Source organism: Zootoca vivipara, chromosome 2 (genome assembly GCF_965207765.1).
Source record: "Zootoca vivipara chromosome 2, rZooViv2.hap1.1, whole genome shotgun sequence".
In the NCBI taxonomy this organism is placed as follows: domain Eukaryota; kingdom Metazoa; phylum Chordata; class Lepidosauria; order Squamata; family Lacertidae; genus Zootoca; species Zootoca vivipara.
In genome coordinates, this window is record NC_142584.1 from 109,028,068 (window position 1) to 109,155,883 (window position 127,816).

Sequence of the window (127,816 nt, forward strand, 5' to 3'; positions counted from 1 at the left end):
GAGACATCTTCTCAAATCTTCTCCCATCTCCCATTTCTCCAAACTTTCCTTCACTCCCTGGAGACTTGCCACATTCAGTGGCTGGGGCCTGCAACATAATCTTGACAAAAAAACATCCCCCGAGAGCTCAGAGGCATTGTAACTGAGATCTCCGCCAGCGTCGTCAATGCAGATGAGACATTTCTGATTCCCACAGGAGAATTTCAACTCGACCCCATCACTCTTGATCAACACAGTGGCATTCTCCTTCACACATCTAGGCTCCTGCTTGAAATTCCTCAGCGCCACGTCCAAGCATGCGACCAGATTCTTTGTGTCTGGCTCATAACCCTGCAACTGTTTCTGCACAGATCTCAGAGACTCCATGCTCAGTGGGTGAGTTACTCCGTGGATCTGATAGCAGAGATATTTAAACGAGAGTTTTTGTCCCAGAAATTTCACCACCGTAGGCCAATCCATCTCTTCCAAGAAAAGGAGCCTACTTTCCTTTTAAGAATGCCCTCAAATTATTACCAGTCAGTCGCCTGTTGAGGGTATCTTTGATGAATCTCTGGCCTGATTCAAGAGGACTGCTGATCGCCAGCTCAGCTGAAGCAGGTATGAACTGCCAGAAGACGTGGCATAGGAACATGACTCTTGTTTTGCATGTTACTTTGGTGAGCTGTATTTAGCTTTCACACAGGTGTTAACAATAGAAAGCAAATGGAATGGAACTTAAATTTCAGTGCGCGGGAACTTCCCCCAAAACAAACAAGACCAGGATATGACGGAAGTCTGCCCTGTTTGAGTCTACATTCAGTTCCTTCACTGCTGTTTACAAAGTACACTGGTACTTCAGTTTACAAACTTCATCCATTCCAGAAGTCCACTCTTAAACCAAAACCATTCTTAAACCAAGGCACGCTTTCTCTAATGAGGCCTCCTGCCGCCGGTGCCCTTCTACCGTTTTGCTTCCTGTCTTAGACCGAGGTAAAGTTCGCAAACCGGGACATTACTTCCTGTTTTGCGGAGTTCGTAAACTGAATTCAGTGGTACCTCCGGTTATTAACTTAATTCGTTCCAGAGGTCCGTTCTTAAGCCAAAACTGCTCGTAACATGAGGCACGCTTTCGCCAATGGCACCTCCCGCTGCTGCCATGCTGCCGGTGCGAGACTTCTGCTCGCATCCCAGGGCAACTGGGAGCATCTACTTCCGGGTTAGCGGAGCTCGTAACCCGAAGTGTTTGCAAGGACGGGACATAACACAAGGTTGCACTGTAGTTTGTAAACAGGGCTGTTCTTAAACCGAGGTACCACTGTACGTAAACCATGAGAAGGGCCAGCCAGAATCCCACCTGCCTGCCCTCTTGTCAGACCAGGAAGAAGTGAATAAGCAGCTACATTTTGTATGACAAAAATACCAGTTGTTCCTCGGATGAAATTTGAACTGGTCCTTTGAAATTGGGTGAAACGAGAGACAAATGTCAGTAGTAAGAGCTCAAGCTGATGAGGCCCTGCTGGGGTCATTCCAGCACCAATGGGTGGTCCCTTCATTTGTGGGTGCAGCACCCACCCTCTGGAATACTCTCAGATAATTCATGAGACGGAGACAGTAGAAATTTCCAAACATATCTTTAAAACTTACATGTTTACCCAGGTTTTGCTAGATTCTGGCTCCTAATTTTTTTAAATTTTCTGTTCTGTACACTTCTCAGTTTTATTTGATGTATAGTTTACTTTTGTTTTTAGGAATTGTTATTGAAATATTGTTGTTTTGTTTATTTGGAAATGTTTGGAAACCAGTTCATTAATAAAAAAAAAAGCTGTGGTACAAAAATACTATAAATGAAAACACAGGTAAATTCTGCAAGAATTTAAAAGCAGGTGTACGCAATTGTGGGCTTACTGAAATAAATGTTTCCACGCAATAATAATAATAATAAAAGAGCTCAAGCTCCGACTAGGGTTGGGAAACCTCAGCTGCAGGAGCCAAATGATGCAGGCCCCTCTAAATGGACATCAGGATACAGGCCTCACTGATCCCTTGCATGTACTTCTGACTAAAATCTATTCTTGGACAACAATAATCTCTCTTGCTTGTGTGGATGGAGAGCATAGCAGGAACTCTGCTCACTTTTGCTACTGGTCCTATCTATCCGCAGCACAAGTTATTTCAAATGTTCCCCATAAGGCATGGGTAGAGAACGACTAAACAGCAGCAGTCATGAAATTAAAAGACCCCTGCTTCTTGGGAGAAAAGCAATGAGAAACCTAGACAGCATCTTAAAAAGAGGAGACATCACCTTGCCGACAAAGGTCTGTATAGTTAAAGGTATGGTTTTCCCAGTAGTGATGTATGGAAGTGAGAGCTGGACCATAAAGAAGGCTGATCACCGAAGAATTGATGCTTTTGAATTATGGTGCTGGAGGAGACTCTTGAGAGTCCCATGGACTGCTAGAAGATCAAACCTATCCATTCTGAAGGAAATCAGCCCTGAGTACTCACTGGAAGGACAGACCCTGAAGCTGAGGCTCCAAAACCTTGGCCACAGTTGTAAATTTCTGCTTGTTTTCCTATTCCATTTACTTTTATTGTTTCTTTAATTTTAAACCAGATTCAGCTTTGGTCTGCCATTAGGATTCCATATACTGTATACCTTTACTCATTAGATACTCCTTGAACATCCTCCATTCCTTATGTTTTTTGTTTCGATTGTCCTCTTATTCTTCCTGTGGTTTTCGCGAACTGTAGGTACTCTAACATTAAAGTTTGCCAATCTGTTATGGACAGATCATGAAGCTGAGGCTCCAATACTTTGGCCACCTCATGAGAAGAGAAGTCTCCCTGGAAAAGACCCTGATGTTGGGAAAGATGGAGGGCACAAGGAGAAGGGGACGACAGAGGACGAGATGGTTGGACAGTGTTCTCGAAGCTACGAACATGAGTTTGACCAAACTGCGGGAGGCAGTGGAAGACAGGAGTGGAAGGAGTGGAAGACAGGAGTGGAAGACAGGAGTTTGACCAAACTGCGGGAGGCAGTGGAAGACAGGAGTGCCTGGCATGCTATGGTCCATGGGGTCACGAAGAGTCAGACACGACTAAACGACTAAAAAACAACAGGGAACTCATCTGTCAATTATGTAATTTCACAGTGATATTATGTGATTGTCCCAGCCACCCGTCCAATTTCACCCATAGGGTGGGGCCAAATATTTTTCAAACTCCAGACACAAGGTAATGCAGAGTTTGGACTGCAAAAGGCTCCCCACCTGTGCCTCACATCAACATGGGTGATGTTGGGAGATGTTAAATCTGAAGCTGGTCATTCCAAACATAGAGGAATTGTTTTGATTCTTATTACACCTTAAAAACACACACTTTCACAAGAGTCCTGCTGGTTCAGACCACAGCTCCCCACTTCCTGGATCAACTGAGCCATTGTTTATTTTATATATTAAAGACTCAAAGAAAGCAACAGCAGTTTAAGAGTTATAATATAAGAGCAGATTTGAGCACCTTATCCTCCGCTGGTTCAAACAAGAGATACTGCAAATCTTCTGAGCAGCTTGGACATTAAGACATTAATGGCACACACAAATGCAGTAAGTGGAATTACTTTTATTTATTTACAAGGTTTCTTACACACCTTTCAACATCAGGTCCCACAGTGACACTTAAACAAATATAAAAAGAAATAGAACAACTACTTAAAGCACACAAAACCATCCAACTCTGGAGATAATAGGGGAGCATTTATAAAGTCTCTATTTCTGCATCATGTGTTTGCAGACTATTCCACTTTCATTGTGCTTCTATTTTTTGTGTTTCTTCCCCTAATAAACTACAGCTGTGGGGTTGTGATCTGGAACACTCTGCCTATCTGGATCAGGGCCTCATACCAGTTCCTCACTGAAAAGCCTCTCCTCTTCAGCTACTACTTCCTCCTGAAGCTGTGGCTGTATGGCAGTTTGCATGTGTTTGGCTTCCCACAACAGAACGCTCTTTGGAAGAGAAAGCCTGCAGGGCCCATTCAGACTAGACAGCAATGACAATGCGTGTCAGAGTCAGACTGTTACTAATTCCCTCTAAAGAAGTTGGCAGTGGGGGGGAGGGCGCTTAAAATGCCGAGTTCTTTCCTCACCACACATCCCCCCCCCCAAAGTTCTTTCCCCAGATGTTTGAGGGAGGAAAGTAGGGGGCAAGATTCAGTTCCTTCCCCCGACCCCCCATGCTGTTTTTTTAAAAACTTCTCCACCCATCCCTGGTTTTAAAGGACTTGGCACCTCCCGCTGGCCTGTCAAGTTTGGACCAAATGCCAACCTCATCTCATTTCCCCATACAGAGAAAGGAGCAGATTTTCTCCCCAGAGAACAAAGCATTGAAGGTAAAGAGAGCATTATCTGAGTCAGCATCGCGGAAGATTACTAATCCTGCTTCATAGACCACAAGCACACGGATCCTCTTTGGCTGAATCCCTCTTGGGTTGAACATAAGGGGTAGCGTGCTGGCCGAGGGTGATGATCCTAGAGATATTCCAGGAGGAGTGGAAGCATAATATGCACCAGTAGAAATCCTCGCAATAGCCCAGATCCCAATTCCATCATTCAAATTGACAATATTGTGCCCCCTTAAAGACTCCATGACAACCCCCACAGCCCAGAACTTCTCGTCCCCCACATTCACTATCCAGGAATGAGTCCCTGAGGTGATTCTCTCAACTCCCATAACATAGGCACAACAACTAATGTTATCTGATAATCCTAAGTGATACTGTGGTTGCTGCATATTTGCAAAACTGAAGCCCATCGAGTGAAATGTTGCTTGGGTTGTTGCTTGGCCATACACTGCTAGGACTAGGTTAGGAATTACCATTTCCTCACCTACAAGAGAAATGAAATGGTTAGGGATGCAGCGCCCAAAACCTGCATCCAAATTTTGTGCAGCTCTGATTGAAGAGGAGGTTTGTAAGGCCAGTGTACTAAAGGGGTGGGGGTGGGAAATTACTCCCCCATGCAGGTCAGTTCAGAAACTCAGGGAGCGCCCCTTGAGGGCAAGGATGCTAGCTCAGAGGTAGGCTTGCTTTCAAATGGTCCCTGGTTCAATCCCTGTACAGTGAGTAAAGGTTCCCTGTGTAAAACCCTGGAGAGCTGTTGTCAGTCATTGTTGGCAATAGGAAGCTAGATGGGTTGGCTCTATATAAAAGCTACTTCCTATGCTCCTGTGCTGAGCCCTTCTCCCAATCTCATCTGTAAAAACCAAAACAAAGAACCCTACCCAACCTGGAAATGTACTTTCTTTTCTGGAGGTGCAGACAGCTGAAGTAACGCTGCCCAATCTGGAACCATATGTTTTACTTGAGGTCGCCCCACACCCCTTGCACCCCCGGGTAAAGAGCCCTCAAATGTCAAGCTTCAGCTCCTCTTGCTTGCTTCCCAGTCCTCCAGCTCTGAGAGAGTTAGAAGACAAAACCAGAGTTTTGAAACAGAGTAGAGTTTAGGGATGTGACAGGCTGTAAAAGGCAGCAAGCCGGAAAGAGGATGGGAGAAACAAGACTCTCTTGGGGTGTCTGTGAACCCCTCCACCATAGGCTCAGATTCTATATATGTCTGAATAAACCATATATCCCAAAGACATCACAGTCCCAAAAGGAAACACGAACCCTGGCGATGCAGCTTGGGACCCCAGCAATCTTGTGCTGCTGGGAGACTGAAGTGGGGTACAGGGCAAAACCCTCCCATATGTCATCTGCAAAAATTGTTTAAAGATCTGCCAAACCTGGAAATGTACCTTTCTTTCCTTGAGGTCCAGAGAGCACAACATCTAAGGGGAAAAAGTGAAATGAGGAAAAAGTCAATACTCATACTTGGCTCCAAGGGCAAGGCTTTAGATTTCAAATGCTAGCAAGTGTGTTCACACCTAAATCTAAAATTTAGCCACAGTACTCGGTCTTTCTCCCTCTTCCAACATTAGCATTAAGTGTTATGAAAACATGTTCGGAGGGGGGGGCACTCAGAGAAGAGTTGCAACTAAGCCAAAGACTGAAAGTTCACTCAGAATTTTTAAACTGGCCCTCAAACAGAACCCTCAAATGTCAAGATAGCAGATAATGTGAAATTCTGCATGTGAAAATTAAAATTTCCATACACTGCTCTTTCCTTCCAGCATTCTATTCCCCCTCCCCAATCACATTACAATCTTATGTAGGATCCTCATGTGATTTGGAGCTCCCTTCTGCAGACAGCAGCAATAATGGGGTACACTAGAGGGGGCAGATCTAGTGCACATATCTCTGCTTTCCCTCGTGTGGTTCTAAGCAATGCTTAAGACGTGGAATGTTTGCGGTCTCTGCTGTGCCTCATTTGCCAACAGGAAACTCAAACCCTGGGGAAGCAGCCTGGGACCCCTGGAATATTCATCATTTGGAAATTGGCATGGCATGCAACTATATCTATCTATCTATCTATCTATCTATCTATCTATCTATCCCGCATCTAAAACATCATACAATGATCTTTGTTACCTTTGAATTTCTTGGTCTCCTTCTCCAAGAAAGGATGCATTTTAGAGAATTTATCTATTTGCTCTTTTAATCCAGGAGGAAAAGCTATTGCATATATGGTTTTATTTTCATTTTCATTACACCTAGGAAGAAGAAAGTCAGGTTTATTGTGATCCATCAGGTCATTCTCAAGTTAATCTTAATTCAGCCATCAGAATGAAGGAGAAAAGTGTGGATGGCAGGAAGATACTGAAAGGCTCGTCCATGATAGGTTTTTCTTTCATTCCCCCTGGTTTCCCCAGGAAAGCCCCCGCTGTTTACCACTGAATCGGAACAAAGGTCAATCGGGTTTGCTGTGGGTTGACAGCGAAATAGAACCATTCATCGGGTTTTCTGCTGATTTATGTTTCTTCCAATTCAGTGATAAGCAGCAGGTTTTCCCAGGAGAAGCGGTGGGACAAAAGAAAAGCCTCTCGGACCTGGGCCTAGAAATCACAGGAAAAGCCCCGTGATAGCAACTAATGGTATTGTCTGCCCTTTGACCACTACAAAGACCTATTACATACTAGAAAATGATGTATAAGGGCGTGGGGAGTATAAAGCGTAAATACACATAAACACTTTTTCATTTAAAAATTACATATAAATGATCAATCCGTAATCTATTTTACCTCTTTTTTAAAATCAACTTTACCGTTAAGATGCAGAAATATTTTCAAACTGTCTGTCTGAAATTTTGACGCACACGTTGCATATCGTATCATGTTAAAAATTACAGCTGGGTCAGAAGCACCTGATTAACTAAGTTGTGATTTGTCGCTGCTTCTGCCTGATCAGAACAGGGTATAAATTGGCCCAATTTGGTTGAGGATCCAGCTGAATCTGGAGCACAACCTTACTGAATATTATCTCCAACAAATTATGTTTGCACATAATGCACACAAGTAACAAATAATAGCATCTCTTTACCCTGGCCTTTGTCATCTAGGAGATGTATTCTAGGACCCACCCTGTTTTCTTGGATTGTAATTTGTTTTAACTATTTTTAATATTGTATTTTAATCCATAAGCTGCCCCGGAACCTGATAGTGGAGGGCAAGTAAGAAATCTAATAATCTACCTACCACCACCTCTGATATGAAGTATACAGTAGATGAACAAATATCATCACTTCTTCCTAAAATATGCATTTTATATACATTCTCCCCCCCAAAATCCTATCCATTTTTGTATGCTGTTCTATGCATCCCCCGATACTCTTTTTGTACATTTCCCTGCACGAGATACGCAGTTTTGGATGGATTTTTTAAACCAAAAAAAGCACCACAAAATTTGTAAAAGTGTGCAATCAGATTGGCAACTGTTTTCTGATCTGCTTATTGGTCTGCAAATGGTGAATTAGATTGGTTCACATAAAAGTATAGACCAAATAAAATTATCCCTTACCTCCGAGGAAGGAAATTGATATTATTCATTTTCATATTCATAACAAAGTCACGTACCTTTCCAGGATGCTTCTCATATTCTAGATGGAAGAGACAGAATGAGAGAAATTCAGTCCCTTGCACCAGTTGCCTCCAGCAGTTCATTACTTTCCCCTTTGATTTATATATCAACCAAAACCGAAGTGCACATGTGGTGGGACAGCCCTTCCCCAGAGAACCTGGACTGTTTCATTGTGCCATTGCTCACCTGCAAGAATTCAGTCACTGGCTGCTTCTGTTTCTCCTCCAGCTCCTTAATGAGGTCATCAATAGAGGACATTTCCTTCAAGAGTTTTGCAATATGTTGGTCCCCACAGGATTTAATCTCATTGTCCAGTTCCTTCAATTGAGCCAGCAGGAGGCGCTCTTGTTCTTCCAGAAACTGGTGCAACTGCTTGAAATCAGCCACGATTTCCCGCCTCTCCATGTCTGTCCGCTTCTGCAAGGAGAGAGTCAAGGCCAGACAAATCTCCGTAAATATACAGTCCACACCTTTTTGCTATTAAGTTCCAATTATTCTCTCTGTAACCTATATACTCACATTATTTTGTCACACAGTTGTAAATTTCTGCTTGTTAGTTTTCCTATTCCATTTACTTTTATTGTTACTTTAATTTTAAACCAGATTCAGCTTTGGTTTGCCATTAGGATTCCATATACTGTATACCTTTACTCATTAGATACTCCTTGAACATCCTCCATTCCTTATATGTTTTTTGTTTTGATTGTCCTCTTATTCTTCCTGTGGTTTTCGCGAACTGTAGGTACTCTAACATTAAAGTTTGCCAATCTGTTATGGACAGATCCTGAAGCTGAGGCTACAATACTTTGGCCACCTCATGAGAAGAGAAGACTCCCTGGAAAAGAGCTTGATGTTGGGAAAGATTGAGAGCACTAGGAGAAGGGGACGACAGAGGACGAGATGGTTGGAAAGTGTTCTCGAAGCTACCAACATGAGTTTGACCAAACTGCGGGAGGCAGTGGAAGACAGGAGTGCCTGGCGTGCTCTGGTCTATGGGGTCACGAAGAGTCGGACACGACTAAATGACTAAACAACAACAACCATCTGTTATGCTGGGTATATTATTACATTTCCAATTTCTAGCGACCAGAACTCTAGCTGCTGCTATCCCATACATCAATATTGTATTGGTGGATCTTTAGGCCGATCCCTCGCAGTGGACACCCTGCAAGACTGTGCAGCCCAGTGCACTGGATCAGGAACAGAAACTTGACAAACAGCAACTTAAGTTCCAGTTGCTTTATTATGTACAGCAGAGCAAAAGAGCAAAGCAACGTATTTACAGCTCTCTCACCAGTAACAACCTCCAGAATCTAACTAACTCCCCCAACAACTCCAACATCTCTAACAACAACCCTGCAGTATCATACTGCTTATCAGGGAAACCAGCAACCAATCCCAGCCTGTTGCTAGGTCTGAGAAGTTGCTGGGCAGACTTCTGACTTCAGTCACGTAGTAGTCCATCCAATTAGGCTGCCTGCCAGCTCTACAATTGCTTCTGCAAAGCTGCCTTATCTTTTAGCACATTAACATATTGTTCTTTTTGTTGTTTTGACTTCTTCTGGTATTATATTTAATAAAAACATTTCTGGTCTTTTCGTGAGCGCACATTTTAGCATTGTTTAAAGTTCTTCATAGATGTTATTCCAATATATGCATATTTCAGGGCAACTCCACCACACATGTATGAGGGACCCTTTTTCTTTATTACATCTCCAGCACACAGCAGACTTATTCTTATACATCTTGGCTAACTTCTCTGGGGTTTGGTACCACCTGTACATCATCTTTAGTATGTTTTCTCTGAAATTATAACAGGCAGTAAATTTCAGATCCACCTCCCACAGACTTTCTCATTGATCCATCAGGACATTATATCCAAAGTCCTGGGCCCACTTCACCATCACTGATTTTACCTGTTCTTCTTTGAGATCCCACTCCAACAACAAGTCATAAATACGTGAAATGTATTTCCTATTACTTTGTAACAATTCTTTTTCAAGCTTTGATTTTTCCTTTGCAACACCCAATTTTTTTATCTTGGTTAAATCTTTGATTAATTTGAAAGTATTGCAGCCAATCCGAAAGATGTTCTTTTATCTCCTCATATTTTTTCAAAAATAACTCATCTTGTTTCTTTTCCAATAACTCCAGATATGTGGCATTCTTCCCTTCCATGTTAAGTTTCTTGATTGTTATCACATTTATTGGTGATGCCCACAGGGGCTCACTTCATTCTTAAAGGATTAATGATGGCATGGCTGGACATTTTTGGACTCAAGGACTACATTCGCCCTTAGACAATCCTACCAAATTTAGCCCATCCTCCTGAATGTTGTCTAACCTAGCAGGCAGCTGCTCTTCAAGGTCTGAAGCAGAGAACTTTCCCAACTCTACCACCCAATATCCATTTAATTGATAATGCCAATGATCAAACCTGGGACACTGAGCAAGCGAAGCATAGGCTCCACCGCAGAACGAAGGCCTCACTCTGTCAATATAACCATCCTGGAGAGGCAAGAAGGTTTGCACCTACCAGCAGATTCTGGCTTTCGGTCTCCCCCTTCAGTTTAGAAGACAGAATTTCTTCTCTCTGTTTGTTCAGGAACTCCAAATGACGCAGGATTTTACTCTAGGGTAGGTGAAAAGACATTTGGGTTAATTTTGGCAGCAGAAATATACTCATAAACTGTAGCAGCCGAGTCTGTTGAAGAAACCAAGAACACGAAGGTTGAAAAGCAGCGGCGGAACTACATGCTCCGGCACCCTGGGTGGGGGCGTGACACATGTTCTGGGGGCGTGACACATGTTCTGGGGGCGTGGCACGCCTCCCAGAGGTGCGTAGCACGCGTTCCGGGGCGAGGGAGGACAGCCGCGATGTCGCTCCTGGGATCGTGTCACTAGGGGCGGCCCGCCCCCACCGCCACCCCCTTCCTACGCCCCTGTTGGAAAGGGTATATGTATGTACAGCTTCTAGGAAACTTCCGTTCTCAATGTGGAATTAGATCAGCATTCACCTATGCATATTTATATAGCTAGTAATTCATTTTCTGATGAAATATGGGGGGAAAACAAGGGGACTCAAAATTATGGGGACACAGCGTAAGAGATAAAAGGTTTGCTCATATACCAGGTTTGCACAAAACAGAGTATCTGTAAGGGATTCGGCTCCTGAGCCAAGTCAGTTACCCTCTCACATTTTCTGCACCAAACCATGCTCTTTTCCAAAGTTAAACTGGGGTATGAACCAAGGTTGTGGCTGCTGCACAGCCCTATATAGAGAGCTCGCTCTTTTTAAAAAAGAAAGAAAGAAAGAAAGAAAGAGAAAGACAGAAAGAAAGAAAGAAAGAAAGAAAGAAAGAAAGAAAGAAAGCTTGCTGTATTCACCATGAAGTTATTACAGGAAGTACCACACGTTTAACATTTGGGGTGGAAAGGTGCCAGTTCTGCTGACTACCTCCAAAAGAAACCACACTGGCCCTAATTACAGTGTTTACTCCTCATAACTTCACAGCCTTTGCTCCTCCCCCCCCCTTGCAGTATCTTGCAGTTAGAACAGGGGTCAGCAAACTTTTTCAGCAGGGGGCCGGTCCACTGTCCCTCAGACCTTGTGGGGGGCCGGACTATACTTTGAAAAATAATATGAACGAATTCCTATGCCCCACAAATAACGCAGAGATGCATTTTAAATAAAAGGACACATTCTACTCATGTAAAAACATGCTGATTCCCGGACCGTCCGCAGGCCAGATTTAGAAGGCGATTGGGCCGCATCCGGGCCCTGGGCCTTAGTTTGGGGACCCCTGAGTTAGAACTTCCTGGGCCTCTGCAAATAGGAAGCTTTGATGTGGTTCTGCAGCAGAATTGTGAGCCACATGGCTGCATTGCTAATACCCGATACCTATGCTCTGGGTTTTTTGCACATACAGTATCTAGGAAGAGGGGAAGCTGCCTTACATGGAGTCCAACTAGCTCAGTACTGGCTGTACTGACTGGATTTTAGATCCAGTATATTCCCAGACCTACCTAGAAATGCTAAGGATTTCTACATGCAAGATTGGGCTACTGTGACCCTTACTTACTTACAGTACTTACCGATACTTACTTACTTACTTACTTACTTTATTTAATTGCTGCCCTATACTTACACAGTTCACAGAACAAAATCCGAATAAAAAACCACAAAATATATAATCAAAATAAAAACAACCCCATACCCCACAAAAAAGAACCACATTTTAAAAGGGCAGAGGATATCAATCAAATCAACCAAAGGCCTGGTTAAAAAGAACGTTTTTGCCTGCCAGCTAAAGGTGTATAATGAAGGTACCAGGCGGACTTCCCTGGGGAGAGCATTAGACAAACGGGGAGTCTCGGGCCCCAATAACCAGCAGCGTTTGGGACACCAACACCCACCCACCCCACCCGAATGTTGCCTAGAGAAAAATGCAGCCCTTAGGCTGAAATACTCCCCCCCCCCCCATTCCTAGAATAGGTGAGCATCCCTTGGAAGCCTGGTCCCCATCCTACAGCTCCCTACCTGATACTCTTCAAAGGCTTCTTCCTTTGGGATCACTTTGTGTTCCCTGTGATCCTTGGATTTGTCACACACCACACAGATGGGGGCTTGGTCATCTTCGCAGAAGAGTTTCAGGGGCTCCTGGTGTCTCTCGCAAACCCTTCCCAGCGCTTCCGCCCCTCTGGCCACCTGAAGGCTGAATTTCTTGACTATTTCCACAATGCTCGCCAGTTGCCGATTGGGCCTGAAATTCCTTTGCTGACATGGTTCCCTGCACTGGGGGCAAGAAGCATCTCCGCCTGATTTCCCCCAAGTCTTGGTGATGCAGGTTTGGCAGAAATTGTGGCCGCAGTCTATGGTCACCGGATCTGTGAAATACTCTAGGCAGATGGAGCATGTCGTTTCCTCGCAGAGGTTCTGGACTGGACCCTCGTCGGCCATTTCGTCTGCAGGAAGCGGGAATAAAAGCTTTGGTTTCGTTTCTCCAGTTTCAAACCACAGGGTGGGCTTTTCCCTCCCTCTGGGCGGGCCTTACCCTGCCTCTGGATGACTCGTAGTTTTTGCAAAGCAGCAGCATAGGAAATGCTGGCATAAACCAGAATAAACTCTTACAGTGGGCAACTTTCACATGCATGGTGTCTGCCAAAGAATCCTGGCAATGGCCATTTACCCCCACGAGCTGCACTTCCCAGCACCCTTAACTAACTACAGTCCCCAGGAAAATATGAGGGAGATCCATGTACCTATTAGGAGGCTAATGAAAGTTCTAATACTACCGGATTGGAGCAGGAGGAGAAAGGAAGTAAAGCCTGAGAAAAACAATCGTTTACTTGAGAAGGAATCAGTAAGGGAAGAACTGATTTCCTGTCTCCCACCCCCAGCTCTCATACAGTATCTTCTTGCAAACACTGTTGTTCCAGTCTCCCAAATGTTAATAGGATCTTGGACAACTAACTTTGACTTTTGAATTTGCCACAACTGGGACGCCGTAGCTGATATGATTAGGCTTTTAGATCAAAATAAAAATAAAGTAAATAAGCCCAAAGAAAGAACAGCAGAAGCACACATATGCACTCGAGTGTTTGCTTAAGTTTATGATTTTATGTGTTTTTATTGTGTGTGTCTACCCTGAACTCCCCATCCTGGTCCAGCGCCATAACCACTATACCACACTGTATCTGAAGGAGCATTCAATCCAAGTTGGCTTTAAGGATAAAGAGCCCTGAGAAGGGAGAGCAGTTGGCATCCTGGCATTGCCCATGGGCATGGTTAGGATCCAGTCAGCATACTGAGCAGGAAGACACAGTCTTTCCCCCCTGCTATGGTAAGATTTCTGTATTTCTATTTCTATTTTACTGCTTATTTTAAAATTTACTGTCTCCATGTATAAATGAGCACAAAGAATTGGAGAATTGTAGAGATGGAAGGGACCCCAAGAGGCATCTAGTCCAACCCCCTGTAATGTAGGACTCTCAGCTAACACATCACTGACTTTCATGTACATTTTCATGTAAATTTCTGACGTATTGTTTTTGGTGATATGGAGATGGTGGATCTGCTGTGTCCAAATGCCCTCGCTTGTTTCCTTATTTACAATTCCTGCTTCTCTTTGTTCCTTAATTCCTCCACATACTTTGACTTCTCTACAAACACAACATTCCTCATTTCACCTTTCTCCCTTTTGTGCGATAGATTTATTAATTTTGTAGCTACATGGCAGACCTTTGACATATAAACACACACACACACAGTAAGAAGCTATGCACGTATGAACTGCCAGAAGACGTGGCATAGGAACATGACTCTTGTTTTGCATGTTACTGTGGTAACCTGTACATTGGTACCTCGGGTTACAAACGCTTCAGGTTACAGACTCCGCTAAACCAGAAATAGTACCTCAGGTTAAGAACTTTGCTACAGGGTGAGAACAGAAATTGTGCTCCGGCGGCGCAGCAGCAGCAGCAGGAGACTCCACTAGCTATTAGCTAAAGTGGTGCTTCCCGTTAAGAACAGTTTCAGGTTAAGAACGGACCTCCAGAACAAATTAACCAGAGGTACCACTGTATTTAGCTTCCGCGCAGGTGTTAACAATAGAAAGCAAATGGAATGGAACTTAAATTTCAGTGCGTGGGAACTTCCCCCAAAACAAACAAGACCAGAATGCGAGGGAAGTCTGCCCTGTTTGAGTCTACATACAGTTCCTTCACTTCAGTGTTCGCAAGGAGGGCATTTCGTAACACAAGGTTCCACTGTAGTTTGTAAACAGGGCTGTTCTTAAACCGAGGTACCACTGTGTACGTGAACCATTAGAAGGGCCAGCCAGAATCCCACCTGCCTGCCCTCTTGTCAGACCAGGAAGAAGTGAATAAGCAGCTAGATTTTGTATGACAAAAATACCAGTTGTTCCTCGGATGACATTTGAACTGGTCCCTTGAAATTGGCTGAAACGAGAGACAAATGTCAGTAGTAAGAGCTCAAGCTGATGAGGCCCTGCTGGGGTCATTCCACCCCCCAATGGGTGGTCCCTTCATTTGTGGGTGCAGCACCCACCCTCTGGAATGCTCTCAAATAATTCATGAGACGGAGACAGTAGAAATTTCCAAACATCTCTTAAAAACTTACATGTTTACCCAGGTTTTGCTAGATTCTGACTCCTATTTTTCCCCTGTTATTCTCAGTTTTATTTGATGTAGTTTACAGTACAGTGGTACCTCGGTTTATTAACACAACTGGTTACGGAATTCTGTTCATAAACTGAAGCTTTCATAAACTGAAGCGAACTTTCCCATTGAAAGTAATGGAAAGTGAAGTAACCCGTTCCAGATGGGTCCGCGGCGTTCTGTACTTTTGTTTTTAGGAAATGTTATTGAGATACTGTTGTATTGTTATTGCTTTTGTTTATTTGGAAAAAAACTGCTCCTTTTCCCTTATGGAGTACCCAAGAGCCCCTATAGAGTCCTTATGTTGGTTCTCTATCGGTAGGAGAAAATAACGGAGGCCAACCAGAGAAGAGAAGCAAAGTAGCTAGTAAGCCTGATCTTTATTAAACTGTTGCAACAGGGTGTTCACACCCCCACGCAGGAGGGAGGAGGAACCCCAAACATTGGTATGCAAGCTCTTATATAGACTTTTGAAATTCCCACCCTGTAGCTCAAGACCACCCCCAATACAGTGGTACCTTGGTTTACAAACACATAAGTCTGTACTTAACCTGAAGCGAACTTTCCCATTGAAAGTAATGGAAAGTGGATTAATCCGTTCCAGACAGGTCCGTGGAGCACTTAAACTGAAAATACTCAAACCGAAGCGTACTTAAACCGAGTTATGACTGTACATTATACATACATCACTGAAGGGGCAGTTTGCAGCAGAAATACATCACAGGAGGTGGTCTACAGCAGAAATCCTGTCTGCCAGATACCTGATAATGGTCACTCATTTCTTTCACCTGGGCATCCTGGCCATTCTTTTGTAATGGTAGATACTCAGTTCCTGAATCCAGGTCACAGGCTCACCCTATTCATACACAGATAAGCACTAAAGACGAGATTTGTGAGCAAAGAGATAATGTTGAGGTTTTCCCATTTCCTTCCTCCTTGCAGAGAAATATTTGAAGTCATTTTGGGAGAGTCAAAATGGCTTCAGGATTGTTCTCCTGTACCTATGCCCTGTTTCTCATATTTTAAGACATACCCATAAAATAAGCCATAGCAGGATTTTTAAGCATTCAAGGAATATAAGCCATACCCCGAAAATAAGACATAGTGATAGGCGCAGCAGCAATGCCGGCCACGGCAGGAGGAGGAGGAAAAAATAAGACACCCCCTGAAAATAAGCCATAGTGGGGTTTTTTTTTTGAGGAAAAATAAATATAAGACGGTGTCTTATTTTTGGAGAAACGGTATTTCAGACACGTGGTTTATATACTTCTGTATGTGTTTGCCTTGTACATTTATGAACATTTATTTAATATATATAAAACCTCAGAATTCTTATAACACTGTGGTACAAAAATAGTATAAATTATTTTCAATAAAAACACAGGTAAAATCTGCAAACATTTAAAAGCAAGTGTACACAATTAAAGAAGTGTCTGTGTGGGCTTACTGAAATAAATGTTTGTATGCAATAATAATAAAAGAGAGCTCAAGCTCCGACTAGGGTTGGAAAACTTCAGCTGCAGGAGCCAAATGATGCAGGCCCCTCTAAATGGCCATCAGGATACAGGCCTCACTGATCCCTTGCATGTACTTCTGACTAAAATCTATTCTTGGACAACAATAATCTCTCTTGCTTGTGTGGATGGAGAGCATAGCAGGAACTCTGCTCACTTTTGCTATTGGTCCTATCTATCCCCAGCACAGGTTATTTCAAATGTTCCCCATAAGGCATGGGTAGAGAACGACTAAACAGCAGCAGTCATGAAATTAAAAGACGTCTGCTTCTTGGGGAACTCATCTGTCAATCATGTAATTTCATAGTTATATTATGTGATTGTCCCAGACACCTGTCAAATTTCACATCTGGGGTGGGGCCAATTTTTTTTCCAAACTCCAGACACAAGGGAATGTAGAGTTTGGAGTGAGAAAGGCTCCCCACCTGTGCCTCGCATCAGTGTGCATCATGTTGGAAGATGTTAAATCTGAAGCCAGTCATTTCAAACAGAAGAAGAAGAAGAAGAAGAAGAAGAAGAAGAAGAAGAAGAAGAAGAAGAAGAAGAAGAAGAAGAAGAAGAAGAAGAAGAGGAGTTTGGATTTGATATCCCGCTTATCACTACCCTAAGGAGTCTCAAAGCGGATCACAATCTCCTTTCCCTTCCTCCCCCACAACAAACACTCTGTGAGGTGAGTGAGGCTGAGAGACTTCAAAGAAGTGGGGAGGAGCGGAGACATGAACCAGTCTACTGCTCTTAACCACTACACCACACTGGCTCTCAATAGAGCAATTGTTTTGATTTTTATTTCACCTTAAAAACACACACACTTTCAGAAGAGTTCCTCTGGTTCAGACCACAGCCCCCCACTTCCTGGATCAGTGGAGCCCTTGTTTATTTCATATACTGTATTAAAGACTCAAAGAAAGCAACAGCAGTTTAAGAGTTATAATATGAGAGCAGATTTCAGCACCTTGTCCTGGTTCAAACAAGAGATACTTAACAGTGGTTCCTGAAATCCCCTGAGCAGCTTGGATATTAAGCGATCAATGGCACACACAAATGCAGTAAGCCGAATTGCTTTTATTTACAAGGTTTCTTACACACCTTTGGACATCAGGTCCTAGAGTGGGTGACGACAATTAAACAATCATAAAAAGAAACAGAACAACTACTTGAAGAACATAAAACCATTGAACTCTGGAGATAACAGGGGAGCATTTAAAAGCCCCCATATCAAGTCTCTATTTGTGTATCATGTATTTACAGACAATTCCTCTTTAACTCTTTATTTTTTTTGTGTTTCTTTTCCGAATAAACTACAGCTATAGGGTTGTGATCTGGAACAGTGTTTCTCAACCTTTTTTGGGCCACGGCACACTTGTTCCGCGAAAAAAATCACGAGGAACACCACCATTAAAAAAGTTTAAAAAATTAACTCTGTGCCGCCCTATATTATAATTATGACTGTAAGAAACACTTGCCAAATATTGCTTTCCGGCGGGCAGTGATGTGTATTGGCGGCCGCCAGGCTCGTTTGCATTGAGCTTTGGGAAAGAGGAGGAGAAATATTTCTTTCTGGTGGGTCAGCGCCGTGTATTGGCGGCCGCCAGGCACGTGACAATGCAAATCGCCCTTCTCATCGCCGCACGTCGCCACACACCAGCCAGCGTCTCGCGGCACACTAGTGTGCCGCGGAACAGTGGTTGAGAAACGCTGATCTGGAACACTCTGCCAATCTGGATCAGGGCCTCATACCAGTTCCTCATTGAAAAGCCTCTCCTCCTCAGGTACTACTTCCTCCTGAAGCTGTGGCTGTATGGCAGTTTTCATGTGTTTGGCTTCCCACAACAGAACGCTCTTTGGAAGAGAAAGCCTGCAGGGCCCATTCAGACTAGACAGCAATGACAATGCGTGTCAGAGTCAGACTGTTACTAATTCCCTCTAAAGAAGTTGGCAGTGGGGGGGGAGGGCGCTTAATATGCAGAGTCCTTTCCTCACCACACATCCCCCCAAAAAAAGTTCTTTCCCCAGATGTTTGAGGGAGGAAAGTAGGGGGCAAGATTCAGTTCCTTCCCCCGACCCCCCATGCTGTTTTTTTTAAAACTTCTCCACCCATCCCTGGTTTTAAAGGACTTGGCACCTCCTGTTGGCCTGTCAAGTTTGGACCAAATGGCAACCTCATCTCATTTCCCCATACAGAGAAAGGAGCATATTTTCTCCCCAGAGAACAAAGCATTGAAGGTAAAGAGAGCATTATTTGAGTCAGCATCGCAGAACATTACTGATCCTGCTTCATAGTTCACAAGCACACGGATCCTCTTTGGCTGAATCCCTCTTGGGTTGAACGTAAGGGGTATCGTGCTGGCCGTGGGTGATGATCCCAGAGATATTCCAGGATGAGTGGAAGCATAATATGCACCAGTAGAAATCCTCGCAATAGCCCAGATCCCACTTCCATCACTCAAATTGACAATATTGTGCACCCTTAAAGACTCCTTGACAACCCCCACAGCCCAGAAGTTCTCGCCCCCCACATTCACTATCCAGGAATGAGTCCCTGAGGTGATTCTCTCAACTCCCATAACATAGGCACAACAACTAATGTTATTTGAGAATCTGGGGACAGCGCATGGTTGGTGGGTTTTGCTTGGCCACATGGGTATTGGTTGGGCTGTTGCTTGGTCATACACTTGAAGGACTAGTTTAGGAATTGCCATGTCTTCACCTACAAGAGAACAGAAACGATTAGGGAGGCAGCGCCCAAAACCTGCACCCAAGTTTTGTGCAGCTCTGAGCGAGGAGGAGGTTTGAAAAGCCAGTGCACTCATGGGGTGGGGGTGGGAAATTACCCCCCCCATGCAGGTCAGTTCAGAAACTCAGAGAGCGCCCATCGGTAAAAAACCAAAACAAAGAACCCTACCAAACAGCTGAAGTAACGCTGCCCAATCTGGAACCATATGTTTTACCTGAGGTCTAGGGAGCACAACGCTTAAGGAACAAAACTGATATGAGGAAGAAGTTAAGACTCACACTTGGCTCCAACGTAATGCTTTAGATTTAGAGTGCTTGGAAGTGTGTTCACGCCAAAATCTAAAATTTAGCCATCATATATGACCGTTTGACCTCTTCCATGTTGGCGTAATGCGCTTGGGCTCATGCCTTGAGGAGCACATTTCCATGACTGGATGCCCTGAGATAAGAGTGCTGGGTGCACTGGGTTGCCATAGCAACACCAGCAAGGTTGAGTCTGTGACTTGCGGAATCATTCACTCTCCCATTGGTTCAGAAAATGCCTACATGTAGAACAATCACATGTAGAACATGTAGGGACAGGAATAGTAGCCTCTAGGGCAGGGGTAGGCAACCTAAGGCCCGGGGGCCAAATGCGGCCCAATCGCCTTCTCAATCCGGACCGTGGACGGTCCGGGAATCAGCGTGTTTTTACATGAGGAGAATGTGTGGTTTTATTTAAAATGCATCTCTGAGTTACTTGTGGGGCATAGGAATTCTTTCATCCCCCCCCCCAAAAAAATAGTCTGGCCCACCGCATTGTCTGAGGGACGGTGGACTGGCCCATGGCTGAAAAAGGTTGCTGACCCCTGAACTAGGGCATTGCTTTCTTCCTGTCTGTCTTGTCTGTGCCCTGTCCTATTTGCTGTCAAGGGTCTGACTCTGTAAGACTCAGGGGAAGAGGCTGTGGGTTTTGCACAGAAGCATTTGCAATTCTGGGCTGCATCAATAGGAGTATAGCATCTAGATCAAGGGAAGTAATAGTACCACTGTATTCTGCTCTGGTCAGACCTCACCTGGAGTACTGTGTCCAGTTCTGGGCACCACAGTTCAAGAAGGATACTGACAAGCTGGAACGTGTCCAGAGAAGGGCAACCAAAATGGTCAAAGGCCTGGAAACAATGCCTTATGAGGAACGGCTTAGGGAGCTGGGTATGTTTAGCCTGGGGAAGAGAAGGTTAAGGGGTGATATGATAGCCATGTTCAAATATATAAAAGGATGTCATATAGAGGAGGGAGAAAGGTTGTTTTCTGCTGCTCCAGAGAAGCAGACACGGAGCAATGGATTCAAACTACAAGAAAGAAGATTCTACCTAAATATTAGGAAGAACTTCCTGACAGTAAGAGCTGTTTGGCAGTGGAATTTGCTACCAAGGAGTGTGGTGGAGTCTCCTTCTTTGGAGGTCTTTAAGCAGAGGCTTGACAGGCATATCTCTGATGACTCCACTTACTGTGCTAATAACACACACCAGCTGAGGTGTTGAACTCCCAACTAACTTCAACAAGCCACAGCATTCCAGCATTATCATTACATTTTATGAAAATATTGAGGGGGGAGGGTTCCCAGAGAAATCAATGCCAAATAATGAAGATTATTCAGAATTTGAAATAGAAAGGGAAATAGAAAAAAGAACCCTCAAATGTCAAGCTTCAGCTATTCTTGCTTGCTTCCCAGTGCTCCAGCTCTCAGAGAGTTATAATAATATTATTACTTATTCCCCGCCCATCTGGCTGAGTTTCCCCAGCCACTCTAGGTGGCTCCCAACCGAATATTAAAAACACAACACAGCATTAAACATTAAAAACTTCCCTGAACAGGGCTGCCTTCAGATGTCTTTTAAAAGTAAGATAGTTGTTTATTGCCTTGACATCTTATGGCGCCACTACCGAAAAGGCCCTCTGCCTGGTTCCCTGTAACCTCACTTCTCATAGTGAGGGAACCACCAGAAGGCCCTCGGCACTGGACCTCAGTGTCCGGGCTGAAGGATGGGGGTTGAGATGCTCTTTCAGGTATACAGGACTGAGGCCATTTAGGGCTTTAAAGGTCAGCACCAACACTTTGAATTGTGCTCGGAAACGTACTGGGAGCCAATGCAGGTCTTTCAAGACCGGTGTTATGTGGTCTCGGCGGCCGCTCCCAGTCACCAGTCTAGCTGCCGCAGTCTGGATTAGTTGTAGTTTCCAAATCATCTACAAAGGTAGCCCCATATAGAGCGCATTGCAGTAGTCCAAGTGGGAGATAACTAGAGCATGCACTACTCTGGTGTGACAGTCTGCAGGCAGGTAGGGTCTCAGCCTGCATACCAGATGGAGCTGGTAGACAGCTGCCCTGGACACAGAATTGATCTGGACAGCTGTGAGTGCAAAATGACTCCCAGGCTGTGCACCTGGTCCTTCAGGGGCACAGTTACCCCATTCAGGACCAGGGAGTCTTCCACACCTGCCCGCCTCCTGTCCCCCAAGGACAGTACTTCTGTCTTGTTAGGATTCAACCTCAATCTGTTAGCCGCCATCCATCCTCTAACCTCCTCCAGGCACTCACACAGTTCCTTCACTTCCCCTCACTGGTTCCGATTTGAAAGAGAGGTAGAGCTGGGTATCATCCGCATATTCATGAACACCCATCCCAAACCCCCTGATGATCTCCAGCAGCTTCATACAGATGTTAAAAAACATGGGGGAGAGGACAGAACCCTGAGGCACCCCACAAGTGAGAGCCCAGGGGTCTGAACACTCATCCCACCACCACCACCACTTTCTGAACACAGCCCAGGAGGAAGGAGCGGAACCACTGTATGACAGTACCCCCAGCTCCCAACCCCTCTAGCTGGTCCAGAAGGATGTTATGGTCGATGGTGTCAAAAGCCACTGAGAGATCCAACAGAACTAGGAAACAGCAGAATTAGAAGACAAAACCAGAGTTTTGAAGTTCAGTAGATTTTAGGGATGTGACAGGCTATAAAAGGCAGCAAGCCGGAAAGAGAATCAGAGCACAATGGTTGATTCCTGTTTTGAATGCAAGGCTGTGGCTATACGAGAAACAAGACTCTTTTGGGGTGTCTTGGGATATACGTGTAAATAAACCATATATCCCAAAGACATCACAGTCTCTGCTGTCTCTCATTTCCCAAAAGGAAATACGAACCCTGGAGATGCAGCTTGGGACCCCAGCAATCTTGAGCTGCTGGGAGATTAAAGTGCAGTGCAAAACCCTCCCATATCTCATCTGCAAAAAATGTTTAAAGATCTGCCAAACCTGGAAATGTACCTTTCTTTCCTTGAAGTCCAGAGAGCACAACGTCTAAGGGGAAAAAATGAAATGAGGAAAAAGTCAGTACTCATACTTGGCTCCAAGGGCAATGCTTTAGATTTCAAATGTTTGCAAGTGTGTTCACGCCTAAATCTAAAAATTATTAAGTGTTATTAAAATTCATTAAGTGTTATGAAAGCATGTTTGGGGTGGGGGGCATAGAGAAGAGTTGCCTCCCCCATCTCTGAGAGAGTTGGAAGACAAAACCAGTATTTTGGAGTAGCGTTTAGGGATGTGACAGGCTTTAAAAGGCGGAAAGAGAATCAGAGCACGAGGGTTGATTCCTGTTTCGAATGCAAGACTGTGGTTGTGAGTGAAACAAGACTCTATTGCGGTGTCTGTTCTGTGAACCCCTCCATCGTAGATTCAGATTGTGTATATGTGTAAATAAACCATATATCCTAAAGACACCACAGTCTCTGCTGTCTCTCATTTCCAAAAAGGAATTACAAACCCTGGGGAAGCAGCCTGGGACCCCTGGAATTTTCACTGTTTGGAAATGGGCATGGCATGCAGCTATATCTATCTATCTATCTATCTATCTATCTATCTATCTATCTATCTATCTATCTATCATCTATCTATCTATCTACTCTATCTATCTATCTATCTATCTATCTATCTATCTATCTATCTATATCTATCTATCTATCTATCTATCTATCTATCTATCTATCTATCTATCTATCTCTACAGTGGTACCTCTAATTGTGAACACTTCTGGACATGTATCCTTCAGGTTACGCACATGGCAAACCTGGAAATAACGGAAAGGTTTCTGCCATGCACGCATGCGCAGAAGCGGGCTACTGCCGCGCGCATATACACAAAAGCGGCGCCTCTGGATGCGAATGTTTCAGGGTAAGAACGGACCCCCGGAACAAATTAAATTCGTAATCAGGGGTACCACTGTATCTATCTACCCCACATCTAAAACATCATACAATGGTCTTTGTTACCTTTGAATTTCCTGGTCTCCGTCTCCAAAAAAGGATGCATTTTAGAGAATTTATCTATTTGCTCTTTTAATCCAGGAGGAAAAGCTATTGCATCCATGGCTTTATTTTCATTTTCATTACACCTAGGAAGAAGAATGTGAGGTTTATTGTGATCCATCAGGTCATTCTCAAGTTAATCTTAATTCAGCCGTCAGAATGAAGGAGAAAAGTGGGAACAGCAGGAAGATACCGAAAGGCTCGTCCATGATAGGTTTTTCTTTCATTCCCCCTGCTTTCCCCACGAAAGTCCCCGCTTTTTACCACTGAATCAGAACAAAGGTCAATCGGGTTTTCTGCTGATTTATGTTTCTTCCAATACAGTGATAAGCAGCAGGTTTTCCCAGGAAAAGCAGTGGGACAAAAGAAAAGCCTCTCAGACCTGGGCCTAGAAATAACAGGAAAACCCTGTGATAGCAACTAATGGTATTGTCTGCCCTTTGACCACTACAAAGACCTATTACCGGTATGTACTAGAAAATGATGTATAAGGGGGTGGGGAGTATAAGGTGTAAATTTACATCAACATTTTTTCATTTAAAAATTACATATAAATGATCAATCCATAATCTATTTTACCTCTTTTTTAAAATCAACTTTACCGTTAAGATGCAGAAATATTTTCAAACAATCTGTCTGACACTTTGACACACACGTTCCATACGGTACCATGTTAAAAATTACAGCTAAGTCAGAAGTGTCTGATTAACTAAGTTGTGATTTGTTGCTGCTTCTACCTGATCAGAACAGGGTATAAATCAGCCCAACTTGGTTGAGGCTCCAGGTGAATCTGGAGCACCTTACTGAACATTTTCTCAAACAGATTATGTTTGCACATAATGTACACAGTAACTAATTAAAAGCATCTCTTTACCTGGCCTTTGTCATCTAGGAGGTGTATTTCAATACCCACCCTGTTTACTTGGATTGCAATATGTTTTAACTATTTTTAAGACAGTGGAACCTTGGCTTCCGAATGCCTTGGAATCCAAACATTCCAGCTCCTCAACGACTGAAAACAAGAAGTGATTGTTCCAGTTTTGGAATGTTCTTTGGAAGCCAAACAACCAATGCAGCTTCCGATTGGCTGCAGGAAGCTCCTGCAGCCAATCATAAGCTGCAGCTTGGTTCCCAAACCGTTTTGGAAGTCAAACTGACTCCCAGAATGGGTTAAGTTCAGGAACCAAGGTTACACTGTATTGTATAAGCTGCCCTGGAACCTGACAGTGGAGGGCAAGTAATGTTGGTATGCCCTGTTCAGCCCACGTCTTAAGCACGTGTATGGGCGAGGCGACTGGAGCACCTTCACCGATCTTCCGATCACAGGAACATAGACACAGCATTCCTAGAGAACAGGTCCTGGCACAGTGGACTCACATCTGCTCACTGTGAGCACCTAAACTCAGCAGAGTAAACAGAAGCAAAGCTGTGGAGGTTTTGAAGCATATCTAATTTATTTCTAACAGTCACTGCAAATTACTACAGGCATGCATGAGAAGAGCAGCTCTCATCTACACAGATAAGAGCGAGAAACATCAGTACCAGAGACAGAAGAACCAAAGAGCAGCTTCCGCCCCCTCCTTCTCATAACATGAAAGCAAAACAAAAGATCAGGCGATTATTGCAATGGGAGGGGTGAGAATGCCAGTGAGAGCTGGACCATAAAGAAGGCTGATAGTTGAAGAATTGATGCTTTTGAATTATGGTGCTGGAGGAGACTCTTGAGAGTCCCATGGACTGCAAGAAGATCAAACCTCTCCATTCTGAAGGAAATCAGCCCTGAGTGCTCACTGGAAGGACAGATCCTGAATACTTTGGCCACCTTGTGAGAAGAGAAGACTCCCTGTAAAAGACCCTGATGTTGGGAAAGATGGAGGGTACAAAGAGAAGGGGACGACAGAGGACGAGATGGTTGGACAGTGTTTTTGAAGCTACCAACATGAGTTTGACCAAACTGCGGGAGGCAGGGGAAGACAGGAGTGCCTGGCGTGCTCTGGTCCATGGGGTCACGAAGAGTCAGACACGACTAAACGACTAAACAACAACAAGACAACTAATAATCCACCGCCAACAACAATTCTGATAGGAAGTATATAATAGATGAAGAAATATCACCACACCTTCCTGAAATATGCATTTTATATGCATTCACCCTCTAAAATCTTATCCATTTTTATATGCTATTCTATGCATCCCCAACACACTTTTTGTACATTTTCCTGCATGAGATACGCAGTTTTACATCATTTTTTTAAACTAAAAAGTGCATCACAAAATTTGTAAAAGTGTGCAATCAGATTGGCAACTGTTTTCTGATCTGCTTATTGGTCTGTAAACTGTGAATTAGATTGGTTCATATAAAAGTATAGACCAAATAAAATTATCCCTTACCTCTGAGGAAGAAAATTAATATTATTCATTTTCATATTCATAACAAAGCCACATACCTTTCGAGGATGCTTCTCATATTCTAGATGGAAGAGACAGAATGAGAGGAATTCAGTCCCTTGCACCAGTTGCCTTCAGCAGTTTATTATCTTCCCCTTTGCTTTATATACCAACCAAATACTGATGTGCACACGCTATTGTAAATACTTCTATAGACCAAAGAACAGCCCTTCCTCAGAGGACAACCTGGACTGTTTCATTGTGATTGCTCACCTGCAAGAATTCTGTCATTGGCTGCTTCTGTTTCTCGTCCAGCTGCTTGTTTAAAAAACTACAAAAGCCCAAACATGTGCTTCTAAATTTGAACACCCCCCCCCCGAATGGACATGTAGGCCCTGCTCTCTGCCCCAGAACCACCCCCACCCCACCCCCACCCCCGGTTATGCTTCATCCTGGAATGGGATCTTCTGCCAACTCCAAGTGATCCCAGGCTCTGCTCCGCTACCGGCTCCCACCACTGGTGCTGCCAGCCTGAGAGCAGTTGTCAACATTCTACTGCTGACAATGTATATTGCTCTACACACAACAGTGAGGACATGTTTGAATTGGGTAGAGGAAGAACTCAACTGGCTAGTGTTGCTGGTGCCAATGCAACTGCTAGCACAAAAAAAAACCCTGGATCCATTGTAATTTGGCAGGCTTCAGCCGTACTGGAGGAGCATCTTTGCCTGCAAATTCCATCCACTTCTATCAATAGGAAGGATGGGGAGTAATAGAGGTTTAAATTTTCCAGGTATTGAATCTGGGGAATGAAGCAGATCTGGACCCAGAAGCAGAACAGGGGAGCCTTCAGATTGGTCAACCTGATTCATGCCATTTGATGAAGCTCCAAATCACAGTTTGGAACATAGCTGCCAAGTTATCCCTTTTTTACAGGGATTTTCCCTTATGCTGAATAGGCTTCCTCGCGAGAAAAGGGAAAACTTGGCAGCTATGGTTTGGAACAAAATGTGTGACCAGTGCACATCCCTACTACGAATACTTCTATAAACCAACAGACAGGGCAGTTGGGGGTACAACCCTTCCCTGAAGGACAACCTGGACTATTTTGTTGTGGCAACTCTTACCTGCAAGAATTCAGTCGCTGGCTGTTTCTGTTTCTCCTCCAGCTCCTTAATAAGGTCATCAATAGAGCACATTTCCTCAGAAAGTTTTGCAATATGTTGGTCCCCACAGGATTTAATCTCATCGTCCAGTTCCTTCAATTGAGCCAGCAGGAGGTGTTCTTGTTCTTCCAGAAACTGATGCAATTGCTTGAAATCAGCCATGATTTTCTGCCTCTCCAATTCCATCTGCTTCTGCAAGGAGAGAGTCATGGCCAGACAAAGACATTTAGATGTCCCCTTAATTCCATGTGCATAAGCTGACTGGCAGGGCAGTTGAGGTCTACTTCAACACTCACAATGGTACAGAGTTCAGTCAGAGCTGAGGGAAGCAGGCAGGCTAACTTAGCAGGACACGGCCACTTTGCTTGGCTCTGTCCTCAGTGTTTTCCTGCTGCTCACCTACCGATCTATTAAGCTGCTGCTGCTATCTATTCGCTGGCATCTTCAGCCTGCCTTGGCCACCTCACTCTGCCTAATATTAGGGTCTGGAGGAAGTGACAAGAAGAAGGAAGACTGGCTTTGTGGGGTTCACTTCGTTCTTAAAGGATTAATGCTGGCATGGCTGGACATTTTTGGACTCAAGTACTACATTTGCCCTTAGACAACCTGTGAGGGACAAGGGATACAGGGAAGTCCCTCCCATCTTAAATTCCAGCCCATCCCCAAGCGCTGGAGAGAGTAAGGAGAGCTCTGCCTCCAGCGGAGAGTCAGGAAGTGGTGTCCGAGGCTCAGGCAAGGTTGTGGAGCCCATGCCTCAGGTGGGACAGGAAGTTGGACGCACGGGGGGGAGGCCAATCCCCCCAACTCCCGAATTGCGACGCAAACGTAGGGGGAAGAGGTTGGGTCTGCCAAAGCTTTGGTGCTGGAAGAAAACGCGCCAATCGCCATTCGGAGGTTCTGACACCTCACCTTAAGGATGCTTTTTTACCGCTCTGAACACTGTAAATAATCAGCACTTAATAAAAGCCTTAAAAGACCATGCTGGAGTCGTTACTCTAGAGTAGCCATATCAGGCCCTCTGACAGCAACCTCCGAATCTTTTTTTGGCTACTTTGGAGTGCAGCGATGAGCGCTCAAGAGGCTGAGCAGTGGAGGCTGGAGGCCGAAGCAGCGAAGCAGGAGCTACGGAACCTCACAGCGCAGGCACAGCAGCAATTGCATGCCGCTCAGGAGGAAGCGCGAGGGGCGCAGGAGGAGCTGAACAAGCTGGTGGACCAGGTGAGGACAAAAGAGGAGACTGAGAAACAGCTAAGGGTGATGGTATTGGACCTGCAGAAAAAGTTGGAAGAGGAGAAAGCCGCTAGAGGTGGGGGGGGGCGCCCCAGCCGCAGCTAGTCCAAGTGAGAAGGGGACAGAGCCTAGTCACCAAGTTTAGCGGCGACCCTAGGGAGTACCTAGGATTCGAGACAGAAATAAATTATGCGCTGGAATTGCATGCAGCAGAATTCCCAGATGACACGCACAGAGTCTCCTTTATCATAGAGCATTTGATGGGGGCCGCCCGAGAATGGGTAAGACCGCTCATCGCGCAAAAAAATCTTTGCATGAAGAACGCAAAATTATTTCTAGAAGCTTTAAAAATAATGTACGCTAGTGACAGTGAAATGGAGGCCACTAAAGAGGAGCTTCATAACTTAACACAAGGAAAATCGACAGTTCGGGACTACTGGGCGAGATTCACCATGCTGGTGCACAAACTGGGGTGGGATCTGCAAAGTGAGCCAGTGAAATCAGCCTTCTACCTGGGTTTGCACGCAGACGTTAAGGATGAGCTGGCAAGAGGTCCTAAACCGCGAACTATGGATGAGTTAAGCAAAGCGGCGCTAGCGGTGGGGGTGAGACAGGAATCCAGATGGAATGACAAACAAGCGACGCGCGCAGCAAAACCTTGGTTCCCACGCTCCCAGGACAGACCACATCACCAAACCCCACCCCAGGGCCCGCCCCCAGACCCGCCCAGACCAAGCCCAGAGCCGGAACCGATGGAGATCGGTGGAGCGCGCGCGCGGGCTTTTCAAACCCCGGCGGCGCCAAGACACAAGGAGGGAAGAGGAGGGAATTGCTTTCTCTGCAACTCCCCCCGGCATCGCGTCAGAGATTGCCCTCATCGCAGAGAGTGGCAAGGAAAGGCGGGAACGGTTGTACCTTCCCCCACTGAAGCAGCACCACAGCAGGGAAACGGGACAGCCTGGCTGCAGGGGACAAGGGGCAGCAGCCAGGCACAGTCAGCAGACAACAGCCCCAGCCCGCCCACCCGCACAGAGAGGAGCAGAGCCAGCCCACCCCTCCCAGAGCAGGAGTGGTTCTAGAAGTCACGCTAACGCTCCCAAATGGCTATCCCCTGACGGTCCTCGCCTTAATTGACAGTGGTGCCTCAGCCAACTTCTTCTCGAGAAACTTTGCAGAAGAGCACCAGATCCAGCTTCTGCAGCTGGATTTTCCCCTGCACGTAGCTACCATTGACGGCAGAGAGTTGCTGGGAGGGGCCATCACTCATCAACCCCCCCCCCATGAGAATGACGGTGGGAAGGCACTCAGAGACACTGGCTTTCAACGTCACGACCATCTCAGACCCCCCCATCGTTTTGGGAATGAGCTGGCTGGCGCGCCACGACCCCTCCATAAGTTGGCACCAGAGATGCATCACGTTTGGGTCGGACTTTTGTCTGGAACATTGCATGCAGCACCAACCAGGGGAGGGGCCTCCAATAGCCACGGTGGCCACCATGCATGTCAAAGGGGATGAGGCGATACCCAAGCAGTACTGGGACCTGCAGGAGGTCTTCAGCGAAGCGGAGTCCGACCACCTACCCCCACACAGGTCTTTCGACTGCCAGATCAACCTGGTGCCAGGGGCAACGATACCCCCAGCCAAGCTGTACGCCATGTCAGATCAGGAACTGGAGGATCTGCGTGCGTTTATAGACAAGAACCTCAAGAGGGGGTTCATCAGAGAAAGCAAGGCAGCAGGGGGCAGCCCGGTCTTCTGGGTGGACAAGAAAGACACGCAACAGCGCCGTCTTGTGGTGGATTTCAGACGGCTCAATTCAGTGACAGAGCCAGTGGCTTTCCCCATGCCCAGAGTGGACGATCTCCTGACAGCGGCACGCAGGGGCAAGATTTTCACCAAGCTAGACCTGAGGGGGGCGTACAACTTGATCAGGATCCGGGAAGGCGATGAGTGGAAAACCACGATGTTCACGCCTCTGGGCTCTTTTGAATATCTGGTGATGCCCTTCGGGTTGCAAGGGGGCTCAGCATGCTTCCAGGCCTTCATGCACCACGTCCTGGGGTCCCTTCTCTTCAAGAACTGCTTGGTCTTCCTGGATGACATCCTTATCTATTCCGCTGACCCAGTGCAACATGTGAAGGATGTCAGGGAGGTGTTGCAACGCCTGAAGGAGAACCACCTGTATGTGAAGCTGGAGAAGTGCAAGTTTCACACCAGGGAAGTGGACTTCCTGGGCTACAAACTGTCAGACAAGGGACTGGCGATGGACAAGGACAAGGTGCAGGCCATCCTGGAATGGCACAGCCCCAGGACGCGCAAAGATGCCCAATGCCTCCTAGGATTCGCCAACTTCTACAGGAAATTCATCAAGAACTTCTCGCGGGTTACGGCTCCCATCACGGACTGCCTGAGAGGCAAGCAGAAGTTCAGGTGGACGCCAGAGGCGCAAGCAGCGTTCGAAAGCCTCAAGAGGGTGTTCGCGTCCGACCAGAACCTGTTCCACGTGGTGCAGGATGCGCCCCTACGCGTGGAGACAGATGCTTCAGACCGGGCGTTGGGAGCGATCCTGTTGCAACTGGACGCCAACAGAGAGTGGAGACCTTGTGCCTTCTTCTCCAGGAAGCTGACACAGCCTGAACGCAACTACACGGTGTTTGATAGGGAACTTCTTGCGATCCACGCTGCTTTCCAGCACTGGCGACACTTCCTGGTGGGCGCCAAACACCCCATCCAGGTGTGCACAGACCACAAGAACCTGGAGTTCTGGAGAACGGCCAGGGTGCTCAACCAGCGACAGATACGGTGGGCAGAGTTCTTCTCGAACTTCAACTTCTCCATCCACTACATCCCGGGGGAGCAGAATGTCAGGGCGGATGCCCTCTCCCGCAAACCAGAGTACATGGAGCAGGAGTTGCCACCAGCGCCCAGGCACATTTTCCCCCCATCAGCATGGTCCTGCGGAGCAGCAGTGGTGAGCGAGGCAGAACTCACAGCACTGACGGCAGCAGATGAGTTTGCCTCCCGCATCTTCAGAGACTTGCGAGGGGGGAGGGAGCAGGCTAAAGACTTTGAGGAAAGGAGGGGTTTGCTTTTTTACAGGGGAGCCCTGTACCTGCCCACCAAACAGCTGAGAGGTAAGGTCCTCAAGCAGATGCACGACAACCCAACGGCGGGTCATTTCGGAAGGGACAAAACCACTCACCTAGTCATGAGACACTTCTGGTGGCCAGGGGTGCGGGAGGATGTTCGGGATTATGTAAGGGGATGTGACACCTGCCAGAGAGCAAAGGTGGTCAGAGCGCCACCAGCAGGTTTGCTGGAGCCATTAGCCACACCGCACAGGCCGTGGGAAGTAGTGTCCATGGACTTCATCACAGACCTGCCGTCGTCCAGGGGCAAGACCGCAGTGTTGGTGGTGGTGGACCTCATGTCCAAAATGTGCCACTTTATACCGTGTGCCAGGGCGGTCTCGGCAGAAGAGACGGCCAAACTGTTTGTGGACCACGTATTCAGACTGCATGGATTGCCTTTAAGAGTTATTTCGGATCGTGGCCGCCAATTTGTTTCCAGGTTCTGGCGGCGGCTAATGAACCTCCTGCAGGTAGAGGTCAGTTTGTCTACGGCTCGGCACCCGCAGACCAATGGACAGGCGGAGCGGGTCAACGCCATTCTGCAGCAGTACCTGAGATGTTACGTCAGCCAGAGGCAAACGGACTGGGTGGATCGCCTGCCACTGGCAGAATTTGCCTACAACAATGCGGTGCACGTCTCCACAGGGGTGTCGCCCTTTAAGGCCAACTACGGGCACGACCTCAGATCTTTCCCGGAGAGGGAGGGGGAGGAGGAGGAAGAGGGCCCACAGGCAGAGGATTGGGCAGAGGACCTGGAGACGGTGCACCAGCAGCTCAGAGAACACTTGGAGAGGGCCAAGGAAGCGTACAAGAAGGAGGCAGATCGCCACAGGCGACCGGGAGAGGTCATCAGGGTGGGGGACAAGGTTTGGTTATCCTCGGAAGGTCTTCCCACCAGGGGGCGATGCAAGAAGTTAGCACCCAGGAGGCTGGGCCCCTTCACGGTCACGCAACAGGTCAACCCGGTAGCCTTCAGGCTAGCACTGCCTGAGGACATGAGAGTGCACCCAGTGTTTCATAGATCGCTGCTGTCGCCGTACAGAGAAAGTACCAGGTTCAGGGACAGCGATCAGCCTCCAGAGGGAGGGGGGGAGACGGGAGACGCCCGACAGCTCAATGAGGCAACTGAGATTTTAGACTCCAGGAGAGGGGTGAGAGGGCTGGAGTACTTGATAGCATGGGAGGACACTCCGCCGTCCCACAATGAGTGGATACCCGCCACGGAAGTACCCGAGGAATTTTTAGTGGAAGAGTTCCATGCCCTGTTCCCCCACAGGCCCAAGCCCTGGCACATGGAAAGGGAGGGAGAGGGGGAGGGGCGGGAGGAAGGGATCGCAGGCAGCAGCTCTCCATGGAGATGGGAAGCGGAATTTGAGGATACGGAAGAAGAGGTGTGGGTTTCACCGAGGTCGACTACGTCAGAGACAGGAGAGGACTGGCAGAACATTTTTACTCCCACCAGCTCTGACGCCACTGACTTCTTGGGATTCCCGTCTTCTCAGGGGGAAAGGGAAAGATCGCAGGATTGGGGGGAAATTTTTACACCCACAGGCTCGGATGCCACAGACTTCTTGGGGTTTCACTCGTCCCCAGCAAGCAGAGAGCCCCTAGGGAGGGGGGGGAGAGGAGCCTGGGAGGGGGTGGATGTGAGGGACAAGGGATACAGGGAAGTCCCTCCCATCTTAAGTTCCAGCCCATCCCCAAGCGCTGGAGAGAGTAAGGAGAGCTCTGCCTCCAGCGGAGAGTCAGGAAGTGGTGTCCGAGGCTCAGGCAAGGTTGTGGAGCCCATGCCTCAGGTGGGACAGGAAGTTGGACGCACGGGGGGGAGGCCAATCCCCCCAACTCCCGAATTGCGACGCAAACGTAGGGGGAAGAGGTTGGGTCTGCCAAAGCTTTGGTGCTGGAAGAAAACGCGCCAATCGCCATTCGGAGGTTCTGACACCTCACCTTAAGGATGCTTTTTTACTGCTCTGAACACTGTAAATAATCAGCACTTAATAAAAGCCTTAAAAGACCATGCTGGAGTCGTTACTCTAGAGTAGCCATATCAGGCCCTCTGACACAACCCTACCAATTTTAGCCTATCCTGCTGGATGTTGTCTAACCTTGCAGGCAGCTGCTCTTCAAGGTCTGAAGCAGAGATATTTCCCAACTCTACCACCCCAATATCCATTTAATTGATAATGCCAATGATCAAACCTGGGACACTGTGCAAGTGAAGCATAGGCTGCACCACAGAATTAAGGCCTCACTCTGTCAATATAACCATCCTAGAGAGGCAGGAAGGTTTGCTTGCACCTACCAGCAGATTCTGGCTTTCGGTCTGCCCCTTCAGTTTCGAAGACAGAATTTCTTCTCTTTGTTTGTTCAGGAACTCCAAATGACGCGAGATTTTTCCCTGGGGTGACCAAAAAGGTATTTGGGTTAGTTTTGGCAGCAGAGATATACTTATAAAATTGTAAGAGCCATGTTCAAGAAACCAAGAACACCAAGGTTGAAAAGAGACTACGTACAGCTTCTAGGAAATTTCCATTCTCAATGTAGAATTAGATCAGCGTTCACATATCCATATTTATATAGCTAATAATTCATTTTCTGATTAAATATGGGGGGAACTAAGAGGACTCAAAATTATGGGGACACAGCATAAAAGATAAATATTTTCTCATATACCAGGTTTGCACAAAACAGAGTATCTGTACGGGATTCGGCTCCTGAGCCAAGTCAGTCACCCTCTCACATTTTCTGCACCAAACTACTATGGTCTTTTCTAAAATTAAATTGGGGTACGAACCAAAAGTTGAGGCTGGTGCACAGCCCTATTCAGAGCTCATTCTTTTCTTCTTATTTTCTTCTATTTTCTTTAGTACAAAAGCTTGCAGCATTCTGCATGAAGTTATTACAGGAAGTGCCACACACTTAACATTTGGGGTGGAAAGGTGCCGTTTCCGCTGAATACCCCCAGAAGAAACCGCACTGGCCCTAATAACATCTTTTACCCCTCATAACTTCACAGCATTTGCTCCTCCTTTCCCCCCTTGCAGTATTTTGCAGTTAGAACTTCCTGGGCCTCTGCAAATAGGAAGCTTTGATGTGGTGCTGCAACATAATTGTGAGTCACATAGCTACATTGCTAATACCCGATATAGTGAAAGAGCGTGCATGCGCCCTCCCGTCTCCCTATTCCCTCAGCTCCCCTACTCCAAGGTAGAACTGGGAAAAGCCGGGAAAGGGGGATGAGGGCTTGCTGCTCTTCAAGAAGCAAGCAAAACAAATGGTACAAAGCTGCCACCAGCTTTAGTTCCTGTCAATTGTGAGCCCTACAACTGTGGGATGTGAAACACGAGAGCAATCAATCACAACTGTGAGGGACAGGGGATATCGCGAAGTCCCTCCCCTCCTGAGTTCCAGCCCATCCCCGAGCGCAGGGGAAAGCAGGGAGAGTTCCGTCTCAAGTGGGGAAGCAGGAAGTGGGGTCCGAGGCTCAGACAGGGTAGCGGAGCCAGCATCCCAGGTGGGACAGGAAGGGGAAAGCAAGGGGGGAGACCTGTCCCCCCAACTCCGGAATTGCGCAGAAAACGTAGGGGGAAGAGGATGGGTCTCCCCAAGTTGTTGTGTTGGAGAAAAACGCGCCAAATGCCATTCGGAGGTTCTGATTCAAGCGGATAAGATGTGTCTCTGTAAATAGCACTGCCTTTAGCACTGTAAATACGCAGCACCAATAAAAAGATAAAATGCAGAGCTGTGTAGAGTCGTTACTCTGAAGTAGCCCACTCCGGCCCCTGTGACAGCAACCTCCGAATCATTTTTTGGGCTACTTTGGAGTTACCAGGATGAGCTCACCAGAAGCGGAGAAATGGCGGCAGATCGCGGAGAAAGCCCAGCAGGACCTGCAGCAACTGGCGTTGCAGGCACAGGGGGAATTAAAGGCGGCTAAGCAAGAAACGGAGAAAGTCAAAGAGGACAGGCACAACCTTGCTGAACAGGTGAGAGCGCTACAGGAGAAAGAGCAGCAGTTAAGGGCGGTAGCGGTGGACCTCCAGAACAAGTTGGATGCAGAGAAAAACAAGGGAGGAGGGGGACCCCAACTCCAAGTGCTGCCAGGAAGGAGAGCGGGGACCTTAGTAAGCAAGTTCAATGGAGATCTGAGGGAATATCATGGCTTTGAGACTGAGATCTTGTATGCCCTTGAGCTGCACCATGATGAGTTCCCTGATGATGTGCACAGAGTAGCGTTTATAGTGGAACACCTTACCGGGGCCGCGAGAGAGTGGCTTAGACCGTTAATCGCGACAAAAAATCCTTGCATGAAGGATGTCAAACTATTTTTAGGGGCTTTAAAAGTAATGTATGCGTCTGATAGCCATATGGACCAGACCAAAGAGGAACTGCATAATTTACGCCAAGGAAAAATGACAGTTCGCGAATATTGGGCGAGGTTCACCATGCTGGTGCACAGACTGGGGTGGGAACTGCACTCGCCTCCGATGGAAGCGGCGTTCTATCTGGGGTTGCATGAGGATGTGAAAGATGAGCTCTCGAGAGGTCCAAAGCCCAGTAATATGGATCAGCTGAGCAAAGCGGCTCTGGCGGTGGGGGTGAGACAGGAATCCTGATGGAACGACAAGCAGCCAATGCGCACAAAGCGAGCTTGGTTCCCACGGTCGCAGGAGAAGCCACTCCCCCAACAGCCATCCCAGGCCATGCCAGGGGCCAGCCAAGACCAGGAACCCATGCAAATTGATAGCGCGCGCGGGGGGGGGCTTTTCAAACCCCAGCGGCGCCAAGACGCAAGGAGGGAAGAGGCGGGAACTGCTTTCTCTGCAACTCCCCTCAGCATCTCGTCAGGGACTGCCCACATCGCAGGGAGTGGCAAGGAAAGGCGGGAACGGTTGTGCCCTCCCCCACTGACGCAGCACCACAGCAGGGAAACGAGACAGCCTGGCTGCAGGAGACAAGGGGCAGCAGCCAGGCGCAATCGGCAGACAACAGCCCCAGCCCACCCACCCGCACAGCGAGGAGCAGCGCCAGCCCACCCCCCCCAGAGCAGGGGTGGTTCTAGAGGTCACACTAACGCTCCCAAATGGGTACCCCCTGACGGTTTTAGCTTTAATCGATTCGGGGGCGTCGGCGAACTTCTTTTCGAGAACCTTTGCAGAAGAGCACCAGATCCCACTTCTGCAGCTGGATTTCCCCCTGCACGTCGCCACCATTGACGGCAGGGAGTTACTGGGAGGGGCCATCACCCATCAGGACCCCCCCCATGAGAATGACGGTGGGACGGCACTCAGAGACACTGGCATTCAACGTCACCACCATCTCAGACCCCCCCCCATCGTCTTGGGCATGAGCTGGCTGGCGCGCCATGACCCCTCCATCAGTTGGCACCAGAGATGCATCACGTTTGGCTCAGACTTTTGTCTGGAACATTGCATGCAGCACCAACCAGGGGAGGGGCCTCCAATAGCCACGGTGGCCACCATGCACGTCAAAGGGGGTGAGGCGATACCCAAGCCGTACTGGGACCTGCAGGAGGTCTTCAGCGAAGCGGAATCCGACCACCCACCTCCCCACAGGTCCTTTGACTGTCAGATCAACCTGGTGCCAGGGGCCACACTACCCTACTGCATGGACTGCATGGACTACACTACTGCATGGACTACCCTTAAGGGTTATTTCGGATCGAGGCCGCCAATTTGTTTCCAGGTTCTGGCGGTGGCTCATGAACCTCCTGCAGGTGGAGGTCAGCTTGTCGACGGCCCGGCACCCGCAGACCAATGGACAGGCGGAGAGGGTCAACGCCATTTTGCAGCAGTACCTGAGATGCTACGTCAGCCAGAGGCAAACGGACTGGGTGGATCGCCTGCCACTGGCAGAGTTTGCCTACAACAATGCGGTGCACGTCTCCACAGGGGTGTCGCCCTTTAAGGCCAACTACGGGCGCGACCTCAGATCTTTCCCAGAGCGGGAGGGGGAGGAGGAGGAGGAGGGCGCACAGGCAGAGGATTGGGCAGAGGAACTGGAGACGGTGCACCAGCAGCTCAGAGAACACTTGGAGAGGGCCAAAGAAGCATACAAAAAGGGGGCAGATCGCCACAGGCGACAGGGGGAGGTCATCAGGGTGGGGGACAAGGTTTGGTTGTCATCGGAGGGCCTTCCCACGAGGGGGCGGTGCAAGAAGTTGGCACCCAGAAGGTTGGGCCTCTTTACGGTCACGCAACAGGTCAACCCGGTTGCATTCAGGCTGGCACTGCCAGAGGACATGAGGGTGCACCCAGTATTTCATAGAACGCTGCTGTCGCCGTACAGGGAAAGCAGCAGGCTCCGAGGCAGCGAACAGCCCCCCAAGGGAGGGGGGGAGAGGGGAGGCAGGGAGCAACTCAATGAAGCCACGGCCATCCTTGATTCACGGAGAGGGGTGGGGGGCCTGGAGTACCTCATGGCATGGGAGGATGCCCCGCCTTCCCAGAATGAATGGGTCCCAGCCACTCAGATACAGGAGGAATTTTTGGTGGAAGAATTCCACGCCCTCTTCCCACACAGGCCCAAGCCCTGGCACATGGAAAGGGAGGGGGAGGGAGAAGGGGAGGAGGTCGCAGAGAGCAGTTCACCATGGAGATGGGAAGCGGAGTTTGAGGACTCGGAGGAAGAGGTATGGGCGTCTCCGAGGTCCACCCCGTCAGAGGAAGAGGCAGACTGGCAGCGTATTTTTACCCCCACCAGCTCTGACGCCACGGAACTTCTTGGGATTTCAGTCTTCCCAAGCGGAAGGAGGGAGCTCGAGGGATTGGGGAGAGGTGTTCACACCAATCGGCTCGGACAGCACAGAGTTTTTAGGCTTTCATTCGTCACCGACGCCCTTGGAGCCCCTCGGGAGGGGAGAAGAGGGGCCTGGGAGGGGGGTGGATGTGAGGGACAGGGGATATCGTGAAGTCCCTCCCCTCCTGAGTTCCAGCCCATCCCCGAGCGCAGGGGAAAGCAGGGAGAGTTCCGTCTCAAGTGGGGAAGCAGGAAGTGGGGTCCGAGGCTCAGACAGGGTAGCGGAGCCAGCATCCCAGGTGGGACAGGAAGGGGAAAGCAAGGGGGGAGACCTGTCCCCCCAACTCCGGAATTGCGCAGAAAACGTAGGGGGAAGAGGATGAGTCTCCCCAAGTTGTTGTGTTGGAGAAAAACGCGCCAAATGCCATTCGGAGGTTCTGATTCAAGCGGATAAGATGTGTCTCTGTAAATAGCACTGCCTTTAGCACTGTAAATACGCAGCACCAATAAAAAGATAAAATGCAGAGCTGTGTAGAGTCGTTACTCTGAAGTAGCCCACTCCGGCCCCTGTGACAACAACATTTCCTAGAATGACCACATGAGGGGACATCTGACCAGGTCAACAGAACACTTCCTGTTGCTGACCTGGGACGGACTTCCCCTGCATGTCAATGAGATGGGCGTAACCTGTGCAGGTAAAAGGCACTGGGACAGCGGCCATTCTCCCCTCTTCATCGCCGCACTTTCAAGGAGCAGCATCTTTGGGGAGGGATGTTCTCTCAAGGCTTCCAGCCTTGAGAGAACAAAGGAAGCCATGGCCCATATGGCATGGACTACACAATGTATATACATTTAATCTAAGCTAGTACTGCCTTTCTGAGATCACACTGTAACTCAGGGTGATACTGTGAGTAAACTCTTTTTTACTTTTAAAAGCACTGTGTTGTGTCTTTTCTTTTAAGAGGGACTAAGGGGATAATATACCAGGAATATATATTATTTTAGAGGCTTTAGCAAGCCTGTGTAACCGTTTCTGCTGTGTTTAAATGGGAATGAGAAACTCTGCTAAGTTTGAGACTTGTTAACACAAGTTAGGATAGGAAATATTAGACAATATCTCCTCATCCACATTCCTAATCATTCTCACAACAGCAGGGGGTAAAAGGGGAGCAAAACTCCCCCCTGGTTAGGACGCCGACAAGTCAGTGCGCTGAAGAGCAGCAGTCAGGGCCAGAGGCAGCCGAGGTACGCAATCCAGGTCAAAGCCAGCAGTCAGGGTCAGATAAAGCAGAAATACACAGTACGTTCAGTCAGGAAGCTGAGGTCAGGGGAGCCAGGAGTCAAAATGCCGAAATCAGGAAGCCGGGAACAGGGTTAGTCAGGAGTCAGAATACAGGAATATACACACTATGAGTGTTTCAACTTATGCTGTCAAACGCAGCAGTTGCAGACACTGATTGACTCTTATCTTGCTTTCTCTTAAGTATCTGACTCACTCCCACGCTTTCTACGAGCTGCAGCTGTTTCTAATTGCATCTTTCGTTTTTCCGCTCAGCGTTGTAGAGCTGTGAATGGGGGGGGTGAGGGGGCTGGCTGGTCCCCTCCCTGACTGGGGCCTGCTTCTGACTCAACTTCTCCCTCTTCCTCCTCCTCTTCTGAGGAGTGCCTCCACCAGTCTTCCCCCGGCATGAATCCCTCACATTCCTCTGTGGGTGCTACTTCGTCAGGGGGGCTGTGCCACCACTCTTCCCCCTCATCTGTCTCAACCCTGACAGAGGGTGACCCAGTGGTGGCAGTACTACCGAGTAAATCTTGGAAGCAAGAGAGTGCACCCAGTTTCTCCCTTGCGGAGTCCAGCGACGCCTTGGACAAGGGGCTGGAGTAGGGGGAAACAAGGGGGTGACTCTCGGCACCCGATACCTATGCTCTGGGTTTTTTGGACATATCTAGGAAGAGGGGAGTGGCCTTACACTGAGTTATATGTGCCTCTGGTCCAACTAGCTCAGTATTGGCTGTACTGACTGGATTTCAGGTCCAGTATATTCCCAGCCCTACCAAGAAATGCTAAGGATTTCTGCATGCAAGATTGGGCTACTGTGACACTTACTTATTTATTTACTTACTTACTTATTTAATTTATATACCTGAAGATCTCAGGTTGGTTCACAGAACAAAATAATAATATAAAACCACAAAATATATAATCAAAATAAAAACAATCCCATACCCCCCAAAAGAGCCACATTTTAAAATGGCATAGGATGTCAATCAAATCAACCAAAGACCTAGTTAAAAAAGAATGTTTTTGCCTGTGGCCTAAAAGTGCATAATGAAGGCACCAGACGACTTCCCTGGGGAGAGCATTCCACAAACGGGGAGCCACTGCAGAGAAGGCCCTGTTCTCGTGTTGCCACCCTTCAGACCTCTTGAGAAGGAGGCACACGAAGGAGGGCCTCAGAAGGTGACCTCCGGGTCTGGGTAGGTTCATATGGAAAGAGGCGGTCCTTGAGGTATTGAGCCATTTAAGGCTTTATAGGTCAAAACCAGCACTTTGAATTGTGCCCAGAAACTAATTGGTAGCCAGCGCAGTTGGTCCAGCATCAGTGTAATATGTTCAGACCATCTTGCTCCAGTGAGAAATATGGCCGCTGAATTCTGCACCAGCTGAAGTTTCCAAACCGTCTTCAGAGGCAGGCCTACGTATAACGCATTGCAGTAATCTAACCTTGAAGTGACCAGAGCATAGGCAACAGTAGTTAAGCTATTCCCGTCCAGATAGGGGCATAGCTGGGCCACTTTGTGCAACTGAGGCCACCTGAGCCTCGAGCGACAACAAAGGATACAGGAGTGCCCCCAAGCTATGAACCTGCTCCTTCAGAGGAAGTGTAACCTCATCAAGAGCAGGCGATCTCCCACCCATCTGGTCTAGGGAACCACCCACTCAATCTTAAGTGCCTCAATCTTATCTGGATTGAGCTTCGGTTTGTTGACCCTTGCTTACATGCTATGGAGCTTGACATTTGTTTAGTGCTGAATACTGCCAGAAGACTGAACTTTGGATATTGGACTTTTTTACGGCTGCAGTCCTGAGGAACATGGAAGTTAGAATACGTTTTGTTTATGGCTGACACTTGGAATAAATCTTTCTAGAACTTTACACTGACAGAACCTGCAACCTTTATTTGAAGAATTGATTTTAACTGAAATATAGGAAGCTGCCTTACACCAGCTCAGATCACTGGCAAAGCAAATGTTTTTTGTCACTGAGCTACAGCCCCTTCACCCAGGGGTTTGGGGAAATGTCCCCAACCCTACATAAAATTGTTAAGGAATGAACCTGGGACCTTCTTCACGCAAAGCAGAGGCTCTACTGCTGAGCTACGGCCCTCAGACCAGCCTGGTACTTCTCTGGGCTCCTGGGGCAGGAAAAGGTGGGAAATCGTTGAAATCAGCACTTTTCAAGTTCCCTTATAACGTATTGGGAATGTTCCTACTACTGAATGCTCAGGACAAGATAGGAGCTGCAGGGCTCGCTGTCTAGCCTCCAGCCTCTCCCCAGGCTGCAACATTCGCCAGTTCTGGTTCACACTCCCTTTGAGTCTTTTTTTGCCTGTCTAGAAAGTGTCCCTGAATATTTTCCCCATCCCTAGGATAACTGAGCACCCCTTGGAAGTCTGGTCCCCATCCTACAGCTCCCTACCTGATACTCTTCAAAGGCTTCCTCCTTTGGGATCACTTTGTGCTCCCTGTGATCCTTGGATTTGTCGCACACCACACAGATGGGGGCTTGGTCATCTTCGCAGAAGAGTTTCAGGGGCTCCTGGTGTCTCTCGCAAACTTTTACCACTGCGTCCACCCCTTTTGGCATCTGAAGACTGAATTTCTTGACTATTTCCACAATGCTTGCCAGTTGCCGGTTGGGCCTGAAATTCCTTTGCTGACAAGGTTCCCTGCACTGAGGGCAAGAAGCATCTCCGCCTGATTTCCCCCAAGTCTCAGTGATGCAGGTTTGGCAGAAATTGTGGCCACATTCTATGATCACTGGATCTGTGAAATACTCCAGGCAGATGGGGCATGTCGTTTCTTCGCAGAGGTTCTGGACTGGACCCTCGACGGCCATTTCGTCTGCCTGAAGCGGGAATAAATGCCTTAGCTTCCTGTTATGTACTGAGCTGAATCCTAGAACAATAGGATTCAGAATCAGCGGGAGCTACCCAATCCAACTCCAGGTGGAAGTGAATCCGCAACCTGATTGGCCTGCTGGAGCAGCCAATCAGGCGGCTGGCAGAAGTGAATCTGCTACCTGATTGGCCTGTAGGAGCAGCCAATCAGGCTGCAGGCAGAAGTCAATCCACAATATAATTGGCCCACAGGTGTAGCCCTGAAGTAGCCAATCACGCAAGGCCCATTGTGTAAATAATGTATATAAGCAGATGGTTTTGGGAAAAGAGCCATTCGTCTTCTCTTCTCCTCCTTGATGACTATGAGCTGAATAAAGAGCATGAAATTCACTCTCAACTCCGAGTATATTTCACTGGCGACGAAGGTGGGATCCTGCTGAGCTGACCGCCACCACGCACTGCACCGCAGCACCGCCACCTGCTGCACCGCTGCATCGCACCGTGCATCCAGGCTTCAGCTCCAGGACCCAAGGAACCCAGAATGGCAACCGACAGCAGCTTCTCGCCATTCAAACCAGCATCAGGAGACTGGGAAGGGTACGCCGCCCGTTTCAACTTCCTCCTGCAAGCGAAAGAAGTCACCAACGATGCCATGAAGAGGGCGACATTCTTCAGCGTCTGTGGAGAGGAGACGTTTGAAATCGCCCGGGCTCTCCTTGCACCTAGAGATGTCGCTACCGTCTCTTACAAAACAATAATGGAACGGCTGAAGGAGCACTTCTCACCACAGCCCTCGGTGGTAGCTTGCCGAAATGCCTTCTACGCAAAGTGGCAAGCCCCGGGGGAAACCATAACTGGGTTTGTGACCTCCCTCCGCCAAGCCGCCCGGTTATGCAACTTCTCAGAATTGGAGAACATGCTTCGTGACCGCCTCGTCGGTGGCCTGAGGGACGAGATGTTGCAACGACGCCTCTACGCCAAAAAAGACCTCACGTTCCAGATTGCTCTGGAGGAAGCCCTGGCAACCGAAGCCGCCGAGAGGTCAACGCAAGAGGCACGACCGGCCCCGCCATCCCAACCGAGGGTCTACCACGAAGACCTCACCGACGAATCCGAATCTGACAGGGAGGAAGTACACCGAGTACAGCGGCGCACTCAAGCAGCACACACACCACAGCAGCCTCGACGAGAAGGAGGGAACTGTGCAAGCTGCGGGGAGAACCACGAGAGGAGGACCTGTCGTTTCCGCAACGCAGAGTGCAGGCAGTGCAGAAAATTGGGACACATCGCCCGGGTGTGTCGGGCTCGACTCACCCGTCGACAAGCATCAGATGACCGACCCAGGAGCCCCAGGTCACACGACACCATGCACCAAGGCAACTCAACGGAGATCACGGACTACCAGGTATTCCAGTTGCCCCATCCCAGCACAGAGAAAATTTATATAGAGGTACAGATAGAGGGAGCCCCATGCCGCATGGAGCTGGACACGGGTTCAACTCTATCCATAATCTCGGCCCGAACATTAAGGGAACTGTGCCCTAATGGGGGTCCCAAACTAAGGCCGGCCCCATTCACCCTCCGGGACTTCCAGAAACGTAAGGTCCCTACTATGGGGGTGGGGACCTTCAGGGTGCAATATCGAGGGCGAAAGCAACAATTGGACTTGCTGGTAGTTAAGGGCCCCTACGTTAGCTTACTGGGACTGGCATGGTTTGGACCTCTGGGGCTAGCCGTTACCGGGGTGAACCGCACTAGCTTACAAGTGGACGTGGACGCCATATGCAAAGAGTTTCCAGGGGTTTTCGATGGGGCATTGGGACGATATACAGGACCCCCCATTGCCCTACAGCTAGACCCCGCTGTACGACCCATCAGACACAAGGCCCGCCGGGTCCCGTTCGCCCTGAAACCCCGCATAGACGAGGAATTGGACCGGCTCGTGGAGCAAGGAGTGCTGGAGCCAGTGCCCAACGCCCCCTGGGAAACTCCAATTGTCACACCCGTCAAGCCTAACGGTTCGGTCCGCATCTGTGCAGACTACAAATGCACCATAAACAAGGCTCTCACGGCCCATGCATACCCAGTGCCAGTGGTCAGCCATGTCCTCGCCACCCTGGCTGGGTCAAAAATCTTTGGCAAACTGGACTTGGCCCAAGCGTATCAACAGTTGCCTGTGGACGAAGCCACAGCAGAGGCTCAGACGATTGTGACGCACAGAGGGGCATTCAGAGTAAAGCGGCTGCAATTTGGCGTTAGCGTGGCACCAGGCATATTCCAGAATCTAATGGACTCTCTCCTTAAAGGGATTCCTGGCGTCACCCCCTTCTTCGATGATGTACTGATCGCCGGGCCCACACCAGAGGAATTTGAGGACCGCCTCCGCTCCGTCCTGCACCGTTTCCAGACGGCGGGCCTCAAGGTGAAGCGGGAAAAGTGTTTACTGGGAGTGCCGCAGGTGGACTTTCTGGGATTTAAGGTGGACGCAGAAGGGGTCCATCCAACGGGTGACAAGGTACGGGCCATTTGTGAGGCCCCAGCGCCCAAGAGCAAGCCCGAACTTCAGTCATTCTTGGGACTATTGAACTTTTACCATGCCTTCCTTCCCCATAAGGCAGCGGTAGCGGAGCCCCTACACAGACTCCTAGATAAAAGGGCCCCTTGGGTGTGGGGCCAGCGACAAAGGGCCGCATTCCAGGCAGTCAAGGACTTGCTCGTCTCGAACTCGGTCTTAGCACACTTCGACGAGAGGCTGCCAGTGGTGCTGGCATGCGACGCCTCTCCCTATGGCATCGGCGCTGTCCTGGGACACCAACTCCCGGATGGAAGAGAGGTGCCGGTGGCATATTTCTCCCAGACGCTTGCTGCAGCCGAACGAAACTACTCACAGATTGACAAGGAGGGTCTGGCAATCGTGAAGGGCGTAAAAAAATTCCATGATTTCTTGTACGGGCGGCCCTTTACCATAGTGACTGACCACAAGCCGTTGCTTGGCCTGTTTGCCCCTGAGAAGCAGACCCCCCAAGTGTTGTCTCCACGTGTCCTCAGGTGGTCAATTTTCCTTGCCGGCTACCAGTATGCACTAATCCACCGCCCTGGGAAGGCGATGGGCCACGCAGACGCCCTCAGCAGGCTACCACTACCAGAAACAGGCCCCGACCCAGCGCCTGCACAAGAGGTTATGACCCTGGAGCTGCTTCCCGACCGACCCATTCAGGCACAAGAAGTTGCGCACCATTCCACAAAAGATAGGGTCATCTCCCGGGTCCTGGACTGGGTGTGGCGAGGATGGCCCAGCAGCAGCCCCGGGCCAGAATTCGCTGGCTACACAAACCGCAAACATGAACTGTCGGCCCACAAGGGGTGCCTGTTATGGGGAAGCAGGGTTGTTGTTCCCCAGCCCCTCCGCAAAAGGGTCCTCACAGCCCTACACGAGACACACCCAGGGGTAGTGAGGATGAAGGCCCTTGCCAGGAGTTATGTGTGGTGGCCGGGGATTGACAGAGAGATAGAGGCCTGGGTCCAACACTGCCAGACCTGCCAAGAATCCCGCCCGGATCCCCCAAGGGCCCCAGTCCAGCCCTGGGAGTCCGCCCGACATCCATGGTCACGCTTGCACGTGGACTTCGCTGGCCCCTTCCAGGGAAAAACATTCTTCATAGTGGTGGATTCCTACACCAAATGGCTGGAGGTCGCACTGGTACCATCCACTTCTACGGCGGCAGCCATCCGGGTACTACGTAAGCTGTTTGCGACCCACGGGCTCCCTGACACCCTCGTCTCGGACAATGGAACCGCATTCACGTCAGAGGAGTTCCAGACCTTCACAGCGCAGAACGCCATCCGCCACATCCGCTCAGCACCATTCCACCCTGCCACCAATGGCCAAGCGGAGCGCATGGTGCGGACCACCAAGGACAGCCTCCGCCGCATGACACAAGGGGACTGGGAATACCGCCTTGCCGCATTTCTTCTAGCACAGCACAGCACCCCAAGCACAACGACGGGCCGGAGCCCAGCTGAATTACTAATGGGCCGGCGCCTTGCAACTAGACTGGACCGACTTCACCCCGACAGAGCTCAGGATGAGGTAGTGGTGGGGAAAGGCAGGAACCCCCGGACATTTGTGGCCCAGGACCCAGTGTATGCAAAGAATTTTGGGGCAGGCCCAGCATGGGTACCCGCCACAGTCACCAAGGTGACCGGTCCCGTGTCGTACGAGGTACTAACGGAAGGGGGGCAATGTTGGCGCCGCCACTGCGACCAGCTACGGCGACGATTCCCAGGAGGAACCCGGGAGGAGAGCGGGACAGAGGGGTCCCAAGGGGACAGCAGGGCAGTGAGGCCTGTAGAGCGAGAGGGGTGGGCAGGGGAAGCAGAAGCAGTAGGCACAGAGGGGCGCCCCGAGGCTGGAAGGACACCGGAACCAGAGCTACAACCTAGTGGTTCAGTGGCGCCAGACCAGACAGCCCCGGCACAGCCAGCAGCCTCGGAACACGAGCCAGAACCAGAACCCCTGACCAAGGAACACCCCAGGCCACAACGCACACGGAGGCGGCCAGCAGACCTTGGGGACTACGAATGCAACTTCCCGGGCAGGACTGGAACTTAGAGGGGAGGGGTGTTATGTACTGAGCTGAATCCTAGAACAATAGGATTCAGAATCAGCGGGAGCTACCCAATCCAACTCCAGGTGGAAGTGAATCCGCAACCTGATTGGCCTGCTGGAGCAGCCAATCAGGCGGCTGGCAGAAGTGAATCTGCTACCTGATTGGCCTGTAGGAGCAGCCAATCAGGCTGCAGGCAGAAGTCAATCCACAATATAATTGGCCCACAGGTGTAGCCCTGAAGTAGCCAATCACGCAAGGCCCATTGTGTAAATAATGTATATAAGCAGATGGTTTTGGGAAAAGAGCCATTCGTCTTCTCTTCTCCTCCTTGATGACTATGAGCTGAATAAAGAGCATGAAATTCACTCTCGACTCCGAGTATATTTCACTTCCTTTCTCCAGTTTCAAACCACAGGGCGGGCCTTTCCCTCCCTCTGGGCGAACCTTTCCCTCCCTCTGGGCGGGCTTTTCCCTGACTCTGGGTGACTCAGTACTTTTGTTTTTAGGAAATGTTATTGAGATACTGTTGTATTGTTATTGCTTTTGTTTATTTGGAAATGTTTGGAAATCAGTTCATTTAAAAAAAATCTTAGCTGTTGTTATAATAAAAAACTGCTCCTTTTCCCTTATGGAGTACCCAAGAGCCCCTATAGAGTCCTTATGTTGGTTCTCTATCGGTAGGAGACAATAACAGAGGCCAACCAGACAAGATTGAGAAGCAAAGTAGCTAGTAAGCCTGATCTTTATTAAACTGTTGCAACAGGGTGTTCACACCCCCATGCAGGAGGGAGGAGGAACCCCAAACATTGGTATGCAAGCTCTTATATAAACTTTTGAAATTCCCACCCTGTAGCTCAAGACCACCCCCAATACAGTGGTACCTTGGTTTACAAACACAATTGGTTCCGAAAGTCTGTACTTAACCTGAAGCGTACTTAACCTGAAGCGTACTTAACCTGAAGCGAACTTTCCCATTGAAAGTAATGGAAAGTGGATTAATCCGTTCCAGATGGTCCATGGAGTACTTAAACTGAAAATACTCAAACCAAAGCGTACTTAAACCGAGTTATGACTGTACATTATACATACATCACAGAAGGGGATGTTTGCAGCAGAAATACATCACAGGAGGTGGTCTACAGCAGAAATCCTGCCTGCCAGGTACCTGATAATGGTCACTGATTGCTTTCACCTGGGCATCCTGGCCATTCTTTTGTCATGGTAAATACTCAGTTCCTGAATCCAGGTCACAGGCTATTCATACACAGATAGGCCCTTAAGACAGGTTTTGTGAGCAAAGAGATAATGTTGAGGTTTTCCCGTTTCCTTCCTCCTTCAAGAGAAATATTTGAGGTCAATTTGGGAGAGTCAAAATGGCTTCAGAATTGTTCTTCTGTACTATTTCAGACACGTGGTTTATACACTTCTGTATGTGTTTGCCTTGTACATTTATGAACATTTATTTAATATATATAAAACCTCAGAATTCTTATAACACTGTGGTACAAAAATAGTATAAATGATTTTCAATAAAAACACAGGTAAAATCTGCAAACATTTAAAAGCAAGTGTACACAATTAAAGAAGTGTCTGTGTGGGCTTACTGAAATAAATATTTGTATGCAATAATAATAAAAGAGAGCTCAAGCTCCGACTAGGGTTGGGAAACCTCAGCTACAGGAGCCAAATGATGCAGAACCCTCTAAGTGGCCGTCAGGATAAAGGCCTCACTGATCCCTTGCATGCACTTCTGACTAAAATCTATTCTTGGACAATGATAATCTCTCTTGCTTGTGTGGATGGAGCATAGCAGGAACTCTGCTCACTTTTGCTACTGGTCCTATCTATCCCCAGCACGTTATTTCAAATGTTCCCAATAAGGCATGGGTAGGGAACTCATAGAATCATAGAGTTGGAAGAGACCACAAGGGCCATCCAGTCCAGCCCCCTGCCAAGCAGGAAACACCATCAAAGCATTCTTGACATATGCCTGTCAAGCCTCTGCTTAAAAACCTCCAAAGAAGACTCCACCACACTCCTTGGTAGCAAATTCCCCTGCCAAACAGCTCTTACTGTCAGGAAGTTCTTCCTAATGTTTAGGTGGAATCTTCTTTCTTGAAGTTTGAATCCATTGCTCCGTGTCCGCTTCTCTGGAGCAGCAGAAAACAACCTTTCTCCCTCCTCTATATGACATCCTTTTATATATTTGAACATGGCTATCATATCACCCCTTAACCTTCTCTTCCCCAGGCTAAACATACCCAGCTCCCTAAGCCGTTCCTCATAAGGCATTGTTTCCAGGCCTTTGACCATTTTGGTTGCCCTCCTCTGGACACGTTCCAGCTTGTCAGTATCCTTCTTGAATTCATCTGTCAATCATGTAATTTCATAGTGATATTATGTGATCCGTCAAAGTTCACCCATGGGGTGGGGCCAATTCTTTTCAAACTCCAGACGCAAGGGAATGTAGCGTTTGGGCTCACCACCCGTGCCTCACATCAACATGGGTCATGTTCGGAAATGTTAAATCTGAAGCCGGTCATTTCGAACATGGAGGAATTGTTTTGATTCTTATCTCACTTTAAAGCACGTACTTCCAGAAGAGCCCTGCTGGTTCAGACCACTTTCTGGATCAATGGAGCCCTTGCTTATTGCATATACTGTATTAGAGACTAAAAGAAAGCAACAGCAGTTTAAGAGTTGTAATTTAAGAGCAGGCATGAACACCTTGTCCTCCACTGGTTCAAACAAGAGATACTTAACAGTGGTTCTGCAAATCCTCTGAGCAGCTTGGACATTAAGACATTAACGGCACACACAAATGCAGTAAGCAGAATTACTTTTATTAATTTACAAGGTTCCTTACACACCTTTGGACATCAGGTTCTAGAGCGGGTGACGACAATTAAACCAATATAAAAAGAAATAGAACAACTACCTGAAGCACATAAAATCATCCATCCAGCTCTTTAGATAATAAGTAGGCATTTAAATGAAAACCAGGGAATGGGAGGGAGGGAAGTTGAAGCTCAGAATGAGCAAGGATGTTTGTGATGATATGAAAAGTATTGAGATGTAAACAAGATAAAATGAAAATTTAATAAAAATTTAATAAAAAAATGTTTAAAAAGAAAAGCCTCCCCTCCTCAGCTACTACTTCCTCCTGAAGCTGTGGCTGTATGGCAGTTTTCATGTGTTTGGCTTCCCACAACAGAGCGCTCTTTGGAAGAGAAAGCCTGCAGGGCCCATTCAGACTAGACAGCAATGACACTGTGTGTCAGAGTCTGACTGTTACTAATTCCCTCTAAAGAAGCTGGCAGCGGGGGGGGGGGGGCGCTTAATATGCCGAGTCCTTTCCACACCACACATACCCCGCCCAAAAATAGTTCTTTCCCCAGACATTTGAGGAAGGAAAGTATGTGTGGAGAGAGGATTAAGTTCCTTCCTCCTGACCCCCCCAATGTTGTTTTTTAAACTTCCCCACCCATCCCTGGTTTTAAAGGACTTGGCACCTCCCGCTGGCCTGTCAAGTTTGCAGCAAATGCCAACCTCATCTCTTCCCTATACAGAGAAAGGAGGAGACTTCTTCCCCAGAGAATGAAGCATTGAAGGTAAAGAGAGCATCATTTGAGTCAGCATCGCGGAAGATTACTAATCCTGCTTCATAGTTCACAAGCACACGGATCCTGCTTGGCTGAATCTCACTTGAGTTGAACATAAGGGGTTGCGTTCTGGCCGAGGGTGATGATCCCACAGATATTCCAGGATGAGTGGAAGCATAAAATTCACTACCATAAGATGAGTTTTTAGTTGATATCCTCGCAATAACCCAGATCCCACTTTCATCATTCAAATTGCCAATATGGAACCCCCTTAAAGACTCCTTGACAACCCCCACAGCCCAGACGTTATTGTGCTCCACATTCACTATCCAGGAATGGGTCCCTGAGGTGATTCTCTCAACTCCCACAACATAGGAGCAACAACTAATTTTATTTGAGAATCCGGAGTAATAATATTGCTGCTTCATATACGTTCCTTGGGCTGTTCCTTGGCTATATGCGGATAGGACTAGTTCAGGAAAGGCCATATCTTCACCTACAAGAGAAAGGAAACAATTAGGGAGGCAGCGCCCAAAGTGGTTGGCACCTGCACCCATGTTTTGTGCACCTCTGAATGAGGAGGAGGAGGTTTGAAAAGCCAGGGCAAGGATGCTAGCTCAGAGGTACGCTTGCTTGCAAATGGCCCCTGGTTCAATCCCTGTGGAGCAAGTAAAGATTCCCTGTGTAAAACCCTGGAGAGCTGTTGCCAGTCATTGTTGGCAATATGAAGCTAGATGGGCTGGCTCTGTATAAAAGCTACTTCTTATTCGCCTGTGCTGAGCCCTTCTCCCAATCTCATCTGTAAAACCAAAACAAAAAAACTCTACCCAACCAGGAAATGTACTTTCTTTTCTGGAGGTCCAGACAGCTGAAGTAACGCTGGCCAATCTGGAACCATATGTTTTACTTGAGGTCGCCCTGCACCCCTTGCACCCCTGGGTAAAGAACCCTCAAATGTCAAGCTTTAGCTCCTCTTGCTTGCTTCCCAGTCCTCCAGCTCTGAGAGAGTTAGAAGACAAAACCAGAGTTTTGAAACAGAGTAGAGTTTAGGGATGTGACAGGCTGTAAAAGGCAGCAAGCCGGAAAGAGGATGGGAGAAACAAGACTCTCTTGGGGTGTCTGTGAACCCCTCCACCATAGGCTCAGATTCTATATATGTGTGAATAAACCATATATCCCAAAGACATCACAGTCTCTGCTATATCTCATTTCCCAAAAGGAAATACGAACCCAGGGCAGGCAGCTTGGGACCCAAGAAAGCTTGTATTGCTACTCCATTCTTTTTTTGAGGTCCAGGGAACACAACGTCTAAGGAAAAAAAGTGATATGAGGGAGAAGTCAATACTCATACTTGGCTCCAAAGGCAATGCCTTAGATTTGGAATGTATGCAGTATCTGCTGTGCCTCATTTGCCAACAGGAAACTGATCTTTTTTACCTTTGAATTTCTTGATCTCCTTCTCCAAAAAAGGATGCATTTTAGAGAATTTATCTATTTGCTGTTTTAATCCATAAGGAAAAGCTATTGCAATCATTGTTGTCTTTTCATTTTCATTACACCTAGGAAGAAGAAAGTGAGGTTTATTGTGATCCATCAGGTCATTCTCAAGGCAATCTAATTCAGTCATCAGAATGAAGGAGAAAAGTGTGGACAGCAAGGTATCACAGTAGGAGTTAAGCAGTATAAGTTAAAGGCCTTTGCAGATGATCTGGTGTTAACTTTACAAGATCCTGAAAGCAGTGCGATCAAAGCACTGCAGATAATACAAGAGTTCGGACAAGTGTAGGTTTTAAACTAAATAAGAGTAAAACCAAAGTTCTGGGGAAAAAACTAACAACTCAGGAAAGACATATATTAGAGGAAACCACTGGTTTGAGATGTGTGAAAAAGGTGAAGTACCTAGGTGTAAATATGTTAAGTTATGGAATGAAATACAAAGGGATTTGGATATCTGGTCAAGGTTAAAATTATCTTTGATGGGCCATATAACAGTTATAAAGATGAATGTATTGCCAAAGATGTTATTTTTGTTTCAAGCTCTTCCGATTATCGATAAGCTGAAGTGTTTTAAAGAGTGGCAAAAAGTGTTGTCTAAATTTATCTGGCAGGGGAAAAAATCTAGAATACAGATTTAAAGATATATTTCAAGGCAGCGGCCTTCTGCTGGTTGAAAGAGTGGTTGATGCTGGAAAATACAGATGTGCTAAATTTGGAAGGTTTTGATAATGCATTTGGATGGCACGCATATTTATGGTATGACAAAGTAAAGGTCCATAAAGGTTTCAAAAATCATATAATAAGGAAATCGTTGTATAATGTGTGGATAAGATATAAAGATCTCCTAGAAAGAAAAATACCTAGGTGGATTTCGCCTTTAGAGGCTAAGAAGCATAAAAGGTTAAATGTGGAAGATAAATGGTTGAAATATAATGACATTTTATTTTTAAAAAAATCTATTTATTAGATTTTCCAATACAAATCACATCAAATCACATTGAAATTATTCCCCATTACATTTTAAATTACAATCCAAATTGACAATCATAAGTCCGATGGGGGGGTAGTGGCTGGAGGAGCCCCACGCTCCCCCCTGAATTTATCTGGCACTGGGACGGGAAGAGTCCGTTGGGCTGGGGACGCAGCAGGGGCTGCTCGAAGTGCTCACACCTCCCCCTGGAGCATAGCTACCTGCATGCAGAGGTGCTGCAGCACCGTGGCAAGGTCCATAGGCTGGGCTCTGTCCATCTCGCACCCTGGCTGGGACGTGGGTAGGCCACAGCAATTATACAATTCCCAATTGAAAAAAAAACATTCCAATTATGCCTAATTATTATAATAATTTTTATATATATATATATATGTGGACTTCCCATGCCTCAGACGCCGGAGCTTCCCTGATCACCTCCATCGATTGCTTTTAAAATTCTTTCCAATATTCCCACAGCCTCTGATGTATACCTGCAAGCAGACTAATTTATAATAAACAATGTCTCTGTGTGGATAAGGTCTATCTTCTTAATTCCAAATGCCACCTTCCGACCGTAACCATCTTCTCATCCTGTTTGTTTTCCAAGCTTCTTCGCACTGCTACTCTCCCCCGCTTGCTTTGCATTTTCCCCTTTCCAGGAGGGCCAGTCAACTAATATAAATCAAATATCAATATATAACCAGAACTGGCTTCTCCCTATGGAGTAGTGCTCTGCCTCACAGGCTCCCCACACCAATTCATTTCTTGCAGTGCCATTACTTGCGAAGTCGGAAGTCCTCCGTTACTAATAAATCTTTCAACATCTTGTTTTTAATTCCACACAGTTTAAATATAGAATCAAATCTTTTCTGCCAAAATCAGTCTCAGTCTTTATAGTCCACTTGCTATTTCCAAGTGAAAGTGGGTTTTCTGGGGGAGGTTTCGCCCGTGTTGAGTATAATGTTGAGGCAAAACAAGCATAAGATCTAGGGCTCCCCCCCCTTCTTCCCCGCTTTCACATACCGTCATAAAGTCCACTCTTTCCAATTTTCTTTTATTAGCTGCTCAGGGCTGGATCCATTAGCAATATTTTCTTTACTCCTTTGTCCAAGGCATGCCCAAAACTTTTGCCTAATTAAAATTCCAAGTTCTGGGACTCATACACAAACGGGGTGGCCTCCAGGAGTTCAGGCTCCCATGGGTGCTCGGCCCAGGCCCCCCACCCTCTTGAAGGGTCAGAGTGGGTTAAGGGGCATCTGTGGGCCAGCGGCCTCTCCCATTGTCCCATACTCCCAAAGCAGCCGCAAAATTTCCCCGTGGGAGTCGGGAGAGATGTTATAAGTCAGCCATTCTCCCGACGAGCACAAGCGGAAGTCCGAAATATAATGACATTTTAGTAGAAGTTGAGAACCAATATAGACTGAAATTGACCAATTGAAAGATAAGTTAGATGATTGGTTTCTGTGAGGGACAGGGGATATCGCGAAGTCCCTCCCCTCCTGAGTTCAAGCCCGTCCCCGAGCAAAGGGGAAAGCAGGGAGAGTTCCGATTCCAGTGGGGAAGCAGGAAGTCGTGTCCGAGGCTCAGGCAAGGTAGAGGAGCCAGGGTCCCAGGTGGGACAGGAAGGGGCAAGTAAGGGGGGAAGACCCATCCCCCCAACTCCAGAATTACGCAGGAAGAGGAGGGGCAAGAGGATGGGTCTGCCAAAGCTTTTGTGTTGGAGAAAGACGCGCCAAAAGCCATTAGGAGGTTCTGAAACCGACTGACAACATCGCTCCGTGTAAATAGCAATGACTTGAGCACTGTAAATACGCAGCACCAATAAAAGAATAAAATGCAGAGCTGCGTAGCGTCGTTACTCTGAAGTAGTCCACTCCGGCCACTGTGACAGCAACCTCCTAATCATTTTTGGGCTACTTTGGAGTTGCCGGGATGAGCGTGTCAGAGGCGGAGAAGTGGCGGCAGATCGCTGAGCAAGCCCAGCTAGAACTGCAACAGCTGTCGCTGCAGGCGCAGGGAGAATTGAAGGCAGCTAAAGAGGAGACTAAGAAGGTCCAGGACGACCGGCTACAACTTGCGGAACAGGTGAGAGAGCTCCAGGAAAAAGAGCAGCATTTAAGGGCGGTGGCGGTAGACCTCCAAAACAAGCTGGATGCAGAGAAAAACAAGGCGGGAGGGGCACCCCAAGTCCAAGTGCTGCCAGGAAGGAGAGCCGGGACCCTAGTAAGCAAGTTCAATGGAGACCCGAAGGAGTTTCAGGGCTTTGAGACTGAGATTGTGTATGCTCTTGAGCTGCACCACGATGAGTTCCCTGATGATGAGCACAGAGTAGCGTTTATTGTGGAGCACCTTACAGGGGCGGCCAGGGAGTGGCTAAGACCGTTAATTGCAACAAGGAATCCTTGCATGAAGAATGTCAAACTATTTCTAGAAGGTTTGAAAACGATGTATTCGTCCGATAGTCATATGGACCAGACTAAGGAGGAACTTCATAATTTACGCCAAGGAAATATGACAGTTCGCGCGTATTGGGCGAAATTCACCATGCTGGTGCACAGATTGGGGTGGGATCTGGAGTCTGCCCCAATGCAAGCGGCGTTTTACTTGGGGTTGCATGAGGAGGTGAAGGATGAGCTCTCGAGAGGTCCAAAGCCCAGTAATATGGATCAACTGAGCAAAGCGGCTCTGGCGGTGGGGGTGAGGCAGGAATCCAGATGGAGCGACAAGCAAGCAACGCGCGCAAAGCGGGCTTGGTTCCCACGGTCGCAGGAGAAGCCACTCCCTCAACAACCCTTTCAAGCCACGCCTGGGGCCAGTCAGGACCAGGAACCCATGCAGATTGATAGCGCGCGCGCGCGGGCTTTTCAAACCCCAGCGGCGCCAAGACGCAAGGAGGGAAGGGGTGGGAATTGCTTTCTCTGCAACTCCCCCCAGCATCTCGTCAGAGACTGCCCACATCGCAGGGAGTGGCAAGGAAAGGCGGGAACGGTTGTGCCCTCCCCCACTGACGCAGCACCACAGCAGGGAAACGGGAAAGCCTGGCTGCAGGAGACAAGGGGCGGCAGCCAGGCACAGTCAGCAGACAACAGCCCCAGCCCACCCACCCGCACAGAGAGGAGCAGAGCCAGCCCACCCCTCCCAGAGCAGGAGTGGTTCTAGAAGTGACGCTCACGCTCCCAAATGGCTATCCATTGACGGTCCTCGCCCTAATTGACAGTGGTGCCTCAGCCAACTTCTTCTCGAGAAACTTTGCAGAAGAGCACCAGATCCAGCTTCTGCAGCTGGATTTTCCTCTGCACGTGGCAACCATTGACGGCAGAGAGCTGCTGGGAGGGGCCATCACTCATCAAACCCCCCCCATGAGAATGACGGTTGGAAGGCACTCAGAGACACTGGCATTCAACGTCACCACCATCTCAGACCCCCCAATCGTTTTGGGCATGAGCTGGCTGGCGCGCCACGACCCCTCCATAAGTTGGCATCAGAGATGCATCACTTTTGGATCGGACTTTTGCCTGGAACATTGCATGCAGCACCAACCAGGGGAGGGGCCTCCGATAGCCACGGTGGCCACCATGCACGTCAAAGGGGGTGAGGCGATACCCAAACCATACTGGGACCTGCAGGAGGTCTTCAGTGAAGCGGAGTCCGACCACCTGCCCCCACACAGGCCTTTTGACTGCCAGATCAACCTGGTGCCTGGGGCAACTATACCCCCAGCCAAGCTGTACGCCATGTCAGACCAGGAACTGGAGGATCTGCGCGCTTTTATCGACAAGAACCTCAAGCGGGGGTTCATCAGAGAAAGCAAGGCAGCAGGGGGCAGCCCGGTCTTCTGGGTGGACAAGAAAGACACGCAACAGCGCCGTCTTGTGGTGGATTTTAGACGGCTGAATTCGGTGACAGAGCCAGTGGCTTTCCCCATGCCCAGAGTGGATGATCTCCTGACAGCGGCACGCAGAGGCAAGATTTTCACCAAGCTAGACCTGAGGGGGGCGTACAACTTGATCAGGATCCGGGAAGGCGATGAGTGGAAAACCACGATGTTCACGCCTCTGGGCTCTTTTGAATATCTGGTGATGCCCTTTGGGTTGCAAGGGGGCTCAGCATGCTTCCAGGCCTTCATGCACCACGTCCTGGGGTCCCTACTCTTCAGGAAATGCTTGGTCTTTCTGGATGACATCCTTATTTACTCCAACGACCCAGTGCAGCACGTGAAGGACGTCAGGGAGGTGTTACAGCGCCTGAAGGAGAACCACCTGTATGTGAAGCTGGAGAAGTGCAAGTTTCACACCAAGGAGGTGGACTTCCTGGGCTACAAGCTGTCAGACAAGGGGCTGGCAATGGACAAGGACAAGGTGCAGACCATCCTGGACTGGCACAGCCCCAGGACGCGCAAAGATGCCCAACGCCTACTAGGCTTTGCCAACTTCTACAGGAAGTTCATCAAGAACTTCTCTCGAGTTACGGCTCCCATCACTGACTGCCTGAGAGGCAAGCAGAAGTTCAGGTGGACACCAGAGGCGCAAGCAGCGTTCGAAAGCCTCAAGAGGGTGTTCGCCTCAGACCAGAACCTGTTCCACGTGGTTCAGGACGCGCCCCTACGCATTGAAACAGATGCTTCTGATAAGGCTGTGGGCGCCATTTTGTTGCAACTGGACGCCAACAGAGAGTGGAGACCCTGTGCCTTCTTCTCCAGGAAGTTGACCCAGCCCGAGCGAAACTACACAGTTTTTGATCGGGAACTTCTTGCGATCCACGCGGCGTTCCAGCACTGGAGACACTTCCTGGTGGGCGCCAAGCACCCCATCCAGGTGTGCACAGACCACAAGAACCTGGAGTTCTGGAGAACTGCCAGGGTGCTCAACCAGCGGCAGATACGGTGGGCGGAGTTCTTCTCGAACTTCAACTTCTCCATACACTACATCCCAGGAGAGCAGAATGTCAGGGCGGATGCCCTCTCCCGCAAGCCAGAGTACATGGAGGAGGAGGCGCCACCAGCCCCAAGGCACATTTTCCCCCCGTCGGCATGGTCCTGCGGAGCAGCAGTGGTGAGCGAGGCAGAACTCACAGCACTGACGGCAGCGGATGAATTTGCCAACCGCATCTTCAGAGAACTGAGAGGGGGGAGGGAGCAGGCAAAAGACTTTGCAGAACGCAGAGGGCTGCTTTTCTACAAGGGTGCGCTGTACCTACCCACCACCCAGCTTCGACGTACGGTCCTCAAGCAGATGCACGACAACCCTACAGCGGGGCATTTTGGAAGGGACAAGACCACTCACCTAGTCATGAGACACTTCTGGTGGCCAGGGGTGAGGGAAGATGTTCGAGACTATGTAAGGGGCTGTACCACCTGCCAGCGGGCGAAGGTGGTCAGAGCAGCGCCACCAGGGTTGCTGGAGCCCTTAGCCACACCACACAGGCCGTGGGAAGTGGTGTCCATGGACTTCATCACAGATCTGCCTTCGTCCAGGGGTAAGACTGCAGTGTTGGTGGTGGTGGACCTCATGTCCAAAATGTGTCACTTTATACCGTGTGCCAGGGCAGTCTCGGCAGAAGAGACAGCCAAACTGTTTGTTGATCACATTTTCAGACTGCATGGATTACCTTTAAGGGTTATTTCGGATCGTGGCCGCCAATTTGTTTCCAGGTTCTGGCGGCGGCTCATGAACCTCCTGCAGGTGGAGGTCAGCTTGTCGACGGCTAGACACCCGCAGACCAACGGACAAGCGGAGAGGGTCAACGCCATTCTGCAGCAGTACCTGAGATGCTACGTCAGCCAGCGGCAAACGGACTGGGTGGATCGCTTGCCACTAGCAGAATTTGCCTACAACAATGCAGTGCACGTCTCCACAGGGGTGTCGCCCTTTAAGGCCAATTACGGGCGCGACCTCAGATCTTTCCCAGAGAGGGAGAGGGAGGAGGAGGAGGAGGGCCCACAGGCTGAGGATTGGGCAGAGGAACTGGAGACGGTGCACCAGCAGCTCAGAGAACACTTGGAGAGGGCCAAGGAAGCGTACAAAAAGGGGGCAGATCGCCACAGGCGACAAGGGGAGGTCATCAGGGTGGGGGACAAGGTGTGGTTGTCCTCGGAGGGCCTTCCCACCAGAGGGAGGTGCAAAAAGCTGGCACCCAAATGGCTGGGCCCCTTCACGGTCACGCAACAGGTCAACCCGGTGGCATACAGGCTGGCACTGCCAGAGGACATGAGGGTGCATCCAGTGTTTCATAGATCGCTGCTGTCGCCGTACAGGGAAAGCAGCAGGCTCAGAGACAGCGAACAAACCCCCGAGGGAGGGGGGGAGAGGGAAAGCAGGGAGCAACTCAATGAGGCCACGGCCATCCTGGATTCAAGGTGGGGGGTGGGGGGCCTGGAGTACCTCATGGCATGGGAGGATGCTCCACCGTCCCAGAATGAATGGGTTCCCGCCACTCAGATACAGGAGGAATTCTTGGTGGAAGAATTTCACGCCCTCTTTCCCCACAGACCCAAGCCCTGGCACATGGAAAGGGAGGGGGAGGAGGAGGAGGCACGGGAGAACAGCTCACCATGGCGCTGGGAAGCGGAGTTTGAGGAACCAGAGGATGAGGTATGGGTGTCGCCAAGATCCACCCAGTCAGAGGAAGGAGCAGATTGGCAAAACATTTTTACCCCCACCAGCTCTGACGCCACGGACTTTTTGGGATTCCCGTCCTCCCAGGCGGAAGGGGGGGGCTCGCAGGACTGGGGGGAGGTGTTCACACCAACGGGCTCGGAGAGCACCGAGTTTTTAGACTTCCAGTCGTCACCGACACATGGGGGGGGCCTGGGGAGGGGTGAAGGAGAGCTTGGGAGGGGGGTGGATGTGAGGGACAGGGGATATCGCGAAGTCCCTCCCCTCCTGAGTTCAAGCCCGTCCCCGAGCAAAGGGGAAAGCAGGGAGAGTTCCGATTCCAGTGGGGAAGCAGGAAGTCGTGTCCGAGGCTCAGGCAAGGTAGAGGAGCCAGGGTCCCAGGTGGGACAGGAAGGGGCAAGTAAGGGGGGAAGACCCATCCCCCCAACTCCAGAATTACGCAGGAAGAGGAGGGGCAAGAGGATGGGTCTGCCAAAGCTTTTGTGTTGGAGAAAGACGCGCCAAAAGCCATTAGGAGGTTCTGAAACCGACTGACAACATCGCTCCGTGTAAATAGCAATGACTTGAGCACTGTAAATACGCAGCACCAATAAAAGAATAAAATGCAGAGCTGCGTAGCGTCGTTACTCTGAAGTAGTCCACTCCGGCCACTGTGACAGTTTCAGTATGTACGGATAAATGAAGTGTTTAAGATGGACAGGAAAGTTGATTTTCAGACAGAGAAATCCAAGTTGGAAATGGAATTACTAGAGGTAAAAACAAAGAATCTTTCCCAAATGTACAATGTGTTGCTGGAATGGCATACGAAAGATGAACAGGTGAAATCAGTGTTAAGGGAAAATGTAATAAAAATGATGTATAGATGGTACTTAACACCTGTCAAGCGGGTGAAAATATATCATAATCGTGATAATAAATGTTGGAAGTATAAAGAAGCAGAAAGAACCTTCTACCATATGTGGTGGACTTGCCCCAAAGTAAAAGACTTCTGGGAAAGGATTTATAATGAACTTAAGAGAGTGTTGAAAAACACATTTATTAAAAAACAAGAAGCCTTTTTACTTGGAACAATAGGGGAATAAATTCCCAAAAAGGATGTTAATTTCTTTTTGTATGCCATGGCAGCAGCGAGAATTTTAATGGCAAAATATTGGAAGAAACAAGAATTACCAACTATAGAAGAATGGCAGATGAAGATGATGGATTTTATGGAACTTGCTGAGCTGACGGGGAGACTCCGAGACCGAAAGAAGAGTCGGAGGAAGATTGGAAAAAATAAAAGTATATTTAGGGATATATTGTAGTATATAAGTATGGATTTCTGTGGAAGACATTTATTTTAGGCTTAGGGATATAAATAGATGACACGAGAGAAACAAAGATGATTGTAAGGTGAAGTTTTTTGATGGAAAGAATTGAAATATTAAGGTGGAAAATATTCAAGACTATGAGTATGAAACTGCTATTGATGATTGGAAAGGGAAATCATATGGGGGGTGGGAGTCCCAAGAACAATGGTTTGAGAAGTTTAAGGAAAATGCAAATTATTTTATGTTTTTGTTATTGTTTTGTATTTGTTTTTTTATTTGTAAAAAGGTTGTGTTGGGTTTTTTTGTGTAAATTACTATAAAAGTAATAAAAATTTCTTTTAAAAAAAGAAAGAATAGAAAAGTGTGGATGGCAGGAAGATACAGAGGGCTCGTCCATGATAGGTTTTTATTTCATTCCCCCTGTTTACCACTGAATCGGAACAAAGGTCCACTGGGTTTTCTGTGGGTTGACAGCTGAATAGAACCAAACATTCATCGGGTTTTCTGTGGATTTTTGTTTCTTCCAATTCAGTAATAAGCAGCAGGTTTTCCCAGGAAAAGCGGCGGGACAAAAGAAAAGCCTCTTGGACCTGTGCTTAGAAATCACAGGAAAAGCGGAAGTGCGGATGAAGCCCTGTGATAGCATCTAATGGTATTGTCTGCCTTATGACAAACTGGGAAATGAAGTATAAGGGGGTGGGGAGTATAAAGTGTAAATTTACATAAATTTACATAAACATTTTTTCATTTAAAAATTACATATAAATGATCAATCCGTAATCTATTTTACCGCAATCAATCAAGCTTTATTACGGTCATATACCAGCTATTAAAAATAAAAATGCTTTACAAGGCTATGGGAGTTGTCATTCGGGGTGGATATAAGAGTCTATGAGTTTGAAGGGGCTATGTTTCCAGAGGGCGGGTCCAGCTGGCCTTTCCCCTGGTGCTGCTCAAAGTTCTCAGTTTCGTACCCGAGCGAAGGAACTACTTCCCACAGTCCAATACCGAGTTTGCTATTCCAATGGCTGTCTTGTTCTGGGGGGGGGGGGGAAGAGACTGGTCCTGCAGATCCGCGTGCAGAATCTGGCTACCGTCCGAGTTAACTTTTGCTCCTTTCCTAATAGTAGGGCCTTTAGTTTGGCCTTATCTGGGAGGTCGGCCAGGCTCTCCAGAATGGGGGCGATGGTATCTCTGCGTGCCTTATCGAACAGAGGGCATCTAAAAAAAAGATGTTCGGGGCTGCCTACTTCCCCCAATGGGCAGGAGCAGAGTCTCTGCTCGTATTGGATCTTTCCGAAGGAGCCTAACAGCGCTGGCGAGGGCAATTCCGAGCTTCGGGTGAGCGTGAAGGCTCTTCATGAGTTTCTGGATTCAAGGTAAAAGAGATACGCTGCCGGGGCAGCAACGTATTTCTTGTTTTCAGCTATATTGAAATCCGGGGACCTCATGCTGTCCAGCTGTCTCTCCGTGTCCACAATTCTTTGTCTGACCTCGGATCTCGCTTGGTCTATGCCCATGGCCAATAGGGCTTGGGGTGAGAAGCCCAGTTTCCGGAGAGTGGCCTGGACCTCAAACTGCCAGCCAGACTGAAATTTACCTCTTTTTTTTAAAATCAACTTTACTGTGAAGATGCAGAAATATTTTCAAACAATCTGTCTGAAATTTTGACGCACACGTTGCATACCGTACCATGTTTAAAATTGAAGCTGTCAGAAGTGCCTGATTAGCTTGTGACAAAGTTGTGATTTGTTGCTGCTTCTACCTGATCAGAACAGGGTATAAATTGGCCCAACTTGGTTGAGGATCCAGCTGAATCTGGTGCACAACTTTGCTGAATATTTTCTCCAACAAATTATGTTTGCACACAATAACTAATAAGAGAAATACCATCAATTCTTCCTAAAATATGCATTTTATATACATTCTACCCCCAAAATCCTATCCATTTTTGTATGCTGTTCTATGCATCCCCCGATACACTTTTTGTACATTTCCCCACACAAGATACACAGTTTTGGATAGATTTTAAAAACCAAAAAGTGCATCACAAAACTTGTAAAAGTGTGCAATCAGATTGGTAACTGTTTTCTGATCTGCTTATTGGTCTGGAAATGGTGAATTAGATTGGTTCACATAAAAGCATAGACCAAATAAAATTACCCCTTACCTCCGAGGAAGGAAATTAATATTATTAATTTTCATATTCATAACAAAGCCACATACCTTTCCAGGGTGCTTCTCATATTCTAGATGGAAGAGACAGAATGAGAGAAATTCAGTCCCTTGCACCAGTTGCCTCCAGCAGTTCATTACTTTCCCCTTTGCTTTATATATCAGCCCCAACCGAAGTACACATGTGGTGGTACAGCCCTTCCAGAGGCGTCCTCCCCATAGGGACTAGTGGCACATTGCACCAGGGCGCAGGCCTCTCAGGGGCGCCCCAGCATTGGTGGGGCGCAACGAGCCACTAAGCTCTAAGGCTCCTCCACCGCCACCTCCTTCTCTCCCTCAGCTGCCAAGGAAGCCTTGTCGTCCTCGCCTTGAGGTTCCGCCGCGGTCCTGAGGGGAGAGGCGGCGAAGGAGGAGGAGGTAGCGCTAAGTGTCCCGTCCCCCTCAGCAGCCAGCCAGCTCCCTCAGGGGTTACCCGCTGCTTTGTGAAGGAGGGTGGGGAAGTGCCGCGGCGCCAACGTCCATCTCACACTGGCAGGGAAGCGGCGAGTCGGGAGGAGGCGAACAGGCACCAAGCGGCCATGGCAACGGAGGAGAGCGGCGGCAGAGAGGAGCTTCCCAGGGACGCAGCGGCGCTGTTTCCCTTATCCTCACATGCGCGAAGAGCCCCGCTGCCTCTTCCCACAGCCCTGTGCCTGCTGCTGCCACCTCCGCCTCCTCCTCTCCAACCCAACAACCATCTTCCAGACCCTGTGGCGGCGGCTCCTGCCTTTGTTTCCCTCCCTCCCTCCCTCTCCTCAGTCTCTGCTGAGATTCCAGAGTCAGGCAGATGGAGCAAGGGCGGGCCGGGGGGGGGGAAGAGGAGGAGGGAAGGGGCGAGCATCTTCGGCATGGAGAGGATCGGGAGTTGGGTAGACGAGAGCTAGGCAGGTCCTCCTAATGGTCATGCGTGAGTTCTCTCGGGACCCTCTGCTCACCAGGGATAGGAATTTGTGACAGGTTCGCGCAAGTGCAGATGAAAGCGCTGATGGGGAGGGAGGGGGGCGCTGGAGGGACCTTTGCACCACGGTGCTGGATGTGCTTAAGACGGCCCTGAGCCTTCCCCAGAGGAGAACCTGGATTATTTCATTGTGCCATTGCTCACCTGCAAGAATTCATTCACTGGCTGCTTCTGTTTCTCCTCCAGCTGCCTGATTAGGTTGTCAAGGGAGGCCATTTCCTCACAGAGTTTGGAAATATATTGATTCCTACAGTTTTTAACCCCATTGTCCAGTTCCTCCAATTGAGCCAGCAGGAGGCGCTCTTGTTCTTCCAGAAACTGGTGGAATTCTTTGAAATCAGCCACGATATTTTGCCTCTCCATGTCTGTCTGCTCCTGCAAGGAGAGAGTCAAGGCCAGGCATTTGGCTATCCCCTTAATTCCATGTGCACAAACTGACTGGCAGGGCAGTTGAGGTTTATTTCAACACTATCAATGGTACAGAAGTTCAGTCATAACTGAACAGCAGGCAGGCTAACTTAGCAGGACACGGCCATTTTGCTTGGCTCTGTCCTCAGTATTTTCCTGCTGCTCACCTACTGATCTATTAGGCTGCTGCTGCTCTCTAATCCCTGGCATCTTCAGCCTGCCTTGGCCACCTCACTCTGCCTAATAGCAGGGTCTGGAGGAAGTGATGAGAAGGAGGAAGACTGGCTTTGTGGGGTTCACTTTGTTATTAAAGGATTAATGCTGGCATGGCTGGACATTGTTGGACTCAAGGACTACATTTGCCCTAATACAACCCTACCAATTTTAGCCTATCCTGCTGAATATTATCTAACCTTGCAGGCAGCTGCTCTTCAAGGTCTGAAGCAGAGACCTTTCCCAACTCTACCACCCAATATCCATTCAATTGATAATGCCAATGATCAAACCTAGGACACTGAGCAAGCGAAGCATAGGCTCCACCGCAGAACAAAGGCCTCACTCTGTCAATATAACCATCCTGGAGAGGCAAGAAGGTTTGCACCTACCAGCAGATTCCAACTTTCAGTCTCTCCCTTCAGTTTAGAAGACAGAATTTCTTCTCTCTGTTTGTTCAGGAACTCCAAATGACACAGGATTTTACCCTGAGGTGACCAAAAAGGCATTTGGGTTAGTTTAGGACATATCTAGAAAGAGGGGAAGTGGCCTTATACTGAGTTATATGTACCTCTGGTCCAACTAGCTCAGTACTGGCTGTACTGACTGGATTTCAGGTCCAGTATATTCCCAGACCTACCCAGAAATGCTAAGGATTTCTGCATGCAAGACTGGGCTACTGTGACCCCTGCTTGCTTGCTTGCTTGCTTACTTGCTTACTTGATTTGCTGCCCTATACTTAAAGATCTCAGGGTGGTTTACAGAACTGCCCTCCTGGACCACCGGGGGCAGGGGGGGGCTATCCTGACCAAAAAATGGTGGACATAACATCCATTTCCCAACATAAATTCCAGGACTAGAGAAAAAGAGAAACTGCTGGGACCCGGGAAACATCAAATGCTTCCACAAGGCTGGCTTATACAGAGTCAGACCTCTGCTCTGTTTTCTATACCGACAGGCTTTCCCCAGCCCTACCTAAAAATGATAAGGAATGAACCTGGGACCTTCTTCGGGCAAAGCAGAGGCTCTACTGCTGAGTTATGGCCATCAGATCAACCTCCCAGCCTTCCCCTGCCCTGGTAGTTCTCTGGGCTCCTGGGGCAGGAAAAGGTGGGAGATGATTGAAATGAGCATTTTTCAAGTTCCCTTGGAACTTCTTGCAAATGTTCCTACTGCTACTGAATGCTCAGTACAAGATAGGAGCTGCAGGCCTCACTATCTGTCTTCCGGCCTCTCCCTAAACTGCAACATTTCTCCAGTTCACATCCTCCTTGAGTCTTTTTTGCCTGGCTAGAATGTGTCCCTGAACTCCCTTAATGCTTCCCGCTTACTTAGATGGCGAACAGAGACAGCAATGAGAACATTTGTAGGAACTAGTCTACTGCAAAAAGTTAAATTTTCAAGGGTTGCTTTGTCTTCTTTTGCCTCGGGACCCAATAACCAGCAGCATATGGGACACAAACACCCACCTACACCCCACACCCGAATTTCGCACGGAGAAAAATGCGGCCCTCCGGCTGAAATATCTTCCCCATCTGTAGGATAGGTGAGCACCCCTTGGAAGTCTGGTCCCCATCCTACAGCTCCCTACCTGATACTCTTCAAAGGCTTCTTCCTTTGGGATCACTTTGTGTTCCCTGTGCTCCTTGGATTTGTCACACACCACACAGATGGGGGCTTGGTCATCTTCACAGAAGAGCTTCAGGGGCTCCTGGTGTCTCTCGCAAACCCTTCCCAGCGCTTCCGCCCCTTTGGCCATCTGAAGGCTGAATTTCTTGGCTATTTCCACAATGCTCGCCAGTTGACGGATGGGCCTGAAATTCCTTTGCTGGCAAGGTTCCCTGCACTGAGGGCAAGAAGCATCTCCGTCTGATTTCCCCCAAACTTTGGTGATGCAGGTTTGGCAGAAAATGTGGCCGCAGTCTATGATCACTGGATCTGTGAAATACTCCAGGCAGATGGGGCATGTCGTTTCCTCGCAGAGGTTCTGGACTGGACCCTCGTCTGCCATTTCGTCTGCCTGAAACAGGAATAAAAGCTTTGGTTTCGTTTCTCCAGTTTCAAGTCACAGGGCGGGTCTTTCCCTCCCTCTGGGTGACTCATAGTTTTTGCAAAGCAGCAGCACAGGAAATGCTGGCATAAGCCAAAAGAAATCCTTACAGCGTGCAGCTTTCACATCCATTCCGCCAAAGAATCTTTTTTTGGGGGGGGGCACATACTGTTTAATTGGTTTTTCAACAATACAATAATAACTTCCACCACATTATTTACATATTTTAACATTTTGGCTTTTTTGTAGCCATGACTTCCCTCAAACCCTGCTTATGATATTCTAACATTCATCACTAATTTCTATACTTCACAGTTCAATCATTGTCTTAAATTATTACTCCTAACTTTATCACTAAAATTCCATACTACAATGACTTTCCTTTCCTTTACCTTACAAAGCTTCTCGCAATCCTGCGATTGTATTCAATTGAGTGCAATTCTCTTTCAAATAATCTGCAAATTTAGTCCAATCTTTGATAAACTTCTCGTCCCGCTGTTCTCGGATTCTTCACATCATCCAATTCTGCATGCACCATCAATTTCACTGTCCATTCTTCCTTTGTCGGTGATTCTTCTTGTTTCCATTTTTGTGCAATTAATATTCTCACCGCAGTTATTGCATATTGAAAAAGTTTAACATCTTGTTTTTTAATTCCAGTACCTGTAATTCCCAATAGAAAAGCTTCTGGTTTTTTTTAACAAATGTATATTTCAACATTTTCTTAATTTCATTATATACCATATCCCAGAAGCTTTTCGCCGTCTGCCAAAGAATCCTGACAATGGCTGTTTGCCCCCAAAAGCTGCACTTCCTAGCACCCTTAACTAACTAGAGTCCCCAGGAAAATTTGAGGGAGAGCCATGTACCTATTAGGAGGCTAATGAAAGTTCTAATACTAACGGACTGGAGCAGAAGGAGAAAGGAAGTACTGTAAAGCCTGAGGAAAAACAATAGTTTACTTGAGAAGGAATCAGTGAGGGAAGAATTGATTTCCTGTCTCCCACCCCCAGCTCTCATACAATATCTTCTTGCAAACACTGTTGTTCCACTCCCAAATGTTAATAGCAGGCATGGCCCACAGGTAGATCACGATCTACCGGTAGATCCCCAGGACATTTCTGGTAGATCCCAGGTAGATTGTGGGTTCCTTAGTGATCGGCAGCCTAAAAGAAAAGAAAGAGCTCTCCCCCTAAAAAACCCCTCAAGAACGCTTGTCTCTCCCCCACAAAAAAAGCTCAATAACCATGGGAGAGCTCCTTCCCTCTTTCCGAAACAGAGCTCACCAGTATGTGTGTGACTGTGTTAGTGTGTTGCACAGAATGGCTGGATTGCTCCCCGTCCTTCTTGCCTGCCTAGAGCTCCCCGGCTCCTCCTCCCTCCTCTGCTGGCAGAGAGGGAGGGGTGTGTGTGAGTTTACGTACGTGTGTGGGATGGCTCCGCTTTCCTCTGGACATAACAGGGCCTGAGTGAGTAGCTGGAGGAAAGTGGGAGCCCCAACTCACAGAGTCACCCCCCCAAGCTCAACAACTTTGAGCTGAACCCCCAAAATGGGGGTAGATCACCACCAGATTTTAATTCTGAAAGTAGATCACACTCCCTTGGGTGTTGGCCACCCCTGTTAATAGGATCTGGGGACAACTAATTTTGACTTTTGAATTCGCCACAACCGGGACACCGTAGCTGATATGATTAGGCTTTTAGATCAAAATAAAATTAAAGTAAATAAGCCCAAAGAAAGAGCAGCAAAAGAACACATATGCAGTTGAGGTAAAATTACAGGGAGAGAAATATCTATTTGTTGAAATTTATGCACCGAATGAGGCTAAATCAGACTTTTTTAAGAGACTACATGAAGAATTGTTGGATTATATGGATTACATTGTGGTTTTGATGGGCGATTTTAATGCAGTTGTATCAACATTGATGGACAGAGCTCAAAGACAAAAAAATACTAATGAAGGCAGACTACCAAAAACTTTCTTCGACTTGGCAGACAGTCTAGACCTGGTGGACATCTGGAGATTGAGAAATCCACTCGAAAGGGACAGTACTTTCTTCTCAGAAGCTAAGCAAACCTGGTCCAGGATCGATTATATATGGATTACAAAGAACATGGCATCCAAGGTGACAAAAATGGAGATACAACCCAGAACTTTTTCAGATCATAAGGCTTTGCTGATGGAATTTAAGCTTAATATACAGGGTTCTTTCAGATGGAGAATGGACGATGCTCTGATGAGTAATGAAGACACAGTAGCAAAGGCCCAAAAGACAATAAAAGACTATTTTGAGATTAATTTGACAACAGGAATGGATCTAAGAACAGTCTGGGATGCAAGCAAGGCAGTAATGAGGGGATTCATGATCCAGCAAAGTGCAATGTTAAAAAGACAAAGAAATGAAAAGAGAGAACATATTTTGCAGCGATTAAAAGAGAAGGAAAAAAGATTGAGAGAAAAGCCTAAAGATAGACATATACAGAAAGAAATAAAATTGCTACAGGTACAGCTAACCCAAATAACAAACTTGGAGATTGAATGGAAAATAAAAAGGATGAAACAAAAAAGTTTTGAATCGGCGAATAAATGTGGGAAGTTATTGGCGTGGCAAATAAAAAAAAGACAGAAACAGAGCACCATCACCAGCATAAAGACAGAAGAAAAAACAATAGAGAACCCAGTGGAGATAAGAAAAGCATTTCAACAATATTATAAAAAATTATATAAACAAGACAAAGAACAACAGGAAAAAATCGATCAGTTCCTGGGCAAATACGGACTGCAGGAATTACCAAAAGAGGAAAGGGCTGGATTAAACGTGAAAATAAACAAGCAAGAAGTGGAGGAGGCAATCAAGCAATTAAAAATAGGGAAGTCACCAGGCCCAGATGGGTTAACGGCAAGATACTACAAAACCTTGAAAGACTGGATAATTGAACCACTGACGGACTTATGCAATACTATACTTAAAGGAGAGAAGGCACCAGATACATGGAAAGAAGCTTTTATAACATTAATACCAAAACCGGATACAGATGTCACACAGATGAGAAACTATCGACCGATATCACTCCTAAATGTGGATTACAAAATTTTTGCAACTATTTTGGCATCAAGATTGAAAAGATTATTAAAAGATTATATTCATAAGGACCAGGCGGGGTTTTTACCCAATAGACACATGAAAGATAATATCCGAAACATAGTGGATATATTAGAATTGTTGGAAGCAAGAAGAGATAAAAGAGCAGTATTGATTTTCATTGATGCCGAAAAAGCTTTTGACAATATTTCTTGGAGGTTTATGTTAGCTAACTTTGAAAGGATGGGTATCGGGGAGGAGTTTATTAAGGGGTTGTCAGCGATATATACTGAACAAAAAGCCAAGATTGTGGTAAATGGTGTCATATCAGAACAAATAAGGATTGAAAAGGGAACAAGACAAGGTTGCCCACTCTCTCCTCTTTTATTCATAACAGTTCTAGAGGTACTGTTGGAAAGGATTAGGAGGGAAGAGGAGGTGTTAGGGATAAAAGTTGGAAAAAAGCAATATAAATTAAAAGCATTCGCTGATGATTTGGTTTTGACAATACAAGAGCCTGAAAAAAGTGTATATAAAGCTTTAGAAATAATACAGGAGTTTGGACAGCTAGCAGGATTTAAATTGAATAAAACGAAAACCAAAGTATTGTGTAAAAATTTAACTGTTGAAGAGAGTGAGAGCTTACAAAAAACAACTGGACTGACATTTGTGAACAAGGTGAAATACCTGGGAGTAAATATGACAGCTAGAAATATACAACTGTTTAAAAACAATTATGAGAAATTGTGGAACGAAGTAAAGAGGGATTTAGAAACCTGGACAAAATTAAAATTGTCGTTGTTAGGACGTATTTCAGTGATAAAAATGAATGTATTGCCAAAAATGTTATTTTTGTTCCAAGCGTTACCGATTGTAGAGAAACAGACTTGTTTTCGAGATTGGCAAAAAGCATTATCAAGATTTATTTGGCAGGGGAAGAAGCCAAGAATTAAATATAAGTTATTGACAGATGTTAAAGAAAGAGGAGGCTTCTCCCTGCTGGATTTAAAGTTATATTCAGATGCGGCAGCTTTTTGCTGGTTGAAGGAATGGTTTACACTAGAAAATACTGATGTTTTAGATCTAGAAGGGTTTGATAACGTATTTGGTTGGCATGCATACCTTTGGTACAATAAGGTCAAGGCTCATTATGGCTTCAAATGCCATATAATAAGGAAATCATTGCTCAATGTTTGGATTAGATATAAAGATTTGTTAGAAAGGAAAACACCCAGGTGGATTTCACCCTTGGAGGTAAAAACTAGGAAAAAGTTGAATATGGAAGAAAAATGGTTAAGATATAAAGATCTACTAATAGTTGAAAATGAACAGATAAAGTTAAAAGCATATGACCAGATAAAAGATCAATTATGTGACTGGCTGCAGTATCATAAGATCAATGAATTGTATAGAATGGATAAGAAAATTGGTTTTCAACAAGAAAAGTCTAAGTTGGAAACAGAATTGTTAGAGCCAAAAGCTAAAAATCTATCAAGAATGTATAAATTGTTGCTGGAATGGCATACAAAGGATGAACAAACGAAATCGGTGATGATTGATTGGGCAAAGGATATAGGTCATAATATTATGATAGAGGATTGGGAAAGGTTATGGAAATATAATATGAATTTCACTGCTTGTAATGTGTTGAAAGAGAATTTGTATAAGATGATGTATAGATGGTATCTTACGCCAGTGAAATTGGCAAAGATTTATCATAAAAAAGACAATAAGTGCTGGAAATGTAAAGAATCGGAAGGGACCTTTTTCCATATGTGGTGGACTTGCCCCCGAGTAAAAAACTTCTGGGATAAGATTTACAATGAGTTGAAGAAGGTGTTTAAAAACACATTTGTTAAAAAACCAGAGGCTTTTTTACTTGGTATTATAGGGAAAGAGATACCAAAGAAAGATATCACTTTTTTTCTGTATGCCACAACAGCTGCTAGAATTGTATTAGCAAAGACATGGAAAACAGAAGATCTCCCGACGATTGATGAATGGCAGATGAAGTTGATAGAATATATGGAACTGGCTGAACTGACTGGGAGAATCCGCGACAGAGGAAGAGAGAAGGCAGAAGAGGATTGGAAGAAGTTTAAGATATATTTGGAAAAGAATTATAAGATTAAAACTGAGTAGTAAGGGAGTGGAAGTACGAAGATGCTATAGAGGCACTAGTATATAAGAAGTAAGGAGGAAGATATTTGTTTTTATAAGTATATAAGATTCAATGTATAAGAGTAAAGAATGATGAGAAGAATGGAAATGATAATAATCATAGGTTGGTATTAGAAAAAGTTAAGAATGTTGAAAACGAGAGCGCTGATATAGTTAATACTAGAAACGTGGAGGGAGGGAAGGAGGGAGTCACCAAATACAAGAAAGGAACTAGTAAAGGTTATAAGAAGCTTTTATATTTTTATTCTATTTTGCTGTATTCTTATCTGTATTTCTTTGTTGTAGAGTGTTATTCTTTTATGGTTTGTTTGTATTCTACTTTATATTCTATCTTTGAAAAATTAATAAAAAATGATATTTTAAAAAAAAAGGATATCAAAACTGGGAAAGTGTGGGTTTAAAGAAAATAAAATAAAAATTGGCTGAACAGGAAAAAAAAAGAACACATATGGACACGAGTGTTTGCTTAAGTTTATAATTTATGTGTTTTTATTGTGTCTACCCTAGAACTCATTATCCTGGTCCAGCGCTGTAACCACTATACCACACTCTCTGTATCTGAAGGAGCATTCAATCCAAGTTGGCTTTAAGGATAAAGAGCCCTGAGAAGGGAGAGCAGTTGGCATCCTGGTGCTGCCCGTGGGCACAGTTAGGATCCAGTCAGCATACTGAGCAGGAAGACACAGTCTTTCCCCCTACTATGCTAAGATTTACTGTATTTCTATTTCAATTTTACTGCTTATTTTAAAATTTACATGTATAAATGAGCACAAAGAATTGCAGAATTGTAGAGATGGAAGGGACCCCAAGAGTCATCTAGTCCAACCCCCTGTAATGTAGGACTCTCAGCAAATGCATCTCTAACTTTCATGTACATTTTCATGTAAATTTCTGACGTATTGTTTTTGGTGATACGGAGATGGTGGATCTGCTGTGTCCAAATGCCCTCGCTTGTTTCCTTATTTACAATTCCTGCTTCTCCTTGTTTCTTAATTCCTCCACATACTGTGACTTCTTTACAAACAGTAACATTCCTCATTTCACCTTTCTCCCTTTTGTGGGATAGGTTTATTAATTTTGTAGCTACATGGCAGATCGTTGACATATATATACACACACATTAGTAATAAGCTTGCACAAGCATATAGAGGACCACACATATAATGAAAATAGAATCTTCTCTTTTCCGTATTAAACCTCTGTATTATATGCACCGATTCAGAATATAAATTGTGGTGATGCTCTTCTGAGAGGCTGGATCTGCCACCCGAGGCAACTGCCTCACCTTGCCTCACGGGTGTGCCGGCCCTGCTGCCCAATCAGCATGTATTATCGGTCTGGTTGATATCTGGGCAATCCTTCCGCTTTTTTAAAAAAAATAAAAATAATTTTTATTAGTTTTATATAACAACACAAAAAGACAAAACATTTTAAAAAAACATTTCTACCCACCTGCCCCCCTCCCCCACAAGTCCCCTTCTGCCACAAGTGGATCCTGCGGGTGTTGAGAGTCGAAGGTAGTCCATTTTAAAGCTGGGTTTGTCCTCACCCCCCTTAATCAGTTAAAGGAGTGATCCAAAGAATTCAGTTCCAGGGTGTCAACCGATTTTAGTGAGGAATGCCTCTGCAAAGTCTGGATGGTTGAGGGCTTTTGCTTTAACAAATGTAGAGTATGCTTGAATCACATCCTTGGAGAAGCCCAGAAAGACAAATATCTTCACCAGTTCTACTGATTTTTGGCAGAATTTGTCTTTCTTCTCTTGAGGTCAGGAGAACAAAACATCTAAGGAAAAACAGTGATATGAGGAAGAAGTCAATACTCATGCTTCCAAGGTAATGCTTTAGATTTAGAGCACTTGGAAGTGTGTTCACGCCAAAATCTAAAATTTAGCCATCGTATATGATCGTCTGCCCTCTTCTGTGTTGTTGTAATGTGAACAATGTGTGAAATTGCACAGTGCTTGGGCTCGTGCCTTGAGGAACACATTTCCCACGTCTGGATGTTCTGAGATAAGGTGCCAGGTGCACTGGGTTGCTATAGCAACACCAGAAAGGTCGAGTGTGTGACTTGTGGAGTCATTCACCCTCCCATTGGCCCAGGAAATATGCCCACATGTAGAGACAGGAATAGTAGTCTCTAGGGCAGGCACCCCCAAACTTCGGCCCACCAGATGTTTTGGACTACAATTCCCATCATCCCTGACCACTGGTCCAGTTAGCTAGGGATCATGGGAGTTGTAGGCCAAAACATCTGGAGGGCCGCAGTTTGGGGATGCCTGCTCTGGGGCATTGCTTTCATCCTGTCTTTCTTGTCTGTGCCCTGTCCCGTTTGCTGTCACTCTGTGAGAATCAGGGGAAGAGGCCGTGGGTTTTATACAGAAGCATTAGTTAGCATGGTGATGAGTGTCAATGGATCTGCTCATATGTATCTTTATTTTAAAGACCAGAAGAACTGGTCTTGTGTCTGGAGATATTAAACACTTGGGTTACTTTGAACTGTGTGTGAGGAGTTTCCCCCTTAATTGGGACTCTGGAAGATGCTGTTTGGTTGAGAGAAGGAAATCTCTGATGACTCCACTTACTGTGCTCATAACTCAAACCAGTTGAGGTGCAGTGACGGGGTTCAGAGAAATCAATGCCACGTAATGAAAATTACTCAGAATTTCAAATAGAAAAAGAAATAGAAAAAAAGAATGCTCAAATGTCAAGCTTCAACTACTCTTTGCTTGCTTCCTAGCCCTCCAGCTCTGAAATAGTTAGAAGACAAAGCCAGTGTTTTGAAGTAGAGTTTAGAGATGTGACAGGCTGTAAAAGGCAGCAAGCAGAAAGAGAATCAGAGCACGAGGGTTGATTTCTGTTTCGAATCCAAGACTGTGGCAATGGGAGAAACAAGACTCTCTTGGGGTGTCCGTGCTGTGAACCCCTCCATCGTAGACTCAGATTGTATATATGTGTAAATAAACCATATATCCCAAAGACACCAGTCTCTGCTGTATCTCATTTCCCAAAAGGAAATACGAAACCTGGGAAAGCCGCTTGGGAGCTCTGGAATTTTGTGCTGCTTGGCGACTGAGTTGGGGTACAGTCCTGTCTTCCTTTTTTTGAGGTCCAGAGAGCACAGCACCTAAGGGGGGGAGTCAAATGAGGAAAAAGTCAATACACATACTTGGCTCCAAGGGCAATGCCTTAGATTTAGAACGTTTGCAAGTGTGTTCATGCCCAAAAACTAAAATTTAGCCATAGTACTCCATCTTTTGCCCTCTTCCAGCATCAGCATTAAGTGTTATGCAAACATGTTGGGGGGTGGGGGCGCTCAGAGAAGAGTTGCAATCAATGCCAAAGACTGGATTTTAAACTGACCCTAATACAGAACCCTCAAATGTCAAGATAGCAGATATCTAATGGCAAATTCTACGTGTGAAAATGTGTATTTAAATGCACTGCTATTTCTTTCCGGCATTCTATTCCCCCCTCCCCCAAATCACATTACAGTCTTATGTAGGATCCCCATGTGATTTGGAGCTCCCTTCTGCAGACAGCGCCAATAATGGGGTACACTAGAGGGGGCAAAGCTTGTGCACATATCTGTGCTCTCCCTTGTGTAGTTCTAAGCATGTGGGAGAAGTGAACACCCCAAGAGGGCCACAGTCTTCCCTCCACATTTGGCTTTGATGAGTCTGGACCAGCTTCAGAGCAAGCAACAGTCCACTTCAGAACTTCCTTTAAATGCAGAAGATTGCACCAGATTGCAGTAGTAAGTAGTATTCATCTGTTTGTCCTATTGCAGACAAGAGAAGGGAGCCAAGCGAACGGAGGGCAGCTGCATCAATGGGTAGTTACACAGTTAGTCTGGGCCCAGTTAGTCTGGGCCATTAACCAAGAGCAGAGCAAAGGAATTGGGCCATCAAGAAAGACGGAGAGGGGGCTCTGTGCCAGACAGCTCTTGTGAGGGCCCCTTCCCCAACCATGAGATGGTTACAAGACAAAATCAGAGTAGAATAGAGTTTAGGGATGTGACAGGTTGTAAAAGGCAACAAGCCGGAAAGAGAATCAGAGCACGAGGGTTGAGTCCTGTTTTAAATGCAAGACTGTGGCTATGGGAGAAACAAGACTCTCTTGGGGTGTCCGTGCTGTGAACCCCTCTATCATACACAGAGATTGTATATATGTGTAAATAAACCATATATCCTAAAGACACCACACTCTCTGCTGTCTCTCATTTCCCAAAAGGAAATACGAACCCTGGAGATGCAGCTTGGGACCCCAGCAATCTTGTGCTGCTGGGAGATTGAAGTGCAAAACCCTCCCATATCTCATCTGCAAAAATTGTTTAAAGATCTGCCAAACCTGGAAATGTACCTTTCTTTCCTTGAAGTCCAGAGAGCATAACATCTAAGGGAAAAAAGTGAAATGAGGAAAAAGTCAATACTCATACTTGGCTCCAAGGGCGATGCTTTAGATTTAGAACGTTTGTAAGTGTGTTCGTAGTGATGTATGGAAGTGAGAGCTGGACCATAAAGAAGGCTGATTGCCGAAGAATTGATGCTTTTGAATTATGGTGCTGGAGGAGACTCTTGAGAGTCCCATGGACTGCTAGAAGATCAAACCTATCCATTCTTAAGGAAATCAGCCCTGAGTGCTCCCTGGAAGGACAGATCGTGAAGCTGAGGCTCCAATACTTTGGCCACCTCATGAGAAGAGAAGACTCCCTGGAAAAGCCCCTGATGTTGGGAAAGATTGAGGGCACAAGGAGAAGGGGACGACAGAGGATGAGATGGTTGGACAGTGTTCTTGAAGCTACCAACATGAGTCTGAGCAAACTGTGGGAGGCAGTGGAAGACAGGAGTGCCTGGCGTGCTCTGGTCCATGGGGTCACAAAGAGTCGGACACAACTAAAGCACTAAACAACAACAACAACGAAGTGTGTTCATGGCAAAATCTAAAATTTAGTCATAGTACTCCATCTTTCTCCCTCTTCCAGCATTAGTATTAAGTCTTAAGAAAGCATGTTCGCGGGGGGGGGGGGGGGCACAGAGAAGAGTTGCCTCCCCATCTCTGAGAGAGTTAGAAGACAAAACCAGTATTCTGGAGTAGAGTTTAGGGATGTGACAGGCTGTAAAAGGCGGAAAGAGAATCAGAGCACGAGGGTTGATTCCTGTTTTGGATCCAAGGCTGTGGCTGTGGGAGAAACAAGACTCTCTTGGGGTGTCTGTGAACCCCTCCATCGTAGGCTCAGGTTGCATATATGTGTAAATAAACCATATGTCTTAAAGGCACCAGAGTCTCTGCTGCCTCTCATTTCCCAAAAGAAAATACAAACCCAGGGAAGGCAGCTTGGGGATCCAGAAACCTTGTGCTGCTTGGTTATTGTGGCGGGGTACAGCCGTGTCTTTCTTTTCTTGAGGCCCAGAGAGCACAACGTCTAAGGGGGGGGAAAGTGAAATGAGGAAGAAGTCAATACTCACTTGGCTCCAAGGGCAATGCTTTAGATTTAGAATGTTTGCAAGTGTTTTCATGCCAAAATCTAAAATTTAGCCATAGTACTCCCTCTTTCACCCTCTTCCGGCATTAGCATTAAGTGTTATGAAAGCATGTTGGTGGGTGGGAGTGCTCAGAGAAGAGTTGCAATCAATGCCAAAGACTGAAAGGTCACTCAGAATTTTCAACTGACCCTCATACAGAACCCTCAAATGTCAAGATATCAGATTTCTAAGAGGAAATTATACATGTGAAAATTTAAATTTTAGTTTAGGCTCTGTTTTGAAGTTGCGGGGGGGGGGGTTGCGATCCCCATCCACGTAGCATGCCCGCGCAGCGGGATGCTGCGCATGTGTTGTTATGTGGCGGGTTTTCGCCACCCCCCGCAAATCCAAAGCCGTGTGCCTCCAGCTCCAAACTCCAGGCAGAAAGCCCACACGGCACGGGGCACCCACCGCGCCAAGCGGGCTTTCCACCTGGAGTTTGGAGCTGGAGGCGCGCAGCCCCAGAGTCATGGGGGGGCATCGATACCCCGCTACGTAATGACACATGCGTCGTTACATAATGACGCCCCCCCTGGTGCACGGCAATTTGCCGCCCCGGGTGTCTCAGCGGCTAGCTATGCCGCTGGGGTACACTAATGGCCCCCTCCCCCAGCTCTGAGAGAGTTAGAAGACAAAACCAGAGTTTTGAAGTAGATGTTAGGGATGTGACAGGCTGTAAAAGGCAGCATGCCAGAAAAAGAAGAAGAAGAGTTTGGATTTGATATCCCGCTTTATCACTACCCGAAGGAGTCTCAAAGCGGCTAACAATCTCCTTTCCCCTCCTCCCCCACAACAAACACTCTGTGAGGTGGGTGGGGCTGAGAGACTTCAAAGAAGTGTGACTAGCCCAAGGTCACCCAGCAGCTGCATGTGGAGGAGCGGGAAGCGAACCCGGTTCAACCAGATTACCAGTCCACCACTCTTAACCACTACAACACACTGGCTCAGTGCACGATGGTTGATTCCTGTTTTGAATGCAAGGCTGTAGTTATGGGAGAAACAAGATTCTCTTGAGGTGTCTGTGCTGTGAACCCCTCCATCATAGATTCAGATTGTATATATGTGTAAATAAACCACATATCTTAAAGAAATCACAGTCTCTGCTGTGCCTCATTTCCCAATAAGAAATCTTCACCACCTGGAAATTGGCATGGCATGCAACTCTTTCATCTATCATCTATCTATCTATCTATCTATCTATCTATCTATCTATCTATCTATCTAATCTATCATCATCTATCTCACATCTAAAACATCGTACAATGGTCTTTGTTACCTTTAAATTTCTTGGTCTCCTTCTCCAAAAAAGGATGCATTTTAGAGAATTTATCTATTTGCTCTTTTAATCCTGGAGGAAAAGCTATTGCATCCATGGTTTTATTTTCATTTTCATTACACCTAGGAAGAAGAAAGTCAGGTTTATTGTGATTCATCAGATAATTCTCAAGTCATTCTTAATTCAGGAGAAAAGTGGGAACAGAAGGAAAATACCGAAAGGCTCGTCCATGATAGGTTTTTCTTTCATTCCCCCTGCTTTCCCCACGAAAGCCCCCGCTGTTTACCACTGAATCGGAACGAAGTTCGATCAGGTTTTCTGTGGGTTGACAGCAAAATAGAAGCAAAAATGTATCGGGTTTTCTGTGGATTTAAGTTTCTTCTAAAGGGACCCAGGTGGCGCTGTGGTTAAACCATTGAGCCTAGGGCTTGCTGACCAGAAGGTCGGCGGTTCGAATCCCTGTGACGGAGTGAGCTCCCGTTGCTTGGTCCCAGCTCCTGCCAACCTAGCAGTTCGAAAGCACGTCAAAATGCAAGTAGATAAATAGGAACTGCTACAGCGGGAAGGTAAGCGGCGTTTCCATGTGCTGCTCTGGTTCGCCAGAAGCGGCTTTGTCATGCTGGAAGCTATACGCCTGCTCCCTCGGCCAATAATGCGAGATGAGCGCGCAACCCCAGAGTCGGTCACGACTGGACCTAATGGTCAGGGGTCCCTTTACCTTTACCTTTATGTTTCTTCCAATTCTGTGGTAAGCAGCAGGTTTTCCCATGAAAAGCGGTGGGACAAAAGAAAAGCCTCTCAGACCTGGGCATAGATATCACAGGAAAAGCGGAAATGTGGATAAGCCCTGTGATAGCAACTAATGGTATTGTCTGCCCTGTGACCATTACAAAGACCTATGAAAAACTGGGAAATGAAGTATGGGGGGGGGGTATAAAGTGTAAATCTACATACATTTTTTCATATAAAATTTACATATAAATGATCAATCCATAATCTATCTTACCTCTCTTTTATTTATTTTAAAAAATAAACTTTGCCATTAAGATGCAGAAATATTTTAAACAATCTGCCGGAAATTTTGATGCACATATTGCACACCGTACCGTGTTTAAAATTACAGCTGGGTCAGAAGTGCCTGATTAACTTGTGACAAAGTTGTGATATGTCGCTGCTACTACCTGGTCAGAACAGGGTATAAATTGGCCCAAAATGGTTGGGGATCTGGGTGAATCTGGAGCACAACCTTACTGAATATTTCCTCCAACAAATTATGTTTGCACATACTGCAAATTTAGAATTTTGAAGTGTCAGGCATAGCTCTAGTGGCTTTAGCCCAAACATAGCAGAGTTTTCCTGCACATCGCAGAAGCTAGTTGAGGTGGAAATGACTAGTCGGCTAGACGCAGAATAACTATTTACAGGATTTATTAAAAGAAAATAAAACCAGCAGAGTTTCTGCATACAAAGCAAAGCAAAATAAATCCTCTCTGTCTCTCTCTCTCCAACCATACGCAGCACTCCTACTCCTAACACACAACAAGAAACAACTGTGCTAGCATTCCTAGATAACAGAGTTCAGTGCTGGTCATTAACCAATCAGAGAGCTGTTGCCAGGCCAGGCAGACCTTGGCTTTCTGCCAAGAGTAAATTGACACTGCCTTGAGTTAATTGTGTGAAGCAAGAATCTGTAAGTTTCCCATGAGAACCAATTAACAGAAACCGAACAGTAACTAATAACAGCATCTCTTTACCCTGGGTCTTTGTCATATAGGAGATGTATTCTAGGACCCACCCTGTTTTCTTGGATTGTAATTTGTTTTAACTATTTTTAATATTGTATTTTAATCCATAAATTGCTCTGGAACCAGACAGTAGAGGACAAGTAAGAAATCTAATAATCCACCAACAACATCTCTGCTAAGATATGAAGTATAAAGTAGATGAAGAAATATAATCACTCCTTCCTAAAATATGCATTTTATATGCATAATCCCCATTTTTGTATGCTGTTCTGGCATCCCACAATACACTTTTTGTACATTTCCCCGCACGAGATACGCAGTTTTGGATTAAAAAATGCATCACAAAATTTGTAAAAGTGTGCAATCAGATTGGTATCTGTTTGCTGATCTGCTTATTGGTCTGTAAACTGTGGATTAGATTGGTTCGCATAGACCAAATTATTCCTTACCTCAGAGGAAGGAAATCAATATCAGCCCACTATTCATAACAAAGCCACATACCTTTCCAGGATGCTTCTCATATTCTAGATGGAAGAGACAGAATGAGAGAAATTCAGTCCTTTGCACCAGACCCCTCCCACACATCAGACATCTCTCAGTTCACAGAAGGGACATACTGCATTTTTCTATGTATTTTCTATGTTTTCTGCAGAGGCAACGCGCTAGTCCCCACTGGGCAAGGCGGGCGTGAGAAGACCTCTCCTCTTTGCAGAGGAGAAGGGTTGTGAGCGGGAGCTGTTTCCCGTGCTAGCAGGGGGGCGTATTTGGCCCCCTGCATTAGCCTATCCCCACTGCCGTGCCAAGCCTCTCAGCTAGCCAATAAGGACAGCTGAGGGGCGGGGTCTGGCTGCATTTAAGCAGCCGTGGCGGCGTTCAAGCCCCCATTCAGCTTCTGCGCCACATCAGATCGCCTGTTCCATGTGTTCTATGCTTTTGACCTTGCTATGGACTTTGGTTGGTTGCCTTGCTTGCCCAAGAGGCCTGGTAGGAGTTTTTTTTTAATCCGTTTGGCCAATTGGCACTGGCCTCTTGGTTTTTTCACCTACCTCGTAGCAATTTGTCACAACTTTATGGTATTGGCGGTTATGCGTTGGAATATGTACATGTGTGTCAGAGGACAGGTTGTGGCCATCATCCAACCCCTCCTCTTTTGGGTATCCCGTTAAAGGGATGCAGCGGTCGTGGATCCTGTCCAATGCCCTGCTGGTGGCTAGGGCCATGGCACGACCCCTGGTGACGTCAGGGGAAGCTTCCAGTTGTATTTGCATCAACAAGCTCCTCCCACTGGTTGTTAACCCTTGAATGATTCCCCGCTGAACTGTGTCTTATTTTACTCTACGCGGGTGGCGGGTCCTCAAATCGCTCTCAGCCCTAGCCATGTTAGAGCCTTTTGGAGGAAGGGGGAGCAGGCTGGAGCGGGGCCCCACCCGTCCTCCGCAGGCTTCCTCTTCCACATGCCTCCGTGCCTCCTTTAAATGCTACAGATTTCCATCTGCTAGGAAATTACAAGGTCACGTGTGGTTTTGGCAACCCCAGTTTAAAATATTGGTTTCTTTCACCCTGAAGTACTTTTTAATCTTCCCAATGGAACATAGGGTCCAGATTCAATTCTACTTTGTCAAAAAATTAAGCTCCACCAGCACAAAATGTTCCATATTATGGCTCTAACTTTGTTTCTGTTTGACAGAAGTGGATGAAATTTGCAAGCCTATTTGTCCCTCCAGAGTAGCTTAAACATTGCAAATTACTGTACAGGCAAATAAATGCAGGAGGCATCCCATTGGGCAGCTTTGGCTCTCTTTCTCTCTTTTTAAGGAAACTTCTATAGCCTTTAATAAAAAATGGATGAAATTAGTGCCCATGGTTGCTCCTTCAGAGGGAATGAGTGATAACTGCAACAGTTCTCCCACAAAGGTAGACTTTACAGTTCTGGAGTAGGTAAAAAAGGAATCACTTAACTTCCCTTAGTGTTTTATGGACAATCAGTCTGAAAACAGGAAAACATGAGAGACAAGTGTAACTGGAATAAAATAAAAAATAAAAAAATCCTTCCAGTAGCACCTTAGAGACCAACTAAGTTTATCACTGTATGAACTTTTGTGTACATGCACACTTCTTCAGCACACGAAAGCTCATACCAATGACAAACTTAGTTGGTCTCTAAGGTGCTACTGGAAGGAATTTTTTTTATTTTTTGTTTCGACTACTTCGGACCAACACGGCTACCTACCTGTATGGAGTAAAATAAGGAAGGAAGGAAGGAGGACAAATAGGTCTGGGCATTTGTGCTATGAGTCTTTAAAGTTGATTTTGGTAAAGGAAAAGAAAGGAATTCCATTTTTTCCCCTAGGATTGAGAATTGACAATTAGGCTGACTTTAGGTACCTGTTCGCAGGTAGAAGGGATGCTAGTACAAGGACTTGACACTGGCAGATGTAAGGAGACACCAACAAGATGCAACTTGAAGGGGCATTAAATGGTCTCATTGTTTTTGTTGAGCTTTCTTTGACCAACCCAGTTCCCTCCAGCAGTTTATTACTTTCCCCTTTGCTTTATATATCAACCAAATACCGAAGTACACACATCTACTGTAAATACTTCTATAGACCAATGAACAGAGTGTGTGGTGGGACAGCCCTTCCCCAGAGGGCAATTTGGACTATTTCATTGTGCCATTGCTCACCTGCAAGAATTCATTCACTGGCTGCTTCTGTTTCTCCTCCAGCTGCCTGATTAGGTTGTCAAGGGAGGCCATTTCCTCACAGAGTTTGGCAATATATTGATTCCTAGAGTTTTTAATCCCATAGTCCAGTTCCTTTAATTGAGTCAGCAGGAGGCGCTCCTGTTCTTCCAGAAACTGGTGCAATTCCTTGAAATCAGCCACGATTTTCTGCCTCTCCATGTCTGTCTGCTTCTGCAAGGAGAGAGTCATGGCCAGACAAAGACATTTAGATGTCCCCTTAATTCCATGTGCACAAGCTGACTGGCAGGGCAGTTGAGGTTTACTTCAACACTCACAATGGTACAGAAGTTCAGTCACAGCTGAGGGAAGCAGGCAGGCTAGCTTAGTAGGACACGACCACTTTGCTTCGCTCTGTCCTCAGTGTTTTCCTGCTGCTCACCTACCGATCTATTAAGCTGTTGCTGCTGCTCTCTATTCCCTGGCATCTTCAGCCTGCCCTGGCCACCTCACTCTGCCTAATAGTAGGGCCTGGAGGAAGGACTAGCTTTGTGGGGTCACTTTGTTCTTTAAAATACCAGGTGCACAGCCTGGTACGCAGGCTGAGACCCTACCTGCCTGCAGACTGTCTCGCCAGAGTGATGTATGCTCTAGTTATTTCCCGCTTGTACTACTGCAATGCGCTTTACGTGGGGCTACCTTTGAAGGTGACCCAGAAACTACAACTAATCCAGAATGTGGCTGGGAGGTCCAGCACCGAGGGCCTTCTGCTGGTTCCCTCACTGCGAGAAGTGAGGTTACAGGGAACCAGGCAGAGGGCCTTCTTGGTAGTGGCGCCCACCCTGTGTAACGCCCTCCATGAGATGTCAATGAAAGAATCAACTATCTAACTTTTAGAAGACATCTGAAGGCAGCCTTGTTTAGGGAAGTTTTTAATCTTTGATGTTTTATCGCTTATATTATTATTATTATTATTATTATTATTATTATCATCATTAATTCTGTTGGGGAAACCCAGCCAGATGGGTGGGGTATAAATTATTATTATTAATTATTATTATATTAATGCTGGCATGGCTGGCATTTTTGGACTCGAGGACTACATTCACCCTTAGACAACCCTACCAATTTTAGCCTATCCTGCTGAATGTTGTCTAGCTTTGCAGGCAGCTGCTGGTCAAGGTCTGAAGGAGAGACCTTTCCCAACTCTACCACCCGATATCCTTTTCATTGATAATGCCAATGATCAAATCTGGGGCGCTGTGCAAATGAAGTGTAGGCTCCACCGCAGAACGAAGGCCTCACTCTGTCAATATAACCATGCTGGAGAGGCAAGAAGGTTTGCACCTACCAGCAGATTCTGGCTTTCAGTCTCCCCCTTCAGTTTAGAAGACAGAATTTCTTCTCTTTGTTTGTTCAGGAACTCCAAATGATGCAGGATTTTACCCTAGGGTGACCGAAAAGGCATTTGGGTTAGTTTTGGCAGCAGAGATATACTCATAAAATTGTAACAGCCGTGTCTGTTCAAGAAACCAAGAACACGAAGGTTGAAAAGGGTCTATGTGCAACTTTTAGGAAACCTCCGTTCTCAATGCAGAATTACCGGTAGATCAGCATACACACACACACACACACACACACACACACACACACACACACACACACAATTTTATTATTAAAGATTTCTGGGTACATACAATGGTAGGTAGGGGGGGAAAGAGGGGGGAAGGTGAGGTGGGGTTGGGTCGTTCTGCTTCTATTCTTCTACTTAATGTATGTTTGGGGTTTTGTGTCAGCGTTACTTGTATGGGTTTTCTTACTATTCACTTGTTGTGTTTCCTTGGTGGTGAGAAAGGTGTTTTTTTGGGGGGGGGTGGCCCAGGATGTGATTGGTTGTCTTTCGGTGGCTGTAGTGAGATTTGTTTTTGTGTGTGATATGCATATTAATACAGCTACTAATTCATTTTCTGATTAAATATGGGTGTTAACAAGAGGGTGGGAGAAGCTCTGGAGCCAACTGCTGCTTCTCAGGTAAACTACACCTCCTATTGTCCGAGCATGTAGTCACTCCCCCTACCTGGCTGATCCCCTGGCAACGCCTCCCCAGGCTGGATTGGGTGATTAGCTGAGGTGGGTGGAGACCTCCAGGTACAAAAAAGCCAATGCAATTCTGGGCTACATCAATATTCTGCTCTGGTCAGACCTCACCTGGAGTACTGTGTCCAGTTCTGGGCACCACAGTTCAAGAAGGATACTGACAAGCTGGAACGTGTCCAGAGGAGGGCAACCAAAATGGTCAAAGGCCTGGAAACGATGCCTTATGAGGAATGGCTTGGGGAGCTGGGTATGTTTAGCCTGGAGAAGAGAAGGTTAAGGGGTGATATGATAGCCATATTCAAATATATAAAAGGATGTCATATAGAGGAGGGTGAAAGGTTGTTTTCTGCTGCTCCAGAGAAGCGGACACAGAGCAATGGATTCAAACTACAAGAAAGAAGATTCCACCTAAACATTAGGAAGAACTTCCTGACAGTAAGAGCTGTTCGGCAGTGGAATTTGCTACCAAGGAGTGTGGTGGAGTCTCCTTCTTTGGAGGTCTTTAAGCAGAGGCTTGACAGGCATATGTCAAGAATGCTTTGATGGTGTTTCCTGCTTGGCAGTGGGTTGGACTGGATGGCCCTGGTGGTCTCTTCCAACTCTATGATTCTATGATTCTATACCCAGCCTGGGGAGGATGAAGCCAGACTGAACTACCAAGAGCCGCACTGGGATCTATGGGGCTGTGCGTGACCACACAAAAGTCACTCCCCATTTGATGTGGGGAATGGTCATTCTGCATGGATAGGACTGCACCTAATACTTCCCTGATGGCACAACGAAACCAGATGTTGTCTGTGTTAGAACATCCAGAGGTACCATGCGCTGGTACCTATTGCACCAAACAGCTACAGCTCCCATAATACATATGGGAAAATAGCTATTGAACTCACAAGTTTGCAAGCAATGCAAATGTAGGCTTTCAGAAATCCACGGGACTTCATGTTCAGGAAGATGGGGTTATGAAACAAAGACTGCTATCCCAGCATTATCCATCCACCCATCTTTCCATTTTTGTCCCACCTGTCTCCAAGGAGCTCAAGGCAATCTACACTCAATTTAACTCTCGCAACAGCCCTGTGAGGTGGGTTAGGCTGGGGAAAAGTGACTTCCAGCCACAGCAGTGAGTTTTAAGTAAGAGTGGCAATTTGAAGCTGGTTCTCCCCCAGGACTCTAACCACTACATCACAATGGCTTTCAAACTTCTGAAAGAAAGGAAGATATGAGTAGGTGTGTGTACCAGAGCATAGACAACAGTAGTTAGGATATCCCTGTCCAGATAGGGGCGTAGCTGGGCACCAGCCAAAGCTGAAGGAAGGCACTCTGTGCCACTGAGGCCACCTGAGCCTCGAGTGACAGCAAAGGATCCAGGCCAGGAGTATCCCCAAGCTATGAACCTGCTCCTTCAGAGGAAGTGTAACCTCATGAAGAGCAGACGATCTCCCACCTGTCCTGTCTAGGGAACCACCCACTAACAGTGCCTCAATTTTATCTGGATTGAGCTTCGGTTTGTTGACCCTTGTTTACATGCTATGGAGTTGCAACTGTGTTTAGTGCTGAATACTGCCAGAAGACTTTGGATTTTACACTTTGTTACTTTTTTCTATGGCTGAAGTCCTGGGGAACATGGAAGTTAGAATATTTGAGTAGGAGCATGTGCAAAACAAACCTCCTTGTTTGAATCCTTTGCAAGCAGGGACTGAGATCCCTGCACACCTTGATCCTGCAAGCCACCACATAGAATCATAGAGTTGGAGGAGACCACAAGGGCCATCCAGTCCAACCCCCTGCCAAGCAGGCAACACCATCAAAGCATTCTTGACAGATGGCTGTCAAGCCTCTGCTTAAAGACCTCCAAAGAAGGAGACTCCACCACACTCCTTGGTAGCAAATTCCACTGCCGAACAACTCTCCCTTTCCTAAGAGCCCAGAAGCCCACTTTGTAGCATGAGAAGATGATAGTGGTGTTTCTCTCCAGGCAACGATGGTGCAAACTTTTCCCACTGAGGACTGGTTTAGGAGTGCTAATTCCAGCATCCCCAGCTCCTGGCAACCTTTCCACTGGGCAGACTGCCCTTCTAGACCACTGGGCATAACATCCGTTTCCCAACATAAATTCTGGGACTAAAGAAAAAGAGAGACAACTGGGACCTGGGGACATCAAATGCTTCCACTAGGCTGGCTTATACAGAGTCAGACCTCTGGTTTGTTCCCTATACAGACTGAAAGCTGCTTTCCAGGATTTGGGGCAAAGGCTGTCCCCAGCCCTACATAAAAATTCTAAGGAATGAACCAGGTACCCTCTGCTGAGCTATGACCCTCAGACCAGCCTTCAAGTTTTCAAGTTCCCTTGGAACTTCTTGCGAATGTTCCTACTACTGAATGCTCAGTACAAGATAGTGGGCCCTTCAGCTCCTAACTCGCTTCCAGCCTCTCCCCAGGCTGGAACATTCACCAGCCCCAGTTCACATCCTCCTCAAGTCTGTTTTGCCTGGCAAAACGTGTCCCCGAACTCCACTAATGCTTTCCACTTACTCAGATGGCGGACAGAGACGGCAATGAGAGCATTTGTAGGAACTAGTCTAAAGCAAAAATTTTCAAGGGTTGCTCTGTCCCCCTTTGCCTCGGGACCCAATAACCAGCAGCGTTGGACACAAACACCTACTCACACCCCACACCTGAATTTTGCACAGAGAAAGATGCAGCTCTCGGCCAGCATCCCTCGGAAGTCTGGGCCCCATCCTACAGCTCCCTACCTCATACTTTTCAAAAGCTTCCTCCTTTGGGATCACTTTGTGCTCCCTGTGATCCTTGGATTTGTCGCACACCACACAGATGGGGGCTTGGTCATCTTTGCAAAAGAGCTTCAGGGGCTCCTTGTGCCTCTCGCAAACCCTTCCCAGCGCTTCCGCCCCTTTGGCCATCTGAAGGCTGAATTTCCTGGCTATTTCCACAATGCTTGCCAGTTGCCGGTTGGGCCTGAAATTCCTTTGCTGACAACGATCCCTGCACTGAGGGCAAGAAGCCTCTCTGTCGGGTCCCCCCAAGGCCCGGGTGATGCAGGTTTGGCAGAAATTGTGGCCGCAGTCTATGGTCACTGGATCTGTGAAATACTCCAGGCAGATGGAGCATGTCGTTTCCTCGCAGAGGTTCTGGACTGGACCCTCGTCTGCCATTCCGTCTGCCTGAAAGGGAAATAAAAGCCTTCGTTTCGTTTCTCCAGTTTCAAACCACAGGGCGGGCTTTTCTCTGCTTCTGGGTGACTCATAGTTTTTGAAAAGCAACAGCATAAGCCGGGGGGTGGGGGAACCGTTACAGTGTACAGCTTCACATCCGTACCATGCATTCAAAGTGCATGGTGTCTGCCAAAGAATTTTGGCAATGGCCATTTACCCCAAATATTTACACTTCCCAGCACCCTTAACTAACTACAGTCCCCAGGAAAATTTGAGGGAGAGCCATGTGGCCATCATGAGGCTAATAAAAGTTCGAATACTAACTGACAGGAGCAGAAGGAAAAAGGAAGTACAGTGGTACCTCGGGTTACGTACTGTTATGGAAATCACGGGGGGGGGCACATCTTTAAAGTTGTTAAATGTTATAAATATTATGCATAAATGTATCCTTTCAACTTGACAGCTCAGGGAAGTTACCTAATTTTTAAAATCATATAAAATCAACTCCAGTTTCCTCCATTCCAACACTATTTTGCCCTTGAAAGGGGACTCCAGGAAGTGCCCAGAGGCACTTTGTTGGCCAAGCCTAATCCCATCACCAGACCCAGGCAGGTGGCAGACGATGCAAAACCAGGACCTTATTGTTCTTTTCCTGTGAATATTCAAGAAATTCCTCCCGGTACTTATCACACATTTACTTTTGACCTGAACCATTACCCTTATGTTAATCTTGTTTACCAGTATGTTAATATTGTATGTACCTCCCCTTTTCTGAGGTTTAGCTATGTAACTATGATGTAGGAATGACACTTTTGAAATGTAAAAAAATTCCTTCAGTAGCACCTTAAAGACCAACTAAGTTTTAATTTTGGTATGAGCTTTCGTGTGCATGCACGCTTCTTCAGATACACTAGAAACAGAAGCAACCAGACCCTTATATATATTCAGAGGGTGGGGGTGTGTGTGGTGGGAATGGGTGATGGGCTGTAAGAGTGGTAAACCTGTTGATGGCTGTTAACGACTGCTGATTACTGCAATAGGTCCTGCAGGGGAGTGGGGAAACAAGGGCTGAGGCTAAAGAAAGCTTGATCATGCATAATGAGATAAGAATCCTATGTCTTTATTCATCCCAGGTGGCTCCGTGGTTTTAAGCTTGGTAATGATTTCCAATTCAGCAATTTCTCTTTCCAGTCTGTTTCTGAATTTTTTCTGTAATAAAACAGCTGCTTTGAGATCTTGTATAGAATGGCCTGGGAGATTGAAGTGTTCTCCTACTGGTTTCTCTGTCTTGTGGTTCCTGATGTCAGATTTGTGTCCATTTATCCTTTGGCGTCCCAGGGACCCAGGTGGCGCTGTGGGCTAAACCACTGAGCCTAGGGCTTGCTGATCAGAAGGTCGGCGGTTCGAATCCCTGTGACGGGGTGAGCTCCCGTTGCTTGGTCCCAGCTCCTGCCAACCTAGCAGTTCGAAAGCACATCAAAATGCAAGTAGATAAATAGGAACTGCTATAGTGGGAAGGTAAACAGCGTTTCCACGTGCTGCTCTGGTTTGCCAGAAGCGACTTTGTCATGCTGGCCACATGACCTGGAAGCTATACGCTGGCTCCCTCGGCCAATAATGCGAGATGAGCGTGCAACCCCAGAGTCGGTCATGACTGGACCTAATGGTCAGGGGTCCCTTTACCTTTATCCTTTGGCGTAAATGGATAAATGGACACAAAGGATAAATGGACACAAATCTGATATCAGGAACCACAAGACAGAGAAACCAGTAGGAGAACACTTCAATCTCCCAGGCCATTCTATACAAGATCTCAAAGCAGCTGTTCTATTACAGAAAAATTTCAGAACAACTAACTTTGACTTTTGAATTCACGACAACCGGGATATGATATGATTAATTTTATTTTGATCTGAAAGCCTAAAGTAAAGAAGCCCAAAGAAAGAAAAGCAAAAACACACATGCACACGAGTGTTTGCTTAAGTTTATGATTTTATGTGTTTTTATTGTGTGTGTCTACCCTGGTCCAGCACCGTAACCACTATACCACACTGTGTCTGAAGGAGCATCCAATCCAAGTTGGGTTTAAGGATAAAGAGCCCTGAGAAGGGAGAGCAGCATGTTCACAGTTAGCATACCGTAAGATTTACTTTATTTCTATTTCAATTGTACTGATTATTTTAAAATTTGCTGTCTCCACGTACAAATGAGCACAAAGAATCACAGAATTGTAGAGATGAAAGGGATCCCAAGCGTCATCTAGTCCAACCCCCTGTAATGTAGGACTCTCTGCATCTATGACTTTCACGTACATTTTCATTTAAATTTCTGACGTATTGTTATTGGTGATGCGGAGATGGTGGATCTGCTGTGTCCAAATGCCCTCGCTTGTTTCCTTATATACAATTCCTGCTTCTCTTCGTTCCTTAATTCCTCCACATACTGTGACTTCTCTACAAACACTAACATTCCTCATTTTACCTTTCCCCCTTTCAGGGGCTAAATTTATTAATTTTATAGCAACATGGCAGATCTTTGACATAAATACACACATACATTAGTAATAAGCTTGCAGAGGCATAGAGGATCACACATATAATGAAAATAGAATCTTTTCTTTTCCGTCTTAAACCTCTGTATTATATACACCGATTCAGAATATACATTGTGGTGCTGCTCTTCTTAGAGGCTGGATCTGCTACCCGAGGCAACTGCCTCGCCTCACCTCACTTCACGGGTATGCTGCCCAATCAGCATACAGTGGTACCTCTGGTTGCGAACAGGATCCGTTCCGGAGGCCCGTTCACAACATGAAAAGGCCGCATCCCGAAGCACCGCATCTGCCTACACGCGTGACGCAATTCAGCGCTTCTGCGCATGCGTGATTTAGTGCTTTTGCACATGCGCGCGCACCGACCCCGGAAGTAACCCGTTCCAGGACTTCCGGGTTCAGCGTGTCTGTAACCTGAAAAGACGTAACCCGCTGCAGACATAACATGAGGTATGACTGTATAATCATCTGCGTATATTATCGGTCTGGTTGATATCTGGCCAATCCTCCCGCTTCCAGTTTGGGGAAATGCTAGTTGTGACGCCCTCTGCCGCTCTTGAATGTTCTATATAATCTTATCCCCTAACATCCTCTCTTATGCAGCTTAGTTTCCTTCCTCACCCAGCCACCCACCCACCCACCCACCAAAAACCCACCCACAACATCGCCTAAGTGAGAAGTCACCTGGGACTGTTTCATGCAACTGCTCTATAGCTCTGAAAGAAAGAAAAATCATTCATTGGTATTTTCTTCATCAGCTTTTGTGGGGAGCACTGTTTCCATTATGTTTGTACCAGAATGCCACCCGCTTTATATGGGCTCAAATTCTATATACCCTTCTCTGAGTGCATAAGCTCCACAAACCCTTTCGTAGAAAAATAATTGGAGATAAAAACATGGGATAAGGTTCAGATGGCCCTGCCAAGTTGCCTATGAAATTCCAAGTTGCCCTTGAAATTTTGCCCCTCCAACCTGTTTTATAGGGATTTGGTGCCACCCACGTTCTTAGGAACCACCCTGAGACCCCCGGGTATAGGGCGGTATATAAATTCAATCAATCAATAATAAATATTGCTTCTTCCCATCACATTCAGTTGCGTCTCGCAGATCTGGGAGATCCTTTTTCAACAGAATGGGGCATTGTTGAAAGAGGGAAGGGATATCTTTTGCCAGCATTGAAAAGGTCGCTGGTCTTTGCTCATAAGTTAGAGACATACAGACACTCTCTAGCTGCAGCTCCCACAACTGCACCGGGGGCGGGGGGCCGGGAGTGACTGATGGTTGTATCTTTTCTTTTCTATTTTTACTTTACAAGGTTGTTATTGTTCTTCACCAGATCTTATCCTAATTACTGTACTGTGGTGCCTCGACTTGCGGATTTAATCTGTTCCGAAGGCACCTTCATAAGTCGAAAAATTCGTAAGTCGAAAAACACCATTGGAAACACGATTTCCCATAGGAATGCATTGGAAACGGAAAAAATTGTAAGCCGAAGCAACCCTATCTAAAAATTCGTAAGTCGAAAAATCCCTATCTAAAACCCCCGCATTTTTTTCCCGGGTGTCGAGACATTCGTAAGCACACGTCCATTACCCCCATTCGTAAGTCGAAAAATTCGGTTGTTGAGTCGTTCGTAAGTCGAGGTACCACTGTATTTGTAAGAATGGATTCCAAATATAATTGAATTTGTCCATGGCAAGTCTGCGTTTATATGCAAGTTGTTCATATGTTGTATGAGTCTTCAATCCAATCGTAGAAGGGAGCCGCATTTTTATACAACTGACGATTGTATCTTTGCTGAACGAAGGAAATGGCCCCAGAAATATTTGTCACCCTGTTTGGGAAGGTTACTGGGACGCGGGTGGCGCTGTGGGTTAAACCATAAAGCCTAGGGCAGGCACCCCCAATTTTCGGCCCTACAGATGTTTTGGACTATAATTCCCATCATCCCTGACCACTGGTCCTGTTAGCTATGGATCATGGGAGTTGTAGGCCAAAACATCTGGAGGGCTGCAGTTTGGGGATGCCTGGCCTAGGGCTTGCCGATCAGAAGGTTGGCGGTTCGAATCCCCACGACAGTGTGAGCTCCCGTTGCTCGGTCCCAACTCCTGCCAACCTAGCAGTTCAAAAGCACCCAAAAGTGCAAGTAGATAAATAGGTACCACTCCAGCGGGAAGGTAAATGGCGTTTCCATGCATTGCTCTGGTTTCGCCAGAAGCGGCTTAGTCATGCTGACCACATTACCTGGAAGTGGACAAACGCCAGCTCCCTCGGCCTGTAAAGCAAGAGGACCACCGCAACCCCAGAGTCGTACGCGACTGGACTTAACTGTCAGGGTTCCCTTTACCTTTTTTTATTAATACAAAACTGCAAAAACACACACACACAAAATACACAAAACAGAAGCATTGCTGAATATCGGATTTATCCTTCTATGGAAACAACTGTATACTTTTTCATATATAGAACTCTAGAAACTCCAGTGAGTATTAATGGAACTGAGTATTAATGAAATTAAGAATACTAAATAAAGATTTTAAAAATAATAAAAAAAGAAACACAGGAATAATGAAACTGAAACCACATTTCACATTCTTTCCATGAACCTCTAATTTATAAGGGTCCTCGTCTCTATTCCTCCCGACAAGGAATACGGTTGCACCACTATTCCAAACAAAAATGAAAAAGTTCGCCTTTTCCAATGAAAGGGCAATTTGCCAGTCTTTACCCTCCTTCATACTTAGTACCAGCCTGCCCCGCTGCCCACCCGGTGCCGTCTCCCTTCTCCCTGGCTGGCTATGGAGCGAGCGGAGGGAAAGCCAGGCAACCGCTTTGCGCGGCTCTGGGGCTTTCCCTCCACCTGCCCCGGCGATTGCAGAGGGGGAGGAGGGGATTGGAGCAGCCCGATTTCGGGCTGATCCTGGCTCCCCCTCGCCCCTGCCGATCGCGGAGGGGGAGGAGGGAGTCGGAGCAGCCCGATTTCGGGCTGATCCTGGCTCCCCCTCGCCCCTGCCGTTCGCGGAGGGGGAGGAGGGAGTCGGAGCAGCCCGATTTCGGGCTGATCCTGGCTCCCCCTCGCCCCTGTCGATCGCGGAGGGGGAGGAGGGAGTCGGAGCAGCCCGAAATCGGGCTGATCCTGGCTCCCCCTAACCCCTGCCGATCGCGAAAGGGGAGGAGGGAAAGCTGGCAAGGGAAAAGGAAGCTTTCCTTGCCCCGCTGTGGCCCCGCCCCTGCCCCTTGGCCCGCCCCTTGCCCCCCCCTGATTTTCATCCTGGCTACGCCCCTGTATCCTCTTATTATTCAGTTAATAGACTCAAACAAAGCTTCAGTTCCAGGGCGTCAGCCGATTTTAGTGAGGAATACCTCTGCAAAGTCTGGATGGTTGAGTTTGTGAGTTTGACCAGAATATTGAATGCAAGACTTTGCCAGGAACTGAATGTAGTATTCCATATTCCTTGCCCTAGCAAGGGCTTTTGCTTTAACAAATTTAGAGTGCGCTTGTATCACATCCTTGGAGAAGTCCAGAAAGAGAAGTACCTTTCTCAGTGTAAGAAACTCCTACACGGGGGAGGAAACAGCTGGGAGGGGGAAGGAAGTCTGACAAGGGTGGGAGGGAAGAGGGTTCGGTGCCCTGTTTCTTTCCTTCCACCTACCCCTCCCTTTCTTTAAAGGATTTGGCCCAACCAAGTGAGCATTGGTACTGTCAGTTCTTGATTGCTTCCCCCCCCCCCAAGGACAACCTCATTTCATTGCCCCACACCGAGCCAGGAGCAGACCCCCTCCTCCGAGAACACAGCATCAGTGAAAGTGAAGATGATGCTGTGCGAGTCGGCATCAGAAAAGGTCACCAGTCTTTTCTTATAGTTGACGCACACACGGATCCTCTTGGTCTGGAACTTCTCCAACTTACAGATTGTGTTGCTGAACTGGGGAAATGGCCCCAGGGATATTCCAGGAGCTGTGGATGGGTAATAGTTACCAGCAGGAGTTCGCACGATAGCCCAGATCCCAAGACCAGCATTCAAACTGGCAATTGTGCATCCCCTTAAAGTCACGTTGGCCACCCCCACGGCCCAGAACTTTTCTCCCCCCATCTCTGCTACCCAGGAATGGGTCCCAGAGGCAATTCTCTCAACTCCCATAACATAGGAACAACAAAGCAATTCGTTGGGGCCTCTGTAAGAACCCCAGGGCATGGTGGAATATAATGATAGAACTAATTTGGGCATTGCCGTGTCTTCACCTGCAAAAGAAAGGAAAGGAGAAGAAGAGTTTGGATATGAAATCCCACTTTATCACTACCCTAAGGAGTCACAGGTGGCACTGTGGTTAAACAACAGAGCCTAGGGATTGCCGGTCAGAAGGTCGGTGGTTCGAATCCCTGCGACGGGGTGAGCTCCCATTGCTCGGTCCCAGCTCCTGCCAACCTAGCAGTTCGAAAGCACATCAAAGTGCACGTAGATAAATAGGTACCGCTACAGCGGGAAGGTGAACGGCGTTTCCATGTGCTGCTCTGGTTCACCAGAAGCAGCTTTGTCATGCTGGTCACATGACCTGGAAGCTGTACGCCGGCTCACTCGGCCAATAGTGCGAGATGAGCGCCGCAACCCCAGAGTCGGTCACAACTAGACCTAATGGTCAGGGGTCCCTTTACCTTTAAGGAGTCTCAAAGCGGCTCACAATCTCCTTTCCCTTTCTCCCCCACAACAAGCACTCTGTAAGGTGAGTGGGGCAGAGAGACTTCAGAGAAGTGTGACTAGCCCAAGGTCACCCAGCAGCTCCATGTGGAGGAGCGGAGACACAAACCTGGTTCCCCAGATTACGAGTCTACCACTCTTAACCACTACACCACACTGGCTCTCTAGCTCACACTGAAAGGATTAGGGAGGGAGGTCCCCAAAGGAGTTAGCACCTACATCCAAGTTTTATATACCTCTGAGCTAGGAGGAGGCTTGAGAAGCCAATGTACTCCTGGGGAAAGTATTCCCCCCATAAAAATAAATTCAGAAGCAGAGGGAGAACCACTTGGTTAGGGCATTTGGTTTCACAGAATTATAGAGCTGAGAGTGACCCCAACAGTCATCTAGTCCAACCCCCTGCAATGCAGGTTTGTATGCAAACAGCATGGATAGAATATTATCCGAGCACAGTTCAAAGTGTTGGTGCTGACCTTTAAAGCCCTAAATGGCCTCGGTCCAGTAGACCTGAAGGAGCGTCTCCACCCCCATTGTTCTGCCCAGATACTGAGGTCCAGTACCGAGGGCCTTCTGGCGGTTCCCTCGTTGCGAGAAGCCAAGTTGCAGGGAACCAGGCAGAGGGCCTTCTCGGTGGTGGCGCCTGCCCTGTGGAACGCCCTCCCATCAGATGTCAAAGCGAATAACAGCTACCAGATTTTTAGAAGACATCTGAAGGCAGCCGTGTTTAGGGAGGCTTTTAATGTTTAATAGATTATTTTATTTCATTTTTCTGTTGGAAGCCGCCCAGAGTGGCTGCGGAAACCCAGCCATATGGGCGGGGTATAAATAAATAAATATAGCTCAGTTGGTTAGAGCGTGGTGCTGATAATGCCACGGTTGCAGGTTTGATCCCTGTATGGGGCAGCTGCATATTCCTGCATTGCAAGGGGGTTGGACTAGATGACCCTGGAAGTCCTTTCCAACTCTACAATTCTATGATTCTACTATCTCTAGGTAGGGCAAGGAAAGGACCCCTGCATAAATCCCTGGGGAGCTGTTGCCAGTCACTAAGCTGAATGGGTGAAATGACTTGAGCCTGTATAAAAGGCAGCTCTTGACTTCCTGTCATTAGGCGTCACAGATTATCTGCTCGAGATGTTGTAAGCCAAATCAGAAGATAAGCCATTTTTTGGCTTACCACAGAGACGTCAGTCTGTGCACATGTACGGATGGAAAGGCGGGGGAAGCATGAAAGACACGCCTGGGCAGATTTTGTTTCCTGACACCAAAACACAGCGGAAGTTCTCTCTTCCGTGCAAAACCCTCCCATATCGCATCTCACCTTTCTTTTCTTGCGGCCCAGAGTGCACAATGTCTAAGGAAGAAAAGCGTTATGAGAAACGAGTTACTTTAGATTTACAGTGCTTGAAATTGTGGCCGTGGGGGGAAAAATGCAAAAAGCTTACATTTAGACAACGGTATTCAAGCTTTGGCCTTACCTTCCAAGTTCCGGACTGCAGAATCCGGGACCGGCAGCCATTTGACACCGGAAGTTGCGTCGATGTAACTTCCGGTGTTGCTTTGCCCTTCTATGGGCACCCAAAATGGCCGCCGCCGGCTTCAAAAGTCGCTTGTACGCATGTCAGGAAGTGTGCTGACGCAACTTCCGGGTCGCTCCGCCCATCTATGGGCACCAAAATGGCCGCCGCCAACACCGGAAGTCACATCTATGTACTTCCGGACATGCGTAAATGCGACTTTTGAAGCTGGCGGCGGCCATTTTGGGTGCCCATAGAAGGGCAAATCGGAAAGAAAAAATGGCCGCCGGCAGGAGGAAATAACGGAGAAAAACGGGAGACGAAGTGATATGGGGGACCACCGGGAAAAGGTAAGTAAAAAAGGGGTTTTCCCGGGGAAAACGGGAGACATGGCAGCTATGGCTTTGGCCCTCTTGCGTCATTACCGTTAAGTGTTATGAAGAAAAGCAAGGTAGATCTGAAACCATTGTCAAATACAGGTTTCCTCAGATTAGGTCCTCTACGCAGATCCCTCAAATACTGAGATTTAGAGTATCTACTGGGAAATTTTAAATGTGAAAATCTTAAATTCCGTGCACCAATTTTTCCTCCAAGCAGTCAATTCCCACCCCCAGTTAGACTCGCAACAGGATCAGATGAGCTATATTTTGAAACCCACTTTCCAAAAGTTAACGCAATGGCCCTTCGTTACCTTGGAATTTCGTCATGGCGGTCTCCAGAAAAGGATGCATTTTAGAGAATTTCTCAATTCGCTTTTTATATCCAGGAGGAAAAGCTATTGGACCCATAGCTTTATTTTCATGGCACCTAGGAAGAAGCAAACAATTTTTTTTTGCAATTCATCTCTTCGTTCTCAAGTCTCATATCAGCAATTGGGATGAAGAAGAAAAGTGGGAACAGCACAGAGGCAGAGAGAGAGAGAGAGAGAGAGAGAGAGAGAGAGAGAGAGAGAGAGAGGAGGCGGGCAGCAGAGTTATCTGCCCAATTACAAACACCTATTATACACTGAAAAAATTTCTATTGTGAAATATAAGAAGAATAAAGGAGAAGAATAAAGAGTTAGCTATATACTTTTCATATAAAATTTGCAGATGAGATAAGATTATGTATATATATATATTGGTCAATAACCAGTAGAGAAGATAAGAAAACAGAGCAGATACAACACAATAATATGTGTTGCAATATGTTAAGTATACTATTAAATGTAGAGTTAAAAATTTAAAATATATTAAAAATGAGAAGTATAAAATAATTATATTAAAATGTAATTTTAGATTTTAACTCATTTATTCAACCTTATTGTCAATATAAAACAATATTTTCAAACAAACAACCTAAATTTTAGATGTAGACATTGATGCTGTACTGTTTTTAATATTCAGTTGGAAGCCAGCCAGATGGGCGGGGTATAAATTATTATTATTATTATTATTATTATTATTATTATTATTATTATTATCAACGGTTAAATTATATCTAGGTCAGAAGTGCCTAAAACCTAAGGGAAACTGATTTTTAGAATGCTGAATATTTTCCCGAAGCACAGAATATACATTGCATCTAATAACAGCATATTTTACCTTGGCTTTTGACACCTGGGATATGTATATTAGGGTTAATGTCATATTTTGAGATTGTTGTAGCCTGCCCAGGAAGTAAAGGGCAGGTAAGAAATATAATAAGTTACCATCATAATCTGCTCTGAAATCAGGTATACAGTAGTTGGAGGAACACCATCACTTATTTCCCTAAAATAAACATGTTATGTGCATCCTCCCTTCCCCAGTACAATAGTTTCCCATCAAAGCTGCATCACATAATTTCAGGAAATCTGCAATCCAATGAACAACTGTATTCTGATTGGCATATTTGTCTTTGAACCGTGAATTAGATTGGCCCTTGTTTTTAAGTAAAGCAATCTAAACTCTCTTCGGAGAGGCAGGAGATTCACATAGCTGCCAAGTACCCCGTTTTCCCCGGGAAACCCCCGTATTTTCATACCGTTTCCTGGCGGTCCCCAATATCGGTTCCTCTCCCGTTATTATCCCTTATTCCGCTCCTGCCGGCGGCCTTTTTTTTTTCTGCTTTGCCCATCTATGGGCACCGAAAGTGGCCGGCGCTGGTGCCAGAAGTCGCATCTACGCATGTCCGGAAGTGCATAGACGTAACTTCCGGCGCCGGCCATTTTCGCTACCCATAGATGGGCAAAGCGACACCAGAGGTTGCGTCTATGCACTTCCGGACGTAGATGCGACTTCCGTTGCCGGCGCCGACCATTTTTGGTGCCCATAGATGGGCAAAGTGACATCGGAAGTTGCGTCTACGCAACTTCCGGTGTCACGTGGCTGCCGATCCCGGATTTTCAGTCTAGGACTTGGCAGGTATGGAGATTCATATCAGCCCACTGTGTGTAACAAAGCCACATACCTTTGCAGGATGTTTCTGATATCCTAGAAGGGAAGAGAGAGAATAATATTAATTTAGCCTCTTGCACCAGTCTCCTCCTACATATCGGACAGATGGAAACTTCCCATCGCACGGTCCCATACTTCCCCAATCCCATATCCTCTATTGTATCCTCACTAAGCTGCAGATTCTTCTGCTTATTGGAGACAGAGGGCATGGAAGCTTGAGATAGGGTTGCCATATTGCAAGAATCCAGACATTAATTGAGCCGGGGGGGGGGGTAATCGCCCGCTGAACCCAATCTGCCAGCACACAAACACAAATTTTTAAAAACTACAAAAACCCAGACATATGCTTCCAAATTTCAAAATCCCCCCGGATGGGCATGTAGGCCCCCCAAAAAGCGGACATGTCCAGGATTTCCCAGACGTATGGCAACCCTAGCTTGAGACTAGGAGGGGAACTCTCTGCCCCAGAACCTCCCCCAGTTATGCTTCTTCCTGAAATGCAGGCGGATGGCACACCTGGGATTTTCTGCCAACTCCAAGTGATCCCGGGCTATGCTCTACCGCTTGCTCCCACCACTGGTGCTGCCAGCCTCAGAGCAGATGTCAACTTGCTACTGCTGATAATGTGTATTGTTCTACACACAACATGTTCTACACACAACAGTGAGGGCATGTTTGAATTGGGTAGAGGGAGAACTCAACTGGCCAGTGTTGCTGGTACCATTGCTAGTGCTAGCACAAAAACTCTCTGGATCCATTGTAATTTGGCAGGCTTCGTCCATACTGCAAGAGCAGCTTTGCCTGCAAATTTCATCCACTTCTATCAAACCTGAATCATGCAGTTTGATGAAGCTCCAATTCACAGTTTTGAACAAAATGTGTGACCAGTGCACATCCCTACTACGAATACTTCTATAAACCAACAGACAGAGTGGTTGTGGGTACAACCCTTCCCTGAAGGACAACCTGGACTATTTAACTGTGACAACTCTTACCTGAAAGAATTCAGTCACTGGCTGTTTCTGTTTCTCCTCCAGCTCCTTAATGAGGTCATCAATAGAGGACATTTCCTTAGAGAGTTTTGCAATATGTTGGTCCCAATAGGATTTAATCCCATCACCCAGTTCCTTCAATTGAGCCAGCAGGCAGCGCTCTTGTTCTTCCAGAAACTGGTGCAATTGCTTGAAATTGGCCACAATTTTCTGCCTCTCCAATTCCGCCCGCTTCTGTAATGAGAAAGTCAGAGCCAGTCAAATATATTTAGGTGCTTCCCTGATTTCACGTACGCAAACTGATTGGGGTGGCAGTTCACTTCAGCACTAGCAACGGGACAGCACTTCTTCCACAATTGAAGTGAGCAGGCAGACCACCTTAGGGGAATCAGGGCAGAACGCATGGCTCAGCTGCACACCCATAATGGTGCTAAATGCTCCATCTTTCTGCGGGATTTGTCATCTTTCCACAGGGCCTGCAAGACAGATCTGTTCCGCCTGGCCTTTGGGTTGGACTTAGTCTGACCCCTATGTTTTCCTCCCTCATGTTTTGGATTTATGGACTACAGTACTTAAACTGAGGCTGCATTTTAAATTTTAATATTGTATTTTAATCTGTATTTTAATTAATTCCTTTTATTGTTTTATTGTAATTTTATTGGTGTTAGCCGCCCTGAGCCCGGTTTTGACTGGGGAGGGCGGGGTATAAATAAAAAAATTATTACTACAGTGGTACCTCTACTTACGAATAACTCTACTTGCGAATGTTTCTACTTACGAACGGAGCTCCGTCCGCCATCTTGGATGTGGTTTAGATAGGATTTTTTTCTACTTACGAATTTTTAGATCGGGTTGCTTCAACTTATGAATTTTTTCTCCCAATGCATTCCTATGGGATTCGACTTACAATTTTTTTCGACTTACAAATGTGCGTTCGGAACGCATTAAATTCGTAAGTAGAGGTACCACTGTATTATTATTATTTCTTTCTGATAGTGGAGCCTGGCGAAAGTGGGAAGAAGAAGAAGAAGAAGAAGAAGAAGAAGAAGAAGAAGAAGAAGAAGAAGAAGAAGAAGAAGAAGAAGAAGGAGGAGGAGAAGGAGGAGGAGAAGGAGGAGGAGAAGGAGAAGGAGAAGGAGAAGGAGAAGGAGAAGGAGAAGGAGAAGGAGAAGGAGAAGGAGAAGGAGAAGGAGAAGGAGAAGGAGAAGGAGGAGAAGGAGAAGGAGAAGGAGAAGGAGAAGGAGAAGGAGAAGGAGAAGGAGAAGGAGAAGGAGAAGGAGAAGGAGAAGGAGAAGGAGAAGGAGAAGGAGAAGGAGAAGGAGAAGGAGAAGGAGAAGGAGAAGGAGAAGGAGAAGGAGAAGGAGAAGGAGAAGGAGAAGGAGAAGGAGAAGGAGAAGAAGAAGAAGAAGAAGAAGAAGAAGAAGAAGAAGAAGAAGAAGAAGAAGAAGAAGAAGAGGAGGAGGAAGAAGAAGGGGTGACTTTGCTGCGTTCATTTCTTTTTAAAGAGCTGGCCTTTATTTTTGCTCAGGGGCAGCATTCATCCTTGGCTTAGCTTCCAAAGCTTGCATGGCAGCAGTGGGTGTGGTCAAATGTGAATGTGGCCACCCTACTCTCTCAAGGGCACATAGCTGATTGACAGGAATCAGCAGGTGGGAGGCTAAGGTTTTGCTTTTTCTATTCACATCCAGTGATCAACCCAATGGCCAGGGAAGCAGCATTTATATCACCATCAGGGTGCTGGGCTATAGGGACACGAGTGGCGTTGTGGTCTGAACCACTGAGCCTCTTGGGCTTGCTGATCAGAAGGTCGGCGGTTCGAATCCCTGCGACGGGGTGAGCTCCCGCTGACCTGTCCCAGTTCCTGCCAACCTAGCAGTTCGAAAACACGCCAGTGCAAGTGGATAAATAGGTACTGCTGTGGCAGGAAGGTAAATGGCATTTCCATGCGCTCTAGTTTCCTTCACAGTGTCCCATTGCACCAGAAGCTGCTTAGTCATGCTGGCCACATGACCCGGAAAGCTGTCCGTGGACAAATGCCGGCTCCCTCAGCCTGAAAGCGAGAAGAGTGCTGCAACCCCATAGTCGCCTTCGACTGGACTTAATCCATCCAGGGGTCCTTTCCCTTACCTACTGGGCTATGCTTTCCCTATTTCTATTTTTTTCTCTTCTCGCTGCCCAAGCTAGTGGCAACTTGGACAGGGAGAAAAAATTGTTGTGGGTCGGGTAGATCAGACATTCAAATGTGGGACTAAACCCAGGACACTGTGCAAGTGAGGCATCACCATGCCAGCAACACGAGACCATCTTTGTAACTGAATTACCATTTTAAGCCTACCTGACAAACCTGCAGTATCTGTTACTCTTCAGCAAGTATTCTGGTTGTATAAATGTTATTTGTACGTTCTATGAGACATTGTTGTTATTTTAAGGTTTAAAAAGGGCGAAACACCAGGAAAAACAAGCCTGTCTTAAAGCACTCTGGATTACTTAAAGGCTAAAAGTAGCCTGTCTACGCTTCCCTTCTAAGTTGCAAAATGATGCACTCTACTGAAATAACAAATGTGAGGAAGGAAGGGTAATATCTAATAAATATATCCAGGGTGTTTAAAATCCGGAACTCACCAGAACTCAGTTCCGGCACCACTCAGGTGGGCACCATTGCCGTTACAGGAGAACAAGGGAGGCGTTTGTGGTGAGTTCTGGTACCTCTTTTTTCTAGAAAAATAGCTCTGAATAAATAGCATCTATTCACATCCCAACGCTCAGAACTAAGGCCTCACCCTGTAAGTATAAACATATTGGAGCCTCTACAGTTGAGTACCTACCAGCAGATTCTGGCTTTCAGCCTCCCCACTCAGTTTAGAAGCCAGAATTTCCTTTTTCCGTTTGTTCAGGAATTCCAAATGACCCCGGATTTTACCCTGAAAAAAGGAGGCATTTGGGTTCATTGTTGGGACAGTATATGCAATGTCAGTTCAAGGCTTTTAAGTACACTAAGACAGAGGAGAGTCAGAGACATTGGTGGGGAACCTCAGGCACAGTGGCTCAAGACCTCTTTGTCTGATCCTCAGGACTCTGTGTCCTTGAACTCTTGAACTTCTTTTCTTTTATGTCTTATTGTAATTTTATTGGTGTTAGCCGCCCTAACTGCGGGAGGCAGTGCAAGACAGGAGTGCCTGGCGTGCTATGGTCCATGGGGTCACGAAGAGTCGGACACGACTAAACGACTAAACAACAACAGCCGCCCTGAGCCTGGTTTTGACTGGGGAGGGCGGGGTATAAACAAAATATTATTATTATTATTATTATTATTATTATTATTATTAAGTTTGACAGCCAAGGTACCAATGTATTAAGGTTCTCCCCCCCTTTATGCTACAGGGCACAGAGCAGAGTGTTTTTAAGCAATGTGTTTACAAAGTGCCTGGCAAGAAGGAAGCAAGGTGCCTTTAAAAAAAATAAAATCACAAGCATTTGGGGGGGGCATGTGCAAAACAAATACCCTTGCAAGACACCGTGTCCCCCAATTTACTTATTTCATGAAATTTATACACCACTTGATTCATACCCTCCAACATTTCTGATGAAAATAGGGACATCCTATTCCATACCCTCCAACATTTCCCCAGTGAAAACAGAGACATCCCCTCCTTTAAGCAGCTTATATTAAAAATGAATAAATTAAAGCTGCCCTGGTAGCTTTCTCGGCCCTAAGGATGGGGAAAGGAGAAGGCTATGAAGATGGGCACATTGCAACCTTCTTTCAAACTTTCCACAGGTCTCCACAATATTGAGCACATAGCATGAGCGTGTGGTTGGAGGCAGCACGATTCCGATAACAGTGGCTGGTAACTGAAGGAAGAAAGAGTGTGGTTGCACTCAGTTTCCTGCTCCAGGGCTTTTCATAAGCATCTATCTAGTTGACCAGTGTAAGAACAGGATGCAAAATTAGATGGTCCCTTGGCTCCATTCGGCATGACTCTGCTTATGTCCTTAAAGCATTTTCTTGGGATGCTCAATGAGGCTCAAGACCAGGGGTCAGCAAACTTTTTCAGCAGGGGGCCGGTCCACTGTCCCTCAGACCTTGTTGGGGGCCGGACTATGTTTCGGGGAAAAAAAATATATGAACGAATTCCTATACCCCACAAATAACCCAGAGATGCATTTTAAATAAAAGGACACATTCTACTCATGTAAAAACATCAGGCAGGCCCCACTAATAACCCAGAGATGCATCTTAAATAAAAGGTCTACTCATGTAAAAACAAATCCGCGGGCCGGATTTAGAAGGCGATTGGGCCACATCCAGCCCCGGGCCTTAGTTTGGGAACCCCTGCTCAAGACACTTTTAGGGGAAGTAGCTGGATGGGGGCCCCCATTCCACATGCCCTCCCACCTTCCATCTCCTACCTGATATGCTTCAAAGGCCTCCTCCTTTGGGATCACCTTGTGCTCCCTGTGATCCTTGGATTTGTCACACACCACACAGATGGCGGCTCGGTCGTCCTCGCAGAAGAGTTTCAGGGGCTCCTGGTGTCTCTCACAAACCTTTCCCAGCGCTTCCGCCCCTCTGGCCATCTGAAGGCTGAATTTTTTGGCTATTTCCACAATGCTCGACAGTTGACGGATGGGCCTGAAATTCCTTTGCTGACAAGGTTCCCTGCACTGGGGGCAAGACGCATCTCTGCCAGGTTCCCCCCAGGCCCGGGTGATGCATGCTTGGCAGAAGACATGGCCGCAGTCTATGATCACTGGGTCTTTGAAATACTCCAGGCAGACGGAGCATGTCGTTTCCTCGCAGAGGTTCTGGACTGGGTTGCCATCTGCCATTGTGTCTCCCTGAAATGGTAATGAAGGCTTTAGTTTCCCTTTTCTATTCCCCCCCCCCAAATAAAATATTTATTAATTTTCAAACATCTCAACAAAAAAAAAGCAAAAATAAGAGATAAACAAGAAAGAAAGAAAAAACAAAAGAAAAAACATATCAATTCTTTCATTAATTTGACATTGTGGACTTCCTCAATTCCCCCCACCCTGGGTCCATTCATTAAATCTAAATCAAGCAATTTTCCTTTATCATCTTAAAGCATTCTAACACAATTTTTCCATTATTTCACAACCAATTCTAATCTACACAAAGGGAAAAAAAACATTGACTATCCTCAACCTATAATTCATTAATTAATCCAAATCTAAATTTATTTTCCCATCCATCTCTAATTATTCCTTTAGCCTCACAATTTATATCCCAAAAAATTTCCATACATTCAAATATTATTTCTTCTATCATAATAATCTTTAACCACATTTATCTAATTCTACCCCCCTTCCCCTGGGCTCCGGATCTCCCAGATGTATCAACCAGCTCCATAAAACATTCCAGTTTCGGATCATCTTAATCAATCAGAAAATAACCCATTGTTGCTCCTCACCCTATTGCCACTCTTTTGCCACCTATCCCTTTTCTAATTTTGCAACATTGAACGGGCAGTTCCCTCCCATCGAAAGAAATGTGTAGACCAGGCATCCCCAAACTGTGGCCCTCCAGATGTTTTGGCCTACAACTCCCATGATCCCTAGCTAACAGGACCAGTGGTCAGGGATGATGGGAATTGTAGTCCAAAACATCTGGAGGGCCGAAGTTTGGGGATGCCTGGCGTAGACAAACCTTTATTGTGTAAGCAGAAATTTGCTTAATTCCATACTAAAAATGGGTTAATGCTGCAAATGGACTGTTCTCTGAAATTCCAAATGTGATAGCAAAATGATAACAATAATAATAGCAGCATAGGAAACCCTAGACAACATTAAAATATAAGCCATGTTGGCCCCTAAGAAAAATCCCATAAGCCCTAATAGGAGGGGTGCTTTTATCAGGCTGCAAGTTTTGGAAAGTCTTCATCAGGCAACATGGTAAACAAAGTGGGAAGAGTCAATTCCCAGTGAGAAAATTAGAAATAAGTATTGGAAATAGCTTCCGAGTTCAGTCCATATTCAGTTGCTTCAGTGAGCATAGGGAGAGCAAGCAAGGAGTCAAAAAGTCAACTTAGAACTAGACAAATGGAGAAAAATAGCAAACATTCATTTGAAACAGTGAAAACATGATGCAGAACACATACAATGGATTAAGCAATTACAATGGGGCTACAACAAAACTTTGAATAGCAGAAACGTATAACTATTTACATCAATGGTTTTTAAGGCACCTAATAAAGCATGGATGTAAAATTAAATATAAGGAAGCAATTCCCCTTCCCCTCCTCTAGTTCAGCTAACTTAAGAGCAGGAACAGTAAGTAGGTTTATATTACCCCTAGGATTGGAAGAGTTTAAGAAAAACAAAAAACTTCAGGGTAAAGGTAAAGGGACCCCTGACTGTTAAGTCCAGTCACGAACAACTCCAGGGTTGCAGCGCTCATCTCACTTTACTGGCCGAGGGAGCTGGCGTTTGTCCGCAGATAGCTTTTCTGTGTCATGTGGCCAGCAAAACCAGAGCAGCGCATGGAAACGCCGTTTACCTTCCCGCGGGAGCGGTTCCTATTTGTCTACTTGCACTTTGACGTGCTTTCGAACTGCTAGGTTGGCAGGAGCAGGGACCGAACAACGGGAGCTCACCCCGTCACGGGGATTCAAACTGCCGACCTTCTGATCGGCAAGCCCTGGGCTCTGTGGTTTAGACAACAAATCAAAACACTTCAGGGAGTAATGCCTAAATAAAATATTGCAGATAGAGAATGTATTGATCAAAAGATCCACCTGACTTATTGTGGTGTGTTCCCCACTGATTCCTATTGGAAGATTGCCCAGGCAAAAATCACCCATGAGGATCAGGGGGGAGGGAATCTGTCCCAATAAATAATTGTATCAGAAGTAGAATGAAAAGGGAAATCTCCCTATCCCCCCAAAACACCAAGCCAGCATACCTTCTACATTCATGAGAGATGCCATGTGTTGGGGACAACAGTGTAGCTTAAAGGTTGGTTAAGAAGGAAACAAGAATAAGATACAGTATAGACAGATGTGCAAGACGAAGTGCTTTGCATGAACCGAGTTGCCACCGTGCTCCTAAAACACTGGCATTTATTTGTAAATTTACTCACCTTCCTTCTAGAAACACCATCACACACACACACCCTGTCCCTTCTTTTTCTACTCTTCCTTCTTAAATATCTCCCCCACCTACCTGAACTCTTCTTGTTCCTGTTTTCTCCTTTTAGCTTCTTCGCAAAAGAACCCCCTGGAAAGTGACTCCGGGCTGCTCTGCACCAACTAATTTGTAGCCCTTTGAAATGCTACACGTCTTGGTGGCATGCAAAAGGAAGAATAAACTGACCTCAACTAGGGCTTGTTTCTGAGGTGAAAGGGGCTGGGCTCAGGCTAGAAAAGCTCATCCCAGGTGCTGAGCTTGGTGATTGGGTGCAAGATCAGTTTACCACCAGCTGTGCCTTCTGATAAGCGAGAGAGAAAAGGAGGACTGGATTTTTGACTCCTCAGCAACTACAAACATCTGCCCGGGAAAAGGGGGCAGAAGCTACCGTACCTGGACTCCACCCCTTTCTTCATTCCCAAAAGGGGAGGGGGCTGATCACAGAGCAGCTGTGAGCTCTCAGTCTCAGGGAAACAACCATATTGATGGCTTTTTTTAAAAAAAAATTATTGTTTGTCATAATAATTACAATTGATTACAATCAATAAAAACGAAAATTACAGCCATAAAAATGATACAGTTGTCTTATACTCTACCCTCAGCAATCTTCACCCACCCCCCATTCCCCTCCCTTCCCTCCCCTACGACTTCCCAACCATTCCTGATCTTGTCCATTATTTTCCCATCTGTCATCAACATACCTTACTCTAATATTTACAATAATTTCGTACTATTCTTGACATTCAACGATATCCCTTAATTCACTCATTTCATATCACTACTTCACTTTACTATTTCAACATAGAACCTTTAAATATTAGAGACGAGATTTGGTTTCTCTACTTTAACTTGTACGTAATCTATGAATGGTTTCCAATTCTTTTTTTGATTCTTCATTTTTTATTCCTCTAATTACTTCATATTTTATAGCCAAATTATAATAATTAAATACTTTCTCTTGCCATTCTTCTTTTGTCGGAACGTTCGTGGCCTTCCAATTTTTTTGCAATTAGCACTCTTGCGGCGGTTACAGCATAGCTTTAAAGAATTAAAGAAAATTGTGAAGTATTCATTTAAGAAGTGCCCCAAATTATTCCTTTTAGGAACGTTACCATATTGCTGGCTTAAAGGAGCTTCCCCACCCACAAAACCTTCCTAGAATCTCAGGAAAAGATTAGATGGTGAGGAAGAAGAATGGAAAGGATAAGAAACACAGACAGCATTGCCTCCTCAGGCAATCTGTTTGAAAGGCAAAAGTGGGTGGGCTGAGAATTTTTGGGTTTCACTGCTAATCTGGGCTGGTTTGGTTGGCCGCAGCTTCTGCCAGTGATCACTGCTCTGTGAGGATGCCTTTGGCCTGCTGCCCTCCTCGCTCTGGCTTATCAGAAAAGGAAAAGATCACGTTGCAGCTTGCGCTGGAAAAGTGAAAGTGGAAGGTGTTTAGTCTGAGTCAGCCATTGCAGCTGCGAGTCCCCATCATGGACTCCTGCGATGAATTCACGTGTCCCATTTGCCTGGATTCCTTCAAAGATCCTGTGACCATAGACTGCGGCCACAATTTCTGCCACGCCTGCCTCACTCAGTACTGTAGGGCATGTGGCAAAGACATCCCTTGCCCCCAGTGCCGAGAAATAGTTCAGCAGAGGAACTTCAGGCCCAACCGGCAGCTGGCTAACGTCATAGAAACGGTCAAGAGGCTGCAGAAGAATAAGCAGGGGGTCTGTGCGAAGCACCAGGTGCCCCTGAACCTCTTCTGCAAGGAAGACGCCGCCCTCGTCTGCTTGGTGTGTGACAGGACCAGGCAGCACAAGCATCACGTTGTGGTGCCGGCGGAAGACGTTGCCACAGAGTATAAGGTAAGAAATGGTCACGTTTGATAGGTACCAGGAGCAAACATCCTTGTTTTCACTTTGAAAGGTTCCGTAGGGCAGGGGTCGCCAACTTGGAATAAAAATTTGGGGTTGCCCAGGTAAGCCCCGGGCTACTTAATTGATCACAAGACGCAGCACACACATGCCATTTGAACGGCGATGCCCATCAACTTTGGGGGGATTTAGCCCCCTCAAATATTTTATAGGAGTTGGCTGCTGTGCTGTAGGAAGCGGACTTGGCCTCCTTACGACATTGCTGGAGGAGCATTTTAGGTATCGTGTACAGTTTGTTGTCTTGAATTCGGCTTTTGATTTATCTAATCTATTTGCATTTTATTTTGATGCCAAGTCTCTCTTTTTGTGTAAAGCAACTCGCAAATATGATAAAACAACACAAAATAAGACCAGCAATTCACTCCTAAAATGGTTTTCTGTTTGCGAACTTCCGGGGGGGGGGGGGTAGCTGTGTCAGAGCGTTTGCCACAAAAATGTCAGAATCTCGTACCGTGTTAAAGATACCCAACTTGTACGGCAATTAGGCAATTTCAGGAATGGCGTCTTGCGGAAATGGTTCTTGTTTCTGAAATCTGTTGACGCTAAAAAAAATAGTGTGTCTATTTGTGTATTGGGTGTGCAACTTATTATTTTTATTGTTTCCTACATTGCAGCCTTATTGAGCTGGTGCTTTCCAAATGTTTTTGACTGCGACTCCCATCAGATGAGAGGGCAAAGGCTGATATATTGTGTGTTGTGCTTTCAGTTAATTTGATCTGTGGTGGCTTTAAAAATCCTGTGGCTCCGCTGAGAGATCAGCTCCATTTGACTTCTTCTTTCCCTACAATGTTTACAATCTAGTCTTTAAAACAACTTCGCAAAAAATATTAAATATTGCTTGTTTTCCTCTTCCTTGCTTGCCCACCTATTTTTCCTTTTTGTGCTGTGTCTGGGAGCCTCTTTGTCTGAAGAGTAGGCTAAACAATGCTTAACTAAAAGGGAAAGTTGGCAAACGGGTGATCCAAGAGATCAGAGAAAGTTTCCTAAAGATACCACCGACTGGTATCGGAGGATGACCTCATCCTCCAGCTTCCACACAGCCTCTCGTTTCTTTGCACAGGAAAAAATCAAGGCCTGTCTGAAATCCCTGGAGAAAAGTAGTGAAGCTTTTATATCTCGCAGAATGACTGAGGACCTCAGAAGCTCACAATATCTGGTAAGTGTTTCTTCTCATGACTGTTAAGGGCGGCAGTGTGGAATCTCAGAACAAGAAGAGCTCTCTCTGCTGGATCCGGCCATTGGCCCACCTAATCCAGCATCTTGTGCTCCCAGTTGCCAACCAGATGCCTGGGGGAAGCGCACACGTAGGACCCGAGGGCCAGAGCAAATCTCCCCTCCTTCAGTTTTCAGCAACAGAAGCATGCTATCTCCAACTGGAGGCAGAACATAGCACCATCCTGGTCAAGGAGCCATGGGTTGCCTTCTCCTCCATGAATTGGTCCAACTCACTTGTACAGACATCGTTGGAATTCGCACTAAGCCTCCTCCCCTCCCCTGCTTAGGCCACACCCCTCACTAGCCCTGCTGAACCCCTCAAACATATTTTTTTTCCTGGCTGGGATGTGTCCTTGAATTCTGATTGTGCTCCTTCGTGTGTTTGGCTGGAGGATAGAGAAAGGTGTATGAGCAAGTGCAGAAACCAGCTAACTGTACAAAGGTGAAACTCGGAAAATTAGAATATCGTCGAAAAGTGCATTTATTTCGGTAATGCAACTTGCTATTTTTTTTATTTTAATTTTTACAAATGCTTTCTTTTGGAAATTCCACAGTAACAAAACAAAATAGTTACAATATACAAAAATAAACATCGCTATTACATTTCATTAATTACATTCTATTTATAATTGAACCGCCTAACGACAAATAATTACAATTACAGCAAATAAAGGCTTGACATACCTTGCTTTGCATGTCATGCATCTATCTCATATATTGATTTCACCTTTTAAGTTGCATTACTGAAATAAATGCACTTTTCAATGATATTATAATTTTCCGAGTTTCACCTGTATTACACACAGAATAAGAGAGGAGGAGGAGGAGGAGGAGGAGGAGGAGGAGGAGGAGGAGGAGGAGTTTGGATTTGATATCCCACTTTATCACTACCCGAAGGAGTCTCAAAGCGGCTCACATTCTCCTTTTCCTTCCTCCCCCACAACAAACACTCTGTGAGGTGAGTGAGGCTGAGAGACTTCAGAGAAATGTGACTAGCCCAAGGTCACCCAGCAGCTGCATGTGGAGGAGCGGGGACGCGAACCCAGTTCACCACTTTACGAGTCCACTGCTCTTAACCACTATACCACACTGGAAACGTTTAATGAAGATTGAGAAAATGTTTATTGAATATATGGGGGGGGGGAATTGTGTACACTTGAAAACGTTGGCACATTAAGATAAATTCAACAGTGTAAATAAGTTTTGATGGAATACTGAATGGTTTAGTTTATATAAAATATGCAGGAGTTTATGTTACGCAAAATGAACAATGGAAAGAGAAGAAGGGAAGTCATTGATATTTTAAGGCTATTTAATTGAATATTCTAAATTGCAAAACAGAAAATTATATATATAATATTTGTGCTTGTGAGGTGCCTCATGGCTCTGTCCTGTCCCCCCATGCTTCTCAACATCTATATGAAGCTGCTAGGAGGTTTGGGGGTTTGGGCTGGGTATTTACCAGTATGCGGATGATACCCAGCTCTAACTCTTCTTTAAATCGGAACCAATAAAACTGCTAGCACACTTGCAAAGCTAAACAGGTTCTGGCATGGTTTCAAATTGGAGGGAGAACTGTGTGTTGAGATTCCTGCATTTCAGGGGGTGGACTAGATGGCCCCAGTGTCCCTTCCAGCTCTACAATTCTATGATTCTATGCATATTGCAGGCTTGGCTGGGAGCTCAAGTCATCATACCACTGATCCTGGCACAGGTCAGGGAATAAACCTTTAAACAGTCGCAAAACCAAGAGAGTAGCAAGCAAAGTATTTTGTGGGGACCTGGTTTATTAAAGCTGCTGCACAAAAGGGCAGGCTTGCTATCCAGAAAAGACTGCCTTAAAGGAACATTTGAAAGCTTTTCTAGGGTTTGACGCACATTATAGAGCCTCATTGCATATATCAAAATAGGTTACAGGTCAAGAGATGCAAAACCACATGGCTCCACACTGATATCAACTTTGGTCTCCTCTTTCACACTTCAGTGAGGGGCTATTGTCATTCCTGGCCTCACGCTCCAGTGTTAACTCAAAACATCCTAGCAAAACACCCTGACTCCCCATCTCTGCCCTTGTAGGGTCAGATAAGACAGGAATGTGTAGTTTACACAGGGAGAGTTGCAAAAATGCAGACACAAAGGAATCAAATCGTTTACCGGTGCATAATCCTATAGAGAAAATGCGCAAAGCAACGATAGCAAAATCTAATATCGAAATTTCTATAGCAAAACCACCGCTCCAATCAGTATGGTTTACCGCTTTGTGAATTACTGTAATAATTGTGAACCTGGCTCAGTAGCAAATCAGCAGCTTTACTTTAACTTGTTTATTTTGAAAATGAAAAGCAGATAGAAGAGATCCCACTAACTTGTCCCTCGCTGAACAATTGTAGCTCAGAGACTTTGTTAAAAAAAAAACAAAGGAGAAAACCCTTTTCAATATCCACAACACATAAATAGGTATTGCCCAGTCAGGCGGAGTCCCCCAAAACCCCGGGCAGCCCCCGAGCGGAATAACGACACAAGACCACGTTTTGATGGGATTAAAATTGGCCACAACTTTATTAAGAATTCAGATGTAGGGAGACCTTGGCTTAGGCATTGGGCATATATCCCTCCCAGCCCCCCAACCGGGGGTGGGGTAATTTTCAGGGTTGTCCAGCATGTGTGGGGGTTGGGCTAACTCTGGAGAACATATGTTCAAGCAGATAGCCCGCCCCCCTCAATTGCAGCCGCTGGAGGGGGAGGGCAAGGACGGCCTATGCGTATGGTCAATGCCCCCCCTTGCCCCATTTACAGGAACCCTGTTATCGCCGCCGCAATGGGGCGGGGAGGTCACCGCCCCACACCCCGCCCATTAATGTAAATGACTAAAGGATTCCGCCCAAGGCCTGCATCCACCAAGTTGTGACGAATTGCTACGGGAAAAGCGAAACCTGCCAATGCAGGGAAAGTCCTTTCCGGCCCTTCAACAGCAGCCTTGTCGTAGCAGCGCCTGCGTGCGTGTACGCCTGTGGAAGGAAATAACCTGTAATGCAAGTATTAATATAGGGAGTGGAGGGTGGGAAAGCTCTGAATCCGCTGGCTGCTTCCCGAGAATGGCTCAACTTCCACCGTGTGCAAGGTAAGGTTACCTGTTCCTACCTGGCCAATCCCCCCGGCACGCCTCCCTGAGCTGGATTGGATGGCTAACTGAGTGGGCGGAGAACACCAGTATCCAGCCCAGGTAGGCGGCGCCGGCTTCCAAACTTCCAGGGCTGCCTCAGGGATCCCAGGGGGCTGCGCGTGACTGCGCAAAATGCACCTCCCCTTTATGTGGGGAATGGTCATTATGCGCCTAATACATTCATTACAGGCCACAAGATCCTTTTTCTTGATTGATCGCCATCTTCCACTGCTGTCCCTTCCTCGATTTCTCTGTCTTTCCCTCAGAAACAGCTAGAAGTGGAGAAGCAGAAGATCAGCTGTGCTTTTGAGCCAATTCAGAATTTGCTAGAAGAAAGAAAAAGCCTCTTGCTTGACCATGTGGTAAATCTGGAGAAGGAGATAAAGGAAACCCGGGAAACAGATCTCGCCAGGCTCTCTGGCAAGATTACTCATCTCGGTAACCTGATCACAGAGATGGAAAGGAAGCTTCAGCAACCAGCCAATGAATTCCTGCAGGTGAGGTTTAAAACAAGCAGACCTCTCTAGGGAAGGGAGATGTCCCTGAACCACAACATGTGGTCCTGGGAATAGCAATTTGCTCCCTTGGGAACATTTTCACTGCACAGACATCACCATTCCATTCGTTGGAATTGAATTTGAAATGGTGGTTCCACACAGAGAAAAACATGTTCTATATTATCAGGCCATATTGGACCTCATGGCCAACTTACTTATGTAATATTTTCAAACGTTTCTCCCCTTCAGCAAAGATCCCCTGCAGTGTTCATTAAAAGCTCCCTTTCATGACCTTAGTAGAACCTCAGTTTTCAAATGTAATCTGTTCTGGAAGTCCATTCGACTTCCAAAACATTCAGGATCAAAGGGCTGTCGGCAAGTTCAATGGGGGAAATTGAGGAAACGCGCCTCAGAAGTCGTTCAACTTCCGAGGCACGCTCGAAAATGGAAGCATTCGATTCTGGGTTTTCGGTGTTCGGCTTCTGAAACGTTTGGCAGCCGAGACGTTCAGAAACCAAGGTTTGACTAATCACTTCCTAGGACCACAGAAGCATTACGGTTGCATCCTGTCTTAAAGGTAAAGGGACCTCTGACCATTAGGTCCAGTCATGACTGGGAGCTGGCGTACAGCTTCCAGGTCATGTGGCCAGCATGACAAAGCCGCTTCTGGCGAATCAGAGCAGCACACAGAAACGCTGTTTACCTTCCCACTATAGCGGTACCTATTTATCTACTTGCACTTTGACGTGCTTTCGAACTGCTAGGTTGGCAGGAGCAGGGACCAAGCAACGGGAGCTCACTCCGTCGCGGGGATTCGAATCGCCTACCTTCTGATCGGCAAGCCCTAGGCTCTTTGGTTTAACCCACAGTGCCACCTGTCCCTTAATCCTGTCTTAATTGCCCCTTAATTGTTTCCTGCTCTCTCCTGTTCCCTTCTTCTTTTTATGTTTTGCTTTTTAATTGTGGTTCTTCTTCTTTTTTTTGCAATGGCAAAACCAAAAAAATGAGATGGAGCCAGTAATTAAAGCCGTCCTTTCCAGGAAACTCCCTGGTGAACAAGAATTGACTAATTGTTGATTAGGAAGCAATTAGGGGCACAAGGTGAAAGGAGAGAGCTTTTCACTAAAGGCTCAGTAACTAAACAAACAATAAAACCTCCATAAAATAGCAGTTTGTGAAAGCTCATTTATCCTCCAGTGGTGTTCTGTTAAAACACAAAAGAGAAAACCCACCACCACATATCAAAAATAAATGGGAGGACAAATGTGTATCCTCTGTTTAAAATAAGGGAACAATCCATGGCATTTTAAATGTGTCTGGAAGGTATTTTTTGTTTTCTGTTTTTTCAAATTTTTTTGTGTGGTTTTTTTTAAATACCGTAAACCACCCTTTGATCTTCGGCCGAAAGGTGATATCTGAATTTAATAAATACATATACCTGAGACCCACTTGTCTTCTCCCTTACAGGACATCAAAGGCACTTTGCTCAGGTACGTTCCTGTCCCCTTTTTGTTTTCCAACTCTTCTGAAAGTGCTCCATCTTGTTTAAAAAGAAAGTTGTCTTTGAACTTGACCATCATCTTCTCCAGGTCTGAGGAGAAGCAAGAAGTATGCCACACATCGGACCTTACCCCGTTTTGGGAAGACAGACTCATTCTTTATTCCCAGAAAACCTCTGCTCTGGAAAGAGCTTTGAAGAAGTGTCAAGGTACTGTGGACTTATATTGGCGGGGACTTAGTCGCCCATAGATTTATTTGCAGCGCTTGCTTCCAGGATTGGCTGATGTGCAGGGGAGGGGTTCAGCCACTCAGTCTCCCTCCTAACAAAGGTGTTGCTGCAACATACCTGGGCAGGATGACAGAGAAGTCAGGGCTGTGCAGGTGCACTGGGATGAGAGTGCTGGATTTTTATTATTTATCAAATTTGTATGCCGCCCTCAGGGCCGGATTTAAGTTTGATGAGGCCCTAAGCTACTGAAGGTAATGGGACCCTTTATATGTCCAGCTGTCCATTGTCAACAACAAATTGTCACTCTTGTTTGTGCTGAATATATGCTATATGGCAGGCACGTCCAACAGGTAGATTATGTTCTACCAGTAGATCACTGGACGTCTGTGGTAGATCACTGGCTCCCCCCAAAGAAGCTCAACAACTTTGGCTCCCCTAAAAAAAGCTCAACATTTTTGCCCTGCACCCCAAAGAAACGGGGCTTTCCTCCCCCCCTAAAAAAGCCCTACAACTTTGACCTGAACCCCCCAAACAGGGCCAGCCCTACGGCCAGGCCGGGTGGCGCAGGGCGCCAGGGGAGGCGCCGCACAACCGCGCCTGGCAGGAGCTGGGACCAAGCTGGGACAACAACAAAGTAGTTCATACAGTATGAATTAATGAGGATTTTGTGGGTGGCAGAGAGAGAGGGGGGTATTGGGTTGCTGGGTTCTTCTTCTTCAAGAAATGCCAAAATGAACTGTTAGCCTGTGTAAGACAGTCTAAGTGTCACTCTTCCCCCCCCCCCAACAGATTCCATAGAGTACGCTCTGGACAAAGGTAATCTATTTCCTGGGATTTATCAGGGGCTGACATGTAGATTGGGAGTTGGGTTTCAGAGAGAGTCAAGAAGTTGCCTCTCAGCTCAGTTCTTGAGAAAGACTTTCTTCGACAGGAGTGAGAAACCTTGGGCCCTCTTGCCTTTGCTGATCTGCCACTTCACTCCGGCAGCCCAAGCACACCGAGATCAGGCAGAAAGCTGCCGCCAATCATGTCACTGCCAGTGCCAGCAGTAGCCATTGCCAAGCCTCAAAATAAGGTGCTTCATCCAAAGCAGGGCGATGGAGGCTTTGGACCAACCCACAGCCCCACAGGCTCCCCTGAGGGGCCTGATCCTTCGCGCGCCCCCCTCCGCTGTGCCAGTCTGGAGCTGTTGTCATCAGTTCAATTTATTAGTCACTTGCTGCAGAATCTCGCTAAGCGACTTACACATTTTGAAGGATGCAAAGCATAGAGGTAAAATCAGGAAAAGGGAACAAAAAATTATAGTAAAAGCTATGCAACATTGTGAGGCTAAAGCTGTCACAAGTCCACTGCTTGTCATGATGGCTGCAGAGTTGCTCCAGAATCAGAAACCATCATAGCTGCCAAGTACCCCGTTTTCCCTGGGAAACCCCCGTTTTTACTTACCTTTTCCCGGTGGTCCCCCGTATCACTTCGTCTCCCATTTTTCTCCGTTATTTTCTCCTGTCGGGAGCCATTTTTTTCTTTCTGATTTGCCCTTCTATGGGCACCAAAAATGGCCGCCGCCGGCTTCAAAAGTCGCATCTACGCATGTCCGGAAGTGCGTAGACGCGACTTCCGGTGTCGGCGGCGGCCATTTTTGGTGCCCATAGAAGGGCAAAGCGACACCGGAAGTTACGTCGATGCAACTTCCGGTGTCACACGGCTGCCAGTCCCGGATTTTGCAGTCCAGGACTTGGAAACCATATGCCTCTGAATGCCAGGAGTTGGGAGGGTGTGTGGTTGTGTTCCTGTCCTGCTTATGGTCTTCTCAATGAGACACCTGGCCAGCCCCTGTAGGGAACAAAATGCAGGACTATATGGGCCATTGACATAATCCAGCAGGGGTGTTCTTTATGAGGAGTGTGGAATGGGAGTTTTCTTGGTTGGTTTTAAAATAATAACAACTACCTATGCACAATGGTCTTGACTCTAAATTTGCTTTTGTTTTGTTCCCCCCCCCCTTCCACGTAGCATGGTGTGTGAAACCAGCAGCCAACAAAGGTAACTATCTGGATGCAGTTTATGAAGGTAGAGCCAGAAAATTCAGGGCCAAAGTAGACGTGGGGAGCTGAAGGCTCTATCTCCCGACCTGTGCGCACACACAAAGCACAAATTCTGTAGAAGGTTGCTGTTACACGCAGGTCCTGCCTGGGCTTTCTGTGGGAGCCTGGTAGGCTGATATGAGAATGGGATGCTGCGACAGAAGGCACTTTGGCCTGGATAGCTCCGTGTGGCGCTGATAATGCCATGGTTGCAGGTTCAATCCCCATGTGGGACAGCTGCGTATTCCTGCATTGCAGTTTCCATAGTTCCCTGTGAAGAGGGTGTTGGTTGTTGTTGTTGTTTTAATAAATCTTTATTAAGGTTAAAAATACAAAACATAAGAACTAATAATAATAAAATAACACAAAGAAAATAATACAAATATTCCAAATAAACCAGATAAATAAACTAAAACATTAATCAAAAATTATACATAAATCAAAGTTATTATCTCCAATATCTCTTCTGAATCAACTATGTTTCATAAACCAATATATCCATCCTTCATTTATAAACCGACTTCCACTTGTCTTCTTTCTGGACTAAAAGTCTTATACCTTTTTGCGCTGCTTCACTTAGTTTTCAATCTTTAATCTGTACGAAATGTTAGAAGTAAATCCAGGTTTTTATCATGGGGCACTGCTTTTTGAGATATTCGCCAAATTTTCCCCAGTTTTGAACAAATTTTTTATTATTACCCCCTCTGAGTGCGTTTGTTAATTTTGCTAATTCCACATAATTTAATAATTTCTCTTGCCATTCTCCAATTTTTGGGATTTCTTCTTTTTTCCAATATTTTGCAAGTAAAATTCTTGCTGCTGCTGTTGCGTATAAAATAGAGGGTGTTGGTTGTTAAAGCATTCTGGGAGTTGTAGCTCGGGGTGGCGAGGAGGCGGGAGTCTCCTCCAACAACTCTCATTTTGCTCTCCAGCACTGAGTCGTCTCCTCCTTTCTCTCCTCCCCCCTTCCCCCTGCAGCGGAAGTAACTCTGGACCCAGACACGTCAAACGCCTTCCTCGTCCTGTCCAACGACCAGATCAGCGTGAGATGCGGAGAAGAGGAGCAGGACGTGCCCAGCAACCCAGGGCGATTTAGCCTAGAGCCTTGTGTGCTGGGAAATAACGTATTTACATCAGGGCACGCTTGGTGGGAGGTGCATGTGATTCAAGGAGGAGAAATGTGGGCCCTGGGGGTCGCCAAAGACACAGTCAGGAGGAAGGGGAACTTCATCCCTAGTCCTGACCAGGGGATCTGGGCCATAGGGAAGCCATCAAGTGACTCATCCCCCCCTTATCAGCTCTGGGCTTTCACCTCTCCTAAGCCAACCCCAGTGAGCCTGAAGCGCAACCCAAGAAAGATTCGGGTCTGCTTGGATTATGAAGAGGAGCGTGTGGAATTTTTTGACGCCAATACCAACCACTTGATTTTCGCTTTCCCTTCAGCCTCCTTCTCCGGGCAGAACCTCCGTCCCTTTTTCTGGGTGGAGCCGGGGGCCTGCCTGAGGTGCTGAGCTGTCGGAGGAGCACCGCCGATGCCACTGTGAAAGGGCATCTTAACGATTTTCAAGCCGGACTTTCTTTTTCCTCGTTGCAGATACCATACCCATCTGTGAGCTAAGACAGGTGGATGGAAGCTCAGTCAATGTAACAGAAATAGTGGGGGGGGGGGGTTTTATGGCTGATACAATGTTTGACATCCACATCAAGCATGACGCAGGCAAAGACAACACAGCTTTGTGCCGGAAGCAGAGTTTGCAGCCACAGCTGATCAGCTCGGTGCTTTGCTCAGGTGCTTTGATTTCAGACCACCTGAACAAAGGAAAACACATCACCCAATGTAATTGTGACGCAGGGTGGCCCCCACCCACCTGTCAGAGTTGGCCTGCAGGGGTGGAGCAGGTAAGGATCCTGCCCACTAGCACTTAAAAACATTGCAACAACTGTGCAACCTGATTTACATCCTATGCCCTTTCTAAATGTGTTTTTTTTGTGGGGGGGCTATTGGGTTGTTGTTTTTACTTTTATTATGTATTTTGTGGTTTTATTTCTTGATTTTACTCTGTGAACAGCCCTGAGACCCCCAGATATAGGGCAGCAGTGCTTTTTCTGGGGCGGGGGGGGGGCGCAGGGATACACATAGCCCTAAACATTTTGTGAATCTAAGCTTGGCCTTATTGAGGGGAAGTATTTCAGTATGAGTAGGAAAATGAGTGTTCCCCTAAACATATTTTTAGAAAAAAAAGCACTGTAGGGCAGTGTATAAATTCAATAAATAAACTTTAACAGGAACCAGGAGTTCCAGTAGAGTTGCTAAGCTCGGACAGGAAAAGAGAAAAGGTAAACGTTTACTATTAAAAGGCGGGGAGAGATTTATATGCTCTGAAGAGAAACCAGAGTATGTAAACGTTTAACTAGAATAATGTTACAGCACCACCTAGTGTTGGAGGTAGCTAATTATGTAAGCCCTCTTAACATAGACTGTATATTTCCACTAACTGGAAGCTGGAGTGATCATGCTTTTCAGTCTTATCAGCAAAACAAGGAAAATAACATTTTAGAGAGGTGGTGACTTAAAAGCTTACAGAACCTAGATGCCTATAGAGTGCTGATGGTGACTGAGCCCATGGAGAGACTATAGAAGAAGAAAAAGATTTAAAAGAAACCAGAGGTCTTTTTCAATCTGGTTTTAGCTTTTTGTTGAGGTTAACTATTTTCTGAATGTTTTAAATACTTGTTTTTAACTAACTTTTGTACCAGTAACTTTAACGCGTTATTCTTTCTGTAAACCACGTTGAGGTTTTGTTTGGGACGCGGGTGGAGCTGTAGTCTAAACCCCTCAGCCTCTTGGGCTTGCCGATTGGAAGGTCAGTGGTTCGAATCCCCATGACGGGGTGAGCTCCTGTTGCTCTGTCCCAGCTCCTGCCAACCTAGCAGTTCGAAAGCATGCCAGTGCAAGTAGATAAATAGGTACCGCTGCAGCGGGAAGGTAAACGGCGTTTCCATGCGCTCTAGTTTCCGTCACGGCATCCCGTTGCACCAGAAGCGGTTTAGTCATGCTGGCCACATGACCCAGAAAGCTGTCTGTTGACAAACGCTGGCTCCCTTGGTCTGAAAGCGAAATAGCACCGGGCTAGAAAAATGAGGAACTTAAATGGCTAGATTTGCTCAAAAAGAGAGAGACGGTGAGAGAATGAGTAAAATAATTAGCCATTGGCTGATTAAGCAATCTTTGGCTTTGTAAATTGTGGAGGGGGGTATTGTTTGTTACTGTGTGTATTTTTGTGTTTTTCTATTTTAAACTGCCCTGTGATCCTCAGACGAAGGGCAGTATAGAAATTTAATTAATAATAATGCCAATCAAAGCTGAGCATCTGTGTTGTGAATTGCCCTGAGATCCACAGGTTTAGGGTGGTATACTGTGCTAGCTTGTTGGTTTGTGTAGAAATCTGCTGAAAATTCGGGAGTGATGAGTTCAAACGCAGATGTCTCTTAAATCTGGGTTGGGGCCGGTATGGGGAAGCTCTCATCGCGACGGGATGATCAGTGCCCGTTCGGACCCCAGACAGAACCTTGCTCTCCTGCTCAGCCTTCTATGATTCATGTAAGTGTTCTATGTTAGGCAGCCAGATGAGATAGTTTTATTTCCTTGGCTTCTGAGCAGTCTTCAATTGTGTGATTATTTGGAGCCTTGCTTTTCTGACAAAGTCTTGGTTTTCTTAATAAAGTTTCTTACATGCACTTATGAGAAATGACTTTGGCCTGAGTTCCTGAACCTCCTAATTGTGACTGTACTCTGGAAATGAGTCAGTCACCACGAACAACAACAACAACAACAACATCCTTGATTCAATTTTGGGGGTTCAGCTTTCAGCAGCTCCCTAGTGGGGCTGGAAAACCACTCCAGTCTGAAAACCTAGAGTACTACTCTCAGAATAGACCAGTGCTTTCTAATCTTTTCATATTGGTGACACACTTTTTAGACATGCATCTTTTCGTGACATGGTAATTCAGTTTTTTTCCAGCTGGAACTGAGTTCTGGCACTTCTTTGGGTGCTGCATTGCTGCATGTCGCTCGGGGCTGCTCCCCTAAAGAAAGCAAAATAAAAAAATTCCTTCAGTAGCACCTTAAAGACCAACTAAGCCCCTAAAGAAAGGTTCCACAAGTTCCGGCACTTCTTTTTCTAAAAGAAAAAAAGCCCTGTTTAGTAGCAAACTGGAGGTTAAACAAACCCCTTTCCAGCCCAGGAGAAGCGCGGGGAGCGTTCCCACGACACACCAACACTCTGCAGACGACACACTTAACGTGTCTCAGCACAGTCTGGAAAGCTCTGGTGCAGACATTAAGAACATATTATTCTGTGAACTGGGTAGAAGCTGATCCTGGTGATTGTTTGCCAAGCATGCCTTCCTCTTTAGCACATTCCTCCCTTTAGTTCTGAGTTTGAGTGTCTTCAAAGCCCACGACACCTTTGGTAAAGGCTGTTCTCCAACTGGAGAGCTTGCAGACCAGTGTTTCCCAGTTGTCAGTGTTTATACTACTTTTTTAAGATTTACCTTGAGAGAGTCTTTAAACCTCTTTTGTTGACCACCAGCATTACACTTTCCATTTTAAAGTTCGGAATAGAGTAGTTGCTTTGTAAGATAGCAATCAGGCATCCGCACAACATAACCAGTCCAACAAAGTTGATGTTGAAGAATCATTGCTTTGACACTGGTGATCTTTGCTTCTTCCAGTACACTGGCATTAGTTTGCCTGTCTTCCCGTGCGGCTTCGAAAATAAAAAAAATCTAGATTCCAAATTGAAATAGTAGGAGGAAATACCAAATTGTTATCTAAAATGTATGAGCCCGTTTCGGAATGGAATACAAAAGATGAAGAAACAAAAGAGGTCATGATAAAATGGGCCATAGACTTTGGTTATAACATAGAAATAGATTTATGGTTGAAACTATGGAATCAATATATCAAGTTCACTGCATGCACGGTACTAAAGGAAAACATAATGAAGATGATGTACCGTTGGCATCTGACTCCGGTTAAACTGGCTAGGATTTATAAGAAAAAAGACAGAAGATGTTGGAAATGTATGTTGGAGAAGGGGGATACGTATCACATGTGGTGGCGGTGTAAAAAAGTAATATCATATTGGGAACAGATATATAATGAGTTAAAAAGATTATTAAAATATACCTTCCCCAAAAAACCAGAATTGTTTCTGTTAGGACTGATGGGGAGAGAAATCAGAAAAGAGAACCACAGAATATTTATTTATGTATGCAACCACCACCGCCAGAATACTCTTAGCGCAGAAGTAGAAATCCCCAGACATTCCAACGGTGGAGGATTAGAGGGTGAAGATGGTAGAATACCTAGAGTTGGCCAGGCTAACTGGAAGGGTGAGAGATCAAAAAGACCAGAAATCTCAAAAAGAATGGTGTAAATTTAGAGAATATCTGAAAACATATTGTAAACCAACAATAACGCTAACTGGCTTAACATAATACCTACAGCTGTTTAAAACAAGAAAGGGATACCTTAGAGAATAAAAAATGGAAAAAGATGTGGAAACTAAAAAGAACGAGCAGTTAAAAGAGAAGAAAATAGAAAACCAACTGTTAAAGAAGGAGGAAGCTGAAGCCAACAGAATTTATAGAAAATGGAGATAAAGTGTAATAATAGATGAAGGGCGGGGAGGGGTTGTATTGGTTGGATATATTTACTGTAATATGTAGAACAAATAACGCCGTACGAAGTTGTATGAATATTTTGACGTTATTATTATTATTTTTCTTTCTTTACATACCTGAAAATTCAATAAAAATTATATGGAAAAAATATATAGTTTGCCTGTCTTCCCAAGTGATGTGTAAAAGGTTTTGGAGACCCCGTTGATGGAATCTTTCAAGGAGTTGGATATTGATAATATGTGTGATGGCCTGAATGTAATGTTCTCACATTTTCCCTTTATGTAAACGGTTTTGGAAGCTGGAACAGACCAAAGGAAAATAGCTGCAAATTGAAGGAGCAAATTGTACCAAAGATATGGGAAGCATATGACAGGGGGAGAAGGTGGAGGCTTGTCAGCACCAGCTCATTCAGGCACTTAATTAGATTTCATCATGCAGATAGCCAAATGTTTCCCTCTTCTGCAAAAGCCAAGGCCAAACAAGACATGACAGTGGCAGACCCACCTCAAACGCCATGCCTTTCTGCATTTGCAATGTGAGGGTATCTCCATTGGCCTCCTCTACAGGGATGGTGTCAGGATTATAATGACAATTTCTACTCTGTCCATCCTTCCAAAGGACCCAGGGTAGAGTGCAACATTACACAAAGACAATCATTGCCATAGATTAAAACGAGTTTGTGGGCACCAGAATTGAAGAAGGATGTTGACAAGCTGGGACATGGGCAGAGGAGGGCAACCAAGATGTTCAAGGGTCTGGAAACCATGTAGGGGTGTTTGAAGGAGCTGGGTGTGTTCAGCCTGGAAAAGAGGAGATATGATAGCCGTCTTCAAATATCTCAAGGGCTGTCTCATGGAAGAGGGAACAAGCTAGTTTTCTCCTTCTCCGGAGGGGAGGACTCAAACCCATGGCTTCAAGTTGAAAGGAGATTCCAACTAAATATCAGGAAGAACTTTCTGGCAGTAAGAGATGCTTGATAGTAGAACGGACTCCCACAGGAGGTTATGGGGTTTCCTTCCATGGAGGTTTTTAAGCAGAGGTTGGGTTGTCACCTGCCATACATGCTTTAGCTGAGATTCCTGCATTGCAAGGGATTTGACTTCATGACCCTTGAAGTCCCTTCCAACTCTACAATTCTATAATTCTATGAAAGCATCTGTGATAATTATTGTCCTTGTATGGGAGACAAAATGCATGGGTCCACAGCAAATGCGCCACGAGGTGGGGTGGCGAGGAGAAATCCTCCCAGCACTTCTTTCTGGTAGCAATCCCAGTGATAGGAGCAGAACCATCATCAGATGGTTCTACCAACCCACCCAGCTACTTCAGAAGAGTACCAGGATTAATGACACCCAAAGTCACTGAGAGCTCTAGGACAAAGTTCTTCAACCATTGGGTTGGGACCCTTAGGGGAGTCACAGCAAAGCTGTTGCCACCATGTTGGACTCTGAACAGGATGAAAGCAAAAAGTAAGGTTACCGTAACTTCCGTCATATAGCTTCAGTATGCTGATGACAACGTAGTGTGAGCACGCTCAGAGGATGACCTCCAAACCATCCTAAATATCTTCGCAGCAGCTTACGAAAAGCTTGGCCTATCACTCAACATCCAAAAAACCAAAGTGCTGCACTAACAAGTACAAAATAACCCCTCTGCAGCACCACAAATCCAACTCAGTGGTGTAACGTTGGAAAATGTTGATCACTTCTCCTACCTAGGCAGTTATCTTTCCACAAGGGCCAACATTGATGCCGAAATCCAGCATCGCCTGAGCTCTGCGAGTGCGGCTTTCTCCCGATTGAAGTGCAGACTGTTGGAGGACCGGGACATTCGCAGGGAAACCAAAGTGCTTGTTTACAAAGCTATTGTACTACCAACCTTACTATATGATTGTGAAACATGGACCACTTACAAACACCATCTCCAACTCCTCAAAAGATTCCATCAACGGTGTCTCCAAAAAATTTTACACATCACTTGGGAAGACAGGCGAACTAATATCAGTGTACTGGAAGTGTGGAAGAGACCACGAGGGCCATCCAGTCCAACCCCCTGCCAAGCAGGAAACACCATCAAAGCATTCTTGACATATGCCTATCAAACCTCTGCTTAAAGACCTCCAAAGAAGGAGACTCCACCACACTCCTTTGTAGCAAATTCCACTGCCAAACAGCTCTTACTGTCAGGAAGTTCTTCCTAATGTTTAGGTGGAATCTTCTTTCTTGTAGTTTGAATCCATTGCTCCATGTCCACTTCTCTGGAGCAGCAGAAAACAGCCTTTCACCCTCCTCTATATGACATCCTTTTATATATTTGAACATGGCTATCATATCACCCCTTAACTTTCTCTTCTCCAGGCTAAACATACCCAGCTCCCTAAGCTGTTCCTCATAAGGCATCGTTTCCAGGCCTTTGACCATTTTGGTTGCCCTCTTCTGGACACGATCCAGCTTGTCAGTATCCTTCTTGAACTGTGGTGCCCAGAACTGGACACAGTACTCCAGGTGAGGTCTGACCAGAGCAGAATACAGTGGTACTATTACTTCCCTTGATCTAGATGCTATACTCCTATTGATGCAGCCCAGAATTGCATTGGCTTTTTTTAGCTGCTGCATCGCACTGTTGACTCATGTCAAGTTTGTGGTCTACCAAGACTCCTAGATCCTTTTCACATGTACTACTCTCAAGCCAAGTGTCTCCCATCCTGTATTTGTGCCTTATGCATGCCGGATTGAAAAACAAACCACTTGATTATTATCTTTAAAAAAAATGGACACCCAGTCTTTGAAGAGAACCCAAACTTTGAAGAACATTTTGCTCCAACTGTAATAGGAAGGGAGAATGGCCTGGTACAACTTGTTCACAGAGTTGCTCCAAAGGCTAATTGGATTCGTTGCTTCTTCTACAAGAAAGATTAACTTTATCAAATTAAGTACTTGTGATAGAAGTTCTCTGCCAAGGATTGGGTTGCAAACACTAAACTCTGTTGATGTTGTGCAAAGAAATGAGACGATGATTGCCATGATTGTCAACATGAGTTCATATGCTTCTTCATTAAGTTTGTTCACAAAACAAATGGTTCAGTGTACACCACAAATGGATTTATCAACAATTTTCAAGACAGATGTTTTAAATAAAGAACTGAGTACATTTCTACTGGTTGCATCCTGTCAACTGATGGCTCAAAATTGGAAAGCTTTATATAATTTGCTGTTATCTGTTTGGAGTCAGAAGGTTTTGCAATGGCTCTAATGGAAAAAGCTGGCTAAACACTCAATGGGTAGTATATGGAAAATGACACTTCAGGCATTCTTAGCTTCTTCTTCTTCTTCTTCTTCTTCTTCTTCTTCTTCTTCTTCTTCTTCTTCTTCTTCTTCTTCTTCTTCTTCTTCTTCTGCGATCACTCATAGCCAAGTAAGATTGTCTTCCATAAACACG

General features: G+C 46.4%; 7 protein-coding genes across 14 annotated transcripts in view; 1 reads left to right on the forward strand and 6 right to left on the reverse strand.

Moving 5' to 3' along the window:
* Positions 1-681, reverse strand: part of LOC148687046 (uncharacterized) — a 2,880-nt gene extending 2,199 nt beyond the window's left edge. Inside the window, exon 1 of the mRNA XM_088662753.1 lies at positions 1-681. This exon is cut by the window's left edge and continues 2,199 nt beyond it. Coding sequence (XP_088518879.1) covers positions 1-459 — 459 coding nt within the window. The 5' untranslated portion in view covers positions 460-681.
* Positions 682-3,582: 2,901 nt separating this feature from the next.
* LOC118080980 (zinc finger protein RFP) lies at positions 3,583-13,181 on the reverse strand. 2 transcript variants are annotated; one of them, XM_060270766.2, is made up of 7 exons: positions 12,525-13,181; positions 10,521-10,616; positions 8,171-8,401; positions 7,981-8,003; positions 6,500-6,621; positions 5,767-5,799; positions 3,583-4,859 (listed from the first exon to the last, which is right to left on the reverse strand). In XM_060270766.2, exons 1-7 carry the CDS (start codon positions 12,942-12,944, stop codon positions 4,306-4,308), a joined length of 1,479 nt encoding a protein of 492 aa, XP_060126749.1. In that variant the 5' UTR covers positions 12,945-13,181; the 3' UTR covers positions 3,583-4,305. The 2 variants fall into 2 exon arrangements, with proteins under 2 accessions (XP_060126749.1, XP_060126747.1); XM_060270764.2 differs by having other exon boundaries at positions 5,755-5,799; positions 12,525-12,984.
* Positions 13,182-17,719: 4,538 nt separating this feature from the next.
* Positions 17,720-42,581, reverse strand: LOC148687047 (zinc finger protein RFP-like). 2 transcript variants are annotated; one of them, XM_088662741.1, is made up of 7 exons: positions 42,130-42,581; positions 33,973-34,068; positions 27,270-27,500; positions 26,202-26,224; positions 23,719-23,840; positions 22,718-22,750; positions 17,720-19,384 (listed from the first exon to the last, which is right to left on the reverse strand). In XM_088662741.1, exons 1-7 carry the CDS (start codon positions 42,547-42,549, stop codon positions 18,843-18,845), a joined length of 1,467 nt encoding a protein of 488 aa, XP_088518867.1. In that variant the 5' UTR covers positions 42,550-42,581; the 3' UTR covers positions 17,720-18,842. The 2 variants fall into 2 exon arrangements, with proteins under 2 accessions (XP_088518867.1, XP_088518866.1); XM_088662740.1 differs by having other exon boundaries at positions 22,706-22,750.
* Positions 42,582-49,982: 7,401 nt separating this feature from the next.
* LOC118080986 (zinc finger protein RFP-like) lies at positions 49,983-67,007 on the reverse strand. Its single transcript, XM_035107070.3, has 7 exons — positions 66,538-67,007; positions 65,339-65,434; positions 64,470-64,700; positions 63,380-63,402; positions 52,200-52,321; positions 51,993-52,070; positions 49,983-51,258 (listed from the first exon to the last, which is right to left on the reverse strand). The coding sequence occupies exons 1-7, from the start codon at positions 66,955-66,957 to the stop codon at positions 50,711-50,713; spliced, it is 1,518 nt and encodes a 505-aa protein (XP_034962961.1). The 5' UTR covers positions 66,958-67,007; the 3' UTR covers positions 49,983-50,710.
* Positions 67,008-73,299: 6,292 nt separating this feature from the next.
* On the reverse strand, positions 73,300-88,823 carry LOC118080995 (zinc finger protein RFP-like). Of its 5 annotated transcripts, none has more exons than XM_035107084.3 (9): positions 88,338-88,823; positions 84,836-84,931; positions 83,488-83,718; positions 81,306-81,328; positions 79,060-79,181; positions 77,582-77,683; positions 76,621-76,653; positions 75,285-75,385; positions 73,300-74,044 (listed from the first exon to the last, which is right to left on the reverse strand). In XM_035107084.3, exons 1-9 carry the CDS (start codon positions 88,755-88,757, stop codon positions 73,988-73,990), a joined length of 1,185 nt encoding a protein of 394 aa, XP_034962975.1. In that variant the 5' UTR covers positions 88,758-88,823; the 3' UTR covers positions 73,300-73,987. The 5 variants fall into 5 exon arrangements, with proteins under 5 accessions (XP_034962975.1, XP_034962974.1, XP_088518878.1 ...); XM_035107083.3 differs by having other exon boundaries at positions 76,609-76,653; positions 88,338-88,796; XM_088662752.1 differs by lacking the exon at positions 77,582-77,683 and having other exon boundaries at positions 88,338-88,796.
* A 4,828-nt stretch (positions 88,824-93,651) lies between these two features.
* Positions 93,652-108,376, reverse strand: LOC118080106 (zinc finger protein RFP-like). Of its 2 annotated transcripts, none has more exons than XM_088662745.1 (8): positions 108,264-108,376; positions 105,342-105,770; positions 103,757-103,852; positions 100,935-101,165; positions 99,953-99,975; positions 98,214-98,329; positions 97,327-97,359; positions 93,652-95,551 (listed from the first exon to the last, which is right to left on the reverse strand). In XM_088662745.1, the coding sequence occupies exons 2-8, from the start codon at positions 105,759-105,761 to the stop codon at positions 95,055-95,057; spliced, it is 1,416 nt and encodes a 471-aa protein (XP_088518871.1). In that variant the 5' UTR covers positions 105,762-105,770; positions 108,264-108,376; the 3' UTR covers positions 93,652-95,054. The 2 variants fall into 2 exon arrangements, with proteins under 2 accessions (XP_088518871.1, XP_034960926.1); XM_035105035.3 differs by lacking the exon at positions 108,264-108,376 and adding an exon at positions 108,114-108,257.
* A 1,145-nt stretch (positions 108,377-109,521) lies between these two features.
* LOC118080998 (zinc finger protein RFP-like) lies at positions 109,522-122,423 on the forward strand. Its single transcript, XM_088662726.1, has 8 exons — positions 109,522-109,933; positions 111,063-111,158; positions 114,647-114,877; positions 116,345-116,367; positions 116,467-116,585; positions 117,396-117,422; positions 118,620-118,649; positions 119,669-122,423. The coding sequence occupies exons 1-8, from the start codon at positions 109,556-109,558 to the stop codon at positions 120,199-120,201; spliced, it is 1,437 nt and encodes a 478-aa protein (XP_088518852.1). The 5' UTR covers positions 109,522-109,555; the 3' UTR covers positions 120,202-122,423.
* The last annotated feature ends 5,393 nt before the right edge of the window (positions 122,424-127,816 follow it).

Coding starts and splice junctions, on each gene's coding strand:
- LOC148687047 (XM_088662740.1), bottom strand. CDS start 42,549: ATGGCCGTCGAGGGTCCAGTCCAGAACCTCTGCGAAGAAACGACATGC. Junction 27,501..33,972: donor CCGAAAGCCAGAATCTGCTG/GTAGGTGCAAGC, acceptor CTCTCCTTGCAG/AAGCAGATGGAATTGGAGAG. Junction 26,225..27,269: donor CAGCGACTGAATTCTTGCAG/GTAAGAGTTGCC, acceptor TCTTCCATCTAG/AATATGAGAAGCATCCTCGA.
- LOC118080995 (XM_035107083.3), bottom strand. CDS start 88,757: ATGGCAGACGAGGGTCCAGTCCAGAACCTCTGCGAGGAAACGACATGC. Junction 81,329..83,487: donor CAGTGAATGAATTCTTGCAG/GTGAGCAATGGC, acceptor TCTTCCATCTAG/AATATGAGAAGCATCCTGGA. Junction 77,684..79,059: donor GGAGACCAAGAAATTTAAAG/GTAACAAAGACC, acceptor CCCCCCCCTTAG/ACGTTGTGCTCTCTGGGCCT.
- LOC118080986 (XM_035107070.3), bottom strand. CDS start 66,957: ATGGCAGACGAGGGTCCAGTCCAGAACCTCTGCGAGGAAACGACATGC. Junction 65,435..66,537: donor AAGCCTTTGAAGAGTATCAG/GTAGGGAGCTGT, acceptor TGGTCACCTCAG/GGTAAAATCCTGTGTCATTT. Junction 63,403..64,469: donor CAGTGAATGAATTCTTGCAG/GTGAGCAATGGC, acceptor TCTTCCATCTAG/AATATGAGAAGCACCCTGGA.
- LOC118080106 (XM_088662745.1), bottom strand. CDS start 105,761: ATGGCAGATGGCAACCCAGTCCAGAACCTCTGCGAGGAAACGACATGC. Junction 98,330..99,952: donor ATCAGAAACATCCTGCAAAG/GTATGTGGCTTT, acceptor GCTTCTTCCTAG/GTGCCATGAAAATAAAGCTA. Junction 95,552..97,326: donor TGGGCCGCAAGAAAAGAAAG/GTGAGATGCGAT, acceptor TTTCTTTTGCAG/GTGAAGACACGGCAATGCCC.
- LOC118080980 (XM_060270764.2), bottom strand. CDS start 12,944: ATGGCCGACGAGGGTCCAGTCCAGAACCTCTGCGAGGAAACGACATGC. Junction 10,617..12,524: donor AAGCCTTTGAAGAGTATCAG/GTAGGGAGCTGT, acceptor CACCTACCCTAG/AGTAAAATCCTGCGTCATTT. Junction 8,004..8,170: donor CAGTGACTGAATTCTTGCAG/GTGAGCAATGGC, acceptor TCTTCCATCTAG/AATATGAGAAGCATCCTGGA.
- LOC118080998 (XM_088662726.1), top strand. CDS start 109,556: ATGGACTCCTGCGATGAATTCACGTGTCCCATTTGCCTGGATTCCTTC. Junction 114,878..116,344: donor CAGCCAATGAATTCCTGCAG/GTGAGGTTTAAA, acceptor TCTCCCTTACAG/GACATCAAAGGCACTTTGCT. Junction 116,368..116,466: donor ATCAAAGGCACTTTGCTCAG/GTACGTTCCTGT, acceptor CATCTTCTCCAG/GTCTGAGGAGAAGCAAGAAG.